The sequence below is a fragment of the Pelophylax lessonae genome (assembly GCF_965119305.1).
Source record: "Pelophylax lessonae genome assembly, chromosome: 6".
Classification (NCBI taxonomy): domain Eukaryota; kingdom Metazoa; phylum Chordata; class Amphibia; order Anura; family Ranidae; genus Pelophylax; species Pelophylax lessonae.
In genome coordinates, this window is record NC_138773.1 from 21,865,876 (window position 1) to 22,010,054 (window position 144,179).

Here is a 144,179-nt window from a genome sequence, read left to right on the forward strand (position 1 = left end):
GGACACTACTGTGTATGTGGGGGAGGCTTGAGCAGAGGACACTACTGTATGTGAGGGGGGAGCAGAGGACAATACTGTGTGTGAGGGGGGAGCAGAGGACACTACTGTGTGTCTGAAGGGGAGGAAAGGACACTACTGTGTGTGTATGAGGGGGGAGCAGAGGACACTACTGTGTGTGTGTGTGTGTGTGTGTGTGTGTGTGTGAGTTGGGGGGGGGGGGGGGCAGAGCATACTACTGTGTGTGTGTGGGGGGGGGGAGCAGAGGACACTACTGTGTGGGAGGGGTGAGCAGAGAACACTGCTGTGTGTGTGAGGGGGGAGCAGAGGACACTAATGTGTGTGTGGGGGGGAGCAGAGGACACTACTGTGTGTGAAGGGGGAGCAGAGGACACTACTCTGTGTGTGAGGGGGGAGCAGAGGACACTACTGTGTGTATGACGGGGGAGCAGAGGACACTACTGTGTGTGATGGAGGAGCAGAGGACACTACTGTGTGTGTGAGGGGGGAGCAGAGGACACTACTGTGTGTGTGAGGGGGGAGCAGAGGACACTACTGTGTGCGAGGGGGGAGCAGAGGACACTACTGTGTGTGAGGGGGGAGCAGAGGACACTACTGTGTGTGAGGGGGGAGAAGAGGACACTACTGTGTGTGAGGGGGGGCAGAGGACACTACTGTGTGTGTGTGGGGGGAGCAGAGGACACTATTGTGTGTGTGGGGGGAGCAGATTCTCTACTCTTTTTTTTAATCAAAGTTTTATTGGAAAACGTACTCAATACAAAGCAAAACATTTGTCGAGCAATAACATCAGTATGCAAACCACAAGATCAGCCTGTAAACAATTCAAGCTCTGAGAACCTATGCAATATGTCGAGGTTTTCCATCGACCATGAAAGTATATAAAACTAAAACAGATGGTGAGTGATTTTTTCGCATATATCAGACACAAGGGAGTAGGAGAGGGAAGTGAGGTGAAGGGAATGCATGGCGGAGTGGGAGGGGTAGGCGGGTAGAGGGGGGGAAGGGGGGGAGGGAGTAACCAGTTCCTCGCGAATGATCAGAACTGCAAAAAGGTTACTGTCATCTTAAGTGTATAAGAACAGTTCTACCTCTGCACCATATGATGGCACCATTGCTGCCAAGCACATCAACATATGTACTATCGGTAACGTGAAATAAAGTGTAGCCGTAGGAGTGTTGGCAATTGTCCACCAAGTCAGTATTGGGGTCTCAGATCAGTTCAGAGGGGATGCGGAAGGCCCTGCAAGAGAAGAAGGATTGGGAGTCGGCAGGTTCCACTTGCGAGCTATGATCGATCGGGTCAGGCGAGGATCCAATGTGGGTCCCACCAGCTCAACATTTCTTAAAGAGGTGAGATCAGAGGAAAGTTCAGCAATAGTGGGAGCGGTGTCCGACATCCAGTGTCGCAGAATCAATCTGCGGGCTGCCATCAAGCAGTTGACCAGCCATGGCTTAAATTGAGTTATGCATTTCCTGGAGTCTTTAGGCATTGGAAGACTTTCCGGATCTAGGCAATTGAACACGAGTGGGAAGATGTCTTTGGGAATGGATACCCCCAGCATTCTGGTAATATAGCGTAGTGTTTTGTCCCAGAAAGATGATACCTGCGGGCAAAGCCACAGCTTATGCAGAAGAGAAGGGTAATGTTCTTTGCAGAGAGTGCAGAAATGGTGTGCTGGGTCTTTCGACCATCGGATGTGAGGGTAGTATGCTCCATGGAGAATTTTAAACTGCTGCTCCCTCCAGAATTCACAGGTTGCATGTTGTCGACTTGTCAGGTAGCCCTTCAAGATCCTGGATTGAGCATCAGGCGAATTGAGCATTTTGTTCCAGGGTTTAGCGATTGAGTGCTCAGTTCCCCGATAGAGTTCTTGGAGTAGTGGCTTATATAAGTGCGATATCCTGTGTTTGGCCCGAAGAATCCATTGGTCTATCAAGGTGGGGCGGAATCGCAATAAGGGTGTGTGACATAGATCATTCACATAACTTATACATTGCCTAAAATACAAATAGTGGCCTTTCGGCAGATCATGAGTCTTGGCAAATGAGTCATAGTTGAAAGGGATCCCAGTATCCGCGTCAAAAAGCTGCACCATCAACATTATCCCCCTTTGGGACCAGACCCCATATGCCGAATGTTGCTGCGCCTGCGGGAAACCAGGGTGGTTATGAATGGGAAGATGTCTGGACAGTCATTGGGAAGACCCCAACCTCTTCCTCGTCTCTCTCCAAGCTGCCACCGTATCTCTAATTAGGATATTGTGGCGGAGAGCGTTGGGGGACATCCCCTGTCCCACAGTGCAGCAAAGCGACAAGATCATGAGGAGCAGCCATTTGGGTCTACAATGAATAATTCGTATACCGTGATTCTCTGCTGATCCAATCTAAGCATCCCCGCAGAAGGCACGCTAGGTTATATATTCTAGTATTTGGTAAATCAACCCCCCCCCTCCCTCCGTGACATATGCAGCTTGTTGAGGGAGATACGAGGCCTTTTCCCATGCCAAATAAATCTAGACAATGCTGCATGGAGTCTATTAATATCCGAGTGTTTTAGTAGGATTGGGATCGTCTGCATGGGGTACAGAAGTTTCGGGAAGGTGGCACCGGCCAAACAATGAAAGTGGCAAATTAGCCCAGGATTTCAACTCGGCTACCATCTTGTCAAGCACTGGTGTAAAGTTTAAGCGATAAATGGTAGAGGGAAAGCGCCCTATCTTGACGCCCAAATAGGTGATGTGTGTGGTCGCTATACGTAGTTTTGACGACGCAGCCCACTGAGGAGTGTGTGACGTGTTCAGGGGTAATATCTCGCTTTTGTGAAAGTTGATACGGAGACCCGAGCACCGACGGTATTCCGCGAATATATCCTGGATCAAGGGGAAGTCGTGACCTGGATCTGACGTAAAAATAAGTACATCGTCCGCAAACATAGCGGTGCGCAATTCCTCCGCTCCCACTCGTATGCCTCTAAGGTCAGGATGGGAAAGCAGATATCTGGATAGAGGTTCCAGAGCTAGATTGAACAGTAGAGGCGAGAGCGGGCACCCCTGCCTCGTCCCCTTGAACAGTCGGAACGAGGGAGAGATGTGACCCGCAATCACCACCTGCGCCTGTGGACTCGCGTACATCATCCTGATTAAGTGTAAAAATTTGCCCGAAAGGCCTACTTTGGTGAGGACTCGATCCAGCCATTGGATATTCACGTTATCGAAAGCCTTTTCGGCATCGAGAGTGATTATCGCCGCGTCCGTGCTCGGGTCTGCCCTGGAAGCCTCCAAAGCCAACAGTACCTTCCTAATATTCGATGTCGCAGATCTGCCTTTTGTGAACCCTGATTGCGGGGGATGAATAATAGAGGGCATTATGGACGCCAATCTGTCCGCCATCAACTTGGAGAGCAGCTTGGAGTCCACATTGAGAAGTGAGATTGGTCTGTAAGAGCCGGGGTCTAGAGGGTCTTTCCCTTTTTTATATATCCATTATATATGGGCTTGATGGCCCGTGGGGAGGTAAGGATTGCCGTCTAATATATGATTGTACACCAATTGCAGCGTCGGGGCGACTGCGTCGGCCGCTAACTTATAGAAATCTGGAGTGTATCCGTCGGGGCCGGGGGATTTGCCTGATGTGAGAGATTTAATGCCCTTGGTAATCTCCTCTAGCGAAAGAGGTTCGTTCAATTGTGAAAGTTGTTCCCGAGAGACCTGTGGGAGGGGAACCTTAGAGAGCCAGTCCGAGGCAGTATCCTCGTCCATAGTCTCCTGGCTGTATAACGATTGATAAAATTTCGCAAAGACCTCGTTTATGCCTCGGGGGTCCTCCACCCTATAACCGTCGGCATCCTTAAGAGCAGAGACTTGCGTCGGGGTAAAGGGGCCGCTACAGAGAGAGGCTAGCAGCTTGCCTGGTTTATTCCCGAAAGAATATTTCCAATCCTGGTGCGATTTGTACAGTAATTCCCGTTTCGTCGCCCAGTCGTCGAAAGCTGCCTTGCGCCATCGTTCCCTGTTCTCCTCGTTATTTCTCGAGTTCAACGCAGATTGCGCGTCTCTCAATAGGGAGCTGGCTGTCATAAACTCTTTGGCGATAGTCTTTTTGTACGCAGCAGCGTAAGAGATAATACGTCCCCTGAGCACGGCCTTCCCCGACTCCCACAAGAGTTACGGGGGGGGGGACCGTCGGCGAGTCATTGATTAACACAAAATCTGCCCAGACTTCCCTGATGAGCGAGGCCATACCCGGGTCTTTATTCAGGAAGGAGGGGAATCGCCAACATTTAGCAGTTGCAACCATCGAGTAGATCGTAAGGGTAACCGAGACCGGTGCGTGATCAGACACAGCAATGTCGTGTATGCGTGGGGTGACCGTATAGGGGAGCATTTTGGGGTTGGCAAAAATGTAGTCAATTCGCGTAAGCGTGTGATGGGGATTAGAAAAGAATGAATATTCCTTGCCCTCTGGATTGTTAAATCTCCAGACATCTGAGAGTAGGGCACTATCCGCAAAATCCCTCAGCAGAGGGGAGTGACGTGGGGGTCTGGGTGTATGCGTGTCCTTTGTGGAGGACCTATCCTCCAAGGGGTGCATCAGTGAGTTTAAATCACCCGCCACCAGGAGTGGCAGATGTAGGAACGGGGCTATCATGCGGGTAACTGACTGGAAGAAAGAGTCATTGGGAACATTGGGCGCATAAATCCCGGGCACCGCCCATTCTCGAAGGGCGGTCGCCAGGTGCAGCACAATCACCCGGCCAGCGTCATCCGTAACAGATGATTTTACAATTGTGTTGGAATTTTTATGTTTGAGTACCATTACGCCCGCCTTTCTCTTGACCGCTGGGGAACCCAGAACCTGTCCTACCCACAATTTTTTCATGCGATGGAAGTCCTCGGCTTCCAGGTGCGTCTCCTGCAGGATCGCGACGTCGGCCCTCAGACGTTTCAGATGTCTGAGTACCGCCATGCGCTTGTTGGGAGATCTGAGGCCCTTAACGTTCCATGAAATCACACTCATGGTGGGTTCCAGGGAACCAGAGCTAGATGCCGGTTCACATGCGTGAGTGTAGGTGTCACGAAGTGTGTACTTTTGCTGGTCAACATTGGCGCAGAGGTAGCCGAGTCAACCCAAAATTCAAGCGGTGGTTGAGGCACAAAGGGAGTGTGAGGCATAGGAGTTGGTGGACTTCTCTTTTTTCCTCATGGGAGCTCGCTCGCGCATCGGACAGCGTTACCAGACATAGTCGCTATAGTGCCCCCTCAGCCGTCAACACAAAGGAACACTGTCGGCGGGCGTGCAGGCTGACCTAAATGAGGGTCCCGCATCGGCGAAAGGGATCATAGATGACATTACAGGTAAAGGTGTGCGGGTCGAGCGGTTGTCAAACAGAACATAAACCGGGAAGCAATAACCATGCAGGAGTGGTGCAGGGGATACAATTCACATAACCAGCCGTCAGGCTTGAGGGAGGACAGTGACATGCACAGAAACACATCCGCACACGTCAGTGTGTCCCAAATGGGAAACAGAAGTCATAGCACAGTGACCAAACCAATAGATAAAATATAATACAAACAATATAGGCATAGTTACCAATGGTACCTAAAGGAACAGTCCGTCACTGGCGAAACACAGGATGATCGCATTTTACCTCAAATAGGAGGTGGCGCTGAAGGTGAAAACTGTCATCCAGGGTGCCCTCAACGGAATTTGCGTCTGTAAGAGGGGCCTGATACTCGTTGCTTTTTGGCCGGATCTTTTCTGGGGCTCCGTTGTTCCCGGGCTCCTTGAGGGCGCTGGGGGGAAGGCTTGGAGGGGGGGGGGTCCAGCGTGATGTTGAAGTGGCGCTGCAGGAAGTGGTAGGCCTCATCAGGTGTGGAGAAAGACTTCTGTTCGCCGGAAGAGTCCGCGAGACATAAGATGGCGGGATAAGCCAAAGTAAATTTGATGGATTTCTGAAACAAAGCCTGGCATATTGGCTGAAAAGCTTTCCTGCGACACGACACCTCCTGGGAGTAGTCTGCAAATATTAGGAGCTTGTGCCCGTCAACTTGTAAGGCCTTAGAATTGCGGAAGGACTTTAAAATATTTTGCCGGTCCATATAATTCAGGTACCGCACGATCACAGCGCGAGGTGAGTGTCTATCATTGGATGGGGCCCCCAGGCGGTGGGCTCTTTCCACTGAGCAGGTTGACTGGATCCCTAGGGCCGTGGGCAGCCTCGTGGAGGCAATGTCACATAGAGCATCAGTCCCATAGGTTTCTGGCAGCCCTATGATTCGGAGGTTATTTCTCCTCGATCTGTTCTCCAGATCGTCCACCTTTTCCAATAAATACCTTTGGGTCTGCCTGGCTTGCTGATCCATAGCAAAGGATCCCTGCAGCTCATCCTCCAGGTCAGACATCCTGTGCTCCATTTCAGTCAGTCTGTGAGCATGATCACCGATCTCTTTCCGCAGCTGTGCAATCCCATCCGAGACAGCCCTGTCCACAGCATCCTTGATGGTTGGGGAGAGAAGGGTGGCTACTGCCTGGGCTAATGAGGCGATCTGAGCCTCTGGAATAGGGCTGGGTGGTGGACCGGATCCCGCTGTGCCAGGGTGTGAGGCCGTGTCCTCCATAGGAATCTCGGAAGAGGCCGCAGCTGAAGCCCGGGGCTTGATTTGTGGGGGAGGCGGAGCTCCGCCGTGCTGCGGCGGCGCGGGTCCATGCTGGAGGAAGCGATCCATGAGTGCTCGGTACCCGGGATGAAATGCGGGTAATGGGCAACGTCCGCCGGCTCGTTAGGGCTGAGAAAGCCGATTATATAGCAGGTAAGGTCTGGAGCCGGAGTCCCGCGCTGCTGCTTACATGGGCGCCGGAACCGGAAGTCTTAGATTCTCTACTCTTTATGCAGGGGGGGGGGGCAGAGGACACTACTGTGTGTTGTGGAAATTTTATTGTGGATCGTTTTTTAGGATGTATTTTTAATTAAATTGCCATAATGTCTCCCATTGTCAGTTTTACCGGTAATCGCTATGAACATAGAATATTGCTTTAACTGTCATTGCGGAAAGACTTGTTAGTGAAACCTTCCATTAGATGGGATGGCACAATACTTGTAGCAAGGAGTCTATCGCACAGATGTATACCCGCCATCCGGGGCCCCGTACTGCGGAAATATGTTTGTGATATGGAATTCTTCTAATTTTACCAAGATTAATGGATGGCATCTTTCAGTCACACTTGATCCGTATGACTGAAATACTGCTGCTATTGTCTTAAACTCCAAATCCACTGGTACAAATAGCATGGTCACTAATAAATATGGTTTTCTATGAACTATATTTGATGGGATCCACTAACAGATAATGAGTCTATGTTTATGAATTAATATGACTGAATAATGAGAAGCCATGTTCTCTGTCCTTTGTAGTAGTTGGGAGTCTGCAGACTCAGTCATGTTCATTCATAGGCATTCACCCATCAGTTCCCATTGTACTTTTTGAATGTATACATGTTCTGTGATTGGTGGTCTTGAAGCCACTCCTTGTAACCCCCTTTTGTTCACTTGCTGTAAATAAACCAAGCCTTGCCCTAAGACTCAGACAGAAACACAGAGAAAGCTCACAGAAGACACAGGAGGAAGCACACACATGGACACAAGCTCTTACATCCATTAATGCATGCAGACACACAGAAACTCTCATACACACACACAATCACTTGCTCTTACCCACACTCACGCATCCACATACATACCCAGAGAGAGACCCGGCAGATGGCATCGATATGACCCTGTGTGTCTGTTCCTTTTTTGTCGCCGAGCGCTTGATAAACCTTATGCAAAAGAGCGGTACATTTGTATTTCAGTACAAGCTATTAATGGCGTTTGGTGCATACTAATCTTCAGCGCACTGATCAGGTTTCTATGCTCCGAGCCCTATTAATTTCCACAACAGTGGGGGGGGGGGGGATCAGAGGACACTACTGTGTGTGTGTGTGTGTGGAGGAGGGGGGAGCAGAGGATACTAATGTGTGTGGGGGGGGGGAGCAGAGGACACTACTGTGTGTGAAGGGGGAGCAGAAGACACTACTGTGTGTGATGGGGGAGCAGAGGACACTACTGTGTGTGATGGGAGAGCAGAGGACACTACTGTGTGTGAGGGGGGAGCAGAGGACACTACTGTGTGTGAGGGGGAGCAGAGGACACTACTGTGTGTGAGGGGGGAGCAGAGGACACTACTGGGTGTGAGGGGGGAGCAGAGGACACTACAGTGTGTTAGGGGGGAGCAGAGGACACTACTGTGTGTGTGGTGGAGCAGAGGACACTACTGTGTGTGTGTGTGGTAGGAGCACAGTACACCACTATGTGTGTGTGTGTGTGGGAGGGGGGAAGCAGAGGACACAACTGTGAGGGGGGGTTTCAGTGGACACTACTATGCAGGGGGGAACATAGGACACTACCGTGTGTGAGTGTGTGGGGGGGGGGGAGCAGAGTACACAACTGTGAGGGGGGGGGGGGTCAGTGAACACTACTATGAGGGGGCGAGCATAGGACACTATTGTGCAGGGGGGGAGCAGATGACACTACTGTGTGTGATGGGGGAGCAGAGGACACTACTGTGTGTGGGGGGGGAGCAGAGGACACTACTGTGTGTGAGGGTGGAGCAGAGGACACTACTGGGTGTGAGGGGGGAGCAGAGAACACTACAGTGTGTTAGGGGGGAGCAGAGGACACTACTGTGTGTGTGGTGGAGCAGGGGACACTACTGTGTGTGTGGGGGGGGGGGGGAGCACAGTACACCACTGTGTTTGTGGGAGGGGGGAAGCAGAGGACACTGTGAGGGGGGGGGGGTTTCAGTGGACACTACTATGCAGGGGGGAGCACAGGACACTACCGTGTCTGTGTGTGGGGGGGGGAACAGAGGACACAACTGTGAGGGGGGGGGTCAGTGAACACTACTATGAGGGGGCGAGCATAGGACACTATTGTACAGGGGTGGGGGGAGCAGAGGACACTACTGTGTGTGTGGGAAGGGGGAGCAGAGGACACTATTGTATGGGGGGGAGCAGAGGAAACTACTGTGTGTGTGTGTGTAATCATGTAGGGGGGGAGCAGGGAACACTACTATTGGGGGGGGGGGTGGGAGCAGAACTCAATAACGGCATATTGCTTCTGCTTGGAATCCATTTGTAGCACCACCCCCAAGGAGCCACTTGGGAATGCTAGGTTCTATGTTCTGCCCCTCACCCCCAAGAACAGTTTCCGCTCCTCTGGCACACCTGAATGTTATTGCAGACACAGTAGTAGATGGATACAAACTGTAGTGAACCAGAAATTATTTTTTTACTCAAAAGACCTTCTAGCACAGGGGTCTTCAAACTATGACCCTCCAGTTGTTCAGGAACTACAATTCCCATCATGCCTAGTCATGTCTCAGAATGTCAGAGTTTTACAAAGCCCCATGGGACCTGTAGTTTTGCAACAGCTCTGGAGGGCCGTAGTTTGAAGATCCCTGTTTCTAGCATGAAGCAAATAGTTATAATATAGTATAAATAGTTTGTTAATGTTCGGGGATTCCAGCGCACACAGGGTTAAGACCCAGGAAAAGCAGACCTTAAGAGACAGGAAGCAGCAATAGGTGTGGGGTGAGGAGGAGTAGTTGGTGATTGCACCTGTCGGGGAGAGCTGTAAGCCTGCTGGAGTCTGCCAAAAGCTGCTGAGAGGTCTGTTAAGGACTGTTACAAACCTTGGGGTGAAGATCCATCTACAAAACTGTATGTGCTTTTTCCTTACTTTGTTCCTTTGTGCTGAAGATAAGCAAGCTTTATTTTGAGTTTGATTTGTGCGCTGCTGGAAGCCATGTTTGAGTTTTGCTGAAATAAAGCCTTTTTCTTTATATTTTAAACGGTTGTGCACTCAATCCGGTGGAGCTGGAACCCCCAAACTTCTCATAGGGTAGTGGAGGAAGCCCAATCAGAGGACACATTCAAGCTTGTAACTATCCCAGAAGGCAGATTATGCCGCAAAGGATTCTGGGAGTGGATATAAGTTTGGGGGAAGTGTGTGCCAGAGTGTCTTTGGCGGGAGCAGAGTCCCAGGAGGGAAAGAATGGCTGTCTTTCCTCCTGTCTAAGGAAGCAGATGTCTCGGGGTGTCGCCTGGGAATCCAGAGAGTGTTGAGTTGAGCTGAGGGGATCCGGTATGCCGAGAACCTGCGGAGAGGGGTCCAGTCCCAGGAAAGCCTACACAGGTCGAGAGTACTGAGGATTGCCCCTGGGGGTCTGCCTAAAGTCAGAGGGGACCACTCCGGAAGAGGTTCTAGGATCCAGTGTCAGCTAGCAGAGGAAAGGGGGTACCTAGGTTGAGGACCCTGAAGTTACCGAGGGGGTACATAGTCAGTGAACCCCGAAGAGTTCAAGGTTAAAGGGGGCACCTGCAGTTTGGGCCCTGGATTGTACAGAGTGTCAGTTGAGAGTTGCATCCATACAGGAACCTACATCAAACTACCTCAAGCCAGTGCAAGGCTGGGGGAAGTAGCCAGTGACTTTGCAGTACTGCAGTGTCAGTAGTTCTATAATCCACAGTGCTGTATCTTCTGGACTTAAAGTCGAGGTTTCAGCACTTCTATCAAGTTACAGTGTGTTCTGAGAGACAGTGAGCATTGGCTAGCGTCAGCTGGCGTCAAGGCAGTGCTAACAGACATTTTTCCTGGATAAAATCCCAAGTGTATTTAGTTGAGCCTAAGGAGTATCCCACTCATTCCCTTCTCCCATCCCCTTATCTACAATAAAACCACAAAACAAAGATGCCAGAGTTGTCAATGTCTCAGTGCTCACACCCAGGGTTGCAGCTCACATGGGCTGGAGAGGTAACCGGTAACAATTGCAGTGTGTGTATGTATATATATATATACACAGTGGTAGATTGGTGTATGCACTGCAGTTCCCCTCCCCTTTTTATCTCACAGTGAGAAGTTCCAGATTTTCTAGTCTTTTGAGTTTCGTTTCTTTGAAATATCGACATTCTTTTAGTTTGTCTAACTTTTAGTAACAACGTTTAATTTGCAGATCCCACAAAGTGAGGAACCCCGAGGGCCTCATGGAGAACAGCACCAGCAAAACGTAAGTTTATTAGATTCAAATATTTGTGTGTGTGTGCATGAACTTTATTCAATGGTATAGCTCTGACATATACCGCAGTGCTGTACAGAGAACGCTGAGCCAGTCGGTTATGCAGAGTGACCGCTGTGGAAAACTTGTGAATGTTCTGCAGAGGTCACAGCTGGAAGGTGGTGGTGGTGGTGGGGGGGGGGGGGTTGGTAGATTGTGCAAAGTGAGAGCTGTGGGCACAGGGATTTGTACAGAGTGCTGTGGGGGGAGCTGGGGGAGCAGAGGTGAAAGATGGGGCATTGCAGAGGTTGAGAGCTGTGATTTGGAGTGAGCTGAAGATAGTGCAGAAGTGAAATGTGGAGGGGGATAACCTGTAAATGGGGGGGGTGAAAAGGGGAGTTGTGGATGGGGGGGGGGCACATGCTAAAGTGAATTGTGTAATGGGAAGGTGGGGGGGGAGAAGGTGAGCTGTGAATTGGGGGTTGGATGAGGTGTGGATGGGAAGGAAGAGGGGAAGCTGTGGACCAAAGAAAAGATGGGGGGGGTTGGCCTGTGGACAGGTGGTGAGAGGGGGAGCTGTGGACCAATGAAGAGAAGGTGACCTGTGGAGGAAAGTGAGAGCTGGGGATGGGGGGGGGGGGTGTTGTGGAAATTTTATTGTGGACATTTCTTTAGGATGTATTTTTTTAGTTAAATTGCCATTATGTCTCCCAGTGTCAGTTTACCGGTAATCGCTATGCACAGCGAATATTGCTTTAACTGGCATTGAGGAAAGACCTGTTAGTGAAAACCTTCCATCAGATGGGATAGTATAATACTTGTAGCCTGATTGCAGCGCAAGGAGAGATCGATCACAAAAATATATACCCGCCATCCGGGGCCCAGACATTCACTCTAAAGATGTGTTTGTGATATGGAAATCTTATCGTTTTACCGAGATTAATGGATGGCATCTTTCAGTCATATTTGATCCATATGACTGAAATACTGCTGCTATTGTCTTATGCAGATCTAATAAAGTCCCATTCACTGGAACAAATAGCATGGTCACTATCAAATATGGTTTTCTATGAACTATATTTGATGGGATCCACTAACAGGTAATGAGTCCGTGTTTGTGAATTAACGTGGCTGAATCATGAGAAGTCATGTGCTTTGTCCTTTGTGGCAGTTGGGAGTCTCTAGATTCAGCCATGTTCATTCATAGGCATTCACTCCTCCATTTTGAATGTATACATGTTCTGTGATTGGTGGTCTTGAAGCCACTCCCTGTAACCCCCTTTTGTTCACTTGCTGTAAATAAACTAAGCCTTGCCCTGAGACACGCAGACCACTCACGCATTCAGACACAGAGACTTTCACACAGAGGACACACACACACACACAACCACTCACCCAAGCTCTCACCCACTCTCACGCATCCACACGCATACACGCATACACACATACACACATACACACATACACACATACATACCCACAGAGACACCCGGCAGATGGCATCAATATGACCCAGCGTGTCTGTTCCTTTCTTATCGCCGAGCGCTTGGTTAAACTTATGCAAAAGAGCTGTACATTTTTACTTTTAAGTACAAGGGATTAATGGCGTTTTGCGCGTATTAATATCCACAAGTGCGCTTTTCAGCGCAGCAACGTTTTCAGCGTACCGAGTGAGTTTCTATGCTCCAAGCTCTATTAATTTTCACAACAGTATGGCGAGCCAGGAAGTTCTAACAGAATGCTTCTAAATGTCACAGTGAAGAAAAGGAGGGGAGTGAGTCTGTTCTGGTTCTACAATGGCCGACCGTGTGGTAAGAAAATTTGTTGTTTAAAACTAAAGCTTACTTTCTTTGTTCCGCTGTGGAAGTTTAGAAGCACAGCTTAGCAAAGGACCTTTTCATTTGCAGCGTTTGCTCTTTTGTATAATGATGGGGTGTTTTGTATTAATATTTGTGGCTGGGGATCAGGTCTATTAATTGGGGAAGAAACCTGTATACAAGGTTCCCAGTTAATACAACCTGGGGATGTGCTGTGTGTTAAATATTTCCTTCCAGCATCTCTGTTGTAATATCAGTTTTGTTCGATAGGATAGCAATAGATTATCAATCCGTGTTAGTTTTGGCAGCAGATTGGTTTGTGTATGTGCTGGAATTGGTGTTTGGCGGAAACTCGTTTATTAGTGAAACTGGTGGTTGTTTTAGACGCTGATGTTTGAATTGAGCATATAGCAGACGGTTTTGGACTGAGTTTCTGTTTTAAGTGGCAGATTGTGTTACGCAGCCTAAAATCAGCATTACATGAGGATAGCTATTGTCTACACTATATTCTGAATACGGCTGATCATAAATCCTGTTTTTCTTGTTTTTTGTATCTCTTTGTTTTATACCAGGAAACGCATGTTTGCTCAACCACTTCGTTTTGTGCCACCATTTTGTGTCGACCATGTGCTTGGCGGCCATCTTGTGCCATGTGCTTGTAACGCAATGTCCTTTGTGTGGCAGCCATTTTGGACTCCCACACTCCCATCTTGTTAAGTTGTGTTAAAACCCATGTGGCTGAGAGTTTTTGGTAAACATATTTTTCTCTTTTTTTAGTATTTTTAAACATTTTCCTCTGTTTTGGTTTTAAAAGGTAACTTTGTTATAGAGTTATATTTTTTTTGTACTGCATTTCAGTTTAAAGTGGTGTTTCTTCATTTTAATTGAAATTCGGCATCTAGGACGTTTTTACAGGATCATTGCGGTTGTTTTTCTAGCTAGCTTTGTTCGTCTTTCTGTTCATATTTAGCATATATTTATCCAACCCATCAGTTTTTTTGTGTTTCGTGTCTGTTTTTAGTGGTAACTATTTTGCACTTGCACTTGTGTCGCCCCCCCAACCCCCCCAGAATAGAGATGCATTCTTTGTTGAAAAAAGGCAAGAGAGCAGGGGTGAAGGAATCAGCTTCCAAGTATGGAGCAATTCCTACATGGGTTTGTTCTAGGTACTGGAAACCCATGGCAGAGGAATTCATTAAATATGCAGCTCCAATCTATCCAGACCTTGGTACAGAATTTGGTACGCAGGTTTTTTGTTTAGATTTGAGCGCATATTCTAAGAAGGAGTGGAAAGCAGCTGCCCCTACTGGGTGGTTAGTTTTGCAGGCACCTTGCAGCGAGGTGCAGAAGAATGAAGCGTTTGAGAAAGAGTTGCAGGAAGTGAAAGAGATGTTGGTTCAAAGTAATGCATGTCGAGTAATTGCTTTAGAGGAAAATTGTAAAGTGAGAGCGATTAATTGTAGATCCCACATTGAATCTTGAAGACATGCACCAGTCTTCAGATGATGAATATGTGTCCTATTCTGATAGTAGTGATGATCTGGATGAGTGTCATGCATGTCCAATATTCACACATTAGAGAAAAAGGAAAATAAATTGACAGCATGATGGAGAGAATGGTTTCGGGGATAGTTCTTGTGATGAACTGAATGGTTTAGGAAATAGGGCATTTAAAGATGAACCTGCAGTGGCTTTGAAGTGTGTTCAAACCTCTGTGGGCGGAGCTGAAGATTTGAAAGAGCGGTGTGCAGCCCTCATAAACATGTCTAATGATGCCCTACCAAAAGACAAATGCCCTAAGCCTGTAATCAAAAATAGGTTATCTTTAGGGCTGAAACAACTAATCGATTAATCGACAAGTAATCGATTATGAAAATAGTTGTCAACTATTTTCGTAATCGATTAATCGGTCAGCCGATTAGTTGTCCTGCATACAGAATGCATTATTTTGTTTACATATCAGAAAATACAGTGCAACGCATATACAGGACTTGAACTCAACATCAGGGAAATCTCGCTACCTCTGCTGTCAAAAAAGGTTGCTTTTCTTGTGGCGATCACTTCTGCTCGCAGAGTGTCGGAGTTGGCGGCTTTGTCTTGCCGCTCCCCTTACCTGGTGGTTCATAGGGATAAGGTGGTCTTGCGACCTAACCCGTCCTTTCTTCCAAAGGTGGTTTCTGATTTTCACCTTAATGAGGACATTGTTTTGCCTTCGCTCTGTGCGAAGCCTAAAGCATCCTAAGGAGGTTGCTTTGCATTCCTTGGATGTTGTCAGGGCGATCAGGGTTTACCTGTCATCGACTGAATCCTTTCGGAAATCGGATTCTTTTTGTCCTTCCTGAGGGACCTCGGAAGGGTATGACTGTGTCTGCGGCGACCATTTCAAAATGAAACAGACAGACAATTGTACAGGCCTATTCGTTCAAGGAACGGGTGCCTCCGTTCCCTGTCAAGGTGCACTCTACCAGAGCGGTGAGTGTGTCCTGGGCTTTCCGACATCAGGCTTCGGTGGCCCAGGTGTGTAAGGCTGCGACTTGGTCGTCAGTACACACCTTTTCAAAATTTTACAAAATTGATGTTCGGGCATCGGCGGATGCCTCCTTTGGCCGCAAAGCTCTGTGCGGCTGTACCGTGAGGGAACCCTGGTTTTATTTTGGGTTCCTGGCTGTTGGGGTTGTTTATATCCTTGGTTATTTGCTTTCCTGAGTTGTTGCTCCTGTTGAGCCTTTTTTTTTTTTTTTGTTACCCAGAGGGTTACCTTTCTGTTCACGTAAGGTTCCTTTCTCTGTTGTGGGTACTGCGTTGCCTTTCTGATGGTTGCGTTGCCCACCCCTCATGTCTACACTGCTTTGGGACATCCCCATTGGTGAAGACTGTATGAGTGGGCGGCGACTGTCGGAGGACGTAAGAGAAAATGGAATTTTTGTAAAATCTTACCGTAAAATTCCTTTCTGAGTCCTTCGACAGTCGCCGCCCCCGCCCCTCTTTTTGGGGTTCTTGTACACTTAACTGCTTGCTACCAAACTGAGTTGGGATGGCTGATTGCAGGGGGGTATTGGACCGGTGGGACAGCCCCCATGGGTGTGTCTATGTAAATGCTTTGTTTTTTAACAAGTCTTATGCCTAGAAAGGAGAAAAAGATGAATGGTGCAACCTAGGTTGCCCAGTCACATGGTGGCGGACTTTAGAGGCACAGACTGAGTAAGCACAATCAATATTTTAAAATTGTTACATTTATTGAAACATTTAAAAAGAAAACAATTAACAACATATAAAGGCTTTTGACACTGTCCCACATAGAAGACTTATCAATAAACTGCAGTCATTGAGCATGGACTCCCATATTGTTGAGTGGATTAGGCAGTGGCTGAGTGACAGACAACAGAGGGTTGTAGTCAATGGAGAACATTCAGAACAAGGTCATGTTACCAGTGGGGTACCTCAGGGATCTGTACTGGGACCAATTTTGTTTAATATCTTCATAAGTGATATTGCAAAAGGCCTCGATGGTAAGGTTTGTCTTTTTGCTGATGACACAAAGATATGTAACAGGGTTGATGTTCCTGGAGGGAAACGCCAAATGGAAAAGGATTTAGGAAAACTAGAAGAATGGTCAGAACTCTGGCAACTGAAATTTAATGTGGATAAGTGCAAGATAATGCACCTGGGGCGTAAAAACCCAAGGGCAGAATATAGAATATTTGACACAGTCCTGACCTCAGTATCTGAACAAAGGGATTTAGGAGTAATTATTTCAGAAGACTTAAAGGTGGGAAGACAATGTAATAGAGCAGCACGAAATGCCAGCAGAATGCTTGGATGTATAGGGAGAGGTATAAGCAGTAGAAAGAGAGAAGTGCTTATGCCGCTGTACAGAACACTGGTGAGACCTCACTTGGAGTATTGTGCGCAGTACTGGAGGCCATATCTCCAGAAGGATATAGATACTCTAGAGAGAGTTCAGAGAAGAGCTACTAAACTAGTACATGGATTGCAGGAAAAAACTTACCAGGAAAGGATAAAGGACCTTAACATGTATAGCTTGGAAGAAAGAAGAGACAGAGGGGATATGATAGAAACATTTAAATACATAAAGGGAATCAACTCGGTAAAGGAGGAGAGCATATTTAAAAGAAGAAAAACTACCACAAGAGGACACAGTTTTAAATTAGAGGGGCAAAGGTTTAAAAGTAATATGAGGAAGTATTACTTTACTGAGAGAGTAGTGGATGCATGGAATAACCTTCCTGCAGAAGTGGTAGCTGCAAATACAGTGAAGGAGTTTAAGCATGCATGGGATAGGCATAAGGCTATCCTTCATATAAGATAGGGCCAGGGACTATTCATAGGATTCAGATATATTGGGCAGACTAGATGGGCCAAATGGTTCTTATCTGCCGACACATTCTATGTTTCTATGTTTCTATAAATAAGATAAAGATTTCCATGTAAATTCAAGGAAAGTATGCATGCATTGTATATAGTTAATTAGTGAGAGTTACAGCTGTTGTACGGATCTGGTAGGGTCAACGCGTTTCACATTACGCTTCCTCAGGACCCCAGATGATTGGGTAACCTCTTAATAAAACAAAAATACATGCAATACGTTACTTTTTTATGCATACATTTGTGATAATAATTACATAGAAAAACATTCTTTGTATTTGTAGTCGTGGAAGCAACTAACTAAAGGGTGCACAAACCCACCTCCTCACAATGCAATGCTTCGCACCATCCACCGGGAGCTGTGCTCGATGGGGGGCAGACCAATACCACCTAGGTTAATAAATTAATATTTAACACTATATGAGTTTTCTAGATTATTTTAATTTGATATATTCTTATAATACACTAGTATATGATATATAGTATATATGGTAATATATAACAAGATCGTAATTACCTAGAATATTTGGTGGATATAGGAAGAGAGGGACGGCTGGGTGGCAGGTGATGTTATTTAAATCAATTGAGCACTTTACACCTAGGTATAAGGCTCCATGTACACGGGACGCTGGAAATGGCCGTTTAGGAGCAGTTGGGCGTTTTTTTCAGAAGCCCCTGAACCCATCTACATTTTATCTTATCTGTCCATGTACACCAGGTCGTTTACAGTCATTTGCAGGCAGTTGCGTTCAGGGACTGTTTTTAGAACGCAATTATTTGTGTTCGAACGTGTGTTTCCCGGCGTTTCAAACGCACAAACGCATCCGAACGCGTCCGAACGCGATGACCCGCGTTTAGCGTTCGCATTTTTCCATTTTAAAGGGGAATAATTTTTTTGACCTCTAGGAACGGTTCTAAACGCAAACGCCCCTAAAAGCCCCTAAACGCCCGCTAAACGCAGGTACAAACGCGACTGAACGGACGTTTCAAACGTCCTAAAAATTCCAGCATTCAAAGGGACTTTTAACAACGTCCCGTATACATGGAGCCTAAATGATATATTTGTAATACTTTAGTTCTTGTAAATTCTTAAATTTGCTCGTAATAGTGTAGAATACATTTTCTATTTACCTTAAAGTTGTATGGAAGAGGATTAGGGTGGAGCTGTTCTGTGGGTTGCATATGCCACACCAAAAGGGGGAAGGGGAAAGGAGGAATAATGGGGAAAAAAAGGAGGGTAGGGGGGGGGGGGAAAGAGTATGGGAGGGGAAGAGAGGGAAGGAGGAAAGGAGAGAGGAAGGGGAGGGAAAGGGAAAGGGAAAGGAGGGAGGAAAGGGGAAAAGTTGGGGGGTGTGTGTATACGTGGCCACAGACGAACGGGAATCTGTATTACTTGAGTATATTCTTTTGGATATTTGTCTTCTTTTGGATATTTGTCTCCGTGAGATCTATAGTAGGGGAGTTATAGAAAGATGGCATGTAAGAATATGACTTACATCTGGGTACATGTCCCCCTTGAGCCCTTTTTAAGGGATTATTATTTCTTAGATACTTACAGATAGCTTGTATGGTCCCACTTGGACACTATAAGATGTCTTTGTTTAAGGATATCCCAGAGGCTTAGTATGAGAAAGAATAGGCAATCCCGTGTCCCACTGAGGTGGTAAAACAATTCCTCTAGTGCTGAAGGTAAAAGATAGATAGATAGCGTATAGATATTAAGTACCCTGTGGGGCTTCAAGGCTTTACTCAGTCATGCTGTGTATTGGCTATCTTCACAAAGTTAAGGTGTACTCACACGTGGCTCTGCCTGTCTCCGCGTCCCAGCCGTCCTATTATCTCCCCTGGTGGTGTAGTGGCCTAAATAGGCCACACACCGGCTGCTAATCAGCACAGGTGTTTAGACGTCGGCCGCGGCACACCAGAAGTGCGTCATCGACCTTCGCCGGAGATGACGTTCGTCCGAACGCATCTCACCCGGAAGCGGAAGGGGCCAACCGGAAGCGCTGGGTGCTCACCATCAACCCGGAAGGGGTGGGTCATCGCCACCCTGTCACCTCCAGATAGGCCCTCCCCGATCTCGGTAAAGCTATGCTGAGTGTACCCAGAGGAGGCGCAACACACTGCCGCGAGAGTGAGGATCTGTGCACCAATGGCTTCCACGGCTGTACAACAATATGTTAATCATACATGTCACAAAAGAAGAGACAGGAGTTATAACATACAATTCTGTCATTTTTACATGTATTTATTTTTTGCTTACTTCGTCTAGATCATAAATTTATTTATTATATTATATACAACATGTTATATTTTTTCAAGAGAACTAACATGATAGAAGGTGCTCATTATATGGGCATTTGGACGGACCTGTTATAGGCCTTGAGTAGGGTATTATGCCTGTGTGTATGGAGAACAGGAAAAATACCTATACGGAGAAGACTACCTGCCTATGAGGGGCTGTTGGAAAAAATTGGCCAAATGTCGCATCATGCGTCTAGTATTGCGACCTTGGCCAAAAGAAAGGGTGAAAGCAGGAGAATAAATTGAGGAGGTAGAGAGACCAATTTGGGGGAGTCACCCGCCATGGTGTAGGGTTGCAGGATGTAATAGGGGCAACCTTTGAAGGGAGCAAACAGGGATAAGTTTTTGTGAAGTGAATTTTCATAGATCCTATGCATTATCCCCGATTTTCATGACAGTTACCAAAGTTTGTGGTTCTCAGAGAAAGGGTTTAAAGCTGAGGGCCTCATTTAGGCCTGGACTTGATGTGGCCCGAAGGATGTAAATCCATCTGGCCTCTCGTTGGAGTATGATTTTGTCAAATTCTCCACCCCTAGGATCCGTTCTAGGGCAGCGAATTTGACCACTTTGGTGTTATTTTTATGGTAGATACCCAGATGTCTCCCAATGGGCGTTGAGAGGAGGTTGTTTTTCCCGTAGCCTATATGGTCTTTTATGCAACGCCAAAATTGTCTCTTGGTCTTTCCTATATAATAGGCACCGCATTCACAAAACATGATATATAGGATGCCTATTGTCTGGCAGTCTACATAGTGTTTTATCGCGTGTAATTGGTCATTTGGTAAGTATAAGGATTGATTCATATATCCAATCACAGAAATTGCAACTGCCACATCGCCAGGTGCCTGTTATATTCCCTTCCTCTATATCCCTTTTATCTACGAAATGGCTTTTAATTACTTGGTCTCTAATTGATTTTGCCTTTTTGAACATTATTTCTGGGTAATATTTTAGGTATTTACTTAAGATGTTGTCGTTTTTTAATAAATACCAATGTTGTTGCAAAATGTTTCGGACTGTTTGGTGCTGTCTGTGATACGGAGTGATAATACGGACATTTTCCTCTGTGTTTTTTGTTTTTTTGTCAAAAAGAATCTCTTCCCTAGTTTTTTGGCATGCCCTATTGAATGTTTTGCGTAGTGTGGTAGTTGTATAACCTCTTGCTAAAAGTCTGGTGCGTAGATTATTGGCCTCAAGACGGAATTGCTCAAAATTTGTTCAAATGAGGAGCAATTCCGTCTTGAGGCCAATAATCTACGCACCTAGGGAGGAGATTCTTTTTGACAAAAAAACAAAAAACACAGAGGAAATGTCCGTATTATCACTCCGTATCACAGACAGCACCAAACAGTCCGAAACATTTTGCAACAACACTGGTATTTATTAAAAAACGACAACATCTTAAGTAAATACCTAAAAGATTACCCAGAAATAACGTTCAAAAAGGCAAAATCAATTAGAGACCAAGTAATTAAAAGCCATTTCGTAGATAAAAGGGATATCGAGGAAGGGAATATAACAACAGGCACCTGGCGATGTGGCAGTTGCAATTTCTGTGATTGGATATATGAAAATCAATCCTTATACTTACCCAATGACCAATTACACGCGATAAAACACTATGTAGACTGCCAGACAATAGGCATCGTATATATCATGTTTTGTGAATGCGGTGCCTATTATATAGGAAAGACCAAGAGACAATTTTGGCGTCGCATAAAAGACCATATAGGCTACGGGAAAAACAACCTCCTCTCAACGCCCATTGGGAGACATCTGGGCATCTACCATAAAAATAACACCAAGGTGGTCAAATTCGCTGCCCTAGAACGGATCCTAGAAGATCCTAGGGGTGGAGAATTTGACAAAATCATACTCCAACGAGAGGCCAGATGGATTTACATCCTTCGGGCCACATCAAGTCCAGGCCTAAATGAGGCCCTCAGCTTTAAACACTTTCTCTGAGAACCACAAACTTTGGTAACTGTCATGAAAATCGGGGATAATGCATAGGATCTATGAAAATTCACTTCACATAAACTTATCCCTGTTTGCTCCCTTCAAAGGTTGCCCCTATTACATCCTGCAACCCTACACCATGGCGGGTGACTCCCCCAAATTGGTCTCTCTACCTCCTCAATTTATTCTCCTGCTTTCACCCTCTCCTTTGGCCAAGGTCGCAATACTAGACGCATGATGCGACATTTGGCCAATTTTTTCCAACAGCCCCTCATAGGCAGGTAGTCTTCTCCGTATAGGTATTTTTCCTGTTCTCCATACACACAGGCATAATACCCTACTCAAGGCCTATAACAGGTCCGTCCAAATGCCCATATAATGAGCACCTTCTATCATGTTAGTTCTCTTGAAAAAAATATAACATGTTGTATATAATATAATAAAATAAATTTATGATATAGACGAAGTAAGCAAAAAATAAATACATGTACAAATGACAGAATTGTATGTTATAACTCCTGTCTCTTCTTTTGTGACATGTATGATTAACATATTGTTGTACAGCCGTGGAAGCCATTGGTGCACAGATCCTCACTCTCCCGGCAGTGTGTTGCGCCTCCTCTGGGTACACTCAGCATAGCTTTACCGAGATCGGGGAGGGCCTATCTGGAGGTGACAGGGTGGCGATGACCCACCCCTTCCGAGTTGATGGTGAGCACCCAGCGCTTCCGGTTGGCCCCTTCCGCTTCCGGGTGAGATGCGTTCGGACGAACGTCATCTCCAGCGAAGGTCGATGACGCACTTCTGGTGTGCCGCGGCCGACGTCTAAACACCTGTGCTGATTAGCAGCCGGTGTGTGGGGCCTATTTAGGCCACTACACCACCAGGGGAGATAATAGGACGGCTGGGACGCGGAGACAGGCAGAGCCACGTGTGAGTACACCTTAACTTTGTGAAGATAGCCAATACACAGCATGACTGAGTACAGCCTTAAAGCCCCACAGGGTACTTAACCGGTTGCCGACCGCCGCACGACTATATACTGCGGCGGTCAGCCCCGGCCAGGCAGAGTGACGTATCGGTACGTCACTCGCCTGTCACTGACTTGCGAGCCTATAGCGAGCGGGCGCGCGCCCGCCGAGGCGCGCGCCCGCCGCGGCTCGTTCACAGGCAAGTCAGTGCGTGTGACCGGCGGACTCGATGTCCGCCGGCCACACTACGATCGCTCCTGTGAAGGGAGAAAGACAGAGCAGCTTGTGTAAACAAGCTGCCTGTCAGTTCTCCCTGTGTAAAAGTAAAGATCTGACCGTTCTACTATGTAGAACGGTTGATCTTTGCTTTTACACCAATAGCAATGTCCCTACACAGTAGAAAGCACGCCCCTAGGACACACTTAACCCCTCCCTTCCCAATAAAGTTAACCCCTTCCCTGCCAGTGTCATTTTTGCAGTAACAGTGCATATGTATAGCACTGATTACTGCAGTAATGTCACTGGTAACCCCAAAAGTGTCAAAAATGTCAGTCAAGGGTCCGATCTGTCCGCCGCAATGTCGCAGTACCGAAAAAAAAATCGCAGATCGCCGCCATTACGCGTTAAAAAAAAAAACACCAAAAATGACAAAAATCTTTCTCTTTGTTAGTAAACGCGATAACTTTTGCGCAAACCAATCAAAATACGCTTTTTGCGATTTTTTTTACCAAACATAGGTAGCATAAAACAAATTGGCCGAAAAATGTTAAAAAATTTTGATTTTTACTTTTTTTTTTGGGGAATTTCATATAAAAAAATGTGAAAAATATTGTTATTTTTGCAAAATTTACGCTCTTTTTTTGTTTATAGCGCGTGATCAAAAAATCGCACAGGTGATCAAATACCACCAAAAGAAAGCTCTGTTTGTGGGAAAAAAAGGACGTCAAATTCGTTTAGGTACAGCGTCGCACGACCGCGCAATTGTCCGTTAAAGTCACGCAGTAAAAAATCGCAAAAAAACCCCTGGTCCTTTAGCAGCCAAATCCTCCGGGGCTTAAGTGGTTAATATCTATACGCTATCTATTTATCTTTTACCTTCAGCACTAGAGGAATTGTTTTACCACCTCAGTGGGACACGGGACTGCCTATTCTTTCTCATACTAAGCCTCTGGGATATCCTTAAACAAAGACATCTTATAGTGTCCAAGTGGGACCATACAAGCTATCTGTAAGTATCTAAGAAATAATAATCCCTTAAAAAGGGCTCAAGGGGGACATGTACCCAGATGTAAGTCATATTCTTACATGCCATCTTTCTATAACTCCCCTACTATAGATCTCACGGAGACAAATATCCAAAAGAATATACTCGAGTAATACAGATTCCCGTTCGTCTGTGGCCACGTATACACACACCCCCCAACTTTTCCCCTTTCTTCCCTCCTTTCCCTTTCCCTCCCCTTCCTCTCTCCTTTCCTCCTTCCCTCTCTTCCCCTCCCATACTCTTTCCCCCCCCCTCCCTACCCTCCTTTTTTTCCCCATTATTCCTCCTTTCCCCTTCCCCCTTTTGGTGTGGCATATGCAACCCACAGAACAGCTCCACCCTAATCCTCTTCCATACAACTTTAAGGTAAATAGAAAATGTATACTACACTATTACGAGCAAATTTAAGAATTTACAAGAACTAAAGTATTACAAATATATAATTTATACCTAGGTGTAAAGTGCTCAATTGATTTAAATAATATCACCTGCCACCCAGCCGTCCCTCTCTTCCTATATCCACCAAATATTCTAGGTAATTACGATCTTGTTATATATTACCATATATACTATATATCATATACTAGTGTATTATAAGAATATATCAAATTAAAATAATCTAGAAAACTCATATAGTGTTAAATATTAATTTATTAACCTAGGTGGTATTGGTCTGCCCCCCATCAAGCACAGCTCCCGGTGGATGGTGCGAAGCATTGCATTGTGAGGAGGTGGGTTTGTGCACCCTTTAGTTAGTTGCTTCCACGACTACAAATACAAAGAATGTTTTTCTATGTAATTATTATTACAAATGTATGCATAAAAAAGTAACGTATTGCATGTATTTTTGTTTTATTAAGAGGTTACCCAATCATCTGGGGTCCTGAGGAAGCGTAATGCGAAACGCGTTGACCCTACCAGATCCGTACAACAGCTGTAACTCTCACTAATTAACTATATACAATGCTTGCATACTTTCCTTGAATTTACATGGAAATTTTTATCTTATTTATATGTTGTTAATTGTTTTCTTTTTAAATGTTTCAATAAATGTAACAATTTTAAAATATTGATTGTGCTTACTCAGTCTGTGCCTCTAAAGTCCGCCACCATGTGACTGGGCAACCTAGGTTGCACCATTCATCTTTTTCTCCTTTGTATAACTATTAGGATTATGGCACACAAGGGGCAGCTCCCATCCCTTATCAAGTTTTATGCCTAGTTACTCCTGTGAAGATGAAGTCAATACCCCATTGGTGAAGACTGTATGAGTGGGCGGCGACTGTCGGAGGACTCAGAGAAAGGATTTTTACAGAAAGATTTTACAAAAATTCAGTTTTCCCACAAACAGAGCTTTCTTTTGGTTGTATTTGATCACCTGTGCGATTTTTACTTTTTGCACTATAAACAAAAAAAGAGCGACAATTTTGAAAAAATAACAATATTTTTCACTTTTGTTTATATGAAATTCTCCCAAAAAAATGTAAAAATCAAATTTTTTTAACATTTTAGGCCAATTTGTTTTCTGCTACATATTTTTGGTAAAAAAAAAATCGCAATAAGTGTATTTTGATTGGTTTGCGCAAAAGTTATTGCGTTTACTAACTATGGGAAAGATTTATGTCATTTTTATTGGTTTTTTTTTTTTTAACTAGTAATGGCGGCAATCTGCAAATTTTTTTTTTTTTTTGTGGGACTGCGACATTGCGGCGGACACAACGGACACTTGACTGACATTTTTGACACTTTTGGGAGTACCAGTGACATTACTACAGTAATCAGTGCTATACATATGCACTGTTACTGTAAAAATGACACTGGCAGGGAAGGGGTTAACTTTATTAGTGATCAGTGGGTTAAATGTATCCCTAGGGGAGTTATTCTAACTGTGGGGGGGGCGTGGCTTGTGATGTAACCACAGAGATATACGATCCTACATAGCAGGATCGTGTAGTCTCTGCAGTTAGATCAGGGAGAATGACAGGCAGCTTTGTTTACATCAGCCGCCTGCCTTTCTCCCTCTCCAGCGGGAGATCGCGAGTGACCGGCGGGTGATGGACACTGACAGGTGGCACTGATGGACACTGACGGGTGGCACTGATGAGCACTGATGGGCGGCCCTGATGAGCAGCACCATCAGTGCCCACATTGCTGCCAGTCAGTGCTCATCAGAGCAGGCACTGATGGGCACTGACTGGCAGCACTATGGGCACTGATGGGGGCACTGATGGAGGGCACTGTGGGCACTGATGGTGGGCACATTTTATTTTATTTACCTTTTATTTACCTTTGTTGTAATCAGGGCACTGGTGATTTTTCTTCGTCCCCGACCGGCTGATCGGCTCTCTCCTTCCTCACACTGCAGTCTCTGTGTGAGGAAGGAGCGCTGGTGATGAGAGATGATCTCATATATTTACATATGAGATCATCTCTCATTGCATGGGCCGATCACGTGGTAAATGGCCGCTGTGATTGGCCATTTACCACGATCTGTGATTGGCTGTGTCCAAGGGACACGGCCGACACAGATTTTCCCCGATGCGCGCTCGCGGGAGCGCGGGGAGCCTGTCTCTGGGAGGCCGTTTAAAGACGGCCTCCCGGAAATGTGAGTCCGCGCTGTAGCCGTAATTAGGCTATAGCGCGGATATGAAGAAGTTAACTCTGCAGGGTGCCCAAACTTTTGCAGTCGCCATTTTTTTGTTTTCTGTTATTTTGAAAGTGTAAATGATGGAAATAAAATCTAACTTTTGTTGACATATGAAATAAATATGTGGGGTGGTTTTGTACCTCCCCTATTTATCATAAAAATGTATTCTATTGTCTATTCCTATAATAGTCTATCAAAGCTCTGATAAGGTTAATGGAAGGTATACTAACAATACTAGCTATAAAAATAAACACACTGCTTAAATAAACAAGGATCTAATTTATTATAAAGAAAGTAGAAATGCTAACATAAAACACTAAAGGAATATTACAGAGCATATAAGACAAAACAATTACAGATAATATGTTACATACTCATCCTCGGGATTCAATATCTCTCAGCTGGTCTCAAGCACACAGGAAGGAGAAAAGAGTAGCCCAAGAGCCATGATAGCCAACAGTCAAGAGAGCCAGCAGCCAACAGAGACAGAATACTAGCTGGCAATTCTTTCAAAAGTCCACTCAGACTCCACCCACATAAACACCCACTGTCTTCTTGTCCAATGACAGTTCATAAGATGCCCCCTTCCTAATCAACAGGAAGTATCTCATCTTTCCAGGAAGCATGTTATATTCTTCCACTAGGGGCGCCATCTGTCCACAAATCACTGTTTTAGACCTGGGTCATCTTTATTCACCGCTGGCCTTTTATGTTGGAATAACCTCCCCAGGAGATCTTATCTGAGGCTCCTCTACACCCATACCTCACAATAGGAGGTTTATGCGAGAACATCCTGTGAGAATAAGAATTCCCATTTATGACTCCTTGTCAGGAATGTCCTGTTGGGCACTTTGCATTCCAGACCAGGTGTGGTCAGGTTCAATCATCCAGAAGCATCTGATATCAGAACACGTAAAACTACATGTTGCCTCCAACAACATATTATAAGAATGTCTAATTTGTAATTTGATGCCTTTTGGAGATTTTTCCATCTTTTCTTGGCTTCTTTATGCACATTAATACAAATTTTTACCTGGGATGCCCAAACTTTCGATCCCCACTGTGTATGTGTGTGTGTGTGTATATATATATGTGTGTGTGTGTGTATACAGTGCCTTGCGAAAGTATTCGGCCCCCTTGAACTTTACAACCTTTTGCCACATTTCAGGCTTCAAACAAAGATCTAAAACTGTAATTTTTTTTGTGAAGAAACAACAACATGTGGTACACAATCATGAAGTGGAACACAATTTATTGGATATTTCAAACTGTTTTAACAAATAGAAAACGGAAAAATTGGGCGTGCAAAATTATTCAGCCCACTTTAGTTAATACTTTGTAGCGCCACCTTTTGCTGCGATTACAGCTGTAAGTCGCTTGGGGTATGTCTCTATCAGTTTTGCACATCGAGAGACTGAAATTTTAGCCCATTCCTCCTTGCAAAACAGCTCGAGCTCAGTGAGGTTGGATGGAGAGCGTTTGTGAACAGCAGTTTTCAGTTTTTTTCCACAGATTCTCGATTGGATTCAGGTCTGGACTTTGACTTGGCCATTCTAACACCTGGATATGTTTATTTGTGAACCATTCCATTGTAGATTTTGCTTTATGTTTTGGATCATTGTTTTGTTGGAAGACAAATCTCCGTCCCAGTCTTAGGTCTTTTGCAGACTCCATCAGGTTTTCTTCCAGAATGGTCCTGTATTTGGCTCCATCCATCTTCCCATCAATTTTAACCATCTTCCCTGTCCCTGCTGAAGAAAAGCAGGCCCAAACCATGATGCTGCCACCACCATGTATGACAGTGGGGATGGTGTGTTCAGGGTGATGAGCTGTGTTGCTTTTACACCAAACATAACGTTTTGCATTGTTGCCAAAAAGTTTGATTTTGGTTTCATCTGACCAGAGCACCTTCTTCCACATGTTTGGTGTCTCCCAGGTGGCTTGTGGCAAACTTTAAATAACATTTTTTGTGGATATCTTTAAGAAATGGCTTTCTTCTTGCCACTCTTCCATAAAGGCCAGATTTGTGCAGTATACGACTGATTGTTGTCCTATGGACAGAGTCTCCCACCTCAGCTGTAGATCTCTGCAGTTCATCCAGAGTGATCATGAGCCTCTTGGCTACATCTCTGATCAGTCTTCTCCTTGTATGAGCTGAAAGTTTAGAGGGACGGCCAGGTCTTCGTAGATTTGCAGTGGTCTGATACTCCTTCCATTTCAATATTATCGCTTGCACAGTGCTCCTTGGGATGTTTAAAGCTTGGGAATTTTTTTTTTTTGTATCCAAATCCAGCTTTAAACTTCTCCACAACAGTATCTCGGACCTGCCTGGTGTGTTCCTTGTTCTTCATGATGCTCTCTGTGCTTTACGGACCTCTGAGACTATCACAGTGCAGGTGCATTTATACGGAGACTTGATTACACACAGCTGGATTCTATTTATCATCATTAGTCATTTAGGTCAACATTGGATCATTCAGAGATCCTCACTGAACTTCTGGAGAGAGTTTGCTGCACTGAAAGTAAAGGGGCTGAATAATTTTGCACGCCCAATGTGACGGTACTAGCCGTCACTATGGGTGACGGATCACCCTGTCCCTGGATTGTAAACCCCTTTGTGTCATTTTCTTATGAGTTTGGGACATTGCATTTTATTTTCCCTTTATTCATCCTCTGAACAACTGACTCGTGGCATTGAGTTAATGTAATGTAATGTTACAACCCGTCCCCCCCCCCCCCCTCCTGTTTCTGTGTCTAAGTGTGTGGATTCATGGCAGACAATGGTCTGAGTTGGAGACATCTCTCCGCAGGGGGTGTGTATTAAGACTGCATGTTTCAAATGTACAAATGTTCAGTTCTCATTGGTTGGTTCCCTTCCCCCCCTTCTGTGGAAAGGCTAAGGGGAGTTTCCCTAACTGTATGTAAAACTGTTGTCTTGGAATGTAATAAACAGTTTAAGCTCTGCATGTTTAACCCTCAACACCTGTGTGGATTGTCTCGTGATTGAGGGGTTAAGGGCTGGATATGACTTCTCCGCAGGCTGTGGGTGCGTTTGGAGGACAGGAGACACAGGTCCGATGGATGTGCCCACCTGGGGTACAAAGATCCGTTACATTGGTTGGCAGCGGTGGGATGTCTCCTGCAGTCCAGGACATCCAAACCACCACCAGGATTCAAGATCTGGGCAGCTGCCGAGGAGTGATACAGGGACCAGCCAGCATGAGAGCGGAGTTCGGGAGGAGGCTGCAAGGCATGCGGAAGCACCATCGGGGACCAGCGACCGAGCACACCAGGCTCGGCTGGGAGGATGTGATCCGCCGGCAACTCTGGCATGAGGCGCTAAGCCACGAGCGGCACCATCAGGGGAAGATCCTTCCCTCCTCCACAGAGATGTACCGGAAGCAGTACCGTGCGCGAGAGGTGTTCCTGAGGGAACGACCGCGAGATGAAAGGAAGACGGAGCTCGGAAGATTGGTCCAGGAGGAAATGAGGCTGGACGCCAGCTACAGAGCCCTCCGGTGGTTCGCGGCTCAACTGTGGCCAGGTACAGCAGATGGCAGCCCAACAGAAGGCGTTGGCTATGGCGGCGTGGGGCTGCTCCATCAAAAAATGTACGGAGACCCAGACTTTGGGAGCGATGAAGAGTGGCGGCTGGAACACATTCTGGATTTCCGAGATGAGGTGCTGGACCTCCCCGACGAGGCGTGTGACCTGGAGGAATTGGAGTTCCTGGTTGAGCAGGAATGGGAGCTCGAGATTGCCTACAAGCGGCTGTTTGACGGTGATCAGCAGCCTGGCATCGCTCCCGTTGCCTGGGACTGTCCGAGAGAAATAGCAGACAGTCACGAAGATGAGAAGCAAATGGGGCCAGGGGTGACCCTGCGTTTTCCTGTACTAACTGCAATGGAAGAAGCAGCGATGATACAGAGGGCACTGCGAGCGCTAGAATGCCGGAACGCACCGAAGGTCCCCCAGGCAGCGGGACAAGCTAATAGCATGAAGGTCTCAGAAGGGGGAGTTGAGACAGGCGCTGGAAGGCTGGGAAATGGTGATCAGCAACAAGTCCAGAGTATCTCATCTGGTGCCCCAGCAGAAGCATTGGCTACAGGGCAGAGGGCCCCTGGCATCTGCCCAGCATCAGAAAAAGAGTTGGATCCGGAGAGTCTGAGAGAGGATCTGCGTGAGCTGTTTTTCCAACAGCAGATACCCCCACCGGGAGTAGAGGAAGCAATTCTCCCTTCCCAACAATTGGACACTACCCCAGTGTTTATCCCCCCAGCAGAAGCGCTGGCTACGGGGCAGAGTGCCGCTGGCCTCTGCCCTTTCTCAGAGGTAGATCCAGGGAGTCCGAGGGGTGACCTCAGTGAGCCGTTTCCCCAGCACTTGGACACTACCCCAGTGGTTATCCCCCCAGCAGAAGCGCTGGCTACGGGGCAGAGTGCCGCTGGCCTCTGCCCACCCTCAGAGGTAGATCCAGGGAGTCCGAGGGGTGACCTCAGTGAGCCGTTTCCCCAGCACTTGGACACTACCCCAGTGTTTATCCCCCCAGCAGAAGCGCTGGCTACGGGGCAGAGTGCCCCTGGCATCTGCCCAGCATCAGAAAAAGAGTTGGATCCGGAGAGTCTGAGAGAGGATCTGCGTGAGCTGTTTTCCCAACAGCAGATATCCCCACCGGGAGTAGAGGAAGCAATTCTCCCTCCCCAGCAATTGGACACTACCCCAATGCTCATCCCCCCAGCAGAAGCGCTGGCTACAGGACAGAGTGCGGATGGTCTCTGCCCAGCATCAGAACCAGAGATGAAGAATCCGGGAGACAGTCCCTGCAAGATACCTTCTCAGCGGCTCGTAACTACACCAGGAAAAAAGCAAGTATCTTTTTCTCCCCAAATGCATAGCCCTACCAGCCTACATTCCCTACCAGCGGAAGCGCTGGCATCAGGGCAGAGAATTATTCAGCTCCCCCCAATATCTGCAACCCTGCCCTGGATCAGAGGAGTGCAGACAGCTGTTCCCACTCTGCAGCGGCTGTTTTTATTCATGGGAGACCCTATGTGCGGTGTTGCTCCCCAGCGCCAGAGTCGTTCTTTTACTTTTCCTGGTTGCCTGGGGTGGAAGTTTGTGACTAACGCAGGTCCAGACCAGTTGAGGGTCAGGAACCTCGTTAGCCTGTTTTTAAAAGGGGAGAAATGTGACAGAACCCACTGTCACTGTGTGTTTTGGAGGGGACTGTGCGCAAGCCTCCTACCGACAGACTATGGGCCAGAAGATACTGGAGTTTGGCGCTGCAGCCTTTTGACTTTACCATCCACTACTGCCCTGGGAAGCAAAACGGCAACGCCGACGAATTATCCAGGCAAACAGACATTGACTCTTTGAGACTTGTTACCCGACTAATTCAGGCACAGACCAGTTGGAGGTCTAGTACCTGAATTAGTCTACCTTTGGGGGGGAAGAGATGTGACGGTACTAGCCATCACTATGGGTGACGGATCACCCTGTCCCTGGATTGTAAACCCTTTTGTGTCATTTTCTTATGAGTTTGGGACATTGCATTTTATTTTCCCTTTATTCATCCTCTGAACAACTGACTCATGGCATTGAGTTAATGTAATGTAATGTTACAACCCATCCCCCCCCCTCCTGTTTCTGTGTCTAAGTGTGTGGATTCATGGCAGACAATGGTCTGAGTTGGAGACATCTCTCCGCAGGGGGTGTGTATTAAGACTGCATGTTTCAAATGTACAAATGTTCAGTTCTTATTGGTTGGTTCCCTTCCCCCCCTTCTGTGGAAAGGCTAAGGGGAGTTTCCCTAACTGTATGTAAAACTGTTGTCTTGGAATGTAATAAACAGTTTAAGCTCTGCATGTTTAACCCTCAACACCTGTGTGGATTGTCTCGTGATTGAGGGGTTAAGGGCTGGATATGACTTCTCCGCAGGCTGTGGGTGCGTTTGGAGGACAGGAGACACAGATCCGGCGGATGTGCCCACCTGGGGTACAAAGATCCGTTACACCCAATTTTTCAGTTTTTTATTTGTTAACAAAGTTTGAAATATCCAATAAATTTAGTTCCACTTCATGATTGTGTCCCACTTGTTGTTGTTTCTTCACAAAAAATTACAGTTTTATATCTGTATGTTTGAAGCCTGAAATGTGGCAAAAAGTCGCAAAGATCAAGGGGGCCGAATACTTTCGCAAGGCACTGTATATATGTACTGCAGATATATTTATATGTATATATATTTATATCTCCATATTTGTAATGTTTATATAGAGGTGTGTGTGTGTGTGTGTGTGTGTATATGTATATGTATATATATATATATATATATATATATATATATATATATGAGAAAGATACAGATCTATATATATATATATTTGTATTTTTGATTTGGGGGGGCATTTCTTTTGGGGTTCAGGTTGGGGTTTCAATGAAGATTGAACATATAGCTAAGCCCAAAATCATGGCCACTCATACACATCCTTAATAAGCTTGTTGATGTTAGGACTGAGAAATAGCACAATGATTAGGGAGTCTGCCTTCCTGCCCTATGTTTGTGGGTTCAAATCCAGAAAGAGCTCTCTCTATGGGTGACAATTGGAGGTCTCAAACCCTCAAAATGTTACCATCAATACTTCTGAAATTGTTTAGGACATCACCAGGGCTTTTTTTCTCAGAAAATTGGTGCAGGAACTCCCTTTTTCGGACTTTCCCCTTGTCTCCGCCCTTACCTACCTCTGTGAACCGTTCCTTGGTTCCACCCACTACCCACCTCCCAGTATCATCCTTTTTAGAAAATACAGAACCAAGTAACATTTGTGGTACTAAGCAATTTGTATGGATTTTTTTATTGATAAAAAAAAGCAGTAAAATAGATCCCCTGCAACCAACAATAATAGACCCCCCCCAAGCAGCAATAGATCCAGCCAGCGACAATGGGTCCCCAGCAGCAACAACAGATCTCCCAGCAGACAACATAAATAGACCCTCCAGCAGCCAGCTACAATAGACTGCTCCATAAAGAGTAGATCCCTTCCATCAACAACTGACCCCCTCAGCAACATAAGAACCACCCCATTAACAATAGACCCCCCCTGCAAAATGAGATCCCTTCCAGAGACAATATATCCCCCAGCAGCCACACTAGACCTCCCCAGCAGCAATAAACCCTCCTGCAGGAATAGATCCTCACCAGCAACAATAGATCCCTCAGCAGCCAGCATCAATAGACAATGTTGCATTCCTTGCAATTACATACATTCAGTGCTAGAGGTGCCGGAACTGCGTTCCCCCGCGTTCCCGCTGAAAAAAAGCCCTGTGTATCACCAAACTCTTCATAGAAAGAAACTCCCACAAAGAAACAAACCACAAAAAAAATATAGATATGTCAATATTGAGAGTTATACATATATTTATGTTTTTACCAAAATGTGGCAAAATATCCAGGTAGGGGATGCAGCTGCAGTAAAATCTGTTTCAAAATGCAAAGGCTTGGCCATACGTATTTACTCAATAAATATTTTGTGGGAAACCCTATATAATGTTAGGGTTCTATATAGAAGCTATATATAAGATTGTTCAAGGGAAAAATTATTGAGCAGGAAAGCCCTAAAAAACGTTGTAATGTGATGGTGTTTACTAAGGAATCACTTGCTAGAAGTATGAACTGTGTGCAGTGACAACCTGCATGTTTTCCAAGTTCGCCAGTTCGTTCCAGTTTACATGGGTGAAAAGGTGGACTTTACCTTCGAATTAACTATACCGCATGCTTACGTTTTGCAAAACGTTAATTTTTCAGCCCAATTGGCGTTGCAGCTCGGGACTTCAGGAGCTATTTTAACTTTTTACACTTTTGAAGAAATCTCTCTTTATATGTCACTTTTTGACACAGTTTAAAAGCCATTCATCTCCAAATGACATCCCACATCTTCCACAGTGATTTGGGCTTTTTTGGGGTGCTAAACAACGTTTTAGAAAAAAGTAGTCAAGCTTTTAGCTGAACTGTTTTTAAGTCTCGCCCTGACGTTGTTGCGTCTTAGTGAATCTGACATTAGGCATTATTGTCCGCTGGCGGTCCAGTGAATTCCAATGTCATACGTTATACTTCGCAATAGCGCAAAAAGCCCGCCGGAGGCGAAATGGGGGTACAGTAAATTAGGCCCTGAGCCTCCAATGTTGTTCTTCCTGGTGAAGTAACTACCTGTGTTACATTTGTCCTGTTGTTTGTCTGGTCCATCCCTTATTTGCTGTACCTGATTAGTTCTTCTTTAGCGTGTTATCATACAGTATAATGAGCAACCTGCTATGTACAATACAAAGTCCTGTCCTGCTCCCAGTTTGCCGTTAGCTTCTTGTACTTTATGGTATTTGATCTTCTATGAACATTCCCAGCTTTCTATGAATTTCAGACTGGACATGCTCTGTCTTCTCTATTTAGATCTAACATTTGTTTTATTTCTGCCAGGAGTACCGTGCCACAGGAAGGTTCTGCTCAATTTTGCAAGTTAGAAGAAGATATTACATGTTCCATTTGTCTCAATGAGCTCTCGGATCCAGTCTCCATCACCTGTGGTCATACCTTCTGCAGAGGCTGTATAACCAAATATTGGGATGACCGGGGGCTCCATGGTTACCGCTGTCCCGAGTGCAGGAAAATCTGCCCCAAAAACCAGCTCATCCCTGCCTACAGGCTGAAGAATGTGGTGACCAAGGTCCAACTGGCCGTCAAGGAAGAGCAGAGCAAACAGGTGAGAGAGTGGAACATTCTACTATGTATAGGGTGTATACCAGAGAGGAAATGTTCCTATCAGGACAGGAGGTGTATATTCCAACGTGATCCTTCTTGACTGCTGAGCAGCGTACAGTATGTATTTCAAATCCCATAAAGGCTGTAACCTTACCCTCACACACAATCTAATTTATTTGGAAGAAGGAATGACAAGGCTTTATTAACAAACCTAGATAAAGCTTTCAACCTACTTCCAAGTCCTCTATAATGAATCAATCATTTGGCTGATCAGGTGCAAACATCCAACGGTAGCACAGTGTAAAGTCCTGTGCCTATAAAACCTTATTAGTCCAGGACAAGCAACACAACACAATACCTTCTCTAACATTTTACACAACTAGTTCTAAAAATATATTGCTACAATTAAGCCCAGTTGGGTGAAATGCAACAGAGGAGGAGGTTCCAGAGGTCGGCTTCATGTTGCTTGTCCTAAACCATGGGTCTCCAACCTTTTAAACATATGGCCAATTTACTGTCCTTCAGGCTTTAGGAGGGCCAGACTTTGGCCAGTGGGAGTATACAATTTCCTAGCGTCAGTGGGAGGAATAGTGCCCCATCATTGTGTCAGTGGGAGGAATAGTGCCCATTATTGATGTCAGTGAGAGGAATAGTGCCCCATCATTGGTGTCAGTGGCAGGAATAGTGCCCCACTATTGGTGTCAGTGGGAGAAATAGTGCCCCATGGTAGATGTCAGAGGAAGGAATAGTGTCCCATCATTGGTATCTGTGGAAGGAATAGTGCCTCACCATTGCTATGAGTGGGAGGACTTGTGCCCCTTTGTTGGTATCTGTACATGGAATGGCACTCTATTTTCAGTATTTAACCTTCCTAGCAGTATTCCCGAGTGTGACTCGGGGTAAGATTTTTGAGCCAAAAGCGGTAACCCCGAGTCACACTCGGGGTAGCGCTAGGAAGCTCGCTGGATCCTGGTGGAGGTTTCACTTACCTTTTCTCCGGGATCCAGCGATGTATGAGAGCGGTGTCCGGCGGCGGATGTTCCTCTCGATCGTCTGTCAGCCCCGGCGTCCGCCGGGGGGTGGAAACGGCGGCAAATTCAAAAAGTATAAACACCAAACACACTGATACACTGTAATCCTATTGGATTACATTCCCAAAATATAATAAAGTGACCTTTTTTTGCCCCCCAGTGCTTTCTCCATTGCACTTCCTGCATTATTTCCATACTTTGTATCTGGATCATTGCAGAGCGACCATGGCCTCAAGCAAGCGCGCCGCAACATCAAAAGCGGTGTATGACCTGCTGGGCGATAGCGACGGCGATCCCGAATTGCACAGAGAGTGGAGTGACAGCGATTCATGGGGAAGCTCATCATCCGACGAAAGTGAGTTTAGTGATGATGATGTGCCGAGCGATGTGCGTACTTGGTGCGTGATCGACTGCGGTACGGAGCACGTAGCGCCCCCAAGGTTCCCGTTTACCGGAACGCCTGGTCTCAAAGTTGATGTTGAGGAGGATAACCCCTTGGCATATCTGCAACTTTTTCTGACTGATGAGGTCATCGAAAAAATTGTTGTGGAGACCAACCGGTACCAGGAACAACAAGCCTCAGCACATCAGCGGTTTTCCAGGAGCAGGATGTGGGAACCCGTTACCAGTGCGGATATCTGGAGATTCCTGGGCCTTATTATTCTGCAGGGAGTGGTGGGGAAACCCCTGCAGAAGTGGTATTGGACCACCAACAAATTATTGGCCACACCTTTTTTTGGAACCATTATGTCGGAGTACAAATTTTCCCTTATTATGCGATATTTGCACTTTGCCAACAATGAGGATTTTGATGAAACATCTCATCCGGCTCCGAAGCTGAAAAAGATCTGGGACATTTATCAATTAATTTTGAAAAACTTCCAGCGGTCCTATGTCCCAGAAAGAGACATTTGCATTGACGAAAGTCTTATGGCATATAAAGGGAGACTTAGCTGGATCCAATATATTGCGTCCAAGCGAGCACGCTTTGGAATCAAATCTTTTATGCTGTGTGAATCCAGCTCTGGCTATATTTGGAACTCGGTCCTATATACCGGAAGAGGAACCAAGTTAAACCCAAGGTTCAGCAGCTATGGGATGGCAACTGCTTCTGTTCTGACGCTGATTGAGCCTCTGCTGGATCAGGGGTATTGTGTCACTACAGACAATTTTTATACCTCCCCAGAACTGTTTGAGTTCCTCCTACAGCATAAGACGGATGCGCATGGGACCGTCAGAGCAAGCCGGTGTGACATGCCCCCCAGCTTTGCCAACAAAAAACTCAAGCCCGGAGAGTTAGTTGCCTGGCAGAAAGGCAAAATGTTGGCACTTAGATGGCGCGACAAAAAAGATGTCTGCCTGATGAGCACCATCCATAACACCGCCACTGTCATGGTCCATACAAAAGGGGGGAAAGATGTGCTGAAACCGCAACTGGCCCTGGATTACAATAACACCATGGGAGGTGTGGACAGAGCTGACCAGGCCATGACTTTCTATCCAGCAATGCGGAAACAGCAGAAAAAATACTATAAAAAATATTTTTCAGACACCTCCTGGAGCAGTGTTTATGGAATGCCTTCATTCTGCTAAAAAAGAAAAGTGACCGGCCTGTGATCCATGCGGACTTTGTGTGGAAAATTGCGGAGCTGATTTTTCTAAGGCACCAGACACCAACTGTAAGTCGATCCGGACACCGTGCTGCTGGTGTCGTGAACCCCGAACGACTGACCGGTCGTCATTTTATGGACCTCATTCCGCCGGAGAAGAAGGCTGCACCCACAAGAATGTGTGTGGTGTGCTGTTCAAAGCACGACGACACCGGGCGGAAAATAAGAAAGGAAACGCGGTACTACTGTCCAGACTGTGATGTTGGACTTTGCGCTGTACCCTGTTTCAAAATTTTCCACACCCGGGACGTTTATTGAAGCAGTATGAAGAGTAATATTGCATCCTTTTTGGGAAAAAAAAAATATATTGCATCCTTGTTTGACAAAAAAAAATTTCAGTGTTTTTGATTACATGATTTACTATCATTTATTGAATAAAAAGTGTTATTTTTTGGGAAAAAAAAGTGTTATTATTATATTATTATTTTATAGTTATTTATTATATTATAATTTAGGATTTTGTGTTTCAAACTTTATCATACTCGGGATGTTATAAAGAAGAACACACAGTAAAAAGAAATCATTAGTAAATAGTTGGTTTGGGCTGCTCATTCTCCAGAATTGCAAGCAAAATAATGGTACCGCTTTCAGCACCTAAAATCCAAAAGAATCATACTGCCAGGGAGGTTAAGGGAGTAATGGTGCCCTATTATTAGGGTTATTGGAAGGAATGCTACCCGATCATTGGTGTAAGTGTCAGGTATGGGTCCCCATCATTGGTGTTAGTGGGAGTAATGGTGCCCCAAGGGCCAGATAAGGGCAAGCAAAGGGCCACAGTTTGGAGATCACTGTCCTAAACTAACAAGTTTTAAAAACTTTGGACATTAGGATATTCCCCCAGATGTTCCTCTCTTTATTAACATATATAATTAAACCTAAGCCAAATTAACTCTTTCAATATAACATTCAGTTCCAGTAATAGGTATACTTTGACCCTCCAAACCTGTTCACCTTAGCCCAAATGCCTGTCCTTACCAGACAAGTGTTCGGCTACCCCAACAAGCCAGCAAGTTTATCTAAAACTAAAAAAGGTTTTGCCTTTTACATAGAGTAGGGCAGGGTAAAACCCCTGCCAGTTTATTTGTATTGCCACCCCTGTCTTGTTATGGAAATTACCTTTAATTTGCTGTCCTTAAGATGGAACAGAACATTGAGGGAAGTTCTCTCAAAGTAAATAAAACACCCATCTTCAACAGTAGTCACTAGAACACTTGTTCCCCTTGGAGGATTACACAACTGGGATAACACAAAGCAAGGATGCCAACTGTCTTGGATTTATCGTGGTGTGATAAAGTCTTTTTGGCCGCTTTTCCATAAAATCACCTTTATTGATTCTTAGGCTACGTTCACATGTGAGCATTGCAAACGCGGGTAGAATCACCGCGATTCTGTCCGCGATCCGGAAATCATTGCAAATCGGGGGACGCATGTGCGTTGTCCGTGATTTGCAATAACACCCCAATAGCACCGCAAACGCTGTGCGATGTTGCCGCGATTTCTGCCTGCCGAACCGCTGTAACATCGTGCAAACAACGCATAACGCCCAAAAAAGGTACAAGAGCTTCTTTGGGGCGTCATGCGTTGTTTGCGCGATGTTACCACGATTCGGCAGGCATAAATCGCGGCAACATCGCACAGAGTTTGGGGTGCTATTGCAAATCACGGGCAATGCACAGGCGTCCGGCGATTTGCAATGATTTCCGGATCGCGGTCAGAATCGCGGTGATTCTGCCCGCGATCACTACGCTCACATATGGCACTTATTTTGACCAAATGTGGCATTTATTTTTCAACTTTCCACCCCCCCTTCCCATCGTAAAAGGGATATTAAGTTGTGCAACTTGAATCATATTAATTACTTTATTACTATTTACAGGTATTTACAACAATTTTAGTTTTAATTATAGTATAATTTTACATGAACGACTATGCTCTCCATAGAAAAATTGAGGCGACGATCGCTGAGGATGTACTTTAATTTTTAATTTTCATGCACAACTTGTAGAATATCTTCCCACCTTTCACGGCGAAATTCCTGTCACCATTAATCCACTTCTTGAAAAGGGTTACGTTTGAACTAGCAACTTCAGGCATATTGAATTAGGAAAACACGAAAAAGTAGAACACGAGCGATGACTTCAGTAATACACTTCAGCTTGGTATGAAGAACGTGGGAAAGGGTGCTGATATATATACGCGTTTCCCTATGGTCCTCCCCCCTGCTAATGGATTTTTACATACAGTGTACACAAAGATATACACTGTGGGACATTCCCCCCCTTAGCAGCCAATCCACATACACATATGCATACCATAATAAGTTTATCTTAAGGCAGACAGAACAATGTGAGGTCATTAAAATATAACAATGAGGAGTGCGCATGCGCGGCAGCCCTGCATGGACGCTTGATCCGGGAGCTCCATCCCGCTCCGGCATTTAAGTGCTCAGCCCTCTAGCTACACGGCACCCACAGCAGCACAGAGGCACCCGCTGAACCCCCGAACCTTCCGGGCACCCCCCTATGTCAGGGGCTCCGGTCAGACGCAACTTGGAGCGAGCTTTGACTCCGGACCTCCCGCGGCCTACATACGCCATGATGGCGGCGCCCACACCACCTCCCGGACCTCGCGGTGGGAACGCGGACATGGAGGACTTGGCGGACCTTCCAGCGACACCACTACCACCCAGAGACTTCCCGGCCCACCCCGTGAGTACCTCTCCTGCCCCCCCTTGCTCCCCGGCCTCCACGGAGTCCTACATCGGCCGCACCTTGGAGGATCTCCTCCTCTCCCCCATGGCGGACTTTTCCTCCAGCCCAGGCCCTGTACCAGGCCTGCTGCCTGAAGACCCCTCTATCCCCCCTAATATGCAAGGACTAATGGCTATGTTTTCTAAAATGCTGGCTAGGGGCCTCTCCCACACGGCTGCACAGATTACATCCACTATTCAGGGTGATTTGCAGAATTTGGGGACCCGCATAGAAGCGATCGAACAAAAAGCTGAGCACACTATTGCCAGAACCAACCAGAACACAGCTAGAATTCAGGACATTCAGGATCAACTTGAGACAGCGTTATCTAAGATTGACGATTTGGAGAATAGATCCCGTCGTTACAATTCCGGCTCCCGGAATCCATCACGGATGTCACAGCTGCTGTACAATCCTTCATCTCTGGCTTGATCCCTGGCATTTCTGCAAACCGCCTTGAATTAGACCGTGCCCACGGGTCTCTGCAGCCCCCTCGCAAGGATGGCCTCCCCAGAGACATTATTGTGAAGCCCCACTACTACTCTGTGAAAGAGGAAATTATGAAACTTTCCAGGTCTTCTCCCCAGCTCACTGCCATGGGACATTCGATTCAAATATTTGCGGACATTTCACCGTTCACTATCCAGCGGAGACGATCCCTCAAGCCCCTGCTCAAGGTCCTCATGCAGAAGAACATCAAGTACTGGTGGTCTTTCCCCTTCCGCCTCAGTTTCTCGTTTCATCAAAAAACCTACGGCTTTTCTTCCATGGTGGACGGCGAGAAGCTCCTCCTTCATTTGGGCATCCTTTCCCAGGACGCACCACTTGCTGGGTCCCAGAGATCTTCATCCTCCAAGCGCCCCACACCATCTAGCCCCTTGGTCCCCCTGTGGCAGAAGCAACAACACAAGCGGTCTAAGGAGTCCGGACCACGCTGAGACTTTCTCATTGTAGCTCCATGTGCCTTACTCTATTTTTCTTCCCCCCGCTGGGAAGCTCTGCTCTCATTTTCTAGCCATCCTTGTTTTTCTGGCTGGCCGGACCTGATGTCAGTTCTACTTTTAGTGATTTTTGGTCCTGGACTTTGACTCTGCTGTTTTTTATATTTTTTTACTGTAATAATTTTATTGCCTTTTTCTACATTTTTGAATATTTTTTCTTTGCGTTGTATTTGCTTTTCGGGTGCCCTATTTGAGATATATAAATGTATGGAGCCATAATTTTTGCATGGAGGGCGTGGTGGGGGGCTCCTCCCCCGCTATGCTGTCTCCGAGTTTATTTTTTTTCCTTTCTGAGCCATTGCCGGAGCGGTTGTCATGCCACTCCACTTGCTCCAGCGGTCGCACGAGATGATCTTCTTGTGCTCCTCTGGGGCCCCCCTGAGGCCTGTATTCAGGCTCCCGGGGACTTTATCCGGGTTCCTGTCCGGGCGCTGTTTGCCCGGGCGTGACCCTGGATGTGACCCGTTGTCACGTTTTCGTAAGACTGCTACTGTGAATGCATCAGTATGGTTTCTTCTATGGTCATCCTTAATGGCTATTTTTCTACATGTGCTTTTCCCCTCTCCTGTCCCTTTCCCTTCGAGCCTCCTCCTCTTTTTTCTCTTTTCTTTCGCTCCTCCCACCTTTGTTCTAGGTCAACGAACTTCTGGGATCCTCTGGCTCTGGCTCCACCCTGATGGCCCTCCCCGGGCAGCTCCCACCGCTGGTCCTTCTTCCGAGTGGCTCACCCGTCGTCCCTATGGCTTCCTCTGACACTCGTCCTCCACCGCTAAGATTGGCATCGCATAACGTCCAGGGTCTCAACTCTCCCCTCAAGAGGCGTAAGTTGTTCCAATATTTTCACTCCGCACACTACGACATCTTGTTCCTACAGGAAACCCACTTTCCCCCCTCATACAACCCCTCCTTTATACATGCTAAGTACCCACTGTTCTATTTGGCGAACTCTGACTCTAAAACCAGGGGGGTGGGAATTTTTTTCTCGGGCAGGGTAAAATTCTCCCCAACCAAGACAGTCTGTGATCCCAATGGGCGCTACCTTCTCCTTATCGGAGACATTGCAGGACAGACGTTTACGTTTGTTTCTTATTATGCTCCAAACAAGGGACAATCTCAATTTTTCTCTGCTCTGGCTGACCTGATTTCCCAACACGCTGTGGGATCCCTGATCCTTGGGGGTGATTCCAATTTAGCATTTGATCGCAGTCTGGATAAATCCAGACCTGCGTCCTCCCCTTACAAACAGCCCCCTAGACAGAGCTCTAGGGTTGCCAAGATGATTTCCTCTATGGGTCTGGTCGACATCTGGCGGGAATTGCACCCCACCTCGAAGGACTACACTCATTACTCTGCTCCCCATCGCACATATGCTCGGATAGACCATATCTTCGTCCCCGCTCCCTTCGTTCCAAACGCGTTCAGGTCTGAGATTCGTGATACCCCCTTGTCCGATCATTCTATCGTCTCTCTTTCATTCATCATTCCGTCTCGCTCTGGTCCTCCGTCTTACTGGAGGCTTAATGAATCGCTGCTTTCTAATCCAGTACATTGCACCATGATCGATAACGGGATTAAGGAATATTTCAGGCTTAACGATGTGGATGATATCTCCCCGGTCTCCCTTTGGGCGGCTCACAAGGCTGTTACCCGGGGTCATGTCATACAATTGGCATCGAAGCTCAAGCGTGAGCGGAGGGCTGATCTGCTCGCTCTCGAGCTCTCCTTCCAGTCTTTGCGCAAAAGTCATAAACGGAACCCCGCGGTAGACTCGCTGTGTCTTCTCGATGAAGCTAGGTTGGCCCTGAATATGGCTCTGACCACGGCTGCCGAAAAGCATCTGCGCTGGTCCGGAGCCCGTTTTTACGCGGAACGTGACAAAATAGGTTCTCGCCTGGCCTACAAACTTACCCCCCGTACCCGTACCCGGGCCTTTCCTAAAATTAGACTCCCTACTGGAGCTCTGTCCCAAAACCCTACCCCGGTAATGGCGGCTTTCCACAAATTCTTCTCGGGTTTGTACGATGAGGGTCTGGGCACAGCAGGGGCCACTGAGCGTTTCCTGGACGCGCTCCCTCTCCCTAAGCTTTCCTCACCACACAGGCAGAGCCTGGAGGATCCGATCTCTGTTTCTGAGGTCCGGGACGTTATTAAAAATTTGAAAACTTCCTCGGCCCCAGGCCCTGATGGGTTTTCGCCTGTGTATTACAAAACGTTTTCTGATACCCTGGCTCCTTACCTGTCGAAATTCTTTAATTCCCTTACTTCAGGTGCCCCGCTGTCCCCGGAACTTAATGCTGCTCTTATTTCAGTTATCCCCAAGCCCTCTAAGGATCCCAGCGATATCTCCAATTATAGGCCTATATCCCTTATCAACAATGACATAAAGATTCTTACCAAACTCCTCACGAACAGGTTGAATGGTTTTATTTCGCACTATGTCCACAAGGACCAAGCTGGGTTTATCCCTTGCAGGCAGGGCACTGATCAGATCCGCCGAGCGGTGGATCTGGTCACGGTCCTAAACTCGGCCTGGGACGGTGGTCCCCCTCAGAAAGGTTTTCTCCTTTCCCTCGACATTCAAAAAGCCTTTGATACGGTGACATGGCCCTACATTTTTGGGGTGCTCGAGAGGTGGGGTTTTGGACCCCGCTTCACGAACGTCTTACGCTCCCTTTACTCCACTCCGTCGGCCAGAGTGCGCCTGCATGGATGCTACTCTGACCCTTTCCCTATAACCAGAGGCACCCGTCAAGGTTGTCCTCTCTCGCCACTGTTATTCGCAATAGCGATTGAGTCGCTGGCGATAGCTCTTCGGCATAATAGTGATTTCTCTGGAGTTCGCTGTGGAGACAGGGAGCATAAATGTGCGTTGTTTGCGGACGATATGCTGCTTTTTGTCACAAATCCTGTTATCTCTGTCCCTATTATACTGGAACAACTTAAAAATGTCAGTGACGCGTCTGGCCTTCGGGTCAATTTGTCAAAATCTTGGGCCATGAATGTCTCCCTCGACTCGTCGCAACTGACTGTCGCGCAAGCCTCTTTCCCTTTCACCTGGAAAGCAGACTCGATCCCCTACCTGGGAACCCACCTGACCCCCTCCATTGCTTCCCTCTACTCCGCAAATTACCCCTCCCTGATCAAAAAACTTAGAGCTGATCTGACGGCCTGGTCCACGCACTCGCTGTCTTGGTTGGGTAGAATCCATGCGGTTAAGATGACATTGCTCCCCAGGATCCTGTATCTATTCTGCTCCCTCCCTATCCCGGTTAATTCCGGTCATTTAGCGGAACTCCAAGGGGCGGTAGTTAAATTTATTTGGGGTTCCAGGGGTCACAGGTTCGCCAAATCGGTACTATATCGCTCAAGGGAGAGGGGGAGTCTTGCCCTCCCTAATCTCCGCTGGTACTACCAAGCGGCCCAGCTAGCCCAATTTTCATCCATCTATAGGCGCTCGGGCAAACCGGACTGGGTTCACATAGAAAGACAAGCGACCCCGAACCACACGCTAGATTTTCTGGCCTGGCGGCCTCCCAAAACTAGACCCCCAATCCTCTCCCCCACGCTGTCACATTCCTTCTCCCTACATGACACCCTTTCTAAACACCCCAATCTCGTATCTCCCATGAAACCACTTGCGCATCTATTTCACAACCCAAACTTTCCCCCGGGACTTAATATCAGGACCTTCGGCTGGTGGCTCAACAAGGGTCTTTTCCGAATAGGCCACTTTTTCAACTCTATGGGGCCTCTATCTTTCCCACACTGTGTCAGTTCTCTTAAAATGCCGTTGACAGAGAGATTCCGCCACACACAGATTTCTCACTTTCTTAATTCTATATGGTACTCGAAGCCTGACCCTCCCCAGGTCACCTCCTACGAGCGATGGTGCTCTGGGGCAGGGGACCCTAAAGGGGGTATCTCCCTGATTTATGGCGCCCTCTCCGACACTACTGACAAACCGAAATACATGCTCGAATGGGAGAGGGACCTTGGGGTGGAGCTGGAGCTGGAGGACTGGAGCACTCGATTTCACCACGCCTTTAAAGGTATTGTGAATGTTTCTCTGATTGAAGCCAATGTAAAGTTGTTTTCTCGCTGGTATCTGGTTCCTACCCGTTTAGCCCGTATGTACCCCACTGCCTCTGCTTTATGCTTTTGTGGTTGTGATATGCTGGGAGACTTTTTCCACACCTGGTGGTCTTGCCCGAGGCTCCGCTCCTTCTGGTCATCCGTATTTCGTATGGCCCGGAAGGTTCTGGATCATCCAATAGACCAGTCACCTCAGCTAGCCCTGCTTAATGGTAGGGTTTCTGGTATTCCCAAATCGTCCCAAAAACTTCTTCATTTTATCCTGCTGGGGGCTAAATTGACCATAGCCAGGGCGTGGAAGAAGTCACACGTTTCAGTTAGGGAAGCCAAATTGAAAATTTCCTGGATCATGGCCCAGGAGAAACTCTCTAGCATCCTCTCTGACAGAGTGGCCCAATTTGAATCCACCTGGAAACCTTGGGCTAAATTTGTTCATGTGGATCTTCGCTGATAGCTACCTCTCGCTTGACCTAGGACCCTCTACCTATTTTCCCTCTTTCTCTTCTTCTTTCCTTCTACTCCTGTACACTGGATCGGGGCTCCTCTACTGACACCCTGCCCAGGGGGCGAATGTGTCGCCACCTTTTAGGGGCTTGTCCCCAGGTGCGGGCGGTCTGGGGAGGTGCACTCGGACATGTTGGATATGCTTCCCCTTCCCCTCAACCTGTCTTGACTCCTCAAGACTTACGGCAATTGGCCGTTTCTAATGCCTTTTTTTCTCTCCTTGATTCCATTATTAGCACTTGTTGGTATTCGCAAGGACAGGTCTCGTTTCATTGCTTCCTGAATTTTCATAGCGATCTATGTAGTTATCATGTTATCTGCTCCTGTTTTACCAGACTGTACTTTTGCACTTATGCGGATGTTACTTTGTTACTGTTTTTTTTTTTTTGTGTTTAAAAACTCAATAAAAATCATTGAAAGTAAAAATATAACAATGAGACAGGCACAATGCACATTCCCTCACGATACACAAACAATCAGGATGTCTGCCACTGACAGTCTGTGTGTCTCTCTCACAGACAAGCACATGGAATACACTGTGTAAGGTGGTATTAAATCTTCATATTTCTATATGAAGACATTGCTGAAAAATATTACTGTCCCACTTGAAGAAAATTAGAATATTTCTATTTTTTTCTCTAAACTTGGCCCAAATAAGGCAATATATGGCACAAAATGTGTCATTTTCCAGAAAATCGGGGAAAAATTTAATTTCACCGAAAAATGGGCAAAATGTGGCATTTTAGTATGGCGCCATGGCAATATGGCATTTGAAGGTCTCTGTTCATAATTCACAACTACAATCCACAATACCACAGATGAGGGAATATAGCCACCTGCTAACGCTTTTCACGCCAACTTGGGCGCTTAATCATAGCTCAAAAGATATGGCTCCATGCAGGTATATACATATGGTGTAAATGCAAGGTCTAACTAACCTCTAAATTGCCATCTCCTGTGTAAAGCAAATAAGACACAAGTGTTGGCAATCAACCAAATCTACTGTATCACAAGGAGCCACAACCCTGATGAGATTTAACCATATAAACATCAGTACTTTTAAAAACAAAATAACCTGTATATACATCCGAAACATATTCAGTATGACATCTGCCCCCAAATAGACAAGTGTTATCTAAATGTCCAAAATTATGTATGTGTATATATACATAGACCAAATGCTATCGTACATGAAAAATATAGAGAAAACAATATCATAACCAGGTGTCAGCTTCAGTAATCAATAATGAAATATGTCAAATAATACTGGAGAAATGATTCTGAATAAATAAAACTAATGAATGCATTTATCAGGACAGTCCCGCATCTAAGACCTTGGTTAAGGTGATGATGTGTACAGGGCTATGCCCCGAAATCAGTGTCACCCTCATAGGAGTCATCACAATTTTCATCAGAAGACATGGTCCTCCAAGCCAAACACTTGTGACCCTAAGCCCTCCTGTCAGTGATCAGCCATCCTCACTTGTCAGATGTCTGTCTGCTTTTTGCCCTTCTGTTTTCAGGAAATCTAAGATGTCTGAATCCATAGCATAATTGGCATGGGCTACAAACTGTAATTTTTGACTTTTGACTCATGCTTTTAAATTTGCTCGTCTCCTAGCACAGATGGGCAGGTCTTCTTTCCAACTCCAAATGAGGAAGATTTTAGAGTTTTTCGATCAAGCCTGTCCACAATTCCAGAGCCAAATGGAGGACTTTGGCCCATTCTGGATCTGAAGGCTCCTAATATGTTTCTGCAGATTCAAAAGTATTACATGTGATTGGCAACGTCAGTCATGGTCTCCCTCATTCTGGTCCTCTCTAGAATCTTCCTACTTTGGGATAAACTTCTGCTTCCCCTCTCTCGTGCTTGTTTTTTTGTTTCAGGTTAGACCCTCAATATGTGTCTGCATGAGGGGCCTTACCCTGGTCCTTTATGCCCTTGAAAACAGTGCTATATGCCTAGTTTCACTCCAGATATTTGCAACTCAACATTCTGCCAGTGTGTGCTAAACTGTTTTGGTAATTGGACCACCCTGTGCATCTCACCTGCAAGGCCAGACTCTCCCAGGCGTGGTAGATTTTTAACTTGAGTTGGGAAACCCTTTCCTTCAAAGATGTGAAACATTCTCATGACTGATGCCAGTCTGTCAGGCTTTGAGGGAGTCCTAGGTGCCTTTTTGGTGCAGGGGACTTGGTTATTGGGGGACGCTCATCTTCCCATCAATATGGGAAGTCTCTTCAATGCTGGACCCTTCAGTTGCAAGGCCACCTGACAAGAATCCACTTAGGCAATGCCATGACTGAGACCTACATCAAGGAGAGAGTCACTAGAAGTCACGCTACTGAAAAGGAAACCGACTTGATCCTCTTGTTGAAAGAATTGCACATTCTGGACCTGTCAGCCCCTCCACATTCCAGGAATGAAAATGTGGAGGTGGAATTTCGTAGTCACCGGCTTCTGAATTCAGGGAATGGGATCTTCAACTGGAGGGGTTTTAAAGCCCTTTACCACAGGTGGAGGACATCGGATGTGGATCTTCCAGTGTCCAGATTCACCAACAAACTGGACAAGCTTGTTGTCACCAGGTCCAGGGCCCCCAGGGCCTTCACAGTGGGATTAGCTACATCTGATCTATGCCTTTCCACATTTGCAGATACACCCTCATCCGAACGACAGGATCATGATGAAGAGCATTATGGTGAGTCCCATCACTAGTGATGGACGAACATTGGCCGGGGCGGTTCGCGAACGTCGGCCGCACATTTTCTCAAAAGTCCGCGAACCGCAAGTTCATGCCGGGCCCCATTGACTTTAATGGGAGGCGAACTTTAAACATCTTTAGGTCATATTTGCAGCCACAAAAGACTTACTAGCTGTGCACAAATAGTCCCAGCACATGGACAATGTCATAACAGAAGTATTGCAATTGGAAAAGTTGCCCTAAAAATTAGGGTTCAGCGAACTCGGACTTTATTGTTCGGGATCGTACCGGACTTTTGGGTGCTCGGTACCCGGACACGGACCCGAACATTTTACTGTATGTTCGGGATATAGTCCATTGTTCGGTAATTTATTTCATGTTTTGGCGCGGTTTTAATGGCACGGTTTTAACAGCTGCCGGGCAGCCAATCAATAAGCGTTTAACTAGTGTGCCCTTAGAAGCCATCAAAGCCATGCCTACTAATGGCATGGCTGTGATTGGCCAGTACAGCATGTGACCCAGCCTCTATATAAGCTGGAGTCACGTAGCACCGCACGTCACTCTGCTCTAACTATTGTAGGGACAGGTTCCTGCTGCTGCTAATATGAGGGAGAGATGGGAGATTATTGTAGGGTCAGGCTGGAGATTGCTTTCAGGGAAAGAATAGGAGAATCTTCTTTAATCAGACAGCGATGTACATTGATTTTATTGTGTAGGGGTGCAGTGCACGATCTTTTTGCCCTGACCTGAGCCCAGTGAGGAGGAGGGAGAAAAAAAAAACTTTTATCAGCTTGTTAGGTTGGCGGTGTGCGGCGTGCGGCGTGCAGCGGCCATGTAACGCAAGCTCAGTGCATATGTGTCTGCTTAACCACATTAGGACCGGAGGATTTTCCTGCTTTACATAGAGACCACTTTTTGCAACTCGGCACTGTGTGACTTTAACTGACAATTGTGCGGTCATGCAATGTGGTACTCAAACAAAATTGATGTCCTTTTTTTCCCACAAACAGAGCTTTCTTTTGGTGGTATTTGATCACCTCTGCACTTTTTATTTTTTGCGATATTAATAAAAAAGTGCAAATCAGCGTTTTTCAACTAGGGTGCCCAGGCACACTGGGGTGCCTTGAGGTTTCTTCAGGGGTGCCTTGGCAAAATGCCTACAATTTGCCCCAAAATTGTATCCAAGCTGGTGGGTGGATAAAACCTGCCTTTTGGTTACACAAAGCCACAAATTTTCATTGTGCACCATTACAACCTTCTAGCTGCAAACCTCCTAATGACCAATGACATCATCAGTTTATAAGGAGGATGTCAGTTGCCTGCATAGCATCCTAGTTTGACCCTTCCTTGCCCCTCTCCATCAGCTTTGGGGGTCTCAAAACTGAGGGAGAAGAGAAACATTGGAATACTAGTCTGTACGTTTGCAAAAGTGTATTTGCTTAGGAAGAATAAATCACCTCTAATGATGGGTGTCCTACATGTATTGATGTTGCTGTATTCTGTAAAACTATCAGAAAAGTTCTTACATTTTAGAATGGGGTGCCTCAAGACTGTTCATAATATTAGAGGGTGCCTCGAGATTGTCTATAATTTTAAGGGGTGCCTTAACTGAAAAAAGGTTGAGAAACACTGGTGTAAATACTGAAATTTACGCAGCTTCAATTTCTGACTGCCTATCTCATTTCATGAAGTGCTGAAAAGGCAGGGCAGTACACCCCCCCCCCCCCCCAAATTACCACTTTTTGGAAAGTAGACATCCTAAGGAATGTCCTGAGAGGCATGTTGAGCTCATTAAATATTTCATTTTTTTGTCACAATTGTTTGAAAAATGACTAAAAAAAAAAACTTTTTTTTTTTTTTTACACAAAGTTGTCATTGAAATTAAATATTGCTCACACATGCCATGGGTATATGTGTAATTACACCCCAAAATATATTCTGCTGCTTCTCAGGGATACCACATATGTGAGACTTTTTGGGAACCTAGCTGTGTACGGGACCTCGAAAACCAATTCCCACCATCAGAATTTCAAAGGGCGTACATTTTTCCATTGCATTTTCTGAGTACAGGGATACCCCATGTGTGAGACTTTTTTGCAGTCTAGCTGAGTACAGGACCCCGAAAATAAATCACCACTTTCATGCTTTCCAAGGGCGTAAATTGTTGATTTCACTCCTGACTACCTATCACAGTTTCGGAGGCCATGAAATGCCGAGACAGCACAACCCCCCCCCCCCCCCCATGACCCCTTTTCGGAAAGTAGACACCCTAAGCTATTTGCAGAGAGGCATGTTGAGTGTTTTGCAGATCTCACTTTTTGTCACAAAGTTTTGGAAATTGAAAAAAGAGGGAAAAAAATGCATTTTCCTGTTTTTTCTTCATTTTCCAAAAAAAAATGAGAACTGCAAAATATTCACCATGCCTCTCAGCAAATAGCTTTGGGGGGGTTTTGTGCCATCTTGGAATTTCATGGCCTTCAAAAGTGTGATAGGTAGTAAGGAGTGAGATCAACAACTTATGCCCTTAGAAAGCCTGAGGGCGGTGATTGGATTTCGGGGTCCTGTACGTGGCTAGACTGCCAAAAAGTCTCACACATGGGGTATCCCTGTACTCAGGAGAAGCAGCAGAATGTATTTTGGGGTGTCATTTCACATATACCCATGGCATGTGTGAGCATTATATAATTTACTGACAACTTTGTGTAAAAAAAAAAAAAAAAAAAATAATAATAATAATAATAATTTTCCTGAAACTTGTGGTAAAATATAAACTATTCCATGGACTCATCATGCCTCTCAGCTAATAGCTTGGAGTATCTACTTTGCAAAATGGGGTCATTTGGGGGGGTTTTGTGCTATCTTGAAATTTCAGGGCCTATGAAACTGACAGGTAGTGCAGAGGTAAAATACACAATTTACACCATTAGAAAACCTGAAGGTGGGGATTGGTTTTCAGGGTCCCGTACACAGCTAGGCTCCCCAAAACTCTGACACATGTGGTATCCCTGTACTCAAGAGAAGCAGCAGAATGTATTTTGGGGTGTCATTTCACATATACACATGGCATGCATGAGCAATATATCATTTAGTGACAACTTTGTGTAAAAAAACAAAACAAAAAAAAAACAAATTGTCATTTTCCTGAAACTTAGGGCAAAATGTAAAATACTTCATGGACTCAATATGCCTCTCAGCAAATAGCTTTGGGTGTCTACTTTCCAAAAAGGGGTCATTTGGGGGGTGTTTGAACAGTCCTGGCATTTTATGCTCAATCTTAGCCACACATCACCCACTCTTCTAACCACTTGAAAACCAAGCCATTTCTGTGACTTTTTGTTTACATGAAAAAATATATATTTTTTTACTAGAAAATTACTTTGAACCCCCAAACGTTATATATTTTTTTTAAAGCAGAGGCCCTACAGAACAAAATGGTGGATGTTGCAAATTTTTTTGTCACACAGTATTTGCGCACACATTTTCCAAACGCGATTTTTGCGTAAAAAAAACACTTTTTTTATATTTAATGCAGAAATACACTATATAATTCCTAATTGTTTGGTAAAATTTAAAATCTGATCTTATGCCAAGTACATAGACACCAAACATGACATGCTTTAAAAATTGCGCAAGCCCGTGCAGCGGCAACAAACTACGTACGGTTTTAAAAGCCTTTAATAGTCTTTACAGGTTACCACTTTGGACTTACAGAGGAGGTCTACTGCAATAATTACTGCCCTCAACCTGGCGTTCACAGCTATACCTCACATGCATACTGCAATTGCAGTTTACATATGACACTAGACCAACACTTGTGTGCGCATTTGCGTGCAAGCACGGGGGGACAAGGGGGCTTGATTTTTTTTTTATTTGCTTTTTTATGTTATTTTGACACCTTTTCATTCTTTTTTTTTTTAATCATTTTTATTGTTATCACCGTGAATTTAAATTTCCCCAATGATAGCAATCTGTAGTGACAGGTACTCTTTTTTAAAAAAATTGGGGTCTTTTAGACTCTAGATCTCTCCTCTGACCTCAACGCATCTGACCACACCAAAATTGGTGTGATAAAATGCTTTTTCAAATTTCCCAATTGCGCTGTTTATTTCTGGCGAAAGAGAAGTCATGAATTGCTCGTAGCTTCCGATATCTTAGGCCATGGAGATGTTTGGAGCCATTCTCATCCCCAATCAGCTCTATGGTTATATAACTGAACCACTGACTGCACTCTCGGGTTAACCGGTGGAACAGGAGAGCCCGAGAAAAACCGCAGAAGGCGGCAGGAGGGGTGGGGGGGAGTCCCCTCCCACTGCATGTAAAAGCAGTCTAGCGGCCAATTATCCGCTAGGATTGCTTTTACATGTAAGCCGACCGCTGGCTATAAAAAACGATACCAAGATGATGCCTAAATCTGGAGGCATCATCCTGGTATAACCACTCAAAGTCCAGCAACGTACCAGTACATTGCTGGTCCTTGTTTGGCATATAGTGTAGGTTTTTTTTTTTTTTTTTTCATGCAGCCTGTGGGCTGAACAAAAAAAAAAAGAGAACCTAACAGAAGTCAGCACAGGAATATTGTGTAGTATTACTCATCATTAACCACCCAAACAGCCACCCACTGAATGTAATGATGGGTATACATGACAATATTCCACACATACCTAAAAGGTATTTTAACTGCAGTGCTGACATCAGCCTATCACCACAGCTGCTGCCAGCAAAGGTATCCATATATGCTGAGCGCAAACGCTCTTTGTGTCAGAATATATAAAATCAATGTGGCAGCCGACGAGTACCTGCAAGAGAAACAGGTTAACAAAAGAATGAAAAACAAACAAAGTACAGTAAAAGTACAGTATGAAGTGTAGAAGAACATAAAAATAACTTAGACAACTATTTTTGGCTTTTTTTATGTTTTTATGTATTTATTTATTTTTTTTCTTCAAACGTTAGAGTTCCAGGTTAGGCTCTCTCAAAATGACAATAGCCATCGAACATCTTTTGAGACCCTGTGTAAATGTGCCCTAAACTGTGCCGTGCTGTGCCCCAAGCTAATAATACACTAGTGTGTGGTAGCGATGGAAACAGTCACCGTGGCAAAGACCAGGTCGGTCAGGACAGTCGGGACAATAATTCCGGGTGTCACGCCTAAATCCGCGCTTGCTGCAGACACGGCATCTTTTTGGGGGGTATCTTTGGGTAGGGGTACTCGGGAGGTATTCCGGAAAATGCCTCTCATGCAGCCGGCTCACTGCATCTGGTTGGGGAATTTGGGCAGGAGCACCAGCTGGATACAGAAGGGCTCTGATTATCTCTTTTTGGAATTGAAAGAAGGATAATGTTCCGGCAGACGCTTTGTATAAGACAAAAGCGTTGTAAATAGCCAATTGAAATAGGTATACAGATACTTTTTTGTACCAGCGTTACAGGCAATTAAGTACGGTCCCATAATCTGGTCGTTGAACTCCACCCCTCCCATTTTACGGTTATAGTCGTGGACACAGAGGGGCTTCTCAACAACAACACCGGTGACCGTAGTAATTTCGACTGCCGTGTCTGGGTGAATGGAGGACAGAACAAAAACGTTCCAATTGTCCCTCCACTTCACTGCAAGCAATTCATCGCACCTCAAGCAGGCTCTCTCCCCCGAGCTCAGTGGGGCATTTACTAACCGTTGGGGATAGGCCCCGGCGATTAGATCGCACGGTGCCACAAGCGCCAATTTGTAATTGAAAGAGGTGTCTAAAAAGTGGCACGCTTGTATAGAAGTTGTCCACGTACAAGTGGTACCCCTTTCCGAATACGGGTGACACCAAGTCCCAAACTATCTTACCGGTGCTCCCTATGTAGTCTGGGCAGTCGGGGGGCTCCAGAGAGCTATCTTTTCCCTCGTAGACACGGAAATTAACTGTATAGCCTGTGGCCCTGTCACACAACTTATACAACTTGACCCCGTATCTGGCACGCTTGCTGGGGAGATACTGTTTAATAGCAAGGCGGCCAGTGAACTTAATCAGGGACTCGTCAATGCAGACATCTTTTTGGGGGGTAAACAAGGCTGCGAACCGCTGATTGAAGTGGTCTACGAGGGGCCGAATTTTGTGGAGCCGATCATGTTCGGGGTCTCCCCGATGACGACAGAGTTCATTGTCACTTAAATTTCCAGGACCAAAATATTTGTTCGTATCAAGCCCTGGACATAGCAGCAGAGAACACGTGCATTTGATGAATTGGGTCAGTGGACCAATATAACCACAATTCATTCTTTTTTGTAATGCCCGTGTTGAGGGAAAGGCCCAGAAAGATTTTAAAATCTGGCAAGGGGTGAATTTGGGTTGGCGGCGATGAATTGTTGTGCGTAGAAATTTGATTGGTCCACAATAGTGTTGAGCGAACACGGACTGTATTATTCATGTTCGTACCGAATAATTGGATTTTTTTTACCCGAACACGCACACTTTACTGTATATTCGGGTAAAAATCCGTGTTCGGTCATTTTATTTCCGGGTTTTGCATGCTTTGGTGCTCTTTTCATGGCGGGCTTTCAACAGCCAATCAACAAGCGTTTAACTGGTGTGCCTTAAGCCATCCCAGCCATGCCTGCAAATGTATCAGTAGCTGTGATTGGCCGTCTGAAGCATGTGACCAAGTCTTTATAAGTTCGAGGCAGCGCCGCAGCGGCGTCATTCTGCTGCTTAGATCAGGGAGAGAGCACACATCAACGTGCTGGCTGCTGATTAGGGAAAGACAGGCAGGAAAAAAACATCTGTGTCCGGATAGAATTGAGGGACAGGTCAGAGTGTTTTAGGCAGGGCGAGTTGTAGGCATTTTAGGGATAGAGTCTGCTGAATTTTAGGGAAAGGGTGTTCTACAAACTACAATCGATATTGCTGTGTGGGGTGGGGTCTGCATTTAGTCCTGATCTACGATCTCTTCTCAATCCTGTTAGGGATAGAGTCTGCTGAATTTTAGGGAAAGTGTGTTCTACAAACTACAATCGATATTGCTGTGTGGTGTGGGATAGGAGATAGGCAGGTGTCAGTGATCCACATCCATTTTTCTGTGTGTGGGCTGCAGTGAACACAATCTTTTTGGGGTGCAGTGAACACAATCTTTTTGGGGTGCAGTGAACACAATCTTTTTGGGGTGCAGTGAACGAAATCCTTTTGGGGTGCAGTGAACACAATCTTTGTGGGGTGCAGTGAACACAATCTTTTTGGGGTGCAGTGAACAAAATCTTTTTAGGGTGCAGTGAACACAATCTTTGTGGGGTGCAGTGAACAGAATCTTTTTGGGGTGCAGTGAACAAAATCCTTTTGGGGTGCAGTGAACACAATCTTTGTGGGGTGCAGTGAACAAAATCATTTTGGGTTGCAGTGAACACAATCTTTGTGGGGTGCAGTGAACACAATCTTTTTGGGGTGCAGTGAACAAAATCCTTTGTGGGGTGCAGTGAACACAATCTTTGTGGGGTGCAGTGAACAATCTTTGTGGGGTACAGTGAACACAATCTTTGTGGAGTGCAGTGAACACAATCTTTGTGGGGTGCAGTGAACAAAATCATTTTGAGGTGCAGTGAACACAATCTTTGTGGGGTGCAGTGAACACAATCTTTTTGGGGTGCAGTGAACAAAATCCTTTTAGGGTGCAGTGAACACAATCTTTGTGGGGTACAGTGAACACAATCTTTTTGGGGTGCAGTGAACAAAATCCTTTTGGGGTGCAGTGAACACAATCTTTGTGGGGTACAGTGAACACAATCTCATACTTCTGAACATTTGAGGGTGCTGCCTGTTCCATACTCCTCCTACTCCTCATCCATCCTTTTAGGGGTAGAAACAATAGTAATTGGGGCCTAGTGTGGTGGTGTACGTGTGAGATACATACACTTTTTTTGATCATATTTCCTATTCCGCTATTTAATTAAAACCTTTGGGGATCAATTAAATTGCGGGATAGTCTGTGTCGGTACGTGTGAGATCCACCTTTCCAAGTTTTTGGGGTTCATCTCATACTTCTGAAGATTTGAGGGTGCTGCCTGTTCCATACTCCTCCTACTCCTCATCCATCCTTTTAGGGGTAGAAACAATAGTAATTGGGGCCTAGTGTGGTTGTGTACGTGTGAGATACATACACTTTTTTTTTTTATCATATTTTCTATTCCGCTATTTAATTAAAACCTTTGGGTATAAACAATTAAATTGCGTGATAGTCTGTGTCGGTACGTGTGAGATACACCTTTCCAATTTTTGGGGCGCATCTCATACTGCCGAGGTTTTGAGGGTGCTTCAGTCTGCCTCCTGCCTGCTCCTCCTACTCCTCTTCCTCATCCTGCCTTTAGGGTACAAAAAATTGTAATCGGCGGGGCCTAGTCTGTGTTTGTACGTGTGAGATACACCGTATTATAAAATTTTTCCTATTCCGCTATTCAATATACACCCTTTTGGAGTGTAAAAAATTAAATTACGGCATAGTCTGTATCGGTATGTGTGAGATACACCTTTTAAATTAGTTTGGCGCATCTCCTTCCCCCGCCAAGGATTGCAGGGCGCTTCAGTTTGCCTCCTGTTCCCAACTCCTCCTACTCCTCTTCCTCATCCTCCCTTTAGGGTAGAAAAAAATTTAATCGGGCCTAGTCTGTGTTTGTACGTGTGAGATACACAGTTTTTTATCCTATTCCGCTATTCAATATACACCCTTTTGGTGTAAAAAACATTAAATTGCAGCATAGTTTGCATATTTGACTGTGAGATACACCCGTGCGATACTGTTGTTGTTTTGTTCCGCTATTCAATAAACACCTTTCTAGGGCAAGATCTTAAATTACAGAAATATGAGGAGACCGTCAAATAAGGGCCGTGGCCTGGGTCGTGGTGCTGCTGGTAGAGCTCCTGTTGCAAGGAGAGGACGTGGTCGATCTGTGCCAGCTACACGCACAAGTCAAACACCTTCCTCAAGTGTGAGTAGGCGACAGAACCTGCAGCAGTATTTGGTAGTGCATCATGCGCCTCTAGAAGTGATGAGGGCTGAAGAAGTACAGGCGATAGTAGATTGGGTTGCTGACAGTGCCTCCGGTTCCTTCACATTGTCTCCCACCCAGTCTACTGCAGAAAGGTCAGAGTTGGCACCTGCAGCCAATGTCCAACCGTCTTTCACCACACCCCCTTGGAAATCAGGCAAGCAGTCTGAGCCCCAATCCATACAGCAGTCTCTTCTTCTTTTTGAGGACTCTGTCAGCAAGGTTTCCCAGGGCCATCCACCTAGCCCTGCCCCAGAAGTTGAAGAGATTGAGTGCAGCGATGCCCAACCACTTATTTCTCAAGATGAGTACATGCAAGGACCATCGCAGCACGTCTCCGATGATGACGAAACGCAGGTGCCAACTGCTGCGGCGTTCAGCATTGTGGAGACCGACAAGGAGGGCAGGGGTGAAGACTGGGTGGAAGATGATGTGGAGGACGATGAGGTCCTCGACCCCACATGGAATGAAGGTCATGCAGGTGACCTGAGTAGTTTGGAGGAAGAGGCGGTGGTCGCACAGAGCCACCAGCACAGCAGAAGAGGGAGCAGGGTGCAGAAGCGGAGCGGCCGTGCCCTAGACAATACTCCTGCTACTGCCCAACGCAGCAAGGGAACGAGCGCACCAAAGTCAGCTCAAAGGAGTTCTCTAGCGTGGAAGTTCTTTAGAAAATGTGCTGATGACAGGACACGAGTGGTTTGCACCCTGTGCAATCAGAGCCTGAAGCGAGGCATAAACCTTCTCAACCTGAGCACAACCTGCATGATCAGGCATCTAAGTGCAAAGCACAAGCTGCAGTGGAGTACACACCTTCAAAACCAAGAAACGTCTCTGGCTCATCCTGCTTCCTCTTTTGCTGCAGTCTCGGCCGCTCCAGCCACATCTGTAGTCATACCGGCACCTGCCACCCCGCAAACAGACGATCTGTCAGCAACACCACCACCTGGGTCACCAACAACCATCTCCACAATGTCCCGTGGAAGCGTTCAGCTTTCCATCTCCCAAACACTTGAGAGGAAGAGGAAGTACCCCCCTACCCACCCGCGATCCCTGGCCCTGAATGCCAGCATTTCACAATTATTGGCCTTTGAAATGCTGTCATTCCGTCTGGTGGAGACGCACAGTTTTAAAAAGCTTATGTCGGTGGCTGTCCCACAGTACGTCGTGCCCAGCCGCCACTACTTTTCCAGGCAAGCCATCCCTTCCCTGCACAACCAAGTGGGGGAAAAAATCAGGTGTGCACTGCGCAACGCCATCTGTGCCAAGGTCCACCTAACTACCGATACGTGGACCAGTAAGCACGGTCAGGGGCGTTATATCTCCCTAACGGCACACTGGGTAAATGCAGTGGCGGATGGGCCTGAGGCGGATAGCAATTTGGCGCACGTCCTTCCACCACCGAGGATTGCAGGGCGCTTCAGTTTGTCTCCTGTTCCTAACTCATCCTACTCCGCTTCCTCGTCCTCTACCGCCTCCTCATCCAGACAGCCTAACACCTTCACCACCAACTTCAGCACGGCCAGGGGTAAACGACAGCAGGCAGTTTTACAACTTGCCTGTTTGGGGGACAAACCACACACCGCGCAGGAGTTGTGGAGGAGCATGGAACAGCAGACAAATGAGTGGTTTCTGCCAGCGAGCCTCAAGCCCGGCCTGGTGGTGTGCGATAACGGGCGAAATCTCATAGCAGCTCTGGGCCTAGCCGGTTTGACGCACATCCCTTGCCTGGCGCATGTGCTGAATTTGGTGGTGCAGAGGTTCCTTAAAAACTACCCCGATATGTACGAGCTGCTGCAGAAAGTGCGGGCCGTCTGTGCGCACTTTCGGCGTTCTCACTCTGCTGCTGCTCGCCTGGCAGCGCTGCAGCATAACTTCGGCCTTCCCGCACACCGCCTCATATGTGACGTGCCCACAAGGTGGAACTCCACCTTGCACATGCTGCAAAGACTGTGCGAGCAGCAGCAGGCCATAGTGGAGTTTCAGCTGCAGCACGCACGCGTGAGACGCTCTGCGGAACAGCACCACTTCACCACCAATAACTGGGCCTCCATGCGAGACCTGTGTGCCTTGTTGCGCTGTTTTGAGTACTCCACCAACATGGCCAGTGGCGATGACGCCGTTCTCAGCTTAACTTTCCCACTTCTATGCCTCCTTGAAAAAACAATTCGGGCGATGATGGAAGAGGATGTGGCACAGGATGAGGAGGAGGAGGAGGAGGAGGATGAAGAGGTAACATTTCCAAGGCTTTCAGGGCAGTCATTCGCAAGGGGCTCCGAGGGTGGGTTCCTGCACACACAAACGCCAGGGACACAATTGTCAAGCAGGGGCACAGTTCTGGAGGATGAGGAGGAGGAGGAGCTGGAGGAGGAGATGGAACCATGTTCACAGCAGGGTGGCACCCAGGCCAGCTCATGGCCATCACTGGTGCGTGGCTGGGGGGATACAGAGGACACGGACGATACACCTCCCACAGAGGACAGCCTTTCGTTGCCTCTGGGAAGCCTGGCACACATGAGCGATTACATGCTGCAGTGTCTCCACAACGACCGCCGAGTTGCCCACATTCTAACTTGTGCTGATTACTGGGTGGCCACGCTGCTGGATCCCCGTTACAAGAACAACGTACCGTCCTTAATTCACTCACTGGAGCGCGATCGCAAGATGCGCGAGTACAAGCGCACGCTGGTAGACGCGTTGCTGCTGGCATTCCCATCTGACAGCGGGGCCACAGTGGAAGCACAAGGCAGAGGAGGAGGAGGAGGAGGAGGTCGCCAACGCAACCAGGGCACCGCCAGCACCTCAGAAGGCAGGGTTAGCATGGCCAAAATGTGGAAAAGCTTTGTCAGCACGCCACAACAAACAGCAGCACCAGCAGCTCAGATGGAACGTCTTAGCAGGAGGCAGCATTTTACCAACATGGTGGAGCAGTATGTGTGCACACGCCTAGACGTACTGAATGAGGGGTCTGACCCCTTCAACTTCTGGGTCTCCAAGTTGGGCACATGGCCTGAGCTTGCCCTTTACGCCTTGGAGGTGCTGGCGTGCCCTGCAGCCAGCGTATTATCTGAACGGGTATTTAGCACGGCTGGGGGCGTTATAACAGACAAGCGCAGCCGCCTGTCCAGAGACAATGTGGACAAGCTCATGTTCATTAAAATGAACCAGGCATGGATCCCACGGGACTTTTCCATACCTTGTGCAGAATAGCAATGGATACCGACCTTACCCACCCATTGTTCCATTTTTGCTCTTTCTCACTCTTTTGGGGTGTACCCTCATTTAAAATTTGTGAAAAGAAGCAGTGTTGGCTACCTCGTCCTCCTCCTCAGGGCCAGATTAACGTAGGGGCTATTGGAGCTGCAGCTCCAGGCCCCTACCTTTTTATATAGGCCCCGGGTTGGCCATATTCACTGTTACCGCTCTTCTGTCACTTGTAAACACAGAAGTCTGGCTTCTATGCTCGCTTCCCCAGGCAGCACCCTCAGAACCTCCCCACACAGCGCGAAGGCCGGACAAGGAGGGACAGTTGCCGATGCATGGATGTGTTTATGGGCTTCAGAGACAGCATCCCATGTTGAATTAGGCATGCATGGCTGCACCCTTCCTCCTCTGGGTGCATGCCAAGGCACGGCCCTTAAGGCCCTTCAAAATCCTCAGCACCAAGCCCATGATGCTCTTAATCCGGCCCTGGTCCTCCTCCACCGCCGCTTCCACCTACACCGCCCATAGGTGTGCGCAGCCTATTGCATTAGGGTGTGCACCCCAAAGTTGAAATACACATGCATATGTTTGCCTACATGTACATGGCCCGATACATTACTCTCCCTGCTGGCAAAGAGAAATAGAGCAGAGCAGGTCCGAGGGAGATCTTTCCCATCTCCTCACTGGCAAACAGAGTGATAATGCTATGTGCCCTAGGTGATTAGGGTGTGCCCAGGCACACCCGGCACACCCTGTGTGCACGCCTATGACACCGCCACATCCACCACCACCTCAACCTCCCTCCTACTCCATATGGGCCTCGTCCTTCAGAGATGAAGAACATTGTTTTATTTTTCTGTTTTTTTTTTTGTTGTTTTAAGTTATTTCCCTATCCACATTTGTTTGCAGAGCACTTGCCATGCTCTTAATTACGTTTTGCTGCCATTTGCAGCACTCTAGCCCTTTCCTTTGGTGTTTTAGAGCCATTTTAGTGCCTGAAAGTTCGGGTCCCCATTGACTTCAATGGGGTTCGGTGTCCGGGAAAAGTTCGGTAAAAGTCCGGGACACGGACCCGGACTTTTTTTTAAAGTTCGGCCGAACCCGTCGAACACGGACATCTAGGTGTCCGCTCAACCCTAGTCCACAATAGATCTGAAAAGATCTTCAGTGAAAACAGCTCAAAAAAGTTAATGGGATTAAAACCAGCTGTCTCCACTTGGATTCCGGGTTGGGCAGTGAATGGGGGGAAGTACTGGCGCTGTGGAATCTGTGGGCTGCCAATTAGGAAATGCCAGCGCTTCAGGGAGGACACTATGGGCTCAAGGGCCTGTATTCTAATACTCGGTGGCTGCGGGCCACTACTCGTGCTAGCCACCGCACCAGCTTCAACTGCACTTATGGGACTCGCCACGTCACCAAGTGATACTGCAGTGCTGGTTGTACTAGGTCCAGGGTGTACTAGGCTGCTCGTGCTTGCAAGATCACGAGAAGTGTGAGCGGCACTAGTACTGGCACTCTGCTGCATACGAGAAACTTCCGGTTCTTGCATCTCATCAACTCCAGAATAAGGTCGGGTACGCCTGACCTTAGCAGGGACCTCTTTGTCGCCGGAGCTATCGGTCAGGGAGCCGCTGATGTCATCAGGTTCGTATACTGACCCTGATTCTGCCAGTGAGGCTTCCCCATCGCTCTCATCTGACATAGTCAGTATACTGTAGGCCTCTTCACTGCTGTACCAACGTTTTGGCATTTTATAAACTAAATTTACTGGTACAGTAGTGTGACTACTAGGTAATAAAAGCACCTGGTTGTCAAGGACTATTTGGTCGCTACAAAAAAACTGCTAGTGCTAGCAGAGATCAGGCCTGACTCTGCTAACGCAGCGGTTTTGTGTGATTTGTGTTTTTTGGAAGTGACAGTAATCTATTGATTACTACACTTGCCTGGGTAGGGTGGACTGGTCGGAGGGGCTAAACGCAGGTGCTGGCAGGAATCAGTGCTGATTGTGAAAACACCGCGTTTTGGGAACCCTAAACTATGGGGACGCTAGTATAGTTCTGATCAGATCAGATATTGATCTTTTCAAACACTATACTAGTAATGGAGGTGTGTGTATGTGTTAGTGTACTTGACTCTAAGGGCCCTTTCACACGGGCGTTCCGCATGTCTGTATATCATCCTAGTTTTTTTGCGGATGATATACGGACATAATGTATGTCAATGGCATTGCAGATGTCAGCGGATGACCATCCGCTGACATCCGATTTGCATCCTTTCAGTTCTGTTCAGTTTTTTGGAACGGCACAGAACCCTATTTTTGTTCCGTTTTAAAAAACGGAAGGGATGCAAAATCGGATGTCAGCGGTTTCATCCGCTGACATCCGCAATGCCCATAGACATACATTATGTCTGTATATCATCCGCAAACAGATGGGATGATATGCGGACATATGGAGTGGATGACACAAGTGTCATCCGCTCCGTGAAAACAAAAAAAAGAAGTGCCGGAGCGGATCGCAATGCGGTCCGCTCCGTGTGAAAGAGCCCTAATTGACGCTAAATAACGGTGGTGTAGTGGGACCCTGACGCTAACTAGCCTTAAGTTCTCATCACGCTCTGGGAGCCGTAATCGACGTAGGTCTACGTCGTGGACGGGATCGTGCCACTTTGCCGCAGTATGCTCAATGTGAGCGGTCGGCAATTAGTTAATCTGGATTTAAAAAAAACAAAAAACTTTTTTTCCTTCATATTTTACAGTGACATACAGCGTTTAGACACTGCTGTTCTAATCTGCTATTCAAAAAGCACCAATTTAAGGGGAAAAAATTATTTTTCAGTTTTTAGGGAAAAATCATTATTTTTCAGTTTTTCATTCAAATGGGTTTTTATTCAATAGCGGAATAGAACAACAACAGTATCCAACCTGTTAGGTGGGCGGCGTGCGGCGTGTAGCGGCCATGTAATGCAAGCTCAGTGCATATGTGTCTACTTAATCTGGATTTGAGAAAAAAAAAAAAAATTCCTTCATATTTTACTGTGACTTACAGTGTTTAGACACTGCTGTTCTAATCTGCTATTCAAAAATCACCAATTAAAGGGAAAAATAAAAAAAAATATTTTATTTATTACTGTGAGATATACCCTTTGGATACTGTTGTTCTATTCCACTATTCAATAAACACCCATTTAGGGGAAAAAAAATTTCGGCCTAGTCTGCATATTTTACTGTGAGATACACCCATTGTATACTGTTGTTCTATTCCACTATTCAATAAACACCCATATTGGGAAAAAATATTACATTGCGGCCTAGTCTGCATATGTTACTGAGAGATACACCCTTTGGATACTGTTGTTCTATTCTGCTATTCAATAAACACCCATTTAGGGAAAAAGATACACCCTTTGTATACTGTTCTATTCCGCTATTCAATAAACACCCACATAGGGAAAAAATATTACATTGCGGCCTAGTCTGCATAGGTTACTGTGATATACACCCTTTGGATACTGTTGCTCTATTCTGCTATTCAATAAACACCCATGTAGGGGAACGAAAAATAAATTGCGGCCTAGTCTGCATATTTTACTGTGAGATACACCCGTTGGATACTGTTGTTCTATTCTGCTATTCAATAAACACCCATTTAGGGAAAAAAAATTAAATTGCAGCCTAGTCTGTATCTGTACGTGTGAGATACACCCTTTTAGATACTGTTGTTCTATTCTGCTATTCAATAGACATATGTGTGAAAGAAAAGTGCGCTGATCAGTGATATGCTGCTCCCAGAAAAAATGTAATTAAATGTGTAATGAAGTGGTGCGCTATATCTAGATAACTGTGCAATAATTTGCAACCAATAAATATACACCTTCAAAAATCAAACAAAGAATATGGTGCAATGTGTACAATATTGTATAAAGAAAAAAGTCCCAAGACACCAACGTGTCGATATTAGACAATCTTCAGTGATGTGATAAGTGACAGATGGTGTTGAAAACAAATGGTGACTTGAATTCCCTCCACCTGTTGGAATTCCTCCTTACCGGACGGAATAAAGTAAGTGCTCTCCTTAGCAAAATTAAACGATCCCAGTGCTCTATAAACAAACAATGGTGATCCCCACCGTGCGTTCAAAGTGGCCCGCTGGGCTTCTTACCAGATGGATAGAGATAACATGCGTTGTTATACTCCTCTCAAACGAGTGTGTCTCTATATCCAGTTGGTATTGACGGCCTCTGATGGATATGGATACCAGATGCTACTACGCTGCTCTCAGGCAAATCAGACCTTGTATGCAGATGGCACTGACAGCCGCTTGTTCAAAGCGTTAGGAAAGATCGTTGCATTCCGGTATAACATGTAAAAAGAATACTGCTATAGTGCATTACCCTTATAGGTGTACTTTATTAAAATATATTGCACTTACATGATATCAGAAAAAACTTCGCATTGGTATTGTGGAGCGATGAGGGATTCCTGTATAGCTTGGGTCCGGCTGCAGCCCGGGTCCCGAGCGACGTGGTGACGGCACGCCTCCTGTCTGACGCGTTTCCGCCTATTGGCTATCTTCAGAGAAAGGAGGTTCCTTTCTCTGAAGATAGCCAATAGGCGGAAACGCGTCAGACAGGAGGCGTGCCGTCACCACGTCGCTCGGGACCCGGGCTGCAGCCGGACCCAAGCTATACAGGAATCCCTCATCGCTCCACAATACCAATGCGAAGTTTTTTCTGATATCATGTAAGTGCAATATATTTTAATAAAGTACACCTATAAGGGTAATGCACTATAGCAGTATTCTTTTTACATGTTATACCGGAATGCAACGATCTTTCCTAACGCTTTGAACAAGCGGCTGTCAGTGCCATCTGCATACAAGGTCTGATTTGCCTGAGAGCAGCGTAGTAGCATCTGGTATCCATATCCATCAGAGGCCGTCAATACCAACTGGATATAGAGACACACTCGTTTGAGAGGAGTATAACAACGCATGTTATCTCTATCCATCTGGTAAGAAGCCCAGCGGGCCACTTTGAACGCACGGTGGGGATCACCATTGTTTGTTTATAGAGCACTGGGATCGTTTAATTTTGCTAAGGAGAGCACTTACTTTATTCCGTCCGGTAAGGAGGAATTCCAACAGGTGGAGGGAATTCAAGTCACCATTTGTTTTCAACACCATCTGTCACTTATCACATCACTGAAGATTGTCTAATATCGACACGTTGGTGTCTTGGGACTTTTTTCTTTATACAATATTGTACACATTGCACCATATTCTTTGTTTGATTTTTGAAGGTGTATATTTATTGGTTGCAAATTATTGCACAGTTATTCAATAGACACCCATGTAGGGGAAAGAAAGATATTAAATTGCGGCTTAGTCTGTATCTGTATGTGTGAGATACACCTTTTGTATACTGTTGTTCTATTCCGCTATTCAATAAACACCCATATAGGGAAAAAATATTAATTTGCGGCCTAGTCTGCATATTTTACTGTGAGATACACCCTTTTAGATACTGTTCTATTCTGCTATTCAATAAACACCCATTTAGGGGGATAAATTAATCATTTTGCAGCGTTTGCTCATTATGTTACTGTGAGATACACCCTTTAAATTTGTTTGGTGCATCTCCTTCCACCACCAAGGATTGCAGGGCGCTTCAGTTTGCCTCCTGTTGCTAACTCCTTCTACTCTGCTTCCTCATCCTCATCCTGTACCGCCTCCGCATCCAGAGCAGTGATCATTTCCAAGGCTTTTAGGGCAGTCATTTACAAGTGGCTCCGAGGGTGGGTTCCTGCACCCACAAACGCCAGGTAAACAATTGTCCAGCAAGGGCACAGTTCTGGAAGATGACGAGGTGGAGGATGAGGAGGAGATGGAGGAGGAGAAACCATGTTCACAGCAGGGTGGCACCCAGGTAACTGATAACAACAGATACTACACTTGATCTTAGCCAAAAGGTTGAGAAGCGATGCTGGTGGCATTCCCACCTGACAGCGGGGGCACAGTGGAAGCACATGGCGAAGGCAGAGGAGGATGTCGCCAATGCAGCCAGGGCACCGCCAGCACCTCAGAAGGCAGGGTTAGCATGTATGAAATGTGGAAAAGCTTTGTTGGCACGCCCTAAGAACCAGGACCACCAGCTTTTTTTTTTTTAGCCCGTGGTGTGTGAACACACTTAGACTATCACCTGGGTGCATAAAAAAGTGCACACCAAAAAAGTGAAACACAAAAAGTGCACAGGGTATACCCATGGTCCCTGACCCTGATCCCCCGGGCGCAAGGCTCCTGACAGGGACTGGGGTACTTACACTGGCTAACCTGGCCGAAACCAGGCAGCCCCGTTCTTTAGGAGGTCTGCTGAAACAGATCACCCCAAATACTAGGTGGGGCTCTCCCGAAGAGAGACCCCATGAGAGAGGGTGAACCAAGCCAGAAGGCCATATCCACCCCCTCCCAAGACTTTCAGGGACAGGCCCAAGGACATACACCCTACTAATCACGCTGTGCAAAAAAAAGTGTACTGCCACAATAAAAACACAAAACGTGAGACACACAACACATAAAAGTAGGTTAAGGGCTAGTGGAGAAGTGCAAGGTTAGTGCCACAATGCAATACTATGGCAGGCCATTCGGCCAGGAATAAAAAATCCCTCTGGTCCTGACTCCTGACCAAAAGGCCGGCCCTAGAGGCAGGTGTGAAAAACGTGTGTAGGAAGTGCAGTGTCCTTGGTGCCATACTCAGTGTTGCCATCCACCGTGAATTATGGCACCCCTGGACTGCCACTCCAGGGGCACATACACCACGGGCTTTTCAGAATCCCGGTCCCTGGCAAGACCAGTGCAGCCGTCCCTACCAGAAGGCCTCTGAATTTAGACAGCTTTGGGAGAGCCCAGCCCACAACCAGGGACACATACCTTTTCCAAGGCCAGACTCAACCCAGAAGGGGGAAAAAAGCCCCCCCACCGCCATCACCGTTCCTTAACATGTACCACATACCATATACAGTTTCTTACCATTCCTTACGTACTATACACATACTGAATGACGGGTCTGCCCCCTTCAATTTCTGGGTCTTCAAATTGGGCACATGGCCTAAACTTGCCCTTTACGCCTTGGAGGTTCTGGCCTGCCCTGCAGCCAGTGTATTATCTGAAAGTGTATTTAGCACGGCTGGGGGCGTTATCACAGACAAGCACAGCCGCCTGTCCAGAGCCAATGTGGACATGTTTTTTATGTTATTTTAAGTTATTTCCCTATCCACATTTGTTTGCAGAGCAGTTGCCATGCTCTTAAGAAGAGTTTGCTGCCATTTTCAGCCCTCTAGCCCTTTCCATGTTTTTTTTAGAGCCAATTTAGTGCTCAAAAGTTCGGGTCACCATCGACTTCAATGGGGTTTAGGATCGGGGTAAAGTTCGGGTTCAGTTCGGGTCACGAACCCGGACTGTTTTTTCAAGTTCGGCCAAACCCGCCGAACCCGGACATCCAGGTGTTCGCTCAATTCTACTTAAATCTTTTTTTTTTTCTTTACAGCAAAAATGTTTTTATTTTTTTCATAAATCAGCCAGAACTGACAGCAGCCGGTAAATACATATCAAATACATATAGGGTCCATTCACACATCTGTAAAATGGGTCCGCATCCATTCCACAATTTGGCCGAACCTTTACAGACCCATTAATTTTCAATTCCAGTCTGAAAAATTAGGCATTCACAGGATACAGAAGTAAGTGTCGGCCATTCCAGGCCCCAAAAATTAGCCCACATGGGTTTACCTGACAGCTAAGAATATTGTATTCTGTGGCTGAAGGTACATTAGGCATTCACAGGATACAGAAGTAAGTGTCAGCCATGAAAGGCCCCAAAAATTAGCCCACATGCATTTACCTGACAGCTAAGAACATAGTATTTGGTGGCTGGAGGTACATTAGGCATTCACAGGATACAGAAGTAAGTGTCGGCCAGTATAGGCCCCAAAAATTAGCCCACATGGGTTTACCTGACAGCAAAGAACGTAGTGTATTTGGTGGCTGGAGGTACATTAGGCATTCACAGGATACAGAAGTAAGTGTCGGCCAGTATAAGCCCCAAAAATTAGACCACATGGGTTTAATTGACAGCTAAGAACATTGTATTTGATGGCTGGTGACAGCTAAGAACATTGTATTTGATGGCTGGAGGTACATTAGGCATTCACAGGATACAGAAGTAAGTGTCAGCCAGTATAGGCCTCAAAAATTAGCCCACATGGGTTTACCTGACAGCAAAGTACGTAGTATTTGGTGGCTGGAGGTACATTAGGCATTCACAGGTAGGGATGGCCGTGCAGTTCGCCCAGCGGTCGGTTCGCTGCGTATTTTGCTTGTTCGCAAATTTGCAAAAAGTCAAACTTTTGCCGATGTTCGCATATGTCCGCGCCGCCATTTTCTTTTCCATTCAGAAGAACTTTGACACATGACAGTCAGATGGAACGGGACAGCCAATTGAAACATTTCAGCACATGGACATGCCCCCTACCCTGTAAGTAGACCTGTCGGCCATTTCACATTTTGCTTTTCGTCAGTGTAGGGAGAGGTTGGCTGTGCTCATGAGGGAGAGATTGCCAGACACAAATAGCTCTGTTAAGATCCACAAAAGTCCTTTTCAGGGCTGCTATTTCGGTATAGGTCTACTAGTATCTTTTAAGGTTAGGGGCAGGTATCCAGTCGGTGCTTTAGGGACAGTTAGAGATCGGCAGCAGTCACACAAATCGCTCTGTTAATGTCCACAAAAGTCCTTTTCAGGGCTGGTATTTCGGTATAGGACCAGTATCTCTTCAGTATAGGGACAGGTATCCAGTCTGTGCTTTAAGGGCAGTTAGAGATTGGCAGCAGTGACACAAATCGCTCTGTTAGGGCTCTTTCACACGGGCGGTCCGTATGTCCGCAAATCATCCATCCGTTTGCGGATGATTTGCGGACATAATGTAAGTGAATGGCATTGCGGATGTCAGCGGAATACCATCCGCTGACATCCGATTTTCTTCCTGTCAGTTCTGTTCCGTTTTTTGGAACGGAACAGAACCCTATTTTTGTTCCGTTCAAAAAACGGAAAGGAAGGAAAATCGGATGTCAGCGGTGTCATCCGCTGACATCCGCAATCCCCATAGACTTACATTAGGTCCGCATATCATCCGCAAACGGATGGGATGATATGCGGACACACGGAGCGGATGACAGAAATGTCATCCGCTCCGTGGAGAAAAGGACCGCAGCGGAGCTCTCACACGGACCGCCCGTGTGAAAGAGCCCTTAATGTCCACAAAAGTCATTTAGAGGGCTGCAATTTTTTTGGTATTTGTGTGCTGTGCACTATATACAGTGGGGGGGGGGGGTAATCCACAGTACAGTATAATATACTTTGTAGAAAGCATATTATAGTGGATAAGTAGCATTATTGTGCACTGTGCAGCATTGTGACAGGTGTGGTGACTGAGCGTTTCTGCAGCTCTGACGGGAATAATAAAGGGGGACTCTGACCGCAATATTAAAGGGGCACTCTGACCACAATATTAAAGAGGCACTCTGATCGAATTATTAAAGGGGCACTCTGATCGAATTAATAAAGGGGCACTCTGATCGAATTAATAAAGTGGCACTTTGACCGCAATATTAAAGGGACACTCTGACCTGAATAATAATAAAGGGGCACTCTGGCCGCAATATTAAAGGGGCACTCTGACTGCAATATTAAAGGGGCACTCTGACTGCAATATTAAAGGGGCACTCTGACTGCAATATTAAGGGGGCACTCTGACCGCAATATTAAAGGGGCACTCTGACCGCAATATTAAAGGGGCACTCTGACCGCAATATTAAAGGGGAACTCTGACCACAATATTAAAGGGGAACTCTGACCACAATATTAAAGGGACACTCTGACAGGAATAATAAAGGGGCACTCTGACCGCAATATTTAAGGGGCACTCTGAGCAGGACACATGAAGGGGCACTCTGATGGGGACACACTGGCTGTAAAGGAGGACTCTGATGGGGACACGGACACAGACTGAATGACGGCGGGGGACACGGGCTGTATGACAGCAGTGACATGGGCTGAATGACGGGGGAATACAGACTGGATGAGGGGGGACACAGGCTGGATGACGGGGGGACACAGGCTGGATGAGGGGGGACACAGGCTGGACACAGGCTGACAGTGTGTCCCTGTCAGAGTGCCCCTTTATATCCAGTGTGTCCCCGTCAGAGTGCCCCTTTATGTGGGCTAATTTTTGGGGCCTATACAGGCCGACACTTACTTCTGTATCCTGTGTGAATGCCTAATCTACCTCCAGCCATCAAATACACTACGTTCTTTGCTGTCAGTTAAACCCATGGGTTTCTGTAAAGGTTCCGCCAAATTGTGGAATGGATGCAGACCCATTTTACAGATGTGTGAATGGACCCAATATGTATTATACAATGTATTTACCGGCTGCTGTCAGTTCTGGCTGATTTATGAAAAAAAAAAAAATTTTTTGCTGTAAAAAAAAAAAAAAATTAGGGCAACTTTTCCAATTGCAATACTTCAGTTATGACATTGTCCATGTGCTGGGACTATTTGTGCACAGCTAGTATGTCTATTGTGGCTGCAAATACGACCTAAAGGTTTTTAAGGTTCGCCTCCCATTAAAGTCAATGGGGCCCGCCGCAGACTTGTAGTTTGCGGACTTTTGAGAAAATTTGCGGCTGACGATCGCGAACAACCACGGCCGATGTTCGTCCATCACTATTCACAGGATACAGAAGTAAGTGTTGGCCAGTATAGGCCCCAAAAATTAGACCACATGAGTTTACCTGACAGCTAAGAACGTTGTATTTGATGGCTGGAGGTACCTTAGGCATTCACAGGATACAGAAGTATGTGTCGGCCAGTATAGGCCCCAAAAATTGGACCACATGGGTTTACCTGACAGCTAAGAAAGTAGTATTTGATGGCTGGAGGTACATTAGGCATTCACAGGATACAGAAGTAAGTGTCGGCCAGTATAGGCCCCAAAAATTAGCCCACATGGGTGCACCTGACAGCAAAGAACGTAGTATTTGGTGGCTGGAGGTACATTAGGCATTCACAGGCTACACAAGTAAGTGTCGGCCAGTATAGGCCCCAAAAATTAGCCCACGTGAGTTTACCTGACAGCTAAGAACGTAGCATTCGATGGCTGGAGGTACATTAGGCATTCACAGAAAAAATAAATTGTCGGCTATGAAAGGCCCCAAAAATTTGTCATTCAATGGACATGAAATGCCATTTATGCCGCTGTATTTAGCGAAGGCAAGGACCAGGAATTGTTGTGGGTGGATGGCGGTCTGGCGGATATTTGTGGCCTGTCATGAGGAATTTCAATGAAACATGATCTACTGATCACATGTGTTGAATTCCTCAGAGATTCATGCCTCATTCATTTTTATAAATGTGAGGTAGTCTACACTGTCATGAGCTAGGCGAGTGTGCTTATCGGTCACGATCCCCCCTGCTAAGCTGAACGTCCTTTCGGACAGGACACTGGACGGGGTCAAGCCAACAGTTCCATTGCAAATTGTGCAAGCTCTGGCCAGAGGTAAAGCCTGCCCACCCAGTAGTCCAGGGGTTCATGACTCAGAGTGTCCACATCGGCTGTTAACCCGATGTAGTCGGACACCAGTCGGTCTAGGCGTTCCCTGATGCTGGATCCGGAGTACAGCTGTCGATGGTTCGGCTGAAAGAAGGATCTCATATCTGAAGTGACCAAGACATCTTCAAACCGCCCTCTTCTTGCAGACGTTGTTGGATTGCTACCCGCAATTGTCTCTCTGTGACTGGAAATTCCTCTGCCAGCGCATGCAAAAGCAGAATGCAGCATTTCCCGCAGCCAGGCCTGGAAGTGCTGCATTCTGACCGCCCTCTTTGATTGTGGTAACATTTCCACCATTTATTGTTTGTACCGGGGGTCTAAGTACGTTGCCACCCAGTACTGGTCCTTGGCCTTTATGCTTTTTAAACGGGGGTCCCCCTTAAAACACTGGAGCATGAAGGCCCCCATTCGCACTAAACTGGAAGCGGTGTAGTGGCCTGCTTCCAGCTCAGCATCCACGATAATGTCGTCCTCGTTCTCCTCCCAACATCCATGCATAACACCAGGGATCCCAGAAAGGTTTAAAGCATGCTCTTCTTGCTCCTCCTCATTCCCCCCAGACCCATCCTCCTCTGACTCCATTTCAGATGCCTGTTATTGACTTGTCTCAGATGGAGTAGCACCCACTGGGAATTCATCCAACATTGTGACTTCCTCCTCTTCCTGCTCCTGCTCCTCGACGGCTTGATCAATGACACAACGCAATGTACGCTCCAGAAAGAAGGCGTAAGGTACGATGTCACTGGCCATGACTGACCAGTTTGGTGATCTCATCGAATGGCCGCAGAAGTCTGCATGTGTCCCGCATGAGCAGCCACTGGCGAGCTGAAAAAAACCCAAGCTCCCCAGAACCTGTCCTGCCGCAGAGTTCATACAGGTAGTCGTTAACTGCACGTTTTTGCTGGAGCAGCCTGTCAAGCATATGCAACGTTGAATTCCATTGTGTGGGGCAGTCACAAATAAGACATCTGACGGGAAGGTTGTGTCACCTCTGAATGTCAGCAAGGCAAGCCATGGCTGTGTAAGATCTTCTGAAATTGCCCGAGATTTTCCTGGCCTGCCACAAGACGTCCTGGACCCCAGGGTATTTGGCAACGAATCGCTGCACGACCAAGTTCAGGACGTGTGCCATGCATGGCACGTGTGTTATTTTTCCCTGTTTCAGCTTGCTCAGCAGATTGGCCCTGTTGTCGCACACCACTTTACCAACTGTCAAATTGAGCAATGTCAGCCACTGATCTGCCTGTGAATGCAAAGCTGAAAGGAGTGCAGGAGCAGTGTGGCTCTTGGCTTCCAGGCACAACAGACGCAGCACAGCATGGCAACGTCTCACCTGGCATGTGGAATAGGTTCTGGGGATCTTGGGCGGCACAGCGGAAGAGACGGTAGCAGCGGAAAAGGAGGAGTTAGCCGAGGAGGAGAGGGAGGATGGAGGAGAAGAAGAGGCAGTCAGAAGGTTCACCCAGTGGGCAGTAAAAGTGATATACCTTCCCTGCCTGTGTTTGCTAGACCATGTGTCTGTGGTCAGATGTATCTTGGCACCAACACTGTGTGCCAGAGATATATTCACTCTCCGCTGAACATGGCCATACAGCTCTGGAATGCCCTTCTGTGAGAAATATTTCCTGCCTGGGACCTTCCATTGTGGTGTTCCAATGGCCACAAATTTACAAAAGGCCTCCGAGTCCACCAGTTGATATGGCGGTAGTTGGCGGGCTATAAGTTCCGACAAGCCAGCAGTCAAACATTGGGCAAGAGGGTTATCTGGTGTCATCATTTTTTTCTGCTCCAACATTTGGGCCACAGAAGCCTGCCTTTTTCCAAAACAACGTGACGATGGCATGATGGAAGGTGGAGTGGAGGACAATTGTGAGGAGAGGAGAAGGAGAAGAGGCTGGACGGTGAGAGCCTGGAGTGTGGCTTTGTGGGTTCTGACGGTGTTGCTCCCTCTGGTCTCAGTGATGGAAGTTCAGGTGCCTTCTTAAGGCGGTCATCCCTAGGTGAGTGTTGGGCTTACTGCGACTTATGCGTTGACTGCAAAGGCTGCAGATGGCAACACTGTTGTCAGTAATGGACACATTAAAAAAAATCCACACTGCGGAGCCATGTGCCGGCGTCCTGGGAGCGCCAGATGTGACTGTACATGGTTGATGGCTCGCTTCTGATAAATTTGCAGTCTGCTTTGTACCTCTTGTGCAATGCAAGTTCTGCCTGCCTCTCCTCCCTATCTCCCGGACCGTCTCTCCCTCTGAACTCCCCTCCTCTTCCTCTCTTGTGGCCACCCACATGACATCCATAGACACGTCATCTTCCACGTCACATTCCCCACCACTAACATTGAGATATCGGAGTAGGCAGCAACAGCAGGGACCAACCTCCTTGGGCTGATCTGGGTACTGTCGTCAGACTGCTGAGTGGCGGCTGTTGCTACCTCCTCTTCCTGATCCGATGCCAACAATGGCTGTGCATCGCAAATGTCTTGTGATGGATCGGAAAATAATTCCAGTGACTCAAGCGGAGGGTATGTGGTGGTGGTGGTGTTTTGTGGTGGTGTCTTTGGGGGTGCACACAGCAGATAGTGAAGAGGGTGCAGATAGAGAGGATGAGGAGGGTGCAGAAGAGGAAGGCTGAGGGAGCCACTCAACCAAGTCTGGTGCGTCCTTTGACGTATTCGAATGCACCTTCTGAAACTTCACACTTTGGCTCCGGCCTACTGCTCCTGCCCTACCCCTACCACCCCTTCGTATGTATCTGCCTCTTCCTCTGCCTGTCATGTTTTTAAATTACCCTGTGACAAAAGTCTCTAGAGAATCGCAGTATATCTGGAAAAAGGTATATAACATCCTGCTTCAATCTGTGGTATTGGGGGGCCACAAGTATATCATACCAGTTCTACAAATAATTGGCCAGTAACTGTTGTCACTGTGTGTAGCACAGTTAACACAGAAAAATAGGTCTAATTTTTGCAGGACTGAAATACAATCTTAGAAAAGTATACTGTTAAATAACACCCCACTTCAATATGCGGTATTGGGGGGGGGGGGGGGGGGCACTGGTTTATTACACCAGTTGTTCCAAAAATTGGCCAGCGAGTTTGGCACTGTGTGTAGCAGAGTTAACACAGCAAAAGAGGCAATATGGTTGCAGGACACAAATACACTCTTAGAAAAGTATACTGTTAAATAACACCCCACTTCAATATGTGGTATTGGGGGGCCACAGTTTTATCACACCAGTTCTACAAATAATTGGCCAGTAACTGTTGTCACTGTGTGTAGCACAGTTAACACAGCAAAAGAGGCCACATTTTTGCAGGACTAAAATACACTCTTAGAAAAGTATACTGTTAAATAACACCCCACTTCAATATGTGATATTGGGGGGGGGGGGGGGCGGGCACTGGTTTATCACACCAGTTATTCCAAAAATTGGCCAGGGAGTTTGGCACTGTGTGTATTAGAGTTAATGCAGCAATAGAGGCAATATTGTTGCAGGACACAAATACACTTGTAAAAGTATACTCCGATAACACCCCACTTCAATATGTGGTATTGGGGGGGCCACTGGTCTATCACCCCAGTTATAATACATTAAAAGTGCTTTTGTGTTGGAGCCGGCAGCCGGAGCGGATGGACGTGTGAGCCTTCTGCTCTGCACTTCGGGTCCATCACAGCAATCCACAGTGGCATATTGAGCAGGGTTTCTGGCCACACAGCACCCCGGACACCCGCGGAACGCAATGTCAGCATTGGGGAAAAGAAAGGACCGGGAGAAGCCGAGGAAGCTCTCTGACTTCTTCACCCCAGCACCGGGCCGCACCAGACAAGATGGCGCCGGCGCCAGACATCGCAGCAGATCTCCACAGGGCATATGAAACGTCCATTCATCCCCATTCGGACGGGATAAGGGTGAGTCTGCTGATCCCCAGCCTCTGCAGCTGTCCTCCCCTACTGCTAGTCCTGCTAAACAGAGGATGAGGTTCTCAGGCCCTCATGACTCCGATCTCCTGGATGACACAGCTGGAGAGGAGATGGAAGACACTAATGAGTGCGGCCTAAAACTGGATGCATTCCCCACAACAGGGCAACCCATCACTGACAGCACTATGAAAGACATGTTGCAATGCAAACTTTGAGGGGGGCCCTCCAAAAAGACATGGAGTCATTCATGAAATCTACTAATAGGAAATTGTCTGACATGGGGGACAGAGTAGATTTTGTGGAGAAAAAAATGGATTCACAGGGGCCCATAATGAGCTGGTGGATGTGCATTTTGAATTGGAAGATGAACTTAAACAGCTCAAACTGAAAGTGACGGATTTTGAAGACCGGTCCCGCAGAAATTATATTAAATTCAGGGGCGTTTCGGAATCTGTGAAACCTGCAGAAATCGCACCGTTTCTGCAGCAGTTGATGCTGAAGACCTTGCCAGGCCTCATGGCTGCGGACGTGATCATAGACAGGGCTCACAGACTGCCTAAACCAGCCCACATCCCTGAATCAGTGCCTAGAGACGTTATAGCCAGAATTCACTTCTTCCATGTTAAGGACCAGCTCATGAGATACTCCAGACAGAACGCTTCTCTCCCAGACCCATATGGGGGGATTGCGCTCTATGCTGACCTCTCACAAGCTACGCTGGCTGCTCGCAATAACTTGGTCCCTATTACCAAAATCCTGCGGAATCATAAGATCCTCTATAAGTGGGGATTTCCCGCCAAGCTGACAGTCACAATGAATAATACCTTGCATGTGATCCACTCCATGGCCAGGGGGCTATATCTACTGCGACAATGGGGTCTACTCCCGAGGGAGGAGAACCCCCAATCCCCGGCCTCTGGCTCCAGGGGGAGATCTAGTACAAGTAAACCGGCCTGAGGGTCATAGACCAATCGCTGCAAGTTGATGATAACCCCTTGATCTGATTTGGGACACTCAACAGGTTCCTGTTCTTTTTGTTTACAAGCATATGTTGGCTGGTGCCCTTGGACCCGGGCACGGCTCAAGTATCTTCACCCCATACCTATTTGTGAGATTCCTCGCATCCTGACAGTTCTGGTTGCTTACTTTACAGACGCTTTCCTGACAGCAAGTTTACTAGCTATGTTGGCCGACTGTTCTGGCCTTGATTTTTCCCTTCTCTTTCCTCCCTGCATTCCCTATTCCTGCCACTGGAGGGAGCCAAAGCACTTCGGACCGATGCCATGTCACTTAGGCTGATGTTTTTCAATGTCAGAGGCCTGAATCACCCAGCAAAAAGGAGAAATCTCTAGAAAACTGCATTGGACACTGGCTGCGATATCATCTGCATTCAAGAGACACATTTCTGTAAGGACCACGCACCTAGATGCTCACATCCCAAGTTTCCGAACGTATTTGTTTCATGCGACCAAGCTAAACGCAATAGAACTTTGATTGCAATAAGGGACACGGTCTCTTTCAACCTGCTTATGGAGCAGCATGATGAGATGGATAGATATGTTCTGCTGGTAGTTGAGATAAACGGGTCTCCCTATACTTTGCTGAACATACATGCACCCAACAAAAAAACAGTTAAATTTATTAGGAAAATGGTACAAATGGCGAATAGTATTAAGCAGGGATCTCTGTTTGTGGGGACTTTAATGCTGTTATGTATTCTGATATTGGCTGTTCTTCAGTGGGGGGGGAGACGCAGGCCGAATATAGGTCCTTCCTGCTATGGGGAGGGCCTGTATGACCCCTGGAGATGTCTCCACTCCACTGAACGGGATTATTCTTACTTTTCAGGTGTACATGGTAGGTACTCCTAGAATAGACCTCTTTTTGACGGACAAATTTACTCTTCAAAAAACTACTAAGGCCAGTATCCACTCTATCACATGGTCAGACCATGCCCCAATCACCCTAGATTTAGAGGCCTGACCCAGTACCGTTCACAGGCCACTATGGCGCAACAACACTTACGTGCTATCCCACCCATAATATAGCGCCGACCTGCACAAGAAGGTAGCAGACTACTTTGAAATTAATACTGGTGGCTCGTGTTCCCCTGCCATGGTCTGGTGTGCCCACAAGGCTGTGGCTAGGGAATTTCTCATTCAACAAGCAGCTAAGGTAAAGAGGGAAAAATCCCAGCACATACAATCACTGCAAAAGGAAATTACTGCCTTAGAACACCAGCACAAAACAACACATTTGGGGAACGTAGAGCTACTTGACAAACTAACAACCCTGAGGTTGGGACTTAGAAAAACACTGGTAGCAGAGTATGTCTTTCACTTCAAAAGGTTACGGGTGTCATGGTACTCCAACAGCAATAAAGCGGGGAAACTTTTGGCTTCCCAGCTTAAGCAGAGACGCATTAAGACTCGGATACCACATATTAAGCACCACCTGACGAACAAAGTGGTCACCAATCCCACCGACATTGCTGCAGTGTTTAGGGATTACTATGCGTCCCTCTACAACCTTGCAGATTCTGAACCTTCCTCGGTACCCTCCTCGACAGCCATCCAGCAATTCCTTGATGCACTACACCTCCCATGTTTGGACACCTCCTCACTTAACGAGCTGAATGCCCCTATATCCCAGGAGGAAATAATTTTGGTGATTAAATCGCTCCCTCTACACAAATCGCCAGGGATAGACGGTTTCTCCTCGGAGTATTACAAGACATTCCCCCACATTTTGGCCCGCCACCTAGCCAGAGTGTTTAATGATGCTTTTTCCAACGGTACCTTTCCTAGGGAAATGCTTGAGGCGGTGATAATCACACTCCCCAAACCAGGTAAAACACCAGACGCACCCCAGAACTTTAGACCCATTTCTCTACTTAATGTGGACATTAAGATCTATGCTAAAGTGATAGCTAATATGCTACTCCAAGTTACCCCGGCACTTATAGGACTTGATCAAGTGGGTTTTGTCAAAGGCAGGCAGGCACCTGACGGTACGAGGCGTATGATCAATCCCCTTTCATATTTAAAGATTCATCGCACCCCGTCAGTACTGTTGGCTCTTGACGCTGAAAAAGCGTTTGACAGTGTCCACTGGGGATACCTGTCTGCTACTCTTGCAAAATTTGGGTTCTGGGGCAATATCCACTCGGCCATCATGGCATTATATTCTGCACCATCCGCCAGGGTGTTTACAGTTGGTCTACTCTCGCAAAGTTTTAACCTGTCCAATGGGACGCTCCAGGGGTGCCCACTCTCACCAGTTTTATTCTCCCTGGCTATTGAGCCTTTAGCGGAAACTATTAGGTCGGACCCTGCGGTTACTGGCATTCAAATAGGGTCCACTCAACAAAAATTGGAATTGTTTGCGGACGATATCATTCTTACCTTATCCAATCCCGCGGTATCTTTAGTGGCAGTCCAAAATATATTGGACACTTTCAGTAAGGTCTCCCTATATAAAGTTAATAAGACCAAGTGCTCAGCCCTCCCTGTATGCATACCCAAGAGTCAGCTGGCAGTACTTAAAGGCCTTTTTGCATGCGACTGGGACAATCCCTCTATAACCTATCTAGGCATACAATTGACCTCCCCAACAGAAAACCTATAAATATAATTACCTACCACTGCTGTCCCAAATTGAGGCGGAATTCCAACAGATCAGGAAAGTACATCTATCATGGCTAGGCAGGATAGCAGCCTACAAAATGCAAATCCTCCCCAGGTTACTGTATTTTTTTAGAACTCTCCCCATACCTATCCCCCAAGTGTTCTTTGAAAAACTGGCTTCTAAACTCAGGCAGTACATTTGGGACGGGAATAAACCTAGGATATCACTGTCCAAGTGTTATGAATCTAAAAATGTTGGTGGTGTGGGTCTGCCGGAAGCTCAAGCTTACTATTACGCAGCAGTGCTCAGCCACACAAAATTCTGGTTTTCGTGCAAGGAAGACAACTGTAGAACCAAATTGAACGGCAGGTAACAGAGGGTCATGATCTACCGGCGCTAGCGTTAGCTGCATGCACTGCCCACACAGTCAAGGGCCCTCTATACCTGACCATTGCGCCCTCCATTTCAGCATGGCAGAGATTTTTCAAGTGCGACTTTGGAGACATGAGGACTAAAAAGCTTTCCATCCCATTTGCTGTTTACCCCTGCCTGTTTCTGTGCCTATCTGTATCTACCTGGAAGAAGCAAGGGATAAACTTTCCCACGACCAACTTCCAACAGCCCAGTATGATGGAAAGTTTCACCTTGCACCGCATAGACTCCTTTCACAAATGTACCCCTTTCCCCACTTTTAGCATGCCACTCCCTGTATGGAAATACCTTCTTAACACCCTGGACTCTAAAAGTAAAGGTATCTCACTTTTTTATAAGATCTTTCACCAGTGCTCGACACCACGTAAATCCCCATCCATGCTAAAATGGGAACAAGATTTAAGTCAAGAATTCCACATAGAAAATTGGCTAGCCGCCACAAGAATCAATACCCGTGCTTCAGCCTGTGTCGACCATTGGAACAATGCCCAAAAAATTCTACACAGGTACTACATGACCCCCTCTAGGTTACATGCGATGGACTATAATATTTAATCTATGTGTTGGAGGGAGTGCCAAAATAGGGGGAATTTATATCATGTGCTATGGGATTGTTCGAAAGTCCTAACACTTTGGCGGGGAGTCATCTCTCTACTCTCACACATTAGTGGCCAGTTTTGTACCTTGAACTTAGCTATGGCCCTTTTGAGTATAGGTGTAGATGGGCTCCCCCCTCAAAGTAGAACAGTGGCAGCGCACATATTGTTTGCCACCAGAATAGCCATCGCTGCGCATTGGCGAACTCCCACAATCCCCAGTATTACCGAAATCAAGAAGAGAATACAATCCCAATGTAAAAATGGAAAAGATGTTAGCCTATAAAGAGAGAAGGGCCGATGTGTTCCATAAGAAATGGGACCCTTGGCTCAAGGTTACACTTGATAATGATTAACTGATGACTAAAGGTTGTCTGGGCCTCTCAGGTCCTCTGATAATAGCTTGACATGACATTGGTACATCTATGGGCTAACCCCTCTAGTGGCAGGTACCCCCCCCCTCCCAGTTTCCTTCTCCTACTCTCTTTCTCTTCTCTACTTTTTCTTCCTCTTCCCTCACCGAGACTACTACCTGCCCCCAGGTTGTTATGGGTTAAGTGAGAACCCCTATTGTAAGGTAGCCTGCGGGTAGCAGGTGCTCTTTTAGCTAGAGTATTAACAACCCTAGACCAAAGCTCAGCTAGGCTAAGGAGGCGAGTGGTGGCGCACTTGCCTCCCCCACAGCGCTTTTTGGAGGTAATCAATCACAGTGTGTTCCCTTTGGGGTGACGAGTATCTCTTTGTTGGACATACCTCTCCTAGCTTATCTCTCCGACTCTTAGGAGTTGCAGTTAAAAGTAGATGTTATCAGTTTATGACAGTAGCACTGCCTTTACAGTAGGTATGCAGTTACCTGTAGTGTCTACTGCTGTTATGATGTTTAAGTGCCATAAGATAACCTGTACTACGGAAACTTTTGTCATGTAACTTGTTCTGCTATTTATGGATGGAAATGTTTACCTTTGCTTGTACATGCCTTTTTTACCTCAATAAAAAAGTTTGGTTAAAAAAAAAAAAAGTGCTTTTGTCACTGTTTGTAGTATTGCTGCAGCAACGCTCAGTCACCACACCAGTCACAATGCTGCACAGTGCACAATACAAATCCACTATAATATGCTTTCTATATTACAAAGTATATTATACCATGGATTACACCACTATATAGTGCACTGCACACCTATACCATATAAATAGCAGCCCTGAAAAGGACTTTTCTGGGTCTTAACAGAGCGATTTGTGTCACTGCCGATCTCAATCTGTCCCTGATTAACACAGCATACCTGTCCCTAATCTAAAAAGAAAGTGTAGTAGACCTATACCAAATACCAGCCTACGAAAGGACTTTTGTGGATCTTAACAGAGCTATTTGTGTCTGGCAATCTGTCCCTGATGCGCACAGCCAACCTCTCCCTATGCTGACAAAAAGCAGAATGTGAAATGGCCGACAGCTCAGGTCTATTTATAAGGTAGGGGGCATGTCCATATGCTGAAATGTTTCAATTGGCTGTTCCGTTCCACCTGACGGCTGTGTCATGGGTCAAAGTTCTCCCCAATGTAAACTAATATGGACACCGGGAACAACGCCACGTGTTCGTAAAATTGGCGCGTAGCGAACAAGCAAAATTTGCCGCAAACCGACCGTGGGCCATCCCTACCCATCACACCAAACTGAGTCAGGAGGGTGTGTTACTTAGACATGCTCAGACTACTGTCAGACTCTCTGTAGGCCCTTCCAGATGGTCTGGACCTCCTGTCCCAAGGGCCAGTCCACGATCCTGCTTCTCAGTTGCTGTCTTTAATGACTTGGCTGTTGAAGCCCCAGGTCCTAAGGAATGGTGGTTATCAAATTTTGTTACCCATACTCACTTGAAGGCTAGGAAATTGACTTTGCACAAAGTCTACCATCTCAGCTGGAAAGCCTATTTTGCGTAGTGGGAGACCAGGGAATTTCATGCTAGCAAGTACTGTCTGACACATCTTGTCCTTCCTCCAGTCTAGTCTGGATCAAGCCTTGAGTACTCTCAAAGGGCAAATCTAGAGCTTGACCTTTCTGTTACAGAGACCCTTTCTGAATGAGGAACACTTTTTTGGGTTTCTACTCAAACCTGTGCACAATTCCCAAGCCAAATGGAGGATTTCGGATCCTTCTGGGCCTGAAGACTCTTAATTTGTTCCTCAGGGTTCAAAGGTTCTACATGGAGTCAGCCAGGTCAGCTATTGTCTTTTCTCCTTTCCGGGAAATTTTCTGGCTTCAGTAGACCTTTAGAATTCTTACTTGCAATTACCTGAAAGTGGCTGCACATAACCCATGGTTAAAGACTAAAGCTCCTCTGAAGAAATGTTTTTTTACTAGTAAGTCAGAAATTCTATCTTTTGCCTTTAAATAAACAATATAAATAATCCTTTGCAATCCTGCACTGAAGGTCCTTACTCAAGCATTTCCTGTTATAGGGTGACAAATTTCAATTGTGCTCCTGTTGAGTTACTCTCTCACATGTTCCCCTGGCTGTGCTGACACACATTGCTCAGACATGGTACACCGTTGTTACTATCAGGAAAATATCATAGAGCAATAATTTGCAGCTGATGCTGGAGTGAGTGTGGTGGACAAGATGTGGTTTAACAGGGCTGCATAAGGTCTGCAACACTGAGATGGGAATAAAGGGAAAAGAAAAAAGTAAATCTGTATTTTGTTTTAAAAACAACAATTGCAAACTACACATCATCCAGTTAGGATTAGCTCTACTTTAAGACTTAACATATGGTGCCTTTACTGTGACTCATAGGAGGATCTGGACTCACCACCTGAGCAGTCTCCATAAGAAAGGAACAGCCCCATGTTATTGGTGATTTTTTTTTTTATCTTATTAGATTCCACCTTCAGCCCTTCAACTGGTGTATACAGATAGTGATGGAAGATTGCAGCTGGATGAGTCGGTGGTACAGAGATGCTTCTTGGACACAGAGGTGTCCGAAAACCCCCTGTGCCTTATCTGTGGGATCGGGGAGAAGCGGAGAGGAAAGTCCACCCTACTGAATTATATCCTGAGAGCCCTTCTCTGCCTGGTGAGTAAACCTACCCATATCATATCCTGAGGGCCCTTCATTGCCTGGTGCTAAACGCCAACCCTATTATTACCTGAGAGGCCTTTAATAACTGGTGGGTAAAGTGATTCATGTATATCTTGAGATCCCATCACTGCCTGGTGAGTAAAGCTATTGATGTCATATACTGAAAGCTTCTCCCTGCCTTGTTGGTTAAATCCATCCAGATCATATCCTGAGAGTCCTTTACTGCCCGGTGGGTAAAGCCATCCATATCATACCCTCAGAGCCCTTCTCTGCCTGGTGAGAAATCCCATCCATGTCATATCTTGAGAGCTCTTCACTGCCTGGTTAGTAATCCCATCCATATTATATCCTGAGAGCCCTCCACTGCCTGGTGAGTACCCCTTCTATATAATTTCCTAAAAGAGCCCTTCACTGCCTGGTAGGTAAACCCATCCCTATCCTTCATTTTGAATGGCACTTCAACTCACCAAGGCAATGTATCTTTAATGCACCTACATTGCAGCATACCACAAAGCCCAGTATCTCACTTATGTGCCAATATTGGTGCATGTCTATATTTTTGCACATTTTGCTGCATTTCTAGCCTATTTAAATACATTTAAGTCAACACGCCAGGATGTCAACATCTGAAGTGGCCCCAAATGTATTTATATTTCAACCTTTTCTAATTCCAGTACTTTCGATAGGCACATTCAGACTTGTTTAGCTACATTCATGCAGATTTATTTCAAAACTAAACACATATGAAATACATTGTATGTTTTACCTGCCAAAGGATTCTTCTTTCTGTCCATCCAGTCCTGAGATACACAGCTCTGCCCCACATTGGCAAAGGAGTAAAACTGTTTTTTCTTTGCCTCAATTTAAAGTGGACCTTGCAACAGAAAATAACAATCTCTCATCTCTCCTTCCTAGACCCTGCTTTTAACCCCATAATACCACCTTCTCCCGGTGGCCCTTTATGTGGGCTTTACTGCCCAAGCAACGCAGCTTTTTTATCATGCGACCAATGTTTTAATAATGAATTTAGAGCTGTTTTACTATGTGTCTTTCATATCTGTCTGGAGTTCACCTTTAACCTATACATGAAGCTGGTTTTTAGAGCTTTTTATGTTGTTTTGTTTACTAATTGAGTGTATTGAACTGATGATGAATTTCCTTTTGTAGGAGAGACAGCAGCCGGTCAGTCTGGGGCAGGACGATGAGCCCCTCACAGGGTTTGAATATAGAAGTGATGTTGACAGTGTAACAAAGGGGATCTGGATTTGGAGTAAACCCTTCATCCTAAGGAGGAATGAGGAGAAGGTTTGATGCCGGCCTTTTTTTGTTAAAATATACAGAATGATATCTTATCATGTATAAAGACAGAAAAAATGTAGGGGATTACACTTCATTATAGCTTATCCCTTCCTTTAGCCAAGGTAGCGTTGAGAAAGTAGACCTTCTAGCAGGGCCCCGATTCTCCATCAGCGATGAACATGATGGCCAAGGGCACCTCCCACTGTCCCCCTGCTCAGGAATGAGAAGGAGTACACACACACCTGTAACATGGAGAAACTCCACCATCTTTGATCACTCACATTCTCCTGGCTTGAGGATCTCCTCCAAAAGACAAGGAATGTCCACACGTTCAGATTTTCAGTTCTTGTTTTACTGAAGCAATAACATTATGTACAGCTCTTGGCCAACAACCCTTCACCTCTGCCTCTTTAGTCCCAACATTAATAACTTTGCACAGTGCAAGTCCAACATAAACATAGGATGGCCACCCAACTCTTCCAATGTCCTTACCATAGTTCCCCATAGGTGGGTTCTGCAACTGAGCCTGTACCAGGCCTTCCCCGAAGGGTTAATTTCTTAAGGCTACAAGCTAACTCTGCAGTATACTAGGTGTAGCCTTTCCCATCACCCTCTGCCTCAAATTCTTCTGGCTCTAGATTATAAGTGAGTAAACTAGCCCTACCCACCACATCCACCCAGGAGAAGAGTATATTGTCATTTAAAGTGTTACTAAACCCAGGACCCTATCTGGTCTCCCACAGTACACAGGAAATTATTTTAGCAATTATATTTATAAATCTACCTTTTTTCATCAGCAGTATATAGCAGTCTTGTGACTTCAATCAGTGTCTGGCCGAGCGCTGGTTAAAGCTTGTAGGAGGAGTTTTCATTCTCCTCTGACTTTCCTATGAGGCTGCATGACCCCTAGCTCTCTGTCTGGACAGTGCTGATTGGCCCTGTGCTGATCACATGCACTCTCCCCAAAAAAAAATAATTGGGGACTGTGGAAGAAGGGGAGGATTAGAGAAGACAGAATCAAATAGTGCTAGTTTAAGCTTGTAGGAGGAGTTTTCATTCTCCTCTGACTGTCCTATGAGGCTGCATGACCCTCTGTCTGGACAGTGCTGATTGGCCCTGTGCTGATCACAAGCACTCTCCCAAGAAAAAATGGATTGGGGACTGTTGAAGAAGGGGAGAATTAGAGAAGACTGGATCAAACAGCCTTTTTACACAATGGGGAGGATTAACCCCTTAGGTTCCACAGTGAGTGCTTTACTGCATATACGGACTGATTTTACTGTTGTGGGTATAGTAACACATTACATAACATAATTATTTTTCTTTATCAATCAAGACAACTGTAAAAAGGCTGGAGTATGTTCCTGATACTCGTTAGAAATGAGGAAGCCACTTGGATTAGTAGTAATATTTTTTTACTATCAGTAAAGAATTCCAGTTTAATATGACTATCTGCTATTGACTATATCCTGACCTGGATGAAAAAGCATCTTCATAGACACACCACAAATAAGCTTTGGTCAAATTAAAATTACCGTTTGTAACGGAACCGCCGACCCACACTGTGTTTGTGGTCTTCCGTCAGTATACGGCTTCCTTGAAGTCATGGACATATATACCAGATTTTCCCTGCCGCCCTCATACAAGGCTAGCCGACAACTTAGCTTGTACAGGAATCACACTTTATTGAACAGTCAAACAGAATTTTTATACAGCATGGGAATATCCCCCTCCTGATCAAACTACCACACACAGGTCAGGGGTTGCCTGATTAAATTCTCGTATGCAGATGAAATTGTATACAGAAACATAATTAACCTGAACTAATTATCTAGCTATCTGGACAGAACAATGTGGGTTCATTAACATTTAACAATGGGACAGGCAGACTTAACACAATCCACATTCCACTTCAATATATAGACAATAGGACAAGACTGCCAATGAGTCTGTCCGTCTCCTACATTGAAGTACATGGAATACACATCTACGTATTGCTATGATTATTAGGAGTCAGACTTCATGGCAACAGGCTATAGGTCTCACAGTGTAAAGTGGGATTAAATACTCATATTTCTTGAGAGATATTGCTGACAAATATTACTGTCCCACTTGAAGCTATCCAAACCATTATGTATCGGTCTTTCATTCCCAGTGACGGTGAGTACCGTCACATATCTCCCCCCCACAAGGTAGACTAACCAGGTACCAGACCTCCAATCGGTCTGTGCCTGAGTTAGTCGGGTAACCATTCCCCAATTTGGACATGATAGATTAGATATGATAGGTTGGACATTATGTATGTACAGTATGTCTTTTTCTTTTTTTAAGTCAAACCATCTATTTAAAGCCTGATATAGCCCAAGGAGTGTCCTTTGAGATTGGTTCATTGCTTGCTTTGGTGACCGTTTACTTTCTCCTCACAGATGGTGGTATTTGTTCTGGACACGGAGGGCTCGCTGGATATCAAGGGTGACCGGGAGACCTGTCTTAAACTTTCTGCACTGTCTATGCTACTCAGCTCACATCTGGTATTTGTTTCTTGAATTCTGTCATTTTATATTAAATTCTCTAGTAATGTTCTTATGTGTTCATAAGTTAATAAGAATGTGTCAATTTTGATGTATTCTGCAGATTTTTAATGTGAATGCATGTCTGAAAACCACAGAACTGGATTACCTGGAGGTAGGTAGTTTGAGATCCTATGTTCTAATATACAATACAAATCAGGTGACTTCAACAGTCCTCCCTCTATGTGGTTAGCTCCTAATATTTTCCATATTAGACCAGGTATGTGTCCCCATTCTGCATGCAGCAAAGGCACATTTAGGACATCCACATACAGTTTTCTCAGTGCACTGGTATAATCCCTAAGCAACCTTCTAGTCTTTTTTTGAATTTTGGTGTCCTATTTTTTGTGACTATTGCTGTTATTCTCCTTAGTGCCCAGGACTGGCTTCAGAATACCTTAGTTATGACTTTGTGGCAAATGTGGGGGTCCAACGTGGCACCTTACAAAGCCATGACAATAACTCTTTACAAGGGTTCTTGATGAAACGTTGACATACCTTAGACTCCATAGCCTAGAAGAGCCTTCATTATTGGCCAGAATAATCCATGCATTCATCCATATTATTTACTAATTGTGTATAAAGAGGTAAAAAAAACTGTGAAAAGGTCATGCAAAGTCAACAATAGGTCTTTTATGAGTCTAGATATATTCCAAGACCAACATAAAAGCTTACATGGTGCAGACTGACAAGTATTTCACTACAAGGCCACCATTGTTGGACACCTCCTGTGTTTTGGAAAGATTCTGTAAAACGATTACTCCTTATCTCTCTATTTGTTGTCTGCGAATCTCACTCTAGGCCTGCTATAAAACCATGAGGCCATGTTTACTTTGGTGGACAATATAAGACTTGGTTAGCCATATCGAAAGGGACAACATTCCATTAGGTTGGAGAATCTCATTGATACATCTTTCTTTTTTTGTCTTTGGTCTTTCCAGATGTATCTTCATGTGTCCGAAATGACAGGAGCATCATTTTCACTACAATATCTCCAGGTGACTGATGTACCTTATCTGTTAACTGCTACAATCATAGAACATCTCGTGTAAAGAGTCATGTGATGGGATGAACAGCTGCCAGTTGTTTCAAGGCAGAGTGCAGCGCTATGACGAAAGTGAATATAGTGAGATCTGATCCAGTTAAAACTGTATAGAGAGAATTGGGGAGTAGTATTGAACACAGTGCTACTCGCATTGCCCCCAAAACTCAAACATCTGTAACAAAAGTGGTCAGATTTAAATGTCGTGTATATTTTAGTTCAAGCTTTTCCCAACATTTTCAACACAGAGGAACACTTGAAATAACGTTCTGGTCTCAGGGAACCCCTGATAAAATGACCATATCTATAACTCCTGATACATTAGTGTGATGGTCAGTGGGAAGAATGCTCCTTACACTTGTAGTCATTGGGAAGAATAACCCCCTATAGATGGCAAAAAAGATCAATGGTGTGAGTGGGAATTTATCAGCAGAAATTGCTCTTTCCTCAAGGAACCCCTAGCATCTTCTGGGGGAACCTTTAGGGCTCCATGCAACCCTGTTTGAGAAACCCTGTTCTAGGCAGTCATGTAGGGTGACAATTTTAACAAAACACAGTCCAGCTTTGTAGAAATACAGAGCGTAAAAAAACGTTCTTTGCCAGGGTCTTCAAAGGACTTCTGATGAGTTCCTGTCATAAATTACCAATTCATAAACCTAAGGAGAACACATCTGTGCATCTTTAATATTGACCTACAGCTGACACTTATACCATCAACTTTAATTCAAATTCTATAACTCCTACAGTGATGAAGTTACCTTCTTTGGCTACACTAGTGTTGATGTTGATGAACATTTTAACACCAAATATGCCTATTTTACAAGGTCCAGGAGGCTAATAAGGCACATATTTCTCCTCCGATCTGTGTCATATTTGATATCTAACACATTGGAACATTAGTCTGCTAAATGATATGCCTTTTTTCGATTGTAAAACTGTTTAAAGTGGAGTTCCACCCATTTTAACAAGTTGATATGTACGTTATCCCCTTTAAATATGCTAATGCCAATGTAAACAATTTTTTTTTTTTTTTTTAAGGAAATACCTTTTATCTTCTTTATTTATCTGCACTTCCGGGTCCTGCTGCTTTCAGCGATTACGTCACTCGGCGATTCGCAAGGGCTCCTGGGACAACATGTATCCCAGCAGCCCTTGCAATTCGCCTAGTGACGAAATCTCGTGTTATTTGCAGTTCTCAGGGATGTATTACATTCAGTCCGCGCTCCGCCCCACCTCCGCCCGGCCTCCGCTCCGCCTCCTCTCAGTGACTGAAAGCATTACATCCCGTAGAGCTCACTGAGAGGAGGCGGGGCGGAGGCGGGGCAGTTTGTCAGATGCATTATCCGACGATAGACAGAGAGTGGAGGGGACAGAATCTAATGTCAGATTCTGCCTCGCTCTCTGCACTATCTTTACTATAGCTGTACGGCTTCTTCTTATGTGAGATTCAGTGACAAATGGTGGAATATTATCTGATTACAGAACACTCAGCTCTTATCTGGACACATTAAAGGGGCACTCTCACCGCACGGGGACACTGATGTAAAGGAGAACTCTCATGGGGACACGGATGTAATATATAAATAATAAAGGGGAGCTCTGACTGGACACATAAAGGGGAACTCTGACTGGAATATTAAAGGGGAGCTCTGACTGGAATATTAAAGGGGAACTCTGACTGGAATATTAAAGGGGAACTCTGACTGGACACATAAAGGGGAACTCTGACTGGAATATTAAAGGGGAGCTCTGACTGGAATATTAAAGGGGAACTCTGACTGGAATATTAAAGGGGAACTCTGACAGGAATCTAAAAGGGGAGCTCTGACTGGAATATTAAAGGGGAACTCTGGCCGGAAAAAAATAAAGGGGAACTCTGGCCGGAAAAAATAAAGGGGAACTCTGACTGGAAAAAATAAAGGGGAACTCTGAGCGGGATAATGATGTAAAGGTGTCACGGGGACACTGATGTAAAGGGGCACTCTGACAGGGACACATCCATGTCCCCATCAGAGTGCCCCTTTACATCCAGTGTGTCCCCATCAGAGTACCCCTTTACATCCAGTGTGTCCCCATCAGAGTGTTCCTGTCCCTGTCAACCTTTACATCCAGTGTCCCCGTCAGAGTTCCCCTTTACATCCAGTGTGTCCCTGTCAGAGTTCCCCTTTACATCCAGTGTCCCCGTCAGAGTGCCCCTTTACATCCAGTGTGTCCCCGTCAGAGTGCCCCTTTACATCCAGTGTGTCCCCGTCAGAGTGCCCCTTTGCATCCAGTGTGTCCCTGTCAGAGTGCCCCTTTACATCCAGTGTGTCCCCGTCAGAGTGCCCCTTTGCATCCAGTGTGTCCCCGTCAGAGTGCCCCTTTGCATCCAGTGTGTCCCCGTCAGAGTGCCCCTTTACATCCAGTGTGTCCCTGTCAGAGTGCCCCTTTACATCCAGTGTGTCCCTGTCAGAGTGCCCCTTTACATCCAGTGTCCCCGTCAGAGAACCCCTTTATGTGTCCCCTTCAGAGTGCCCCTTTACATCCAGTGTGTCCCTATCAGAGTCCTCCTTTACATCAGTGTCCCCGTCAGAGAACCACTTTATTATTCCAGTCAGAGTTCCCCTTTATTTTTTCCAGTCAGCGTTCCCATTTATTATATATTACATCAGTGTCCCTGTGCGGTGAGAGTGCCCCTTTAATGTGACTGTTCTGTAATCAGATAATATTCCGCCATTTCTCACTATCAATCTCACATAAGAATAATCCGTTCCGTCCCGCACATGCATTATTCCACAGGACACCGGTCTGGAAATAACGCAAGATTTCGTCATGAGGCGATTCGGAAGGGCTGCTGGGATACACAACGCCGCTATCCCAGGAGCCCTTGCGAATCGCTGAGTAACTTAATCACCTATAGGCGGACGGACCCGGAAGTGCGGATGAATAAAGAAGAAAAATGCTTTCTTTACAAAAATAAGTAGTTTGCTTTGCATTGTGTCTCTATGTCTGACTCTTTCTCTCTCTCTCTCTGTCTCCTGCACTTGTGTCTTCCTGGAGGAGGGGAAGAGATATAGAGGGCGGCAACTTCCTCCTCAGCCGACGTCTCTATAGCAACCTGTACTATGCCTAAAGCATAGTACTGCCCTTGTGCAGGATTTCCTGCTGCATTCTGGGTAGCCGGAATGAACAGCAATCAGGAAGAAGGACACTAAAGCCTAGTACACATGCAACGATTATTGGCCAACCGGTCGTCCGTCTTTTGTCCAGAGCGGTGTCTGTTGGTTGGAATGTGCTCTAGACTGCACACTAATTTTTCCGCACGACAAAATTCTACTTCAGAAGTGATGTCATGTGTTGGATTGCTTTCTTTGTGTTCTTTCTTCTCTGAGCATGCCTAGTCTTGCTCATAAGATTTTTCCCTGTCGAAATCTGTACTAATGATACAAAAATCGGACGTGTTTTGACGGAGGACAAAAAATTTATAGCCTGCACACCAGGATCGGTTGTCGGAAGCATCATACTTACTAACAAGCCGAAAATCGGCAGATCGGTTGTCGGACGAAAATTCCCAGCCGATTTTCGACGCCTGTGTACGGGGCTTCAGTTTTACACCGCGGCTTCAGATGCCCTTAGTAAAGATGGCCACGCACAGGCAGCGATTTTTAAAAGTAAGATTTGCACTTAACAAATACACTGTTCAACTCATAAATATGCAAATAGCGGTTTTGTCAAGCGAGGTGTATTAATATTAATGGGCTATTTTTGTTTAAAAAATGATTCTGAGGGTGGAACTCCGCTTTAATATGGAAATACAGATGTTCCCAGGATAGTTTACATCGAGGGTATGTCTGCTGGGTATAATAAAATACTCCATCCCACCTCAAACCCTTTAGTTGGGTGGAGCTAACATTGCAACAAGCTATACAACAAGATGGCGACTAGCCATCTAGACCTTACAGTCAGGTGCACATGGAAGGGCAGCGCACATCGCAAACATTTCCCACACTCTTACCAGCTAGCCTGCAAACAAACCAAATTGACCCTGTCTAACAATTCATGTTAAGAAACAGAGGATTTTGTTGCTCTCATTTGCAAATCTATGTGGAATCCACAGTGCCCACGTCAAGGCTCTTCTATATACTGCGGTCCTAACACTATAGTTTTGGGAGTCTCCAAGTTGAAGCACATATAGCAGTGGATAAATCCAGGACAGGCTTGCCTGGAGGGAACCCACTCCTCCTCAACCACTTCCCACAAACAGACGTACCTGTAGGTCGCTTGAAGTGGCTGTACCGGGATCAACCCGGTACTTTTTTTTTAGACTTGACAGTCGGCTTTCAGGAGAAAACAGCCGATGTGGCTCAGCAGCCGCTCAGCCGTTATCCCAGCAAGCAGAAGAGGACCCTCCAGTTGCCTTCCGCAGGAGACCCGAGCAACCAGTCACGACTTCACTTCCGGTTTCCTCGGCAGCAAACGGTGCTGATTTTAAAAAAACTGTCAGTATTCAAGAATCGACCCCCGATCCCTCCATAAAGAGTACCTGTCACTGCCTATTACTGTCACAAGGGATGTTTAGATTCCTTGTGTGACAGCAATTAGTGCCGGCTCACACTAATACCACTTGTCAGGCGACTTGGTAAGCCTGGCAAGTCCTGCACCGTTGCGGTCATTGAATAGTACAGGACCGGTTCTAATAGGAGCGACACAAGTCGCTCCGACTTAGAAAAAGGTTCCTGTACTACTTTGGGGTAACCTGGAGGCAACTTGCATTGACATTCATTTCATGAAGTCCGTGCATGTCGCGCTGCACGTGACTTCACAGGTCGCCCCCTTAGTCAGAACGACCTAGTGTGAACCGGCACTAAAAGTGATCAGATTTATTTATTTTTTTTTTTTTTTAAACGGTGCTTAAAATAAAAAATTAAATAAAATAGGAAAAAATAATAATAATTTGAAAGCGTCGCCGTGAGCTCACGCATGAAAGAAAACGCATACGTAAGTTGCACCCGCAAATTAAAACGGTGTTCCAACCACACATGTGAGGTATCACCGCGATCGACAGAGAAAGATCAATAGTTCTAGAAAAAGACCTCCACTGTAACTTTAAACTGGTAACCGTTAAAATGTTTTAAAACAGATCTATCGAGATTTTTAAGTACGGTAGTTTGTCACCAATCCACAAGTGTGCGCAATCTTAAACCGTAACATGTTAGGTATCTATTTACTCGGCTTGACATCATCTTTCACAATATATAAAAAAAATTGGACTAACTTTACTGTTTTTATTTTTAAATGCAGTGAAATATATTTTTTCCCCAAAAATTGCATTTGAATGACGGCTACGCAAATACCGCATAACAACGACAGACTTCTCCAAAGTCTTTGCTAAATATATATATATATATATATATATATATATATATATATATATATATATAAATATATAATAATGTTTGTGGGTTCTAAGTAATGTTTTAGCAAAAAATACTGATTTTAACTTGTAAACAACCTGTGTCAGAAATAGGCTTGGTCCTTAAGTGGTTAAAGGCACAGGGACATGTTGAATGCCCAGCAATAGCACAATGGCAGCTGAAGGCATTCAATGTGCCCCCACACCAAATCAGTGAACAAACTATACAAAAAGATGGCAACCACCCCAATGTATCACTAGCCTTTGCTATGAAGTGCACATGGAAGGGCAACACACATCACAAGCAAACAAAACTTTCCCAGCACACTTACCGGCCAGCCTGCAAACAAACCAAATTGACCAAGTCTAACAATTTAATTCAAATTAAAAACATAGAGTTTCATTGCACTCATTTACAAATATATTTGAAAGCCGCAGTGCCCACATCAAGGCTCCTCTGTATACTGGGGGTCCAATCTCTATAGTTTTGAGAGTCTCGGAGTTGGAGCACAAATAGCAGTGGATATATGCTCTGCAACGCCCTCTCCAGGTACAAGAAAACGCCGCTGCATTTTGCAGTTGGGGGCTCTCATTTTACAAATAAAACTGCTTGGGATACTGAGAGCCATTTATGAGGGCCAATGACTCAGCTATATTATATGGGATTACTGTGCTACAAGTGATCCGACTTGATACAGACCCAAAGACCAGACATTTCCACTGAAGAACTTTTTCTCTTTTAAAATCCTTTATTTTACTGTTTCTGTAAATATTTCTACCACTGAATTTCTTTTTCTTTCAATAAAACAATAATTAAAAACTGTTAGACTAAATCTCTAAATACTCTAACTAAAAATACAGAAAAAAGTTGCGTCTCTGGAGAAGTTATTGTACCATTTTTTTTTTTTTTTTTACTATTCCTCAGCACTTGGATATTCTAGTGAGAGACTGGCAGGATCCTGACCACTGTGGCCGTGAAGCTGCTCGTACCTACCTACAGCATGAGAGTGAGGTATGATGGTAAATGTGAGGAGGGCTCAGAAAATAGGGGTTTGTTTTCTACAATTATCACCAGAAGTTTAAAAACACATTGCTTTATTTACCTTAGGATATGCTAAAGTTTCTGGCTAAATGTTTGTGGACACCTGACCATCATACCTACAATAGAGTCATCTCATAAGTTCAGGTGTATCCACTGATGGGTACTGTTAACCACTTGCCGACCGCCGCAAGTACATATACTGCGGCGGTCAGCCCCTCACAGGCAAAGTGACGTATATATACGTCACTAGCCTGTGAGGCTCTGGGGAGCGAGCGCGTGCCACCGGCGGCGTGCTCCCGCGCGGTCACGGACCCCCCCGCGCGTGTGACCGGTGGACCCGATGTCCGCCGGTCACTCTGCGATCGTCGGGGGAGAGGGAGAAAGGCAGGCGGCTTGTGTAAACAAGCCGCCTGTCATTCTCCCCTGTGTAGAAACAATGATCATACGGTTCTACTATGTAGGACCGTTGATCATTGTTCCTACAGCTCAAGCCACAGCCAATCACAGTTAGAATCACGCCCCTAGGGACACACACAGCCCCTCCCTCTCAAAAAAGTTAACCCCTTCACTGCCAGTGTAATTTTACAGTAACAGTGCATATGTATAGCACTGATTACTGTAGAAATGTCGCTGGTAACCCCAAAAGTGTCAAAAATGTCAGTCAAGTGTCCAATCTGTCCGCCGCAATGTCGCAGTACCGCAAAAAAAAAATCGCAGATCGCCGCCATTACGCATTAAAAAAAAAACAACAAAAATGACAAAAATCTTTCCCTTTGTTAGTAAACGCGATAACTTTTGCGCAAACCAATGAAAATACGCTTTTTGCGTTTTCTTTTTTTTTTTTTACCAAACATATGTAGCATAAAACAAATTGGCCGAAAATGTTAAAAAATTTAGATTTTTACATTTTTTTGGGGGGGAATTTCATATAAAAAAATGTGAAAAATATTGTTATTTTTGCAAAATTGATGCTCTTTTTTTGATTATAGCGCATGATCAAAAAATCGCACAGGTGATCAAATACCACCAAAAGAAAGCTCTGTTTGTGGGAAAAAAAGGACGTCAAATTCGTTAAGGTATAGCGTCGCACGACCGCGTAATTGTCTGTTAAAGTCACGCAGTGCCGAATAGCAAAATACCCCCTGGTCAGGAAGGGGGTAAAATCTTCCGGGGCTTAAGTGGTTAAGGCTACAACATACAAAGACTTTTTAGCCAATAGCGCTCTTCCAAATTTGGGCAACAATTTGGAGAAGACACTTTTCTGTTCCATCATTACTGTGCACCAGTGTACACAGCCAGCTCCATAAAGATATGGTGTGATGAATTTAGTGTGGAGGAACTCGAGTAGCCTGTACAGAGCCCTTACCTCAACCCTACTGAACACCTTGGGTATGAATTATTACCCCAAATGAAAGCCAAGCCTTCTTGTCCAACCTCAGCACCTGATTTCAATTTAAAATAAATTGCCACAGAAACACTCATCTTGTGGAAATCCTTCCCAGAGGAGTGGCCACAATTGAGAACCAAAACCATATTAATGGCCATGTGTTTGGAACAAAATGCCCAACAAACTCATACTGGCATGTTAGGTGTCTACAGTCTTTTGGCAATATACTATACTGTATGTTAATTATAAATGTAACCTTTTTATTGTTACAGAAACTGAGGCCGGGGAAAGAATCAGAATACCGTCGTTTGCTGGACACTCTTAGAAGTCCATCTATCAATGGCTTCCTGTTGCCCCACCCCGGGAAAAGGTTCCTGAGATCAAGTCCGAGTACACTGGCAGGTAATTTAGACCCTCATGTACTGTTCCTGTGTAGACAGTTTTCAAAGACAAATTATCTACATTCATTACATAGTCTTTGTTTGCACCATACTATTGCTGCTAAAAAGTGAATTGGCTGTGTACAGATAATGAACATTTCCTCCCATGGCAATACTGATAGTGAAAAGTGCAGCGCTAAAACAATAAGACAATAAAAACATCAATGGATAAATGAAAAGTCTATGAATGGCACGCAGTAGTCTTGTAAAAAAGAGGAGAAAACAGTCCAATAAGAAATCCCAATGAAAGTGCTCAGTGCTGATCAGTAAACAGGACACAAGTGCTTGTTCAGTGCAATCCTTCACCAGAGGTGCTAGCCTCTCACCTGTAGGCTGTGAAAAGACAGCCTTAAAAGTACACTCCCAGCAATGTGAAAATCCTGACCAGGACAGCAATCACAGAGGGCATCTCTCTTCAAAAACGAGCAGTACAGCAATCCAGCTGATCTCCAGACAGAGCGGAACGCTCTGCTAACAGGGGCTACGAGTGACGTCACGATCTCCTGTCTGGAGATCAGCTGGATTGCTGTACTGCTCGTTTTTGAAGAGAGATGCCCTCTGTGATTGCTGTCCTGGTCAGGATTTTCACATTGCTGGGAGTGTACTTTTAAGGCTGTCTTTTCACAGCCTACAGGTGAGAGGCTAGCACCTCTGGTGAAGGATTGCACTGAACAAGCACTTGTGTCCTGTTTACTGATCAGCACTGAGCACTTTCATTGGGATTTCTTATTGGACTGTTTTCTCCTCTTTTTTACAAGACTTCTGCGTGCCATTCATAGACTTTTCATTTATCCATTGATGTTTTTATTGTCTTATTGTTTTAGCGCTGCACTTTTCACTATCAGTTTTACATTGGGTTTTACATATTTTTTACCTTGGTGTCAGCTGCTTTTATTTATTTCCATCCATTTATTTATTCATGCTTGCGCCGATATTCCTGTTTTTTCACTCCCATGGCAATAGACTCTGTACAGAAGTGTATCGTTTTAGAGGCAAGTATCAACACATATATTGGCTATAAAAGGTGTTTTTTATTACAGCAATTAAATAAAAACATACATGAATAAAATGAATTGTGCCACAATAGGGCACTAGGGGCGCTCTCTATTAGATAATAATGCAGTGATGGCAAAAGGCTGATAGGTTCGTGTAACATGCATCCAAATCTTTTCCACAGGTTTCAGGGAAATGTCCACTTCTTCAGGTGTATTAGAGAGCAAACACATTTCTCTCTAAAGAGATTAATAACAGTTATAACAGACAAATAACATAGTTACATAGTAGGTGAGGTTGAATAAAGACAATAGTCCATCCAGTTCAACCTGTGTAGGTGTGTGTGGCTGTAATCATCTCACATAGCCCTGAATGTTCTGATCCTTGAGATGTACATCCAAGAGTCTTTTGAAAGCCACCATACTTCCCGCAGAAACCACCTCTTGTGGTAGAGAATTCAACAGTCTTGTAGCCCTTACAGTAAAGAACCCCCCACGTTGCCTGAGGTTAAAACGCTTCTCCTCTAATCGCATTGTATGCCCTCGAGTCCTCATGCAATCCTTTCGACTGAATTGCTTTTTTTCTATGCCGAGATCACCATTGAGATATTTATAAATTGCTACCATGTCCCCTCTCAGGCGTCTCTTCTCCAGGGAGAATAAATCAAGCGATTGCAGACGCTCTTCATAATTAACCACTTAACAACCAGCCATGTAGACCTACGTCGGCTGAATTTGAGTGGTTATACCGGGATGATGCCTCTAGCTAGAGGCATCATCCCGGTACCGTTGTTTGAAGCCGACGGTCGGCTTTCCGTCGGTAATGATCGATGCGGCTCGGGAGCCGCTCGATCGTTACCCGGGGGGGCGGGAGGGGACGTCCCCCCCCTCCCGCCGCCTTCCGCGGCTTTGCTCGGGGCTCCCGTCCCACCGGGAGCCCCGAGCACCCAGCCGGCGCGTCCGCCGACTGGATGGAGTCCCGATGAATGCCGGAAACGGCATCGATCGGGGCTCCGATGACGTAACCCGGAGGCGGCGTCCATGACGTCACATCCGGGTTACTGTGCTGCAAAAGGCGGCAGATTTGAAAAACGGCTGTATGCAAAAATGCCGTTTTCGGCGTTTTGCATACAGGGAAGTGTAGTGGAGGGGTCTAGGGTCTTTTAGACCCTCGATCCCTCCATAAAGTGTACCTGTCACACATATTGCTGTCACAAGGGATGTTTACATTGCTTGTGACAGCAATAAAAGTGATCAGATTTTTTTTTTTTTTCAAAAACCTGTAATAAAGTTAAAAAAAAAGAAAAAATAAATAGGAAAAAAAAAAAAAAAAAAATTGAGCCGCCCCCGTCACCGTTAGCTCGCGCACAAAAAAAAAACGTATACGCAAGTCGAGCCGCAAATGAAATCGCTGTTCAAACCACACATGTGAGGTATCGCCGCGATCGCCAGAGCGTGGGCAATAATTTAAAAAAAAGAGCTACACTCTAACTCTAAACTGGTAACCGTTAAATGAATTTAAAGCGTCGCAGATTGAGATCTCTATTGACCGTAGTTTGTCGCCATCCCACGGGGGGGCGCAATTTTAAACCGTAACATGTTTGGTATCTATTTACTCGGCGTGACATCATCTTTCACAATATACAAAAAAAATGGGCTAACTTTACTGTTTAGAATTTTTTAAATGCAGTGAAATGTGATTTTTCAAATTTTTTCCAAAAAAATGGCGTTTTAAAGACCGCTGCGCAAATACCGCGTGACAAAAAATTTTGCAATGACCGACATTTTATTCTCCAGAGTCTTTGCTAAAAAAATATATATAATGTTTGGGGGTTCTAAGTAGTTTTCTAGGAAAAAATACTGGTTTTAACTTGTGAACAAAAAGTGTCCGAAATAGGGCTGGGTGTAAAGTGGTTAAGGTCCTCCAATCCCCTAATGAGTTTAGTTGCCCTTCTCTGGACTCTCTCCAGCGCCAACACATCCCTCCTGAGGACTGGCGACCAGAACTGGACAGAATACTCCAGATGCGGTCGGACCAGAGTTTTATAAAGTGGAAGGATTATAGATTTATCTCTGGAATACATCCCTTTCTTTATGCATGCTAATATTCTGCCGGCTTTGGCAGCTGCAGCTTGACATTGCATGCTATTGCCTAGTCTATCCTCTACCAAGACTCCCAGATCTTTCTCCATGTTTGATTCCCCCCCTAAAGTGTATTGTGCTTTTATGTTTTTAGTCCCCAAGTGCAAAACCTTACACTTCTCCACATTAAACCTCATTTGCCACATCGTTGCCCACTCCGTTATTTTGTCCAGGTCATTCTGTAGGATATCTACTTCATGCTGTACAGTTATTGCCCTGCCCAATTTTGTGTCATCTGCAAAAACTGATATAGAACTACTGATCCCATCCTCAATGCTGTTTATGAATAAATTGAACAAGGTTGGTCCCAGGACTAAGCTATAATGCAAAGATAATATCTGCAACTATGCTTGCTTATATTATCTTTCAATTATGCTTATTTAGGAGGACTTGTTTCATCTCTGTGTATCACCGGAGGCTACTCACTTCACTGGGTTTATGTGAGGGTTTACAAACACTTTAAGCACTCGCCCTGTGGGTTCCAGCCAGCTAAACTCTTCCCACTTGAACTCTTATATTGTACACACATTGGCTCCAATTGTGGCATTTCTTCATTGGGACTTTAGAGCAAATAAACAAAATCCTCTGCTGACATTGTGTCTTTCCATCCAATCACAGTCCTTCTCTATTCACAGACATGGATGAAGATTTCAAAGATCACCTCACAAAATACATCTCCGATCTGGCGGCAGGAGTTTGGCTCCACCAGAAAACCGATATCAGTGGAGAGAAGATCAAATGCAGCCATGTGGGGGGAGTACTGAAGGTTAGTCCATCCCAAAGACAACTGGTCATACTATTGTATGTGTGGGTTGGTACCTCCTGCCAAGTTGGGTGGGACTTTCAAGGCAAGTAAAGTTAACATCTACTCAAAAGTAAATCCAACTTTCAAACCAATACTTACCTCCACAATATATCTTGCAGGATGCAGCATAGGTTCTCGCTGTTCTAAAGGGAGCAACCAAATCACACAAGGAACAAAACAAACTTATGTATGTATATTTACCCTTTTTCTTTACCACGTTGAATAGAATCAAGTGGTAATGATGTGATTACTAATACATTTATTTGTATAAAATGTTTCAGAACTGGTGACCAACACCCTTGAGAAAGGCTCACTTGGAGCCGAAACGCATTGGGAATGCAGGAGACCCTCTCTGATCTGAAATTCCAGGCTTACAGCATGGAATGACAGAGAGACCCAGCCTCTAAGTCACCATAAATCACATGTCACAAAAACTTCCAACTTCTTACACTTATTCACCAGGGTCTATAACCCATCACTACTATCTATGTACTTACCTTGTACACTGCTTAAATCTTATTTATTAAATCTTTTTCTTTTTTACACAACTGTGTATTACCCTTACTAACTTTACTTGCCTTAAAAGTCCCACCCAACTTGGCAGGAGGTACCAACCCACACATACAATATTATTTAGGGACGACGACAAAACCCCTACTTCTGATAGGATAATAGAGATCGAATCTACTATATAACTGGTCATACTATTGGAACATAGAAAACCAGTGCATTGGGAAAAGTGTAATGAGCCATAGCAATCAATCAGGATTAATGATGTCCTACTGCAGCAAGATTAAATCTGATTGGTTGCTAAGCAGAACTACACAAGTTTAAGTCTTGCGCTTCTACTAGAGGTAATGTGTGGGCTCTAGAGAGGATAACGTTTCCCAAATTCTCTAGCTCAGTCACCTAAACCCAATCACCATGGAATGCATCAAGGCAGATGGTGATTGTCCAAGAACATAATGGGAGGTGTGATATTTTGTAAAACCACCTGGTTTTATGTTCTTCCTCAAATCCCATAGTACCATGAAGTCTGGGACATATGTTAAAGCCCAACTCCAAAAAATTCAAATAGTGCATTGTGCTTCAATTACCTTACTTTTTGGTCTTGACTCCAAACACCTCCTCTAAAGCCATCCTGCAGTGTAATGGATCAGGGTCATGGTGTCCTCTGTGAACCACAGTAATTTCCTACCTTGGGGAGCAGACATTGTTTCCTGCTTGTTATCTTCTGGGAAACCAGTCCCCTTTCTGTTGCCCCTGATTTCTCCTGCCACTGGAGTCTATAAGAGGGGACCCGGTTGTTGGAAGTGCCATCTCCACCAATAAAAAGGGATTCCACATCATGCAGGCAGTGATATGGACATCCAAACAAGGACCCAGGGAAGAAAACAGAAGAAGGGAGAAGGATGGGGGTGGTGGTATTCTGTGACCATGGCCTCAGGAAATAGAATAGGCATTTGGATCTTTTGATTTTTTTTTTTTCATAACCTTTAGAATGGGAGGGGGGTGTTGCTATTATCCTTGGAGTTTAAATATACTGATTATACTGTAATATTAAAAGTGTTTTTCATAACCATAAGCCCACCCAGGAGGAATATATCAACTCCCTTGGGGTTGAGGTTTTAAATTGGGCACCCTTTCTTTCAGCTTTCTTTAAAAAAAACTTGCTCAAATTACTTAGGCTAGGCTGGCAATGTTCCATGAAGATCCTCTTCTTCTGAATGCGGGGAAAGGGGGGGAGGGGTCATTCCTCTAAAACAGAGATAAGCAACCTTGGCCCTCCAGCTGTGCTAAAGCTACAAATCCCATCATGCCTCTGTCTTGGGGAGGCATGCTTGTGGCTGTCAGAGTCTTGCACTGCCACTTGCAGTTCTGCAACAGCTGGAGTGCCAATGTTGCCTACCCCTGCTCTAGGAATCCTTATGTAATTGTGCATGAGTGCCACTCAGACTTGGAGTATTATGAGCTCAGCCTGTATAATGAAACGCCACCTAGTGGCAACATGTAAACCACAGGCTGGGCTTGCAGTACAAGGAAGTAGTAATATAGAGAAGTTAAAACTTGGAACTATTTTTCCTTTTTTTTTTAAATAAATATATACACACACACGAGGTGGAAGAGGGGCTTATAAATAAAAAAAGAATGAAGTTCCAGTGTGAGTTCAGACAATGACACACTATCTTATTTTATAGGAATTTGTTGTCATACTACAGAGGAGATCGTACAGCTTTACTTCCCCTTTGCAGGTATTTATTATATTAAATTGGACATTTTTTTATATCATGGACACTCCTGATGGCCTGTAAAATATTATTTGTGTAAATGTGATAGTGGTGCGCTATTCAAATGTAGGTGCTATGTAACTATCTGTCTTAAAAAATATATGTAGTTCTAATACATAGAAGTGTCTATTCTTGAACTATTATTTATGGTGTCAGTTTTAGTTTAATAGTGATGATCTATAATAAAGTCCGTGTCTTTTTTTTTTTTTTTTTTTTTTTTTAAACTTTATTGAAGCAATTTTACGATACATGGATAATGCAGGTAGATCAATGAACAACATATTGTACATTTTATGAGAGTCAGAAGCCGAGCAAGAGTAACGGCTCGTGGCTGACCCATTAGGGGCGTGTTGCAATACATAAGGTAAAACATTCAAACATACTAGAACCCTAGTTGGATGGATGGATCCATATCATACAACAAATCTAAGTCCGTGTCTTAATGCATGCAGTGTTTCTTCATTAAGACCAAATACAGTTAATTGACTGTTGCAATAAGGTGCTTCTTCATTAAAACAAATAAAGTGCTTAGTGCCAAATCCTTCCACCTGCTAGGGCACCTTTTGTGTGCAGTCCACGCTCACCTGCAGCACAAAGGGTTTGTGCAAAAAAAAGTCAATATTCCTCCACCTAAGGGACTCTTCAGCTTTCACTAAAACCTTCCTCTAAAACCTTCCTCTTATTTCAGTGGACACCTGACCATCATACCTACATTAGGGTCATCTCATAAGTTCAGGTGTATCCAGTGATGGGTACTGTTAAGGCTACAACATACAAAGACTTTATAGCCAAGAGCTCTTTTCCAAATTTGGGCATCAATTTGGAGAAGACCCTTTTCTGTTCCAGCATTACTGTGCACCCGTGTACACAGCCAGCTCCATAAAGACATGCTTCAGGTGACTGTCCACTGCACACAAAGGTGCACCTGGAGATGGAAGGATTTGGCACTAAGCACTTTTTAATTGAATGAAGAAGCACCTTGTTGCAACAGTCACTCAATTGTAATTGTCACGTACCTTGTAGTAGAGCCTGATGTGCAGAGGGAGACCTCTCGTACAGCCCTGGCTCAGGCACCACTGGAGTTGCAACAGTGGATGCAAGAGTGCAGTGAGGTAAGAGTGCCTGTGCTGGTCTTCTGTTGGCAGTTGAGAAGAGTAGCTGATAAGTCACTGAACACGGCTGGATTGCTGAGCAGCAGGAAGAAGCAGGTAAAGAGGTGCGGATGCACAGCGGATGCACAGCGGATGCAGGACAGTGTCTCCAGGCACTGGAAGGAGCTGGATGGGCAAAGACTGGAGAAGGGTCAGACAAGCCGGTTTCAGACACAGGTAATCAGATACAGTTCAAGCAGCAGGCAGAGAGTAGTCGGTGTACAGGCAGGGGTTGGCAGCAGGATATCAGGCAGGAAGCAGGTATAGCAGAGTCAAAGCAAGCCGGGGTCAGGACTGGAGATAACAACGAAGTCACAAGCCAGGTCAATACAGGAATCAATACAAGCACAGGAACAGACTCAAAGTAAAGCTGCAGATCAGACAGCAATGACACAGTGCTTCTGAGGTGTTTAAATAGAGCAGCCTGTTACCAATCATTGCAATTAGTCTGCACTAAGTTAACTCTTAGGTGGCAGACCCATGACAATGCCCCCTCCCGACGGGCAGCCTCCGGATGCCTAGCTGGTTTTCTTTTTCTGGATGGGCATGGAAAAAGGCATGAACTAGCTCTCTGGCATGGACATTACATTCTGGTTCCCAAGAGTTCTCCTCAGGACCATAACCTCTCCATTTAATTAGATTCTGCAATTGGTTCCTCCTCCTTCTGCAGTCTAACACTGCTTCCACCTCATATTCCTCTTCTCCATCAACCAACACTGGTTCAGGTGGGCCCGCCCCCCTATTAGGAAAAGGATCTGGTGTTGCAGGTTTCAGAAGTGACACATGAAATACAGGGTGAATTTTAAACGAGTCAGGTAAGGATAGTTCATACGATACCTCGTTCAATTTCCTCTTCACCGGGAACGGACCTATAAACTTGGGTGCAAGTTTCTTCGAAGGACACGCCAATCTGAGGTTTGCTGTAGATAGCCATGCTTGATCGCCCAACTAAAGACTTAGTTCCCCTCTTCTTTTCTTGTCAAATGCTCTCTTGTTGTCTGCCTGTGCTTTTTTTACTGCTTCTTGTAGTACTTGGTTATTGCGTTTGAGGAAGTCCACTGTGCTCTGGACAGCTGGAACTGTAGATTCTGGAATAAAATCGGGCAAAAAAGACAAGTGAAAACCATAATTTGCATAGAATGGTGATTGTCCTGTAGCTGAGTGACTGGCATTATTATAAGCAAATTCTGCTAATGGTAATAAAGACACCCAGTCGTCTTGAATGAAGGAAGTAAAACATCGAATGTACTGTTCGAGAGTCTGGTTAGTCCTTTCTGTTTGCCCAGTAGTTTGAGGGTGATAAGCTGAGGAAAGGGATAATTCAATCTTCAGGACCCCACATAAGGCCCTCCAGAAACGTGATGTGAACTGCACACCTCGATCAGACACGATGTTTGCCGGGATTCCGTGCAACCTAACAATCTCTTTAATAAATACGAGCGCAGTGAGGTAAGAGTGCCTGTGCTGGTCTTCTGTTGGCAGTTGAGAAGAGTAGCTGATAAGTCACTGAACACGGCTGGATTGCTGAGCAGCAGGAAGAAACAGGTAAAGAGGTGCGGATGCACAGCGGATGCACAGCGGATGCAGGACAGTGTCTCCAGGCACTGGAAGGAGCTGGATGGGCAAAGACTGGAGAAGGGTCAGACAAGCCGGTTTCAGACACAGGTAATCAGATACAGTTCAAGAAGCAGGCAGAGAGTAGTCGGTGTACAGGCAGGGGTTGGCAGCAGGATATCAGGCAGGAAGCAGGTATAGCAGAGTCAAAGCAAGCCGGGGTCAGGACTGGAGATAGCAACGAAGTCAGACAAGCCAGGTCAATACAGGAATCAATACAAGCACAGGAACAGACTCAAAGTAAAGCTGCAGATCAGACAGCAATGAGACAGTGCTTCTGAGGTGTTTAAATAGGGCAGCCTGTTACCAATCATTGCAATTAGTCTGCACTAAGTTAACCCTTAGGTGGCAGACCCATGACAGTAATGAAGAAGCAGTGGGAATAAGTGTAGCGCTAATCAGTTCATAGAGACAGTGTCCATATCCAAGGAGAAAGCTTCAAAGGAATCTTCAGCTGATATAATCTTCTATTAGTGCTGTGAGGACTGACACCCAATTACACAACCTCTTACCAATTCACATCAACCCCCATTACAAAGGTCAATGTGGGCAGCAGATCCTATACAAGGCGCAAATGGCCGTGAGATCCTCTCAGTGTTCTTCCCCAATATTCCTCTCTCTTGGTCTCAATAATCCTATAGGGTAATGCAGAGATAAGCAGGACACCTCTCATAGTGTATAAATCATCAGATCATTTATTTCAAATAGTAGTAACTTACATTAAGATAAAAGCTTTCCAGCATATCCAACACATCCAGAGCAATCACAGTAAATCCACAAATACTTGTTTCAAACCGAGAAGATGGCCGCCACGTCCCCCGTCTGTATGTGTGTCATACGTCGTTGGCTCCTCCCTATGCATTTCGTCGCGATATGACATTGTCAGGAGTGTTCACTGATTTTAATGATTAACTTTTTATGCTAGGCGCAGCATATTTATATCCTTAATGAAGAAGTACTGCATGCATTAAGATACAGATTTTTATAGAGCATCACTATTGAACTAACTATTATTTATAGTGTCAGTTTTCATTTATTGTTAGGAATAGACACTTCTATGTATTAGAATTACATATATTTTTTTAAGACGGATAGTTACATAGCACCTCCATATGAATGGGGCACCACATTTACACATTGATTGTTGTTTCAAGTGTATGAGTTCTTGAACACGGTGGGAGCAGCAATTCACATTGCGCATTATTTTTACATCTGATGACGTTCACTTTACAATAGCAGTGCGCCCTTTTCCATATATTTAAAAATATTATTTGTCTTATTTTATCTTATAACGGGCTTTTGATTTTTGTGTGTGTGTTTTTTTTTTTTTTTTTGCTGGAGTTCTACTTTAATCAGACCCATTGCACCCAATTCTCTCAACAGATGTTTTATTCACTTGAAAACCAGAAACGCATCACTAATATCTTACAAAGATTTCAGGATTTCTTGGACCAGCAGGTAACAATACTGAAACCCCTCATTAACTGACACTCCAATATGTCTTTTTATATATGACATTTCAACATTTATATGGGGAAAATTAACACATCTGAGCTGCATTCTTCTGTATTGAATAAAAAAAATTGATAGTGAAAGATAAAACTGATGTTATCTGAAATTAAATGTTACATTATTTTAAAAAAATATTTTAAAACTTTTTTTTTTGAAATGCATGCTATCCTAATGATCTGTAATTGCTTGTAAAATCATAACTGAAATAAAAAGCAATTGATAGCAAAAGATAAAATAGTAGGAATTTTCCCCTATTAAATAAATACATTTTAAAAAATAGTTTTAAACCTTTTTTTTTTTATTATTATTCTACAGCCTTGTTAAAATATCTGATGATCTTGCATTGAAGGTTCTTCAGGCACTTCCTGTAGCTGGTGTTTTTAGAAAAGGCTATACAGCATCATAATGCCTGGAAAATCATTACTAAATTAAACATTTTAAAACGTAATTGATTGTAAAAGATAAAGCAGAATGTAAATCCAATCAATGAAATTTAATATACATTTTAATATGTCAAATTAATTTCAAAAGTTGTTCGAAAAAGTGTTAAATTTGCAACCTGGTTCAGGCATTTCTTGTAAGAGGGTGACAACTCCCAGCTGTGTCACCATGTCACATGCTCCTCTGGAGACTACAAGCTGCTATGACTACACACCTTGCTCGGGCATGGTCTATTGTTGTCATCAGTGTTGGTCAAGTCACTTAAAAAAAGTAATTAGTTAAAGTTACTAGTTACTTCTCACAAAAAGTTACATCAGTAAAAAAGTAACTAATTACCAGGGAAAGTAACTATTGCGTTACTTTAAAAAAATAATCAAATATGTCAAATAATTTGTATGAGTGGTATTTGCTGAGTGGTACTGGCTGGCTGCGTGGTACACTGGTACCTGCGTGGTTTACTGCCCGTGTATAGGGTGGGTGGGTAGGTGTATATAGCGGTCAGTGGGTGTATAGGGTGGGTGGGTAGGTGTATATAGGGGTCATTGGGTGTATAGGGTGGGTAGGTGTATATAGGGGTCAGTGGGTGTATAGGGTGGGTAGGTAGGTGTATATAGGGGTCAGGGGGTGTATAGGGTGAGTAGGTAGGTGTATAGAAGGGTCAGTGGGTGTATAGGGGGGATAGGTTGGTGTATATAGGGGTCAGTGGGTGTATGTGGTGGGTGGGTAGGTGTATATGGTGGGTAGGTAGGTGTATATAGGGGTCAGTGGGTGTATAGGGTGGGTAGGTTGGTGTATATAGGGGTCAGTGGGTGTATATGCTGGGTAGGTAGGTGTATATTGTAGGTAGGTAGGTGTATATAGGGGTCAGTTGGTGTATAGGGTGGGTAGGTAGGTGTATATAGGGGTCAGTGGGGGTATAGGGTGAGTAGGTAGGTGTATAGAAGGGTTAGTGGGTGTATAGGGTGGATAGGTTGGTGTATATAGGGGTCAGTGGGTGTATATAGGGGTCAGTGGGTGTATAGGGTGGGTAGGTGTATATAGGGGTCAGTGGGTGTATAGGGTGGGAAGGTAGGTGTATATAGGGGTCAGTGGGTGTATAGGGTGGGAAGGTAGGTGTATATAGGGGTCAGTGGGTGTATAAGGTGGGTAGGTAGGTATATAAGGTGGGTAGGTAGATGTATATGGGGGGGGTTGGTGGATGTACAGGTACAGTGCAGGGCTCTCATCGCTCTCACGGTTCCTCTCGGGCAGGTTCGCTCTCCCTCTCTGCTCTCCTCCATGTCACACATGCCAGTACCGCAGACAGCATCGGCAGGGTCATAGAGGAGTGAGGAGGAATTACACTACTGCCATCTAGTGGCGGTAGATGTAATTGCGGTAACGTCACTTAAGTAATGGGAACAACGTTACCGCGGTGGGAAAAGTAATCAATTAGATTACTAGTTACCTGCAAAAGTAACGGCGTTAAGTAACACTGTTTACTTTAACGCCGTTATTCCCATCACTGGTTGTCATTGACTGCAGTTCAGAAGGAGGTCAGGAGAGGAGAGAGATATGACTTTCTGGTAAGCCAAGCTTAATGCAGTTGTATACAGATTGCTTCCTTAAAGTGATATTAAAAGTCTTGGTTTTTTTATTAAAAATAACAAACATGTCATACTTACCTGCTCTGTGTGTGTAATGGTTTTGCACAGAGCAGCCTGGACCCTGTAAGAATATTTAATAATAAATATCTTGCGCTCGTACTTCATTATGTCAGAATATTTATACTGCTCTGAATATAGCAGTGTATTTATTTATGGTTAATAAGCAAAGATCTGTGAAAAAGGAGAGTCTTCACCTATTGCCATAAATCAATGTCGTGAATTCTTTTTAATTGATTAATTTCTTTTTAAAAGCATATACCAATCTTAGTGAGTACAGTCTACAGTGTGGAATATATATAAAATATTTATTCTCAAGACATGTAAATCACAATATATGATCAAACAAGAAGTGACACAAAACAAATAACTCTAAATAAAATATACTAACTTCAGATAATCAATGCAATGTGATGTTTAGCTCAATAATGAAAGTGAAACTAAAACAAAGTGAAAATGAAACCAAAACGAAAGCAAGATTACCATTTCTTCCCAGGTATAGTATAAGCCATAAATTAATGTTCTATATAAACAGACTACAATGGTCTGCGTAATGCATAGCCGAAAGTCACGTCACTGCAGATGAGTGAGAATAAGCCATGCAAAACGGAAGACTTAAAATTGCAAATAATGCACTAAATCTGATATTAATAAAAATGTATAAAAACAAAAATCAGCTTTTTAGAGAAAAATCTACTATGGCTTATACTGCTGGGATTGTAATCTCATTACCCTTAAATATGCAATATAAAACATATAAGGAAGGAATAAACAATTGTTGAATAAAATCAAATAATACAGCAAGGCATAATTACCACACTTAAGATGGCCGCTAGCTTCAATTCGTTACCAAAGTCCTAAGATGGACGCCTTTCTTAAGATGGTGGCTTCCCTTCAGGTTTCAGATGAATGATGTGGACAATATGGAGTATGTCTGGATGAGTCTATTGAGGAATGTAATAGTGTGTGTGATGTAAGTGTATTGTCTGATGGGCAGTGTAATGTGTGTTCTCTCATCTGGGTTGGTCTTTTATATGGTAAGAACAAAGAGCTATAAAAATTACCATAAGTTAAACCCAGAGGGATGAAACATTATCCCTATTGGATGGGATATTCTATACCTAAACTGGTGAGGTCCAAAGACACACCTCTTTTGATAATTAACCCCATACTTGGTATAATAAAATTAAGGATGATTTCTCTATATGTGAGAGTAATCATAAAACATATATAAAACTTTGTCCAGACTCCCAGTACATACATAAATGTCCACCTGTATCTCCATCATTCACCTTGGCAAGTAATGCCATTTCAATAATTATATTTTAATACAATATAATATTTCTTTATGGGAAATATCAGAATTATCTCAAGACTGCACCTGGTATTTCGTCTCCAGGAGGCAGTATTGCACTGTTCATTAGATTTTGTATGTTAACATAATTAAAACATTTACCCATCCTTCTTATCTAATGACCTCTGACCTGTCGACTAGTGAGAAGCCATTACTTATTTTGACCATGCCAAAGACTGTCAGGCATAGCGTCTAGAATTGGAAGATCTATTACTTAGTCTATTCTAAAACAACGCTTATATAAACACTCCTACCACATACCTTAAAATGAAGTAATTAGTATTCACTTTAGTTTTAAGTCTAAGTAAGATACTACTATGAGAATATAAACCCAAAATGTGATACAACATTCCTAAATATATATGTATATGCTTTACATAATATAATGACATAATTATGGCTAATATCTTCTCACATATAATAATGTATCTATAAAAACTTATATGGTTCATCTTTAAATGTCTGCTAGAATATACTGGGGTATTGTCCATTGTTATATATACAGATAAGATTACAGGCCAGACTAGCCATGAGTGACTAGTACGATGTCTCGCCAATTGATTCTTATCTGATGAAATGTATGTATTGCCTTATTTACGATTACATAGATACAAAGATCTCTGTTGAAACTATAAGACCCTATTGTTGAAATTCTATGCTCTCTTGTAAGCTTGTAAGAGGCATTTTGAAAATGAACCTTCTTTGACCTTAGAAACAACATGGAAGCCATCCTGTTCCATTCAGAATCTTATATGCATAATATGAATACATGGGTTTTAAAATCACTTTTTCTTTTTACCTATTATTATTTTAATCAACCCCCAATATTCCCGACAACCCTCCTTTTCTTGGGTCCCTCCCTCCTGCCGAGTGCCCCCACAGCAAGCCGCTTGCTATGGAGGCAGCCGAGCCAAGCCGCTGCTCTGTGTGTCCATTCAGATACGAAGCCCTCTTGGTCCTCTCTCTCTCTCTCTCTCTCTCTCTCCTCATTGGGTCACTGACTTGACACCAGTGGGAGCCAATGGCGCCCCACTACTGTCTCAGCCAATGAGGAGGGACAGTCCCGGACAGCCTAGACTCTTGGGCAACATCATTGGATCGAGATGGGCTCAGGCAAATATTAGGGGGGCTGCTGCACACACAAGGTTTTTTTTTTTATCCTAATGCATAAAGAAAAAAACCTTCTGCATTTAGAACCACTTTAAGAGTTTTTTTAGTAGTAGGAAGGGGTAAGAAGCAAAAGAGAAAGCGGAAAGGGTAAGAAGAAGCAAAAGAGAAAGCGGAATAGAGATGAAAGGAGTTTGAGAGGGGGATAGAAGTAGAGGGAGCGCTCCTCTCCTGTGCTCAAACAAGGTTGCCATCTACAACTTTCCCCTGTGGAGATCCAGTGACTTGACTGATGGAGCCACTAAATGTTGTTATAATTGTAGCACCCTCCTAGATAGGTGCTAGGCAAGGAGAATAGTTTGCTCTGCCTGCTTAACAGGGGAGTAGCAGGTAAATCATAGTCTGCTCCATCTGCTTATCAGGGGAGCCTGATCAGTAGTTAGGCCTGTTGCATGTGTCCATGTGTGATTCATCTGGTCTGAGAGAGTGTCCCCACTGTATCCAATAGAGGAGCCTGTTGGACAGTGGAGGAAACCCAGCCAGTGACACACAGCCTTTTATGACTATCCCAGTGGGTTGGCACAAACAGTGGTGCATCCTGGGATATGTTATAAAAGCCAAGGGCACATGTTACAGGGTGTCTTTGGGCAGGAAGCCAGGTCCCAGGAAGAGGATGACGGCTGTCTCTCCTCCTGTCTGTTGTGGAAGAAAGTCACAGTTAGTCGGCCTAGTGAGCCAAGAGTGTGGCGCTGAGCCAGGAGGTCCAGGAAGCTGACAAGTGGAGTTGGAGGCAGAAAAACCGTGTCCGTGAGTACTGGGAAGCTTGCCAGGGGTCTGCCCAGGAAAGGGGACCGCTCCAGTGGAGAGTCAGTGGACAGGTGTCAGTGCACACAGCAAGTGAGAAAGGGGGTGCCAAGTTATAACCCTGAAGAATAACTCAAACAGGATCACATTATCTATCTTCACTTCTGTGGCAAGGTGAAGCAGCAGCCTTGCCACACACTACAGCTAGTTGTCCTCAAGATTGTACATAGCCTTCTCCTATCCCAGTTATAAATAAAAACACAAAAAACCAACATCCCCTGGCTTGATTAGTGACTGAGCCAAGGACTTTTAATGCTATTTGTCTGCTATCAGTTGCTAAGGTTAACCCAAGGGGATCCAGAAAGTGCAATTCTCAGCAGTCCTCTAGGGGGCAGTGCTACATAATATCACTTATTTCTCCATAGCTGGTGAAAAATTTGTCTATCCAACCTAAAAAAAAGAGACTGCTAGAAATGTACAGTACTTTTGAAGTTTGTTAATTGTCCCCTTAAGAGAATATTTGTAAAAATTGCCCAGATATTTACCCAAACTAGCACATTCCTTTATAGATATACAATGTTTTAATGAAGGTGGTGTGGTATGTAGCACCAGATGTTCTAGTTTCAAACCGGCCTGGGCAAGTTCAACATTTCATTTAATTTTCACTCTACTTTTCTCCTACAGCTCCCTGCCAACGCTTCTCCATTTAAGGTCCTTGGGGTGAAGACATCGGAGATGAGGACCAGGGTCAGCGAGCAGGCTGCTGTTCTTCTAGATACGTATGAGGGTATCCTGACAGGAGATACTCCTGCTGAGAAGGAGATGCTCATGGAGGAGATGAAATCTCTGTTGAAAGACAAACAAGAGAGTTTCTGTGCAGAATATTCAAAGCGCTTCACCAAGTGCGCAGTGGGCATTGGCTGTGCCATAGGAGGCGGAGTCTTGAGCCTGGCCGGTGGGGTGGTAGGGGCAACTGTGGCTGGAACCGTGCTCGCTGTTGAGGCTGTAGCTTTACTGGGCAGTACGACCGCAGCGGTGGTCACAGGGGCGATCGGAGGCTCCGTCGCCCTCGGAGCTATTGGCACAGGTTTTGGCGCAGGCGTTGGTGGGGTTATTGGACACATGGAAAAGAAAAAAGACACAAAAGCTGAGCGCAGTACAGAGACGTCCACAGAAGACACCCAACATCTGGTGGACAAAAAAGACTGACATCATTCCTGGAAATATCTCTGGAAGGACTCTTGACGTTCTTTACTTATGAACTATTTGATATAATGGTGGCTCATTCTTTTACCAGATATCTTTATATGTGTATTTAACATTTATTAGCTTCAAACTTTTTTTGTAATTATTTTTTGATTCATTTGAAAATGGATTTCGTATTTACATTACATTTCTTTCAGGGATAAAAAAAAATTACAATGCATTTTAGAAACCAGATACAGGGCCAGTGCCAAACAGCTTTTGTGTGCATCAGAACTGCTTGTTATCCTTTATACAAGTCAAAAGCAGTTCAGCACAGGTTGATGCTTCTTAAAAGTTTACCTGTACCTCTTAATGAACCGTGAATGACCTCTAAACTCATGAACCATGAATGAAGCTTCTAAATTCATCTCAAGTGCAAGTGAAATCCACCTGAAGACAAACTGCCCATCGTCACAGGCCCATGTATGGGGCATCTCTAAATTCACCAATGTCCCTCAGGTCCATTAAAGGCAAGCCTTGTTCTGCATCTAACTTAATTTTTCCAATAAATTAAAGGTTCCTAATTATCTTTTCTGTTCAATTTGTGCCTTTTTAAAGTGTGTGTGTGTATATGTGTGTGAATATACAAACCCAATTCCAAAAAAGTTGGGACACTGTACAAATTGAGTAAAAAAGGAATGGACTAATTTACAAATCTCATAAACTTATATTTTATTCACAATATAATATAGATTGCATATCAAATGTTGAAAGTGAGACATTTTGAAATGTCATGCCAAATATTGGCTCATTTTGGATTTCATGAGAGCTACACATTCCAAAAAAGTTTGGAGAGGTAGCAATAAGAGGCCGGAAAATTGAAATGTACATATAAGGAACAGCTGGAGGACCAATTTGCAACTTATTCGGTCAATTGGCAACATGATTAGGTATAAAAAGAGCCTCTCAGAGTGTCAGTATCCCTCAGAAGTCAAGATGGGCAGAGGATCACCAATTCCCCCAATACTGCGGCGAAAAATAGTGGAGCAATATCAGAAAGGAGTTTCTCAGAGAAAAATTGCAGAGTTTGAAGTTATCATCATCTACAGTGCATAATATCATCCAAAAAAATTCTGAACAATCTCTGTGCGTAAGGGTCAAGGCCGGAAAACCATACTGAATGGCGGTGATCTTCAGGCCCTTAGACGGCACTGCATCACATACAGGAATGCTACTGTAATGGAAATCACAATATGGGCTCAGGAATACTTCCAGAAAACATTGTCGGTGAACAGAATCCACCGTGCCATTCGCCGTTGCCGTCTACAACTCTATACGCCAAAAAAGAAGCCATATCTAAACATGATCCAGAAGCGCAGGCGTTTTCTCTGGGCCAAGGCTCATTTAAAATGGACTTTGGCAATGTGGAAAAACTGTTCTGTGGTCAGACGAATCAAAATTTGAAGTTCTTTTTGAAAAACTGGGACGCCATGTCATCCGGACTAAAGAGGACAAGGACAACCCAAGTTGTTCTCAGCGCTCAGTTCAGAAGCCTGCATCTCTGATGGTATGGGGTGGCATGAGTGCGTGTGGCATGGACAGCTTACACATCTGGAAAGGCACCATCAATGCTGAAAGATATATCCAAGTTCTAGAACAACATATGCTCCCATCCAGACGTCGTCTCTTTCAGGGAAGACCTTGCATTTTGCAACTTGACAATGCCAGACCACATACTGCATCAATTACAACATCATGGCTGCGTAGAAGAAGGATCCGGGTACTGAAATGGCCAGCCTGCAGTCCAGACCTTTCACCCATAGAAAACATTTTTCAGGTAGGGGTTGCACAGGCTGGGATTGCATTGGCAACTATTATCTTGGATAAAGTATTAATATTGGATTAAGTATTACACTTCTGCTCAGCACTTTCTAAAAAGCTCTTCTCTATCCCTCCACAGGTAAACATATGCTGCTTTCTTATGCTGCTTTCAAAATCCACCTTTAACTGAAACATAATCATTTCTCTAATTTGCTTAATGGTAAACATATGCTGCTTTCTTATGCTGCTTTCAAAATCCACCTTTAACTGAAACAGAATCATTTCTCTAATTTGCTTAATGGTAAACATATGCTGCTTTCTTATGCTGCTTTCAAAATCTTTTACCTCTGTCCATTGAACACTGCTGTTTGTTTTGCTTTCTCTTGTCTCTACCCAAATTATGAGCTGTCCTTATCTTTATTACTCTGCCATTCTGCCCTCTTGCTATTCCTTGTAGTCTGTTTTTGGTGTGAGAAGTTTATTCTGTCAGCCATGTGTCCCTCCTATGCAATCCTAATTGATTAATTGGCAATACCTCCACCCAACTCAGTATAAATGTAAGCCCTTTCTAGGGGATGCACAGGCAGGGGTTGTATTGGCAACTATTATCTTGGATAAAGTATTAATATTGGATTAAGTATTACACTTCTGCTCAGCACTTCAGCGAATGCACAAAGCATACAACTGCAAGCCAACAGACAGACTACAGGTGATCTGAGACTCTATACAACTTTTCCATCTCACATTCAGTTTACATCTCAATCTCACCACCCTGTATTATGCAAACCCTAATTCTCCTTCTCATGTTTGCATCCTCTCTCCTAAAACTTTCTCTCCTTCACCCCTCATCTCCGCCCCACAGCTTGTATATATCACCCTCACTCCTATCTTCACCTTTATACTGCACTCATCAACTCCTGCTGATTCTGAACCCACACACCAATAAAATCTACAGGACACTGAGATGTGTCCCCCCTCATAAATCATACTCCCATATCACCTCCCTCACCCTTTTGCTTCTCCTAACCTCTGGAGATATTTCCCCAAATCCTGGACCCCCATCATTTACCTTTGGCAGACATACCCATCACCCCCTATCCTCTGACACCAGCCGAAATCCTCACAATCTGGTTTCTATTCCTCCTCTGCCTCAAGCCAACCTCCCCTTCTCCTACGCCCTCTGGAATGCCTGCTCTGTTTGCAACAAACTCACCTCTGTCCATGACCTATTTATCACAAACTCCTTCAACCTGCTTGCAATTACTGAGACCTGGCTTCAAGACTCTGACTCTCCTTCTCCTGCTGCCCTCTCCCATGGTGGCCTCCTGTGGACTCACTCTCCCAGGCCTAGTGGACGGAAAGGAGGTGGGGTTGGAATTCTGCTTTCCCCTCAAAGCACTTTTCAGGTTCTTCATCCACCGCCTTCTCTGTCTCTCTCCTCATTTGAAGCTCACTGTATTTGTCTATTTTCTCCAGTTTCGTTGAGAATTGCTGTGATCTATCGGCCTCCTGGACCGGTATCAGGCTTCCTTGATGACTTCTCTGCCTGGCTACCCTACTTTCTCTCTTCTTAAATTCCCACAATCATTCTTGGAGACTTCAACATCCCTGTTAATCTTAACACTCCTGCTACTTCTAAACTTTTGAGCTTAACCTCCTCTTTTGACCTAAAACAATGGACACATGCTTCTACTCACTCTAATGGCAACAGCCTTGACCTCATGTTCTCCTACCTATGCACCCCTCGCAACCTCTCCAACATTCCATTCCCTCTCTCTGATCACCACCTCATTAGTTTCAGTCTCTCCTTGTCCTCCTCCTTACCTTCCAACTACCGAACAATTACCCGTACAAACCTTCGCCATCTGAACCCTTCACTTCTTTTTTCTGCTACAGATGGTCTCTTCAACACAATCTCATCCCTCTCCTGCCCCAACATGGCCACTTCTGTCTACAACAGTTCACTGTCATCTACCCTGGATGCTTTGGCCCCCCTCACTACACACAGAATCAGGCCCCGACCGCTTCAACCCTGGCAGACAGACAATACCAGAAGCCTCAAAAAACGTAGTCGTGCTCTTGAGCGTCTGTGGCGTAAGACTAAGTCACAGCAAGATTTCAGTCAATATAAATCTGCCCTCCAAAAATACAGTTCCTGCCTCCACACTGCCCAAGAGATTGCCAATCACTTCAAAAATAAGATCGATACAATTCGTGAAGAGATTTTTACTCTAAAGATATCTCCCTCACCTTACACACCTTGTCCTCCTGCACAATCAATACTTCCCTTGTTTAACCCAACTACTGTAGAGGAAGTTACTAAAATTTTTTCTAATGCCCACCTAACTTCCTGCCCCCTGGACCCTGTTCCTTCTCAAATACTACGGTCACCCTCTGACTCTATCCTACACTCTTTAACTCATATCTTCAACCTCTCCCTCTCCACTGGGATCTTCCCCAGCTCTCTAAAACATGCGCTAGTAACTCCCATACCAAAGAAAGCCTCGCTAGACCCCTCCAATCTTAATAACTTAAGACCCATCTCCTTACTCCCTTTTGCTTCCAAGCTCCTTGAACGTTTAGTCTACAACCGCCTGAGCAAGCACCTCATTGAGAATAACCTCCTTGATCCCCTTCAGTCTGGATTTCGCCGGCAACACTCCACAGAAACTTCTCTCCTAAAACTTACAAATGACTTACTAACAGCAAAAACCAATGGTCACTACTCGATACTCTTACTCTTGGACCTCTCGGCTGCCTTTGATACTGTTGACCACCCCCTCCTTCTCAAAAAACTCAGTTTGCTCGGTCTCCGTGGCTGTGCTCTCCATTGGTTCGAATCTTACCTATCTCACCGCACCTTCAGTGTCACTTACAATTCCACTTACTCCTCTGCAACTCCTCTTACTGTTGGGGTCCCCCAAGGTTCTGTCCTTGGACCACTACTATTCTCAATCTATACCTCCTCCCTGGGTCAGCTAATAGCCTCCCATGGCTTCCACTACCAATTCTATGCTGATGACACCCAAATCTACCTCTCTACCCCTCAGCTCACCCCATCAGTCTCCTCCCGCATCACTGATCTACTAACAGACATATCAGCCTGGATGTCTCACCACTTCCTCAAACTGAATCTATCTAAAACCGAGCTCATAATATTTCCTCCTCTACGTGCCCCTTCCCCAGAATTCTCTGTCAAGATCAATGGAATAACTATTAGTCCTTCCACACATGCCAGGGTGCTAGGGATAACCCTGGACTCTGCACTGTCCTTTCAGGCTCACATCCAATCCCTGTCCAAATCATGCCGCCTTAACCTCCGCAACATCGCTAGAATACGGCCCTTTTTAACCAATGACACCACCAAGCTCTTAATTCACGCCCTGGTTATCTCTCGCCTCGACTATTGCAACTCCCTCCTCATTGGATTACCCTTACATAGATTATCCCCCCTTCAATCCATAATGAATGCAGCTGCAAGACTTATCCACCTTACCAACCGTTCAGTGTCCTCCAACCCTCTCTGCCAGTCCCTTCATTGGCTTCCACTCACCCAACGAATAAAATTCAAAGTGCTAACAACAGTTTACAAAGCCATCCACAACTCTGCCCCCAGCTTCATCACTAACCTGATCTCAAAATATCAACCTAGCCGCTCTCTTCGGTCCTCCCAAGACCTCCTGCTCTCTAGCTCCCTTGTCACCTCTTCCCATGCTCGCCTCCAGGATTTCTCCAGAGCTTCTCCCATTCTTTGGAACTCTCTACCCCAATCTGTCCGACTGTCCCCTAATCTATCCATCTTTAGACGATCCCTGAAAACCCTTCTCTTTAAAGAAGCCTACCCGGCTACTAACTAATAACGCTGTTTCTCTTGCTCCATCAGCGCATCCCCCACAGCTATTGCCTTTTGTATCAATTGACCCTCCCTTTTAGATTGTAAGCTCTAACAAGCAGGGCCCTCTGATTCCTTTTGTTCCAAATTGTAGTGTAACTGTAATGTCTTCCCTCATTTTGTTAAGCAATGCGCAAACTGTTGGCGCTATATAAATCCTGTATAATAATAATAATAATAATAATAACATTTGGCGCATCATAAAGAGGAAGATGGGACAAAGAAGACCTAAGACAGTTGAGCAACTAGAAGTCTGTATTAGACAAGAATGGGACAACATTCCTATTCCTAAACTTGAGCAACTCTCCTCAGTCCCCAGACGTTTGCAGACCGTTATAAAAAGAAGAGGGGATGCCACACAGTGGTAAACATGGCCTTGTCCCAACTTTTTTGAGATGTGTTGATGCCATGAAATTTAAAATAAATGTATTTTTCCCTTAAAATGATACATTTTCCCAGTTTAAACATTTGATATGTCATCTATGTTGTATTCTGAATAAAATATGAAAATTTGAAACTTCACATCATTGCATTCTGTTTTTATTCACAATTTGTACAGCATCCCAACTTTTTTGGAATCGGGTTTGTGTATATGTATGTATGTATGTATGTATGTATGTATATATATATATATATATATATATATATATATATATATATATATATATATATATATATATATATATATATATATATATATAGTATATACATTTTTATTTTTTTTTAATTTTGATTGTTTTTATTAGGTTTTATTCACTTCAATAAATCCAATACCCATGCCTCATTTCCTTGGTAAATAGTCAATGGCGTAATTACGCGCTTCCCATGGATACCTGGGATATTAGCGTCCTGTATCCAAGGAGTCCATGGGAGTCACCCAATTCCAAAATCTCACGCTTTTTCCAGACCGGAAATGTTTGACGTAATTTTCAAGGAGTATCTACAGGCAGAAAAAAGAGTCTCTCAGTTTGGGACAACGGCCAGGAGATGGTACGGGCACGAAATAGGTGATGAAGGCAATACTGTGCAGGTGTGAGATCGGTAGGTGCATGCTGGGTAGCCAGCTGCACCAAATCCCAGAAATCGATACAAGAGGGCTTCAGATGGCCACAGTGGACATGGACCCTGCCTGCTTCTGAGATCCAGATAGTTTTACTCTATTTAAACCTAAATTAAAAGGACTACATTAATAATACTATCTAAATGTTGCATATAAAATGGGCAAAATTACAGTGGAGTATTACAAAAGAAAAATTGACTAGGGGGACTGGAACTCCGCTTTAAGAATACAGATACAAAAATGAGCAAAGTAAATATTTTCACTGAAAGTAAGCATTAACAAAGATCCCAAGAGATAACACATATTGTATAACAAGACTTGAGAGCCAGATAAATGGCAGAATATCAACAAGGCAATGGGAACAGTGACCCGTACGAAGGGTATCGATTGTTATAGAATGTGGAGTGGTCAGGATGTAAAAATAAGCCACACCAGTGAAAGAACTATATAAAGAAAAATAATTCACAGCTTATTAAGGCTGTTCAAGTGTGCTAAGAAATAGGGTGCATGAAATATGCTGGTATGCAAATAAGGATATGCATCTTACTGAAATTAACAAGAAGAAAAACCCAGCTGGATACTCCTAAATAGCAAGGGAAGAGAAAATCATGTGTAACATAAAGCATGGCTTCCCAGAGAAAGATGATGGGTGGTGTTCTGCCATCATTACAGACGTGTTGTGCAGGACGAGTGTTGTAACCAAGCTGACCATTGTGCCCAAAAAGATTGGCCTTTGCCGTGTTCAATGAAAAAGAAAAGTTCAAATTGGATCTTGGTGTTGAGGTTGACTATAAAAGATGTAAAATCAGGAGGCTCTGCCCGTTTCCAATTAGATGTTCTAGATTTCTAGGCTGCGACCATGCAATGGATGATAAAAGGAAGATGTTGTTTAGGCCAACGCTCATAATTTAGGGCCCTTTCACGCTGGCAGAGTCAGCCAGTGGATCCACTTGCTCACCATGGGATCTCTCTGCTGATCCCCTCTGAGGAGTTGGATGACTGGTCCATTTCTGCTTCACTGATGCAGAGCTGACACGGCCTGCTGTCCTCTATGGGCTTTTGGGTGGAAATGGACTGCCTGTCCATTTCCATCCAACGGACCTCCAAAATGATCCACCGAACAGATGTCCTGTTTTTAGCAGACAGGATCGGGTCCCATGTCGGCAGGTGTCCACCGACATATGTCCGTTGTCGTCTGCTGCTGCTGCATAGATGGACAGTCCAGATACGGCCCATGTGAAAAAACAAATTGGTCTCTCAGTGTGAGAGGGGCCCTAGTAAGAGAAGTGCCATTGCTGGCTCTGTTTTTTTTTTTTATTTATTTTTTTTTATTTTTTTTTTTTTATTGAGGTTTTAGGGGTAAGGTAAAAAGGAGGGGGCATACGCACCAAAAATAACAGAAATGACACAGATTGTACAATATCTGCATGCGAGTTAAAGAAATCAGAAAAACGCATGAGAACAAGCATATGATGTATATACACTGCTCAAAAAATTTAAAGGAACACTTTGATAACACATCAGATCTCAATGGGGAAAAATATCATGCTGGATATTAATACTGATATAGATAGGGTAATGTGTTAGAATCTAAAGGATGCCACATCGTTTGATGGAAATGAAAACCATCAACCTACAGAGGGCTGAATTTAAAGACCCCCCCCGAAAATCAAAGTGAGAAAATGATGCAGCAGGCTAATCCATGTTACTGAATTTTCATTGCAGCAACTCAAAATGGTACTCAGTAGGTTTCATGGCCCCCAGGTGCTTGTATGCATGCCTGATAACGTTGGGCATGCTCTTAATGAGACGACGGATGGTGTCCTGGGGTATTTCCTTCCAGATCAGGATCAGGGCATTACTGAGCTCCTCAACAGACTGAGGTACAATCTGGTGGCGTTGGATGGACTGAAAGAATGTCTGAGGTTTGCTATTGGATTGAGGTCAGGCGAGTGTGGGGGCCATTCAATGGTATCAATTCCTTCCTCCTCCAGGAACTGGCTGCATACTCTCACCACAAGAGGCCGGGCATTTTTGTGCACCAGGAGGAATCCAGGACCCACTGCACCAGCGTAGGGTCTGACAATGGGTCCAGGGATTTCATCTCGATACCTAATGTCAGTCAGGGTGTCATTGTCTAGTCTGTAGAGGTCTGTGCGTCCCTCCATGGAAATGACTCCCCTTACCATTACTGATCCACCACCAAATTCGTCATGCTGAACAATGTTGCAGGCAGAATAACTTTCTCTGCGGCTTCTCCAGACCCTTTCACATCTGTCACGTGTGCTCAGAGTGAACCTGCTCTCATCTGTGAAAAGCACAGGGTGCCAGTCGCAGACCTGCCAATTCTGGTGTTCAATGGCAAATGCCAATCAAGCTCCACGGTGCCCGGTAGTGAGCACAGGGCCCACTAGAGAACGTTAGGCCACCTTCATGAAGTCTGTTTCCTGGTGCCTCTATGGCAGCATACAGTGCATTGCGAAAATATTCAGCCCCCTTGAACTTTGACCTTTTGCCACATTTCAGGCTTCAAACATAAAGAAATAAAACTGTAATTTTTTGTGAAGAATCAACAAGTGGGACACAATCATGAAGTGGAACGAAATGTATTGGATATTTCAAACTTTTTTAACAAATAAAAAACTGAAAAATTGGACGTGCAAAATGATTCAGCCCCCTTAAGTTAATACTTTGTAGCACCACCTTTTGCTGCGATTACAGCTGTAAGTCACTTGGGGTATGTCTCTATCAGTTTTGCACATCGAGAGACTGACATTTTTGCCCATTCCTACTTGCAAAACAGCTCAAGCCCAGTGAGGTTGGATGGAGAGCGTTTGTGAAAAGCAGTTTTCAGTTCTTTCCACAGATTTGCGATTGGATTCAAGTCTGGACTTTGACTTGGCCATTTTAACACCTGGATATGTTTTTGTGAACCATTCCATTGTAGATTTTGCTTTGTTTTGGATCATTGTCTTGTTGGAAGACAAATCTCCGTCCCAGTCTCAGGTCTTTGCAGACTCCATCAGGTTTTCTTACAGAATGGTCCTATATTTGGCTCCATCCATCTTCCCATCAATTTTAACCATCTTCCCTGTCCCTGCTGAAAAAAAGCAGGCCCAAACCATGATGCTGCCACCACCATGTTTGACAGTGGGGATGGTGTGTTCAGGGTGATGAGCTGTTTTGGTTTTACGCCAAACATAACGTTTTGCATTGTTGCCAAAAAGTTCGATTTTGGTTTCATCTAACCAGAGCACCTTCTTCCACATGTTTGGTGTGTCTCCCAGGTGGCTTGTGGCAAACTTTAAACAACACTTTTTATGGATATCTTTAAGAAATGGCTTTCTTCTTGCCACTCTTCCATAAAGGCCAGATTTGTGCAGTATACGACTGATTGTTGTCCTATGGACAGAGTCTCCCACCTCAGCTGTAGATCTCTGCAGATCATCCAGAGTGATCATGGGCCTCTTGGCTGCATCTCTGATCAGTCTTCTCCTTGTATGAGCTGAAAGTTTAGAGGGACGGCCAGGTCTTCGCAGATTTGCAGTGGTCTGATACTCCTTCCATTTCAATATTATCGCTTGCACAGTGCTCCTTGGGATGTTTAAAGCTTGGGAAATCTTTTTGTATCCAAATCCGGCTTTAAGCTTCTCCACAACAGTATCTCGGACCTGCCTGGTGTGTTCCTTGTTCTTCATGATGCTCTCTGCGCTTTAAACGGACCTCTGAGACTATCACAGTGCAGGTGCATTTATACGGAGACTTGATTACACACAGGTGGATTCTGTTTATCATCATTAGTCATTTAGGTCAACATTGGATCATTGAGAGATCCTCACTGAACTTCTGGAGAGAGTTTGCTGCACTGAAAGTAAAAGGGCTGAATAATTTTGCACGCCCAATTTTTCAATTTTTTATTTGTTAAAAAAGTTTGAAATATCCAATAAATTTCGTTCCACTTCATGATTGTGTCCCACTTGTTGATTCTTCAAAAAAAATTACAGTTTTATATCTTTATGTTTGAAGCCTGAAATGTGGCAAAAGGTCGAAAAGTTCAAGGGGGCCGAATACTTTCGCAATGCACTGTATATACACACGTACTGTGGTCTTGAATAGGGATGATCGAACGGTTCAGGTCGACCATCGGTTCGACCCGAACATTGACTGTTCGAGGTTCGGCCGAATTTAGAACTTTTTGCTGAAAAAGTTCGGAATTCGGCAACCAGAACCGACCAAAATGCAATGGGACAGGAACTGGGCTTTAAAAGCCCGTGATTGGACCAGAACCATCAGTAAAAGCCAATTGAGGGGGCAGGAGAATGCTAGGAATGTGATTGGAGTGACTAGGGGGTCCAGAAGCCAATCATTAGTGAATACGCCCCCCAGTATATAAGATAGCCCCGCCAAATTTCTAGCATTGTAATACAGGGACGTGGAAGAGAGTGGAAGCAGTTCTGTTACTTCTGCTTCAAAAGTGTCATTTAGCAATTATTAGTGTGAGGAAAGTGATATCTAGTGTAGTTAGGGTGCTATTTTCCACTTTAATTAGATTCAAAAATCTAGTTTCTGTAGGGAAAGTGTTAAGTGCCAGGGTGACCGTAGTGTAGTGTAGGGTGAACTGACACTGACTGCTATGGCAGGGTGACCAAACCCTTCCATTTCAGGGTGACCGCTATAGAGAAAAGATCGTTTCTCTTAGGTGACTTATAGAACAGCGATATGGCTTCTCGCCTGTCAGCCTGATTTTTGCTGCAGGCGTTTATAGGGCTTTTTTGAGGACATGTTTGGAGTCAGGCATGACATCTGAACTTCTGTGTAGGGGTATATATATATACACACACATGTCTGTATATATACACATACATACACATATATAGGTGTGAAAATAGCAGAACACTATGCTTGCGCTAATGAAATAATTAACAGGCCTATGGCTCTGCTGCTATCACACCTATATGTGTGTATGTGTATAAATACATATAAGTGTGTGTGTATATATACCCCTATACAGAAGTTCAGATGTTTTGCCTGCCTCCAAAGACCCCCAAAAAATGCCCAGAAAATGCCTGCGGCAAAAAAAAACCGCCCAGGTGTGTTATTGCGGGCGTTTTTTTTGGCCATTTTTTTGGGGTCTTTGGAGGCAGGCAAAACATCTGAACTTCTGTATAGGGGTATATATACACACACACTTGTATGTATTTATACACATACACATATATAGGTGTGATAGGAGCGGAGCCATATGCCTGTTAATTATTTCATTAGCGCAAGTATAGTGTTCTGCTACTTTCACACCTATATATGTGTATGTGTATATATACATATAAGTGTGTGTGTATATATACCCCTACACAGAAGTTCTGATGTTATGCCTGCCTCCAATAACCCCCAAAAAATGCCCAAAAAAACGCTTGCTACAAAACCGGCAAGGTGTGAAAATAGCGGAGCCATATCCCTGTTCTATAAGTGTTCTAATACAAACAACCTATTTTTTTCTGGTTCTGGTTCTGGACATGCTACAGAGCTGAAACTTCACAGGTACACCTTTTAGACCCCCCCCCCCCCCCCCCCGACACTAAATCCAAAGAAATCTTTTTTTTTTTTCAATAATTTTTTCAATAATTGGCTCTCTATCAAAAATGACAATTTTTAAGAACTTTTTTTGTGTGTGATTAATAGTCTCTGGGGCATGACCCAGAACCCTAGGCACTTTTTAGGGGCATTTATTGGGTTTTAGGGCTTTAAAATGGTGTTTTTTGATTACCGAAGTTTGGTTCCCATTGATTTCAATAGGGTTCTGAAATCCGGGCCGAACTTTCTGGAAGTTCTGGTGTTCTGGTCGAACCGAACTTTTGAAAAGTTCGAACATCCCTTGTCTTGAAGTGGTTAAGAGAACACCTGAAAAAGTCAGCAGAATATTATACTAACTGGCACTGAGGTAAGTCACTGAAGGGGTTTTAACCCCTTCAGCAACTTGGGATGGGGGGTGGGAGGGAGAGGGGCACTACAGGGTCCTGCAGTCATGGGCCGAGCATGTGGGGGTTGGCAGTTTTTATTTTGCCTAGGGCAGCAAAAATCCTTGCACCGGCCCTGCTATCTGGCCTGTTCCTTTTTAGATATACAGATTACAGGTGTGATGCGGGTGTCTTGTAGCACCAGATGTTCTTATTTCATACTAAACTTGGCAAGTGCAACATAATTACACCGTTCCTTTCTCCTACAGCTCCCTGCTGCCTCTTCTACATTGAAGGCCCTTGAAGCGTGGCCATCTGGGATGAGGTCCAGGGTCAGTGAGGAGGCTGATAGACTCCTGGATACATTTATTCACAGCCTGAGAGGATATAACGTTGAGGAGAAGAAGAAGCTTACAGAGAAAATGAAATTTCTGCTGAAAAAAAAAAAGAATGTTTCTGCGCTGAATATTCAAAGCGCTTCAGAAATGGCGTACTGGGTATTGGCTTTATCATAGGAGGGGGGATCCTGGGCCTGGTCGGTGGGGCTACAGGGACTATGATCGCTACCAATGCTGTGCCATTGGCCTGTGTGGTGGCCACAGGGGTGACTGGGGGCCTTATTACACTCTGAGTTATTGGAGTATGTGCTGTGCTGGCTGAAGTTTTTCTTCTTGTGGAAAAGACACAAAAAAGACACAATAGCTGAGCGCAGTACAATGACGTCCAAAGAAGACACCCAACATCTGGTGGACAAAGAAGACTGGCACCATTCGGCACTGCGTTATTTTAATGGACAATTGCGTGGTCGTGCGACGCTGTACCCAAATAAAATCGATGTCCTGTTTCCCCACAAACAGAGCTTTCTTTTGGTGGTATTTGATCACCTGTGCGATTATTTTTTGCGCTATAAACAAAAAAGCGACATTTCTGAAAAAAAAAAAACAATATATTTTAAATTCCCCAAAAAAAAAAAAAAAAAATATATATGTTTCATCGTGTTAAGCCAATTTGTTACAATTCTGCTACATATTTTTGGTAAAAAAAAAAAAAAATCGCAATAAGCGTATTTTGATTGGTTTGCGCAAAAGTTATTGCGTCTACAAACTAGGGGAAAGATTTGTCTTTTTTTTTTTACTAGTAATGGCGGTGATCTGCAATTTTTTGCGGGACTGCGACATTGCGGCGGACAGATCGGACCCCTAACTGACATTTTTGACACTTTTGGGGGAACCAGTGACATTACTACAGTAATCAGTGCTTATGCAGTAGTGTAAAAAAGTCTGGTGCACTACTAAATTGCAATAAAATGAACAATGTCGATCATGCATACAAAATAGTGTACAAAAATTTGAAACAATTTAAAACAAATGAAAATCTGAGTGAACAAAGTCTCTGGTTTCTCTTGCAAATCAATATAATGTGTTTTCGGTGAACAACTCTACCAGAAAAAAGCTAAATAGATGAATGTGCAAATGAAGTCCAGTGTTCATGTAAATTCCAAAAATAATCACTGGTGGCCGTGAGAAAACCAAGTGCTGCTGCAAATCAACGAACGTGACGTGAAAATCCCATCACCTGGTGAATTCACCGCTTACCAGCTTTAAGTAGATTTAGGGCAGATAGACAGAATATGAATCCTCTTTAGATAACCAAAGGGAGTAGAGTTAAGCGGACACCTGGATGTCCGTGTTCGGCGGGTTCGGGCGAACTTTAAGAAAAAGTCCGGGTCCGTGTCCCGGACTTTTGCCGAACTTTTCCCGGACACCGAACCCCATTGAAGTCAATGGGGACCCGAACTTTCAGGCACTAAAATGGCTCTAAAACACCAATGGAAAGGGCTAGAGTGCTGCAAATGGCAGCAAAACGTTGTTACGAGCATGGCAAGTGCTCTGCAAAGAAAAGTGGATAGGGAAATAACTCAAAACAACAAAAAAAAACCAGAAAAATAAAACAATCTTCTTCATCTCTGAAGGACGAGGCCCATATGGAGTAGGAGGGAGGTTGAGGTGGTGGTGGATGTGGCGGTGTCATAGGCGTGCGCACAGGGTGTGCCGGATGTGCCTGGGCACACCCTAATCACCTAGGGCACATAGCATTATCGCTCTGTTTGCCAGTGAGGAGATGGGAAAGATCTCCCTCGGACCTGCTCTGCTCTATTTCTCTTTGCCAGCAGGGAGAGTAATGTATCGGGGCCATGTACAAGTAGGCAAACACATGCATGTGTATTTCAACTTTGGGGTGCACACCCTAATGCAATAGGCTGGGCACACCTATGGGCGGTGTAGGTGGAAGCGGCGGTGGAGGAGGACCAGGGCCGGATTAAGAGCATCATGGGCTTTGTGCTGAGGATTTTGAAGGGCCTTAAGGGCCGTGCCTTGGCATGCACCCAGAGGAGGGAGGGTGCAGCCATGCATGCCTAATTCAACATGGGATGCTGTCTCTGAAGCCCATAAACACATCCATGCATCGGCAACTGTCCCTCCTTGTCCGGCCTTCGTGCTGTGTGGGGAGGTTCTGAGGGAGCTGCCTGGGGAAGCGAGCATAGAAGCCAGACTTCTGTGTTTACAAGTGACAGAAGAGCGGTAACAGTGAATATGGCCAACCCGGGGCCTATATAAAGGTAGGGGCCTGGAGCTGCAGCTCCAATAGCCCCTACGTTAATCTGGCCCTGAGGAGGATGAGGTAGCCAACACTGCTTCTTTTCACAAATTTTAAATGAGGGTACACCCCAAAAGAGTGAGAAAGAGCAAAAATGGAACAATGGCTGGGTAAGGTCGGTATCCATCGCTATTCTGCACAAGGTACGGAAAAGTCCCGTGGGATCCATGCCTGGTTCATTTTAATGAACGTGAGCTTGTCCACATTGTCTCTGGACAAGCGGCTGCGATTGTCTGTGATAACGCCCCCAGCCGTGCTAAATACCCGTTCAGATAATACACTGGCTGCAGGGCACGCCAGCACCTCCAAGGCGTAAAGGGAAAGCTCAGGCCATGTGCCCAACTTGGAGACCCAGAAGTTGAAGGGGGCAGACCCCTCATTCAGTACGTCTAGGCATGTGCACACATACTGCTCCACCATGTTCGTGAAATGCTGCCTCCTGCTAAGACGTTCCATATGAGCTGCTGGTGCTGCTGTTTGTTGTGGCGTGCTGACAAAGCTTTTCCACATTTTGGCCATGCTAACCCTGCCTTCTGAGGTGCTGGCGGTGCCCTGGTTGCGTTGGCGACCTCTTCCTCCTCCTCCTCTGCCTTGTGCTTCAACTGTGGCCCCGCTGTCAGGTGGGAATGCCAGGAGCATCGCGTCTACCAGCGTGCGCTGGTACTCGCGCATCTTGCGATCGCGCTCCAGTGAGTGAAATAAGGACGGTACGTTGTCCTTGTAATGGGGATCCAGCAGCACGGCCACCCAGTAATCAGCACAAGTTAAAATGTGGGCAACTCGGCGGTCGTTGTGGAGACACTGCAGCATGTGTGCCAGGCTGTCCTCTGTGGGAGGTGTATCGTCCGTGTCCTCTGTATCCCCCCAGCCACGCACCAGTGATGGCCATGAGCTGGCCTGGGTGCCACCCTGCTGTGAACATGCTTCAATCTCCTCCTCCAGCTCCTCCTCCTCATCCTCCAGAACTGTGCCCCTGCTGGACAATTGTGTCCCTGGCGTTTGTGTGTGCAGGAACCCACCCTCGGAGCCCCTTGCGAATGACTGCCCTGAAAGCCTTGGAAATGTTACCTCTTCATCCTCCTCCTCCTCCTCCTCCTCCTCCTCCTCCTCATCCTGTGCCACATCCTCTTCCGAATTGTTTTTTCAAGGAGGCCTAGAAGTGGGATAGTTAAGCTGAGAACGGCGTCATCGGCACTGGCCATGTTGGTGGAGTACTCAAAACAGCGCAACAAGGCACACAGGTCTCGCATGGAGGCCCAGTTATTGGTGGTGAAGTGGTGCTGTTCCGCAGAGCGACTCACGCGTGCATGCTGCAGCTGAAACTCCACTATGGCCTGCTGCTGCTCGCACAGTCTTTGCAGCTTGTGCAAGGTAGAGTTCCACCTTGTGGGCACGTCACATATGAGGCGGTGAGCGGGAAGGCCGAAGTTACGCTGCAGCGCTGACAGGCGAGCAGCAGCAGGGTGAGAACGCTGAAAGTGCGCACAGACGGCCCGCACTTTCTGCAGCAGCTCTGACATATCGGGGTAGTTTTTAAGGAACCTCTGCACCACCAAATTCAGCACATGCGCCAGGCAAGGGATGTGCGTCAAACCGGCTAGGCCCAGAGCTGCTATGAGATTTCGCCTGTTATCGCACACCACCAGGCCGGGCTTGAGGCTCGCTGGCAGCAACCACTCATTTGTCTGCTGTTCCATGCTCCTCCACAACTCCTGCGCGGTGTGTGGTTTGTCCCCCAAACAGGCAAGTTTTAAAACTGCCTGCTGTCGTTTACCCCTGGCCGTGCTGAAGTTGGTGGTGAAGGTGTTACGCTGTCCGGATGAGGAGGCGGTAGAGGATGAGGAAGCGGAGTAGGAGGAGTTAGGAACAGGAGGCAAACTGAAGCGCCCTGCAATCCTCGGTGGTGGAAGGACATGCGCCAAATTGCTATCCGCCTCAGGCCCATCCGCCACTGCATTTACCCAGTGTGCCGTTAGGGAGATATAACGCCCCTGACCGTGCTTACTGGTCCACGTATCGGTAGTTAGGTGGACCTTGCCACAGATGGCGTTGCGCAGTGCACACCTGATTTTTTCCCCCACTTGGTTGTGCAGGGAAGGGATGGCTTGCCTGGAAAAGTAGTGGCGGCTGGGCACGACGTACTGTGGGACAGCCACCGACATAAGGTTTTTAAAACTTATGTGCGTCTCCACCAGACGGAATGACAGCATTTCAAAGGCCAAGAATTTTGAAATGCTGGCATTCAGGACCAGGGATCGCGGGTGGGTAGGGGAGTACTTCCTCTTCCTCTCAAGTGTTTGGGAGATGGAAAGCTGAATGCTTCCACGGGACATTGTGGAGATGGTTGGTGACCCAGGTGGTGGTGTTGCTGACAGATCGTCTGTTTGCGGGGTGGCAGGTGCCGGTATCACTACAGATGTGGCTGGAGTGGCCGAGACTGCAGCAGAAGAGAAAGCAGGATGAGCCAGAGACGTTTTTTGGTTTTGAAGGTGTCTACTCCACTCCAGCTCGTGCTTTGCACTTAGATGCCTGATCATGCAGGTTGTGCTCAGGTTGAGAAGGTTTATGCCTCGCTTCAGGCTCTGATTGCACAGGGTGCAAACCACTCGTGTCCTGTCATCAGCACATTTTCTAAAGAACTTCCACGCTAGAGAACTCCTTTGAGCTGACTTTGGTGCGCTCGTTCCCTTGCTGCGTTGGGCAGTAGCGGGCGTAGTGTCTAGGGCACGGCCGCTCCGCTTCTGCACCCTGCTCCCTCTTCTGCTGTGCTGGTGGCTCTGTGCGACCACCGCCTCTTCCTCCAAACTACTCAGGTCACCTGCATGACGTTCATTCCATGTGGGGTCGAGGACCTCATCGTCCTCCACATCATCTTCTACCCAGTCTTCACCCCTGCCCTCCTTGTCGGTCTCCACAATTCTGAACGCCGCAGCAGTTGGCACCTGCGTTTCGTCATCATCGGAGACGTGCTGCGATAGTCCTTGCATGTACTCATCTTGAGAAATAAGTGGTTGGGCATCGCTGCACTCAATCTCTTCCACTTCTAGGGCAGGGCTAGGTGGATGGCCCTGGGAAACCCTGCTGACAGAGTCATCAAAAAGAAGAAGAGACTGCTGTATGGCTTGGGGCTACGACTGCTTGCCTGATTTCCAAGGGGGTGAGGTGAAAGACGGTAGGACATTGGCTGCAGGTGCCAACTCTGACCTTTCTGCAGTAGACTGGGTGGGAGACAATGTGAAGGAACTGGAGGCACTGTCAGCAGCAAACCAATCTACTATCGCCTCTACGTGTTCTGGCCTCATCACTTCTAGAGGCGTATGATGCCCTACCAAATACTGCTGCAGGTTCTGTCGCCTACTCACACTTGAGGAAGGTGTTTCACTTGTGCGTGTAGCTGGCACAGATCAACCACGTCCTCTCCTTGCACCAGGAGCTCTACCAGCAGCACCACGACCCAGGCCACGGCCCCTATTTTACGGTCTCCTCATATTTCTGTAATTTATGATCTTGCCCTAGAAAGGTGTTTATTGAATAGCGGAACAAAACAACAACAGTATCGCACGGGTGTATCTGACAGTCAAATATGCAAACTATGCCGCAATTTAATGTTTTTACCCCAAAAGGGTGTATATTGAATAGCGGAATAGGAAAAAGGATAAAAAAACGGTGTATCTCACACGTACAAACACAGACTAGGCCCCGATTAAATTTTTTTGTACCCTAAAGGGAGGATGAGGAAGAGGAGTAGGAGGAGTTGGGAACAGGAGGCAAACTGAAGCGCCCTGCAATCCTTGGCGGGGGAAGGAGATGCGCCAAACAAATTTAAAAGGTGTATCTCACACGTACCGATACAGACTATGCCGTAATTAAATTTTTTTACACTCCAAAAGGGTGTATATTGAATAGCGGAAAAGGAAAAATTTTATAATACGGTGTATCTCACACGTACAAACACAGACTAGGCCCCGATTCAAATTTTTTGTACCCTAAAGGCAGGATGAGGAAGAGGAGTAGGAGGAGTTGGGAACAGGAGGCAAACTGAAGCACCCTGCAATCCTCGGTGGTAGAAGGAGATGCGCCAAACAAATTTAAAAGGTGTATCTCACACGTACCGATACAGACTATGCCGTAATTTAATTTTTTTACACTCCAAAAGGGTGTATATTGAATAGCGGAATAGGAAAAATTTTATAATACGGTGTATCTCACGCGTACAAACACAGACTAGGCAACGATTAAAATTTTTTGCACCCTAAAGGCAGGATGAGGAAGAGGAGTAGGAGGAGTTGGGAACAGGAGGCAAACTGAAGCGCCCTGCAATCCTCGGTGGTAGAAGGAGATGCGCCAAACAAATTTAAAAAGGTGTATCTCACATGTACCGATACAAACTATCCCGCAATTTAATTTTTTACACTCAAACAGGGTGTATATTGAATAGCGGAATAGGACAAATTTTACAAAACGGTGTATCTCACACGTACAAACACAATCTAGGCCCCGATTACAAATTTTTGTACCCTAAAGGCAGGATGAGGAGTAGGAGGAGTTCAGAACAGGCAGGAGGCAGACTGAAGCACCCTCAAATCCTCGGCAGTATGAGATGCGCCCCAAAAATTGGAAAGGTGTATCTCACACGTACCGACACAGACTATCCCGCAATTTAATTGTTTATACCCAAAGGTTTTGATTAAATAGCGGAATAGAAAATATGATCAAAAAAAGTGTATGTATCTCACACGTACAGAAGCACACTAGGCCCCAATTACTATTGTTTGTACCCCTAAAAGGCTGGATGAGGAGTAGGAGGAGTATGGAACAGGCAGCACCCTCAAATCTTCAGAAGTATGAGATGAACCCCAAAAACTTGGAAAGGTGTATCTCACACGTACCAACACAGACTATCCCGCAATTTAATTGATCCCCAAAGGTTTTTATTGAATAGCGGAATAGAAAATATGATCAAAAAAAGTGTATGTATCTCACACGTACAAAACCACACTAGGCCCCAATTACTATTGTTTGTACCCCTAAATGGCTGGATGAGGAGTAGGAGGAGTATGGAACAGGCAGCACCCTCAAATCTTCAGAAGTATGAGATGAACCCCAAAAACTTGGAAAGGTGGATCTCACACGTACCAACACAGACTATCCCGCAATTTAACTGATCCCCAAAGGTTTTTATTGAATAGCGGAAAAGAAAATATGATCAAAAAAAGTGTATGTATCTCACACGTACAGAAGCACACTAGGCCCCAATTACTATTGTTTGTACCCCTAAAGGCAGGATGAGGAGTAGGAGGAGTTTGGAACAGGCAGCACCCTCAAATCTTCAGAAGTATGAGATGAACCCCAAAAACTTGGAAAGGTGTATCTCACACGTACCAACACAGACTATCCCGCAATTGAATTGATCCCCAAAGGTTTTTATTGAATAGCGGAATAGGAAATATGATCAAAAAAAGTGTATGTATCTCACACGTACAGAAGAACACTAGGCCCCAATTACTATTGTTTGTACCCCTAAAGGCAGGATGAGGAGTAGGAGGAGTTTGGAACAGGCAGCACCCTCAAATCTTCAGAAGTATGAGGTGAACCCCAAAAACTTGGAAAGGTGTATCTCACACGTACCAACACAGACTATCCCGCAATTGAATTGATCCCCAAAGGTTTTTATTGAATAGCGGAATAGGAAATATGATCAAAAAAAGTGTATGTATCTCACACGTACAGAAGAACACTAGGCCCCAATTACTATTGTTTGTACCCCTAAAGGCAGGATGAGGAGTAGGAGGAGTTTGGAACAGGCAGCACCCTCAAATCTTCAGAAGTATGAGGTGAACCCCAAAAACTTGGAAAGGTGTATCTCACACGTACCAACACAGACTATCCCGCAATTTAATTGATCCCCAAAGGTTTTTATTGAATAGCGGAATAGAAAATATGATCAAAAAAGTGTATGTATCTCACACGTACAAAACCACACTAGGCCCCAATTACTATTGTTTGTACCCCTAAAGGCAGGATGAGGAGTAGGAGCAGTTTGGAACAGGCAGCACCCTCAAATCTTCAGAAGTATGAGATGAACCCCAAAAACTTGGAAAGGTGTATCTCACACGTACCAACACAGACTATCCCGCAATTTAATTGATCCCCAAAGGTTTTTATTGAATAGCGGAATAGGAAATATGATCAAAAAAAGTGTATGTATCTCACACGTACAGAAGCACACTAGGCCCCAATTACTATTGTTTGTACCCCTAAAGGCAGGATGAGGAGTAGGAGGAGTTTGGAACAGGCAGCACCTTCAAATCTTCAGAAGTATGAGATGAACCCCAAAAACTTGGAAAGGTAAATCTCACACGTAACAACACAGACTATCCCGCAACTTAACTGATCCCCAAAGGTTTTTATTGAATGGCGGAATAGGAAATATGATCAAAAAAAGTGTATGTATCTCACACGTACAGTTATAGCTACTAATACATTTCTAGGCATGGCTGGGATGGCTTAGGCACACCAGTTAAACGCTTGTTGATTGGCTGTTGAAAGCCCGCCATGAAAAGCGCGCCAATGCATGCAAAACCTGGAAATAAAACGACCGAACACGGATTTTTACCCGAATATACAGTAAAGTTTTCGGGTCCGTGTTCGGGTAACAAAAATCCAATTATTCGGTACGAACACGAATAATACAGTCCGTGTTCGCTCAACCCTAAAAGGGAGTGCTATGTTGGAATCCACCCTCGTGTGTGACAGGGGAAGGGGGGGGGGGTCAGGGCTGCTGTTAGAAATCGCGGGGCCCCATACAGACTACCAGGCAGAGCCCCCCCAAGAAAATATTAAAGATATATTTAGCTAAAATTACAACAAAATTACTATTAGCAGACACAAATATAACATAACTCGCATAATTCCTGCTAAATCTAAAAAGAAAAACTATGTTGAATAAAAAAGATGAGATGAGAAAAATATACAGGCTGGGCAGTTGGAGCTCAGTGATCAGAGAGACAGAGAGAGAGAAACAAAGTTACAATTTACAAATAAACTCCTGAGCAGAGATAAGTGCTGGGAGGGGGGCCCACACAAGGGAGGGGGATTAGTGAGGGACGACTGTCTCTTTCTCAGCAGATAAAAGCTGATAGCAGGGAGAGGGACAGATCAGATTCAGGTGCTGGAGGAAGATTTCTGTATTTGTTGTCCATCACTAATCCCCCTCTCTGTGTGGGCCCCCCCCTGTGTGCTCTGTCCCCCTACAAGAGGGCTGGTGGTCCCCCCCTATCAGCGGCCCTGGGAGGGGGGGGGTATGCTGCTTACCAGATCCCACTGTTTCCAAACATGTAATGAGCGTAGACTCTCTCTGGATACGTAAATGAGGGACTCCTGGTGTTTCCTGGTTCTTCTCTCAGACTGACACTCATATAAGGTGCACCATGATAAAGAGAGACTAATAGTGCATTACCTTTTATCACATTTATTAGAAAAGTAAAGTTTGCACTTACAAGAAAAAATGAAGATACAAGTTCTGTCTTGAGAGCGGCGGTTGCCTGCAGTGCAAGCCGCGGCTGTTGTGATTGACGGCGCGACTCCTCCTTCGCCCTGATGCGTTTCCTCCCTATTGGGCTTCCACGGAGATAGGAGGGGAGTCAGTGCCGTCATCTCTGCCCTTTTTATGACGATATGAAACATCACTTCCTGTGTCAATGGGACTCACACAGGAAGTAATATCCCAACTGCACTTCAACCAGGAAGCGATGGGATTTTCACGTCAAGTTCGTTGATTTGCAGCAGCACTTGGTTTTCTCACGGCCACCAGTGATTATTTTTGGAATTTACATGAACACTGGACTTCATTTGCACATTCATCTATTTAGCTTTTTTCTGGTGGAGTTGTTCACGGAAAACACATTATATTGATTTGCAAGAGAAACCAGAGACTTTGTTCACTCACATTTTCATTTGTTTTAAATTGTTTCAAATTGTTTGTACATCATTTTGTATGCATGTTCAGTTTATTGCAATTTAGTAGCGCACCAGACTTTTTTACACTATTTCATTTATACACCTTTGGTAGCAGCACACTCACATTTATCAGCGCACTTTTTCATTTATATGGAAATATGCACTGTTACTGTAATAATGACACTAGCAGGGAAGGGGATAACCCAGGGGTGATCAAAGAATTAATTGTGAGCCTACGGGAGTGTTTTCTAACTGTGGGGGGGCATGGCTTGTGAAATTACCATAGAGACCTGTGATCCTATATAGAAGGATCACAGGAGCTCTGTGATTATTTCATAAAGAACAGTCAGCTGTGTTTTCAACAGCTGACCGTCCTCTCTCAGCGGGGAGCGATCGCGGGTGCCCGGTGGCAATCGCGGCCGCCGGTCCCATGGATTGGCATCCCCGCTGCCTAGTGGGGGTGGGAGTGCGCCAGCGGCGGCGTGCGATCGCCACCCAGCACCACTCTTGCAAACCGACGTACTCCCGCGTCAATTCATGCAGCTGAGCCAGCCTGCTGCTGTAAAACTGCGGTGGGCAGGCGGTCGGCAAGTGGTTAAAGATGTTGTAAAGTCAGAAGGTTTTTCTTAATGCATTAAGATAAAACACATTCTGGGTGTAGCAGCCTCCCTCCAGCACCCCCTAATACTTACCTGAGCCCCATCGATATCCAGCGATGTCCACAAGTCCCTCCGCCATCCAGGACACTCCCTCCTGATTGGCTGAGACACAACCGTGGGGCCATTGGCTTCAGTGGCTGTCAATCAACGTCAGTTAGCCAATCAGGAGAGGGGGGGCAGGGCCCAGTCTGAATGGACATACAGAGCTGCAGCTTGGCTCGGGTATGCCCATAGCAAGCTGCTTGCTGTGGGGGCATTCAGCAGGGGGGAGGGGCCAGGAGCAGCAAAGAGGAACCCGAGAAGAAGAGGATCCAGGCTGCTCTGTACAAAACCAACTGCACAGAGGAGGTAAGTATAACATGTTTGTTAATTTTATTTAAAAATTACCGAGAATTTACAATCACTTTATTAAGCAACCTAATGTCCACATCTGTCACATTGGGGTTGATTTACTAAAACTGGAAAGAGCAAAGACTGTTGCAGCTGTGCATGGTAACCAATCAGCTTCTAACTTCAGAGAGTTCAGTTAAGTTTTGTCAATAAAACCTGGAAGCTGATTGGTTTCTAAGCAGAGCTGCACCAGATTTTGCACTCTCCAGTTGGGGATTTATATAGTAGAATTAACCCCATAGTGTCCATGTCTGTCACATAGGCGGAGATTTACTAAACCCGGAGAATGCAAAAATGGGTGCAGCTGTGCATAGTAGCCAATCAACTTCCAGTTTTTATGGTCAAAGCTTAATTGAGCAAGCTAAAGTTAGAAGCTGATTGGCTACAATGCACAGCTGCACCAGATCTGAGGACTCCAGTTTTAGTAAATCAACCCCATAGTGTCAACGTCTGTTACATAGAGTGTGATTTACTAAAACTGGAGAGTGAAAAATCTGGTGCAGCTGTGCATGGTAATCAGCTTCCAGGTTTTAGCCCATGTTCACATTGGTCCGATTTGACATGCGATTTGACAAGTCAAATCGCATGTCAAATCGGAGCCAATTGCCGGCAATGGCACCGTCCGAATCGGTGCAACGTCCTGTCAGAACTATTGGGGCTAAAAGGAATCATATAAGGCCCATACATATTATTTTATACATATTGTTATATTGGGCAGCCTGGCAGCCATTTTTGTCATGCGGTGAATGTAAGTTCATTGTCTTGGGTAAAGATTCTTACAGAAAACCTTAGAGTCTCAGCAAAGACCTTCTCAAGCTAATAAATTAAAGGAGCTGCCCTGACAACATGCCAAGATAAGGTCATGGTGCTGCCAGACTGGGTTATAATGAGAGTAATGTCATTCTTGTCTGGATTTCAACAATAAACAAGAGACCAGAATGCTTCATTTTTTTTTTTTAGGGCTCATTTAAAAATATGCTTGAGGAAACATTATTATTATTTGTAGTAATTGTATTGGCAACAATATTATTATGTCATTGTATTATATGAAGCATATACATAGGCCTACTTACCGTAATTCAATAAGTTCTAGGAACGTTTTATATATATATATACTTTTATAATATTCAACCAATATTCATTATATATTGGGGGAGGTACTCCTTGAATTATATGTGTATTATCATTGATATAGTAGGTATAAGCTTCAAATACATAGAATAGGATGATTATTTTTTTTTATTTTTAAGAGCTAATCCCATTTAAGTTACTTACAAGGAATGTTAATTGCAGGGGTCATATCCTATATAGGTAAAATATATATCTTGGAAGAGTCTGTATTCTTGACAGTAAAGTGACATGGGGGGGGGGGGTATACATACTGTGATTTAAGTTTTTCTCCAAGGCTAAGGTCGGAAGGTTATCTTTGAGAAAATACTTGAATTAAATTCTTTAACCCAAACTTTTATACAGACAAAGAGTTCACCCTCATTGGGTGATGGTCAGATGAAGTATTTCTTTTATATACCCCTATCTGACATGTTTTCACGTGGAAAACAAAATCCACGCCCACATTCCCATAGGATAAATGTTTAGTGTAAAGCCTCGTACACACGCAACGATTGTTGGCCGACCGATCGGCCGTCTTTTGTCCAGTGTTGGTTGGAATGTGCCTAGACTGCACACGAATTTTCTCGGCCAACAACAACCAACTTCAGAAGTGATGTCATGTGATGGTTTACTTTCCGTGTGCTTTTTCTTCTCTGAGCATGCCCAGTCTTGCTCATCTGATTTTTGTCTGCCGAAATCTGTCCTGACTGATGGAAAATCGTCCGTTCTGTTGTCGGCTAACAAAAATTTTATAGCATGCACACCAGATTTTGTTCGGCCGAAAAGTCGCAGTCGGTTGTCGGAAGCATCATACTAACAAGCCGACAATCGGCCGATCGGACGTTGGCCGAAAATTCACGGCCAACAATCGTTGCGTGTGTACGAGGCTTAAGTGAGAGACTGAAAAGAATTGAAAAGACCAGGAAGGAAGTAAGATGCTCGGATGAGATTCTGAGACACTGATGGGAAACATTTGAAGCTGAGGCAGGATACTCAAACGGGACCTCCCAGGCAACAGAAATATAAATTTTAGGTAAAGTATACATTTCTATATTTTCTACAGGCAATTAATTTCCCATATACATCTGACTGAACCATTATTATCCTTATAGCATCAAAATTTGAATTTAGATCATTCTAACTCCAGTATGATCAGTCTATTCTCTAATCTTGGGGGATTATACACTTTTATGTATAGATCCCCTTTAGGCTGATTTCAGTCCATTGTAAATGGGGTAGTTGTGATGTATTCTTAAAATAAAGGAACTAAATAGAAGTTTATTTTACCAAAAACTAGTTTGAACATCTGTTGGCTGAGAGAGGTCACATGTAAAATCTGTCAAATTATTTTTCCATATTTTGTGAGCTCATGAGAAGCTATTAATCACATTCCAGAAGTTATGGGTTTTGGCTACCTTGATATTCTGTCTTAATATCCTTTAATTGCATTTCTCACATTACCTGTGCAATACATATTATTGAATTTTGTTCCACATGTTGTGTTTATTACCAGTTATATTTTTGACATTATTCTGCACTGATTTTATTTAATAAATATATATTTTTTTTTTTTGCACAAAATTGTATTCCTCTTATCTTCAGGTTAGCTCCACTAAACAATCTCGAGCTTTTGTTGATTTATGGAAATAAGTTGAGAATCTCCTTATATATAGATTCTTGCTTATTTGCATAAATAGACACTGTTTATCAAAAGTAGTATAAACATTCTGACAGTCCACTTTGCAGCACTGCCCCGATTCCCAAAAGTCGTTTCTGCACTACTTTTGGCCACTTCGAGGGGCAATTTCAATAATCATCTGTGCAGGAACCCGAGGAGATGCCTGTGAAATCACCACCGAAGTCAGACTGAAAATGCCATTTTGAAATCATGCAAGTTTAGCTGAACTCACATAATTTCATATCCGCCTCAGTGTGAACCTCGACTCATTGTCAAAACTTGAAAAATTTAAGAAGCTGAAGTTAGAAGCTGATTGGCTACCATGCACAGCTGCACCAGATTTTGCACCCTCCAGTTTTAGTAAATCAACCCCACAATGTCCGTGTCTATTACAGACAGCCATATAGCCCTAAGCTGTGTCTCTGTAATAAAGGGTTAATCTTTGTTACCTAATATTTTTTTGTTAACAGGTTTCTATGTTTCAGATACGTGGATGTGGTGCAATAATTCAGTAATTCAAAAGTAGTGTGTGAAGGTATTCACTGTCACTGGGAGTGAAAGACAGATACTTAATAGTTTGAATCGCTTTAAGTGGGACAGTAATATTTGTCAGCTGTTTGATTCTGACCATTCACTGTTCATTGAAAGAGCTAATCCCATTGGCTTCTGTTCCATGTCCTTCAATGTAACAAAAATTGTGTAGCGCTAATACATGAATAGTGAACAAGTAAAAAACAATCAATAATCAGTGAAATGATAGTGAGTGATGTGAACACTCTATGGTGTAAATAATAAAATACAATGAAGGTGGACTACAAGTCCCAGCAGAAAAAAACATATATAAGTCCTCTGATATAAAATATTAAATCAAAATTCCATAAGTGAAGAAAAAAAACCCAAGTGCCCAAAGGGAGTGATGAAAAAAACTGGAATGGAACCACTAGTCCCAATAATAGTAAAAAGTCAAATTAGAGATCCATGAGCAACACCCGTGAGAAGGAATATATGGTAAACTGCTTACCATACCCTTAAGGTCTTCTGGGCAAATAGGCAGACCACAAATCACTTATAAAATGGGGAAGGTCAAATGGATTCCACGGAACACTCCTCAGGTTGTATTAGGCGACAGATCCAGTGGTAATCAATATATGGTATATCCTCATATTAAGATGAATATGGCCCATACATGAATAGTGAGGGAGAAGAAAGGGGCACATAGCGTGATACCATAAACAAAAAAACAGCTGGTTTATTAAAAATATACTTACTAAAAAATGAAAGCAGGTGAGCATGTCACAAATCCCACATGAATGGAGACCGAAGCAGCGGTGACCCGCAGATACATAGAGAAAAACTCGGACCGACAGTAGGGGCGTGGGTTCACCCACTGGAACCTGGAGCCTTGTCGTAGGTCCAGGGGGGGTAGGAGACGGCGAGACCCCAACCAAGCTGTGGCGGTTCGTGGGGGTCTGAGGTGGTTATGGTGTCTGGTGGCGTGCTTGGAGCCCTTGGGAAGCACTAGGAGCATCCGTCAATGGAGGTGCCCAGTCGGGGTGTCCGGATTCCATTACATAATGTAAGGCCCCTTTCACATGGGGCTGATCCGATTTCACAGACTCCGCTAGCTCAGCGGTGGATCGCTCCGTTGATCCCTGCTGAGCAGGCAAATGACAGGTCCGTCTCCGCTCACTGTGCAGAGACCGACCTATCAGAGTCCCGCTCTCCTCTATGGGGGGATCAGATGAAAAGGGACAGCATGTCCGGTTTTATCCAAACCCATCCGATCCGACCCGCTGGATGGATGACGAACATATCGCAATCTGTCTGTTTTCAGCAGATCTTGTCGGATTGAATGCAAGATGAGTAAGACCCCTACTGACGAAGTCGTGATGCGCAAGCGTATGACGCCATGCATATAGGGGGTGGAGACTATGGACGAGCGGCGACCCGGCAGCACGGCTCCTCTTTCACTCCGTGAGATATTCTGACAGCCCGCACAAGCTGTGATTGTGCGGTTTTATGTGAGTCAATTTCTTAATACTATTTAATAAAGGGCATTCATACAGAAAGCATTTAGATCTGCTGTGCCATCTTTTTACATGTATTCCATTATGTGCTGAGCTCTCCATACCGGCATTCCAGTGATTGATCACTAAGAGTATGGCCATTGGACCCACCCCTCATTAAGGATACATTGCTTCCTTTATTCATTTATAAGGTGAGAGGCCATCCTGCTGCTTTTGGTGGTGGTGTCACGAGCACACAGTTGTGGAAACATCTGTCAAGCACTTTATTTGC

At 45.0% G+C, this 144,179-nt stretch overlaps 1 protein-coding gene across 1 annotated transcript; it reads left to right on the forward strand.

Moving 5' to 3' along the window:
- Positions 1–3,384: 3,384 nt before the first annotated feature.
- Positions 3,385–114,830, forward strand: LOC309557639 (RING finger protein 112-like; the record flags this gene model as incomplete). Its single annotated transcript, XM_082260430.1, has 14 exons — positions 3,385–3,455; positions 11,070–11,123; positions 34,927–35,209; positions 84,290–84,484; positions 85,658–85,795; positions 88,216–88,320; positions 88,424–88,474; positions 89,301–89,357; positions 95,719–95,805; positions 97,495–97,624; positions 101,432–101,562; positions 103,800–103,853; positions 108,038–108,112; positions 114,200–114,830. The coding sequence occupies 14 exons, from the start codon at positions 3,385–3,387 to the stop codon at positions 114,722–114,724; spliced, it is 1,956 nt and encodes a 651-aa protein (XP_082116556.1). The 3' UTR covers positions 114,725–114,830.
- Between the last annotated feature and the right edge of the window lie 29,349 nt (positions 114,831–144,179).